Below are 120,667 nucleotides of genomic sequence, written 5' to 3'. Positions count from 1 at the left end.
GAGGGGCAGTTGCCAAAAGAAGCAGGGCTTCTGTTCTCCAAAGAAGAGTCTGGAACAAAGCAACAGGTGTTCTCGACTGGAGAAAACATGATGTGGCCTAGCAAGCCTCCTAGGAGTCTGGGGCCACCCGAGAAATTCGGACTCTCCCCTCTGCTTCACCCCCACTCCGTCCCCAGGGGACTCGTCAGGCCCATTGAAATGTGGCAATCCTGTCAGTTCTGCATGTCTGCACCCAAATCTGGCAACAAGAAGACTTTAAAGTGGCCCCCCCGCCCAAGTTGTTCTTCCCCCAAAATTAAAAGGAAAGTTGGAAGAGGAATCAGCGTTTCTTTTTAGTCGATTAAGAAAGAAATTGTTCATCTTAGTGGCCAGAGTATAACATTGCATCTGATACAGCCAACTCCTAGCTTTTTGATTAAGTGCTCTTGTGGAAACTGCTGAACTATGAAAGATGATATATTTTCTGAGCTAAGTGTCTTTAAAAACAGTGTACGGTTTTCCAGTGGAAAATTCAGAGTCCTGAGGTAGGTGCTTGCTGACTAGGCAAGTCAGTCTCAGGGGAACTGCCCCGGCCACAGCACTCCCTCAGGCCGTCTTCCTTCCATGGGTTCCTGCAAGATCCCTCTCACCCCTGACTGGACCACCCAGCTAGCAGTCATGAGGCAGGCTGGCCTGCAAGCTGGGAGAGGACCTGGGGCCACAAAGCCTCACCAGACACATCTGGCGGCAAGGAGTCAATAGATCCAATTCCCTTTCTTGGTAATCCAAACTGGAAAGGGTGACCCAGGCATAGCCAGGCCACAGACCTTTTGAGGGCTAGTGTAGAGCTCAGGGCAAACAAGGCTGGACACTCAAATCAGGCAAATGGAGGGAATCAACAGGTAAAGAGAAGCAAAGGGCTGTCTGGGAGATGTCATGAGGGGTACTCCAGTGAGGTCTACCCAGTGCACCCGCTTGTCCTTCCAGGGAGCTGCAGCGCCTGTGGCAGTTTGCCTGCTCACCTTCGCCTACCACCTGTCTGGGGGACCTGCCCAGACTCCCTAGATTCTACAGGGTGAAGAGTGGGAGAGCGCCACTGCCAGCTGAGTCCCCCGACCTCACCTGGGCAAAAACAGGCCTGCCATCTGCGGTACCCACTTTGACCGGCTCCCTGGGAGCATCTGAAGCAGAGCAGGCCCGGTTCCCCCTCCGCCCACCACGTTTCTCCCCAGAGCTTTTTCCAGAAGACTCTAAGACAGTGCATATCCGAACCCCTTGGCCTGTGGCAGCAGAGCTGGCCTTCTCTACCTGCGTGTGTCCTAAAGAACCCAAGCCACACCGCACCCCTCACAACACTTCCCCTGGGACCCGCCAGAGGGGGCTCGACTTGCCGAATGGACTGCACTTTTGACAACTTTTATGTTTGCGTTTGCTCTATCTAATGAAGCTGGCAGGATTAATTATAGTCAGGTACCTCATTTCAGGATATTGATCTTATAGGTTGTGTTAAGATACCATGTTACTGTGAATTTAAAATAACACTTGAGACAGACATGTTTATTGGAGAAGCAGATGAAAAGGTACAGTTAAAAGATGCCAGACACATTCTTTTATTTTATTTTTTTGAGGGGATGCATGGAGAAGGGAGGGAGAAAGAGTGGGAGAGAAACAGCCACTGAGAAACACATAGATTGGTTGCCTTCTGTAAATGCCCAGGCCTGGACTGAACCAGCAATCCAGGCATGTGCCCTGACCTGGAATCAAACTGGCGACCTTTGGGTTCACTGGACATCACCCAACCAACTAAGCCAAGCTGGCTAGGGTGCTAGACATACTCTTTTAGAATAAGAATAAAAAGAGACAAGCACAGTGACCTTCACTCAAACACATGGATTGAGAACCCAAGTGTCTACACCTGGTCAAGCATGCCGCCCAGCAAGACTCCCCATCAGTCATGAAAACAAAAGGTTGTTAGGGAGCAAAAAAAGCCTAAACAAATGGATGAAAGAGTAAAAAGTTTAAACAACTGAAGTTCAAGTAATAACTTTAGTTTTTTATCTTATAAACTATCTTTAGAACAGTTTATATAACTTTCTGTAACTTTTTGGAAGAGTTTTAGATTGACAGAAAATTGAGAAGATAGTATAGAATTCCTCTACACCCCACACTCAGTTTCCCCTGTTAAAGGCTTATTCTACGTCCCTGGCCAGTGTGGCTCAGTTGGTTGGGCGCTGTCTGGCAAAGCGAAAGGTCTCCAGTTGGATTCTCCATCAGGGAACATGCCTGGGTTGTACGTTTGGTCCCCAGTCGGGCGAGGGGGGGCCATGGGTGGATGTTTCTCTCCTTCTCTTTCTCCCTTCACCTCTCTCTTATGAATAAATAGCTAAATAAATAAAGGCAACTTACACTACCATGGTACTTTTGTTAACAATTACTGAGCACTGACACCGTATTGCAAATTAAAGTCCGTTGTTTGTTTATTCTGATTTCCTTCATTTTTCCCTAATGTCTTCTGCCAGGTCTCCCCTCTACAATACCACATTACATTAGTTGTCATAGTTCCTCAGGCTCCTTTTGGCCATGACAGTTTCTCAGGATGTCCTGGTTTTGGATGACTCTTTAATTGTTATGTAGCAGGACATAGAAATATATTCTCTATGGGTGTGTTCAACAGAAAGCACTTAAAAAAAAATCAAGACCACAATCCAGTCGGCCAATGGAAAGTTACGCTATTCTAAAACATTTTGGTAAACTTTAAATAATCACATCTTAGACACCCTGCCAAAGAAGTGCATTGGCGTTATTAAAAATCAAACAACTGCCTGGGTTACAGACACCATGAAATGGCAGTTTCATTCCAACAGGATGAGCATCAAGGGGGCATTGGCAGGAGAGTTTAGGCGATTTAAAAACAAGGTTGGGAAGGAAAGGCTTCTACACGTGCGTTTTTGACCCATAAGAGTGTTACTATCAACTTGTAAAATACAGGGAAAAAACTTCATACACAAGTGGAAATTTTTCTTCTTTTATTTAACAGAGAAATGTTGGAAGAAAACAAATACTTTGGGTGGAAATGGAAATTCCTGATGTTTTGGAAATTGTTTCAGTACTTTCGCTAGTACTTCAGACATTGACTAGAAGATCTAAAACTATGAAATATCTTACACTGTTTAGTCAGTGTTCCGCATCTTCATCTATTCTCCATGCTGAGACTTAGGGCTTAAAATAATGATTATAAATTTGTGCACACAACCCTGCCCCATGCACATTCCTTGCCCAATAACAAACAGAATGAGCTATTTTCTGAATCAAATTTGTGCAAGTCTGAAGAAAAAACTCCAGAGAGCAGGGTGTTTTTCAAGGCAGGTTTTCAGAAACTACTGTTGACTTGCTCTATTCTAGGCTCTTGGGGAGTTTAGTTTGCTTTCCTCTGACAGTTAATAGTTTGGAAATTAGTTCATCATCCGACATAGGACGGTGAGATTTTATTTTATTTTTTTAAATATTTAATTTATTTCTTTTTAGAGAGAGGGAAAGGGAGGGAGAAAGGGAGAGAAATGTCAACATGAAACATTGATCGGTTGCCTCTAGTACAAGCACCGACCAGGGACTGGACAACCCAGGCATGTCCCCTGAGCAGGAATCAAACCATTGACCTTTTGCTTTGCGGGATGATGCCCAGCCAACTGAGCCACACTGGTCAGGGATAGGAAAGTCAGATTTTAGTATTTTCATTCTCCCATTCATTTGGTTAAATGCCTAAAGCAGGTAATTTACTAGTGCTGAAAGTGAGGGGTAGGAAGCATTTATGGGTCTCTAAAAAATCCCCTCAGCTTAAGGGTCAGCTGATTTTTTCTTTTTTAAAAAAATATTTATTTACTTTTAGAGAGAAGGGAAGGGAGGGAGGGAGAGAAACATCAATGTGTGGTTGACTCTTGTGGAACCCTTACTGGGGACCTGGCCAACAACTTAGGCTAGGCATGTGTCCTGACTGGGAATTGAACCTGCCACCCTTTGTTCACAGGCTGGTGTTCAATCCACTGAGCCACACCAGCCAGGGCTGATTTTTTTGTTACAATACTTAGAGGTGAGGACTGACTCCCCCACCCCAAGCTGAAGAGGTCTGGATCAAGATAAGCAGATTTATCAGTATCATGTCAGTGAGGGCATAATAATTTTAATAAAAAGAAATTTTAATTTCAACATTTAAAAAGCTACAGTTGTAAGTCAGGCTGTCACTAACTAAAGCCTACTACGTTTCACTGTGGTAACCCTAGTAAGTACGAACTAACTCACTGCTGGAACTTCGATTCACCACCATCCAGAGCGGCAAGTGTGACTCCCGCCTGCTCCATGTGACTCTCTGATCTCAGCTTATGAAATGAGCCCACACGTAGAGGCCAGAATGTAATTTTCCTTTCTAAAAGTAGGAAGGATATGAACACATGTTTTTTTTCTCCAAAGCAAAACTTTTTTTTTTAAAGGAAAGTCTCAACCTGCAGCCCTCCTTCTGACCCACTTAGAGCGGGTTCTCCATGATCTCTGGATAGATCTCATTACTGGGCAAGATTAAACACTGGTAGCTGTCTATTCATATGTCCAGTTTTCTTTAGAGATTGTGAGAACATTTTATTTTATTCTGGCCAAAATTAATTATATTACTTTTTGAAGTGAATCTTTACATTTACTGCTTTTAAAAAATTCCAGCCCTGGCTGGTGTGGCTCAGTGGATTGAACACCAGCCTGTGAACCAAAGGGTCGCATGTTTGATTCCCAGTTAGGACACATGTCAGAGTTGCAGACCAGGTCCCCAAAAAGGGCAGGCCAGGTCCCCAAAAAGGGGCGCATGAGAGGCAACTGAACATTGATGTTTCTCTCCCTCTCTTTCTCCCTTTCTTCCCCTGTCTAAAATAAATAAATTTTTAAAAATTCCAGCAAGCTCAAATTTAGGTGTTAAAGATGCCAACAATTTAAAAATCTACCCTTTGAAAGCAATATGAAGAGTTTTGTGTCTCTGTTATGGTAGTTACTATCTTACTGCATTCTAGTTATAGCTCAGCATAGGAAAGTGTGAGCCAAACACAATTTCTCTTGCCACAAGACCTCCAGCTAATACAGAACCAAGATGATTGAGAAGTAGGCATGTCCCGTACAAATGCATTATAGGTGCATTTGTACAGCATTAGAACATTTGATCTACTGTGTCATTTGGGTGGAAAGACCAGATGGTATCATACATAAAAATGAACAAGTTAATTGACCAAATTTTCCAGCTTTCAATTGGTTGTGTGGTATTAAATAGACATGATAGGCTAATCATGATAAACTACACATGATCTTACCACATTTAAGGAAAAACACAAATGTTTAGGGTAAGTATTTTCCTATATACTTCTTTACTCAAGAAGGGTGAGATTTTATTTTCATGATTTCCTTTAAATAAATAATGGTAAAATTTAAGAAACCGGCAGAGTTCAATTTATTAAGTTACAAATGTAACATTCCAACCTACTTCAATTTATGGCAGGCATATACACATAAGAGAACTGCAATCTTCTGTACCTCCATTAGGCTATATTTTTTATTCAGAAATAATGCTTAGAAGGTAGAACCCAACATTTTTTGATTATTTATAATGCTGCCAAAAGAATTGTTTATCAGATGTCAAATGATACAGTTACCATGTAAACTGTTTCAGCTTTCAATGTAAAACTCCATCTTAGCAAGAGAAACTCGATCAGAGTTAAACCAGCAGAGGAAAATGGTTTAATTCATTGGCTTTCTGTTATAGCTTCTTCCTTCTTTGTTGAGGAGGAGGATTACTGCAGTCCCCCCGGTGTGGCACCCCTACACTTCAGTCTTTCGAAGCAGTGAGTTTGGGGGTTGGAGATCATGGACTCATTGAAGCAAAGGATTTCCTTTTTGGTTTGGGAGACATTTATTTTTATGAAAGATAGCTTTGCTTTGGGTTTACTACAAGTTTTGACCTCTGATTTGCCTTCTCTGGAATTTGAAAGGTTATTAGACTGGCTGTGTGTCATCCTCAGGTGTCTTCAAGAAGCCTCAAATTGTGACTCCAAAGGTTCTATTATCAGCTGTGACATTTTCCTGATTATTGGTTTAGTTGCCTTTACTATTCCATCCAACCACTTCCATTGATTGCTACTGCCTGTTGATCACCCCTGCGTGTTTCCACTGATTCTCCAGGTCTCACTATTCTCCTTCCCTCCATATCTTACATTTTCTGAAAGATGTTGGCAATATGAAGATGGTAATAGTTATGTAGCTCATGGTGGAATGTCTTTAAGAATTGAGGAGCATTGCCCTGGCTGGTGTGGCTCAGTGGATTGAATGTGGGCCTGCGAACCAGAGGATCTAGGTTTGATTCCCAGTCAGGGCACATGCCTGGGTTGCAGGCCAGTTCCCAGCAGGGAACCCATGAGAGGCAATCATACACTGATGTTCTCTCTCTCCCCCCTTCTCTTCCCCTCTAAAGATAAATAAATAAAATCTTAAAAAAAAAGAATTGAGGAGCAATTCCCTTTGCTATACTCAGCCAGTGGAGACGTTTTTGAGCTTGTCGGTATGCCTTTCCGACATCTACTTTTAAAAACATTCATGTCAGCAACGTTTTCGAAAATACTGCTGTGCTTTGTCAGGCTTTTGTAATCCCTCTCAAGCCTTCTTTTACTTGATTTAAGGTGCTTCCCGCAAGTGTTCATGGGTCGTGCCTTGTGCCCCATGAAAGGACAATGTCCACTCCTGCTCAGGCCCTGATCAGAGACCGCTAACTCCACAGTGATCTGTGAGGTCAAATTCTCGAAGATGAGATCATGCTGCCCAGTGTGGTCGCTCATTTTGCGCCCAGACTGTTAAAGAAAACTTTACACGATGTATTCCCATATTCTTCTCTCGAGTTTCTATTAGGTTGGTGTTTCTTGGAAAGATTCCGGAGTTGCATAGCAGCGTTCACTCTCGGTGCTTTCCGTGACTGACGAATGTAATGTATTTCTCAAGAATACCAATTTCCAACTGTGTGTGTTTTCCGAAGTCCAACTGACTCCGGAGCTCAATGGGCCAGTACGAGTGCAGAGGGCGGGAAGGGAGCCCGCGATGGCCGCGGCCTATCCCTCAGCCTCCCGCATTTCTCGCGGCCTCCGCCGGAGTCTCATCAGCGGTCCCTCCTCCCCGTCGCTCTCCTGCAAAATGGCCCGAGGAACCAGCACCCCGCGCCCTGGGTGCTTTAATTTGTAAATGACCAGGATATTCGCCCAAACTCCAGAAGCGAACTGCGGCGCGTACGCGCCTACAGGCCCGGGACGGGGACAGACGGAGTGTGGACGTCGGCTGCTAAGACTCCGGCAGCTCGCGACCCGGGGGGCCTGGGTCCCCGCACTGAGTCGCCACCGAGAGGCCGCCCGCCAGGCCCGGGAATAGACCGCCCCGGGAAGGAGCCTGGATCCCGGGCCCAGGGATGGAGCAACCGGGGAAAGAAGCCCAGCCAGCCCTGGGATGCAGATCCCCGGGCTTGGAGCACCCTGGGGAGGAACCTGGAAGTCCTAGAGGCCCTCCCCTGTAAGAAGGGAAGCGGGCCAGGACTGTTCCAGAGAGATTGTGGTAACTCCGGGGCTGCTGCTGGGCATCTTCTTCTCCTGGCGCTTCAAGCCTGATCACCCTCTGCCTCATTTCTTTCTCTCTCGGCCACTCCTAAACTAGACTCACCCGCCCAACCTCCTTGCCCTCTTCCTAGTAGAAGTGAACGATATTACAAAATATGTTAAGCCAAAGCTAAACACGAATGGAATACCATTATTGGATAATTAACCTCAATAATAAAATTTTATGTTTAAAACTTTAGCCAAAATTTTAGAGTTGTAACATATGGTGTAGACAGTGTCAGAAGTGACAGGTGTAGATTCCTCCTGTGGAATACATTTGCTGTATGAAACAAGGGCTCATGTCCAGAGGTGTATGTATTGATAATAACCTTAGCTCAGGAAGGTTTTTCAGTCCAATTTTCTAGCAGAAACTTTGTTCCTAGGTTCATAGGTTGAATAGAACAACAACAAGTAACAAACAAACAAACAAACAAACACTTTGTGCCCTGGCCAGTGTGTTTCAGTTGGTTGGAGCAACGTCCTATACCCGAAAATGCTGGCTCTTTGATTCTGGTCAGGGCACTTGCCTGGGTTTTGGTTTGGTCCTGCTCCCTCCGGGCGACTGTGCATGAGAGGCAACCCACTGATGTTTTTCTCCCTCTCTTTCTCCCTCTACTTCCCTCTCTCATTCCCTCCCACCACTCCCCCCAAATCCTTATGTTTTTGACATAACTTATGCTCCCACATGATAAAACGATAGTTTAAATCAATGTCAATAGATAAACTCCATGAAATGAAAGTTTGTGCTGTTTGATGAATCATAGTATGTTATGGTTAAATATATATGCTCTTTTTTATATTCCTGGCATCCAGGATGAAGAAAAAAATCTTTGAATATACATTTCATGTAGGCAATAACTTCATGGCAAGTGGGATGAGGCTGCTTGATCTTCTGATACTTTTGTAAGACTTCTTCATGAGTGTCCTGATACTCTTTGATCCTGGAGAAAGTCACCTTCATTGTGCATGTGGTTTGATAAATCTTCTAGTTACAATCTCTATTCTGGTGTGCAAAGCTCTATACTCATCATACTCTGCATTAAAGTCATCCTTGTAATTCTGGCGTTGCTCATAGGAGACAAGAGAATATATTTTATCAAATGCTCTGGGAGTGCAATTGTTGAAGAGGGCACTGTGGAGGCAGTGTGACCCTCTCTGACTCCTTCCCTGGAATTCAGACTGGAGTTGCTCAGCTTGGCAGTTCCCTCAACTCTTTTAAAGTCCTATTCCTCTTCCTCAATCATCTGTGTCATATTTCTTTATTTGGTCCTTTTCCTCATGTTTTTCATACTTCTTTTTAGACTTTTGGTGAGACACTGAATGGTTTTCTCCCATAGGCTTAGGACAGAATCAGAGCATAAGTTTTCCAGAGAAGTCCCAGATGTACGTTTGCCTTGCTGGTCCTCACAGATGCTACTGTTTTGACAAAAACAGGTATGTCTTGCCCTGGCTGGTGTGTCCCAGTGGATTGAGCATGGCCTGTGAACTAGAGGGTCACCGGTTAGATTCCCAGTCAGGGTACAAGCCTGGGTTGCAGGCCAGGTCCCCAGTAGGGGACACATGAGAGGCAACCACACATTGATGTTTCTCTCCCACTCTTTCTCCCTGCCCTCCCCTCTCTCTAAAAATAAATGAATTAAACACACACATACCCACAGGTATGTCTTGAGTCCCCTGGCCTTCTGAAGTGCTAGGGGAACTGGGGTGAGAAGGTACAGTCTGAGGAGGTCAGAGCTGGGCAGGTGGGTTGAAGGCAGTGGCGCGGCGGTGGGAGGGCAGCAGCTTGGGGGCTGGCGGGAAGCTGTGGCAGAAGGCCGGCAGAGTTCTCACTGCTGGGATTGACATGACCATTTAATGTTGGCGGCGCTCTGTCTGTCAGGTAAGATATTGGAGGGTTTTTTTTTTACCGAAACCTGAGGACATGATTATGATGAGAGAGTTTGTGTGTCGGATAGGGGGGGTGGGTGGGTGGCGAACATGGATACGAGAGAGAAAACTGCATCAGTTGTCTTCCGTTCGCGCCCCGCCCCCTCCCGCCCGGATCAGGAATTGAACCCGCAACCTTCTGCTGTGCAGGATGACGCTCCGACAACCGAGCCACCTGGCCAGGGCAAGGGCTATTTTCCTCATTAAAGGATCAATGAAATCCGAATCTAAAAGCTGTTTCTGAGAAGATGCAGCGTCTCTACAGAAGACTCTGAATGGCCGGTGCGGGCAGCCCCGAGATGCGTTTAGTTTTCCTGAGAGCACCGGCTCTGACGAACCCCTGTCGGTTCGCGCCCAGGCCAGTCTCTCGTAGCCGTCACCGTTCATGGGAGGTCCTCGGGGTTCAGACTGGCTACCTGCGGCGAGTCGCTCAGAGGGAGTCCCCGTCTGAGTGCTGGACACCGTCTTCCGGGGGCCAGGTTTCCGGTAGGACTTCCGTGCTGGCCCGCGAATCGCCCTGTCCCCACGGGCCGCTGAGGAACTGCTGCCGGCGTTCGCGGGGGTCACGGAACGCCGTGGCACCGCGTCTGAAACAGTCCGAGGTGCTTCCGAATTAGCATCCTTCCCCCACACACGGTCCTCCGGGTTTGATAACCTTCGTGCTCCGGTTGCGGGCTTCCTCCTCCGCCCCGGTCATCCTTCCTCCGGCCGTCGGACGCTAGTCGTCTGCGGCACAGAGCGTGGCTTCACCCTGTATAAACCCCAGGCGGTCGGGCGGGGGCGCTCCAGAGCTGGAGGACCTTAGCTGGGTGCAGTTAGAGCTGCCCTGCCGGTTGTCTTTACCCACATTTGACAAATAGAAGGTAGATGTGTGCACTGCATTGACGGGATTGTTTTGGCAAATTTTGACAAGTCCTTGGAGCCCTTGGAACTGAATTAAAGGTTAAAAAGGAGTTAAATTCTCGTGGCTCTGGTAAGTCAAAATCGTGGTCTTGAGCTTCACCTGTGGTCAGGTGGTGATGTCCCGCCCAGGCCCACAGCGCTGCTCTCCCCGTAGGCCTGGCGCCCCCCTACCCTGCCAGCTTCAGCTCGGGGTGCTGGCGCTCAGGCTTCTAGGTAAAATATTGACCTAGAAGTAAAATATTTACTACAGCCCTCGCTGGTGTGGCTCAGGGGATTGAGCGCTAGCGGGACTGTGAACCAAAGGGTCACAGGTTCGATTCCCAGGCAGGGCACATGGGTGAGGTCTCCCACCCCGGCAGGGGGCATATGACAGGCAACCACACGTTGCTGTTTCTCTCCCTCTCTTTCTTCTTCCCTTCCCCTCTCTGTAAAAATAAATACACTCTTAAAAAAACTTAAAAATATTTTACTACAAATGGCCAAAACGCACATGATCTATTCATTAAGAATGAGTAGCAAAACCACAATGAGATAGCACTTCACAACTGCTAGTACTGCCAGAATCAAAACGTGAACAGTAACAAGTCTGGAGAGAATATGGAGAAACTGGAACTCTCACATATGCTTGTGGGGCAGCCTCTTTGAAAAAGTCTGAGTTTCTTGAAAGGTTAAACATGGAGTTATCACAGGACCCAGCAATTTCACTCTTAGATATCTACCCAAGACAAGGGCAAACATGTATCTACACAAAAACTTGCACATGAATATTCAAACCTTTGTTCATAACGGCCAAAAGTGGAAAGTATCTGAAAGTCCACCAGCTGCTGAACAGGCAAACAAAATGTGGTATATTCATATAATACAATGCATAAGGCTATACATGGAAATGAAGCACTGGTACATGCTACAATGTGGATAAACCTTGCAAATATCATGTCCAGTGAAAGAAGCCAGACAATAAAGGCAGCATATTATATTATCCTATTTGGAGGAAATGCCTAAAACATGTGAATCCTCAGACAAAGGAAGTAGCTAAGGTTAGGGATAGGATATAACTGCTAATGGGTGTGGAGTTTCTTTTGGGGGTGAGGAGAGTATTTTGGAATTATAAATTGTTGATTCATGCACAATTTTATGAATAAACTACAAATCATTGAATTGCACACTTGAAAAGGGTGAACTTTATGTTTTATAAATTATATCCCCCAAAAGCTGTTATTTGAAAAAGTTGCTAAAAGTGGTGGGAAAAAAGAAAAAAGGACTCATGGACATGGACAACAGTGTGGCGATTGCAGGGGTGGTGTAAGGAGGACAAACGGTAATAAAAACATACAATAAAAAAGTAAAATAAAATAAAAATCCACAAAAATAGTGGAGGGAAGAGAATAAGAAGGAACTCTACAAACCGATGAGGAATTGCTTCTGATTTATATTGTTAAGATATAAAAGTGAAGCGCAGTCAACAGGAAGCAATCCAAAGGCCCATGAACTGGAAGAGGAATAAACAAATCGTTCTGGCCACAGGACAGAATAGGGTACAGCAATAAAAAGAAAGGAGCTATGAGTACTTTGAACAACGACGGATGCATTGTAGTCTCCGCTGATCAGTTGGTCAGTGCTGGGGCAGGGGGTCATTAGTCAATGCACTGGTCCTGAGGTCAGCCATGGTGTTGCTTATCTGGTTTTGCTGCTTTTCTGGGCCTGGAGCCAAAACACAGCTGAGGCCTAGATGTTATCCCTAGAGAGGAAAGGTCAGGGGGTCCATACCACCTGACCAGTGATGTGCTAGGGGAGGAAAAGTTACCCTGGAGGCAAGGGAAAAGGACAGGGAAAGCTAAGGGAAAACCCCACTTTAAACCAACCGATAGTAATACTTTTAAAAAAAATACATGGCCGAGTCCACATGTCAGGGGGTGACTCGGAATTAATTTACCTATAGAATATAATGTTTATTAAAGAGAAGTCATTTAAAATGTTCTACTCTGAAAGACACACATATTGTTAAATGGTAACGGAAGCAATTGTTAGAATTTAGACCGAAACAAGTTTGCCTGCCCAAGGTGGCAGTCTGTCTGTAGGCACCCTGTGAAAAACAGAGACCGGGCTTCGGGACTGGCTCCTCGCTGCCCTAGGGCTTAACATTTCCTGTTCTTGGGCAGCACTCTGTACCACTGACCAGTGACGACCGTCAAAACGCAGATCCCATCAGGCCCCTCCTCCTCCCCTTTGATTACCCTCCCTGCCCCCTCTTCTCCTCACTTCCCCTTTTCTTCCACTCCTCACCTGGGCCAGGACCGGCTTCTCAGGCTTGGTGCTGACAGCTCTGTCTACAGGACACACTGCGCCCTGGGAGCCCACAGAAACCCCTCTCTTCCTTTTAGAAAACACATGTTAATACAATTTAAGTGTTAATTCTAGTGATAAAAAGAAATGAACTATCAATCCATGAAAACACATGGAGGTAACTTAAATACACATTATTAATTGAAGAAAGCCAATCTAAAAAGCTACATACTGTGTGATTTTAACTGTGACAGTTTGGAAAAGGCAAAACTATGGAGACTGTGTACAAGGATCAGTGGTTTCCAAGGGTTGGAGGGGAGGACGAGAGGAATAGTTGGAGCACAGAGGGTTTGGGGCGGTGAAACTACTCTCTGTGATACTGTAATGGTGGATACGTGTCATTATATATTCATTAAAACCCATAGGATGTACAATACGAAGGGTGATCCCAATGTAAAGTATAGACTTTAGTTTATAATTGTGTATCAATATTGGCTTTTCAATCATAACAATTGTAGCGCACTAATACAGGATGTTAATAATAGGGGAAATTGGGGAGGATGAGGTGGGTACGTAGGCATACTCTACGTACTGCTCAGTTTTTCTATAAATAAAGAAAAACTGTTCTAAAATAAAGTTTATTAACTTAAAAACAAAACGTGTGTCAATTCACTATTCCTTTTTTGCACCATAGTATTTATTTATTTTTTTTATGTATTCCTTTAGCACTGGTGTTGTTTAGAGTTGCCAGTGCATAGGAATAATAATAATAATAATAATAATACAACCAGCTGATGTTTAGCGTGGCCCTCTGCTCTGAATTGCATGATGCCTGGGCCTGGTCCCCGTGCCCAGCGCAGCACCCACTGAGAGGAGGGCACTTAGTGCTGGTTGTGGAGTGAGTGGATCTGAGAGCTGCGGAACGCGGGCGCTGAGCTTTCGCTCAGGCTTCCAAATGAGAACATGGCTGAAGAGTCCAGATGTGTTTGCAGAAATGCTTCCCTAGCCCGTTAGCAGAAAGATAATTTCCAGGACTCTCCCTTCTTGATGGAATGGACCACAGCCTACAGTGCCTGGGAGGTATCAGTTCTCATCTGACTTCAGTCCAGCATTCCCCCCCATAGATTTTTATTACTCATTCAGAACCATTTATTCATGTCCTGTACTGGGAATTCCCAGTATTCTCAAGAGGCATTTCAGTGCTCTGGTCTCATGGTCTTTTGTGGCCTCATGCAGTTCCCTATCTATTCTTTCATGTTAAATAGCTGTTTCCTGATCTTCTTTGGTTATTCTGTTCCCTGCACATTAATTGTGCTTTTGGCATAGATACCATTTAGTCTGCTGTCTAGTAATCCCACTTTTGTTAGGTAGGTGAGATGTTCTCTCTAATCTTTTTGAAAATAAATTGCAATTGATGTCTAACATCTTTTTGCAAAGGACTCATTGCTAGTCTTTGGATTCTTAATGTTTGTTGTTCATTATGCAGTAAAAGGTTCTTTTTGGTGTCAGACACCTTGGCTTCCTATTTGTTCACACTTCTTAGAGTAAAATCTTGTTGAGTTTTTTCATTCTTATTGATAATTTATTTGGACTTGCTTTCTAGTTTATGTAAATATTTTAATAGATGTTAAAAGGAGTTCTTGTCCTTAGCTGCATGGCTCAGTGGGTTGGATGTGGTCCTGCAAAGTGAAAGGCCTCAGGTTCGAATCCTGGTCAGGGCACGTGTCTGGGTTGCAGGCCAGGTCCTAGGTTGGGGGTATACAAGAGGCAACCCATCAATGTTTCTTTCCCTGTCTACTTCCCTCACTTCCCCTTTCTCTAAAAAGGAATAAAATCTTTAAAAAATAAAAAATATATAAAAGGAGTGAGTTCTTGGTGGTATTACTGGTATTACTTGCACTACCATTAGCCACTTCATATTTGAGAAGCCACTTGCAGGGGGTGGGACATTAACATAATTGGAGAAAGACATCATCCAGCCTGTAGTGGTACTAGAGGTCCAAGCTGGGGGCCCTGTGACAAAGTTAAAATGGCGTGCCTTATCCTGAGAGTTGTAGCCAAACGGGGAGCAAATGAGGAGTGGTACAAAGACAGAGTATCATCCTGTCTGGTCTGTAGGAAGACTGTCTGGACGAGGAGAGACTGGCTTTGGAGAGATGGCCAAGGAGATCAAATGGGGACTAGAATACAGACTTCAAACACCTATGGCTGTTGAAAAAGCTCCAAAGAGCACAGGTCTCCCTTTCCACCCACCCTGTTGTAACCGGTGCCTCTCGTGTCTGCGGACTGCCGGGCCGCTGGCCATGCCCTGGCCTCTGCTTATGGGTAGATTCCTGCTAGTGAGGACAATGTGCATCCCTCAGGGACATGGCGCTAAGATGCAGAAGAAATGGGTATGTTTGGACAGGGCATGGGCCTTGGCATCAGGCACACAGCCAGGTCTGAGTATAGGTTCTGCCACGTCCTAGCTAGATGGTCTTGGCAAGTCACTTAATTTTTCTGAAAGGTCTCGTTTTCAGGTCTGCATGAGAGCCCCCCAGCTTCAGGGGTCCCTGCTACAGTCTTCTTCCAGCTTGCCCTGCTCAGGGGGAGGAGTCGATGCCAATGATGAAAACCCACGTGGTGGTCTGCATCAGTGGCGCCTGTCCAGACTCACAGTGTGGATTGCTAACAATAGTGGCAAGGAAAGCGGGATTGAAGACACGGAGGGGGTAGAACCCAGACTCGGCAGGTATCAGGATGTGACCAGGAGAATGACGAGGCCATCAGAGGCCGGAGGGAAATTTGGCAGAGAGTTAAGGAGTCAGTTTCAGGTGTTAAGACTGTGGCCTGTCAAACAGCCACCCAGAACTACCTACCAGCCAGAACACATGCAGGAGGTCAGGGCTAGGCATGGTTTTGGAAATCATCAGCACTGGGGTCATAGTTGAAGCCTCATGGCTGCACGAGGCCTCTGAGAGGGAGCTTATAGGCCATGGCAGAGATGGAGCTGATTCTCTTGGGGCATCTGTATTTAAAGGACAAAAGTGCACAAAGGGGCCACAAGAGGGGCAGAGGGCTTTAGGGCCCTTGGACAGTGCAGTGCTACTGGTGGTACAGCCCAGGGGTGGTGGGTTTAGGGGGCCAGAGAGTCAAGGCTTCTGGGGAGGGGAGTCAGCGAGAACAGGATCCTTGGCCTAGAAGACAGCCCTTTCTGGAGAGACAAGGGTGCGGGTGAGTGAGTGGTGAGGAAATGGAAGCCAGGAGGTTGCCCACACCTGCAGAATGTGGTCTCAAAGAAAGGAGTGGGAAAGGGGGTGAGCATGAGGGCCTCATAGCAGGATTGAGCCCGGGGACCTGAGAGTGCAGTGAGGGGGAGGGGCTGCAGAAAGTGGACAGTGGATGAAGCCCATTCCAAAGGAGAAGCGAAGGGTGTAAACCAAGAGAAAACATGGGGATGGGAGGCAGTTAGCCGGGAGGAGTAAGACTCAGTGTGTGTGAAGGAAAACGATGAAATGTTTGAAGTGTAGGGAAGGGAAATAGGGCAACTCACAGCCTGGCATTGGGCTTCCTGGCAGGGCAGAGCAGGTATCTGCCAAGGCTTCCAGAGGTAGGCGTGGGATGGGGTTGGAAGGACCAAGATTTTGATGAGCTGTGATGGGGTTCTGTGTGTGTGGTCCTCATGTCTTCTATGGTGCTCCTGGCTCTGACAAATATGCCCTGGGTTATAGGTGTTGGATGTATTTTCACTAGAACCACCGTGCCTCGGGGCTATGAAAGGATGCATTTTTACAGGATGATGGGTGTAAGATTATTTTCTGAGTTCATGGGAGACATGAAGATGACTAACAGCCCTCCAAGGTTAAGCCTATGAGAGCATCAGCAAAAGACCCTGGGATAAGGCTGTCGGGCTCGGTAGGGAAAATCAATGATGACACAATTAAGATTCAAAATAGGAGAGAGGAATGAGTTGAACAGTCCGTTTAAGACGGATAAACTTCGAGTGCTGTGTGTAGAATTAAAAACAAGATGAAGTGCATAAAGGCCGGGGTTGGGGGGCCTGCCCGGGCAGTAGTTCACCTAAGAGGTCACTATGTAGTTCGTGACTAGTCTTGGACACTTCGGTGCCCTAAACTTTTGTCTATCGTGAGTAACAATGACAGCATCTATTACCTGCCATGTTCTGAATACCTGGGACGTTCACTGAAGGGTGTTTTTATTTTTACTTTTTTTTTTTTATCATATCAAGCTCTTGTGGTTTCATTAGCCTGCTCTATAAACAAAGAAACGACACTGCAGATGAAATGGCTCACCTCACATCACACACTTGGGGAGCGAGGGAGCCTTCCCACTGAGCCCATCAGAGTGACTCGGCTGCTTAAAAAGTGAAGACTTGGTGTGTTTGTAAAAATGGCATGTCCGGATCGTGGGACTCCTTGGTGTCTCTGCTTGGCTTAGGCCAGCCAGATCCCACCTGGAACAAAGTGTTCATTTCTAGAAATCCCAATATAAGGTGCTCTAGGTGTTAATGATAGGGGAGCAGGGGCAGGGGCAGATAGGGTCTGGGGCTGTGTCACCAGAAAGTTTGGGGAGTTAAGGATGTGATCGTGTGGCTGAGGGATTAATTGGTATGTTTTTAGAGTAGGAAGAAATTTGGTGGGTGGAACTTTGATGGAGGCAGATTTAGATTGGTTCAATTTATAATTGCAGCAAGTTGGGATTTCAGAGTTCAGTAATATTATGAATGACTAAATGCTTCCATATCCCTAACACTGAAATGCTAGGCAGCTCTTTAAAAAAAGGTAGTTCTGCATCACTGGTATTTAAATATATACTGAGAAAAGGTTACGACAAAGTATTATTCCATTTTAAAACGTATGTACACATATGGTTATATTTACACAGGAAATGTTTGCAAGCAATATGTGGTTCCCTTGTAGTGGGAATTCAGAAACATTTTTAAAACTCCAGTCTTCCAGTGTTTCTATATTTAACATGGAGTTTCTATAAGAGAAAAAAGCCTGTTTCTAGTTACCCAGTCGTGAGTGTGCACCTGCAGGAGCAGGAGTCTCCTGGTCCTCACCTCAGACCCTGGGGATGGGGCTCTTTCAGCTCAAAGGTGTTGAGTGGAGAGTTTACCAAATGCAGTGTGATCCCACTTCTGTAAAACACGCACACGTGTATGAGGATCCAGGATAGCCACGTGTGCCCAGGCATTTCCAGGGATTCCATTGCCAGGGAAACAGAATGCAGATGAAAGCCTTGGAGCCTGTGGTCTGGTGCCCCATTTGGATTGGAGGATTTTCACTCGATGCCTTCAGAGAGGCGCTCTCCTGTCTAGTGACCTAACAGGATGTTGGCATCAACTAGAAAGAATGCTGAGGTCTCCATGGATGGCTGGGTTGCTTGTCTCTGGGACACTGAATCTGCTTCAGCTCCATGTTTCAAGCAGGAGGGGGGGCTCCCCCTTCCCAGTATCCTCTCTCTTGCTTTCCTTGATTTTCAGTCCCTTTCCGGGAGCAGCCACCGCACTTGGCAATCTGAACCAAGAGCATCTATTACCTGCCACGTTCCGAATACCTGGTCCTTCTGACAGCCCCGAGCATGGGACCTTGTGGGAATGCTCCCTGCCCCAAGGACAGGGAGACACTGGCAGACACTAGTCCCCAAATTTGGCCCTCCCTACTAGACACAGGTTCAGGCCATCAGCCTGGAACAGGATTAGTGATCCTTCAGCAAACATAACAGAAGTGAACAACTTTAATTGGGGGGGAGGTGGAGGCATTGGTCTCCAAATTGAATGAAAAAAGGGGAACAAAGACAAAAAGGAAAGGAAGCAAAAGGAGAAATGTGAGAAAAAGGCCACCTGTATTTCCCACTTTTTGGCCCATTTTAACAGCTGATAGTCTCTGAACATTACTTTTTGCAGATGGCAGAACAGGACAAGGACAGGCATAATCACTGCTACTACTTGTCAGGGCTTCGTCTGTGCCTCTACAATCTACAGCATGGGAGCCGGCCTAGCGAGGCGTCCACACCCTAGTCAGGCCTGCTTTGAACGGGGAGGCGCGGAAAGAAGGACCCACACTGAATTTGAGTGCAAAAAATAAATATAAAATTTATTAAAACACCCACAATATTTTAAAGATACCAGGAGTAATACAGTTCACAAACCCAGTTGTTTGTGTAAATTATAATAAAATACAAATCAAAAAAAGGATACATACTTGCAATTTCTAGGCACCCTAAATTAAACTTACTGAAACACGGGGGGAGAAGAGAGGGTAAGGAGGCGTAGCTCAGGAGGCAAACCAATAAAGTGGGAAGAAAAAATATTAACAAAAAGGTAAAAATTATACAAAATAAAATTATCAGCATAAATTTACTGTACTAAGAATATCTACAGTTTAATAATACACATCCTATTGCCTTGAGACATTGCAAAAATCTACCATTCATCCATCAACCCCAGATAAACTTCATTTCAAGTAGCCACAGTTACAAAGTCAAGACGGAATATTCAAGTATGGTTGTTAAGTTCACCTCCATTGGAAGCCAAGTAACCAAACAGGAATTCAAAGAGAGAAGAAAAAAACACATCAAAAAGCTACAGGGGTTTGAGATTAAATCTGATGCATTTATATGCCATAATACGGCCTGCCCTTGTTTCTTTTTAAATTGGAGTACACGAAAAAGAAACACCACCACTCCTGTTTTTCTCCTCCTTTGTCCCCTCAAAAGAAAAAAAAAAACCTTTTGGAACCAAGAAAATTTGGATGTTCAAATGAGTCAAATGGCATTTTTTTTTAAATCCCCACGCGAACAGTGACAAGTTATCCCTGAATGACGGGCAGTCAAAATGAGAAAAGAGAGCAAATAATACCGCTACAAAAAGCATCCCTGATATCAGAATAGAAGCAAGCGAGTAAGTAGGCCAAATCACTCACTGACTCTTAGGCAAAAAGCAGCGTTAGACCTTGCACGGCTCTGCTGCAGTCTCTGCTCAGGGGAGAAGCCTATTGCTCTGCTCTAGTGGGCAGCTCTGCGGGAAGAAGGGCTGGGCGTGCCAAGCCGGCCTCACATGTAGGAAACAACTTTGCAGGTGTGAGTGTGGGACTGTATAACCTATGCTGGGAGTACGCACCTCAAGAAGTGTTCGTTTTGGTCCAGGGTATGTTGAAATTAGCCACGTCCTACTGTAGATGCCGCTGGCTAATCAAACCAGGTTTCGTGGGAGTCATTTCAAATGACAGCAACAATGACTGCAAAGGCTCAATGAGATGGGCACAGGAAATTCACATTTTCTTGAAGAGCAAAACTTAAGAAGAAAATGAAACAAAGTCAACCATGCTCCTTCCTTAAGGTGGTCTGCCATTTGCTGAAGAATGGAAAATAAAGTGACCTCAAATTCTTCAAGGCCAAGTACATCATCAAATGGACAAGCTGCAGGAATCAGACCCTCACAGAATCTACTATACCAAAGTTGTTACGATGTCCTGTTTTTGAGGTATTTAAAAAAATTATTGTGACAGTGGATGACACAAAATGGAGCTTCCTGTTGAGTTTTTAAAACATCAACTTTTGTGGACCCAAGAAGAAATTTAGAATAGCACCAACTAAAAAGCAGCCTCAGTGGCATTGAGGGAGCAAAGAAAGCTCCTTCCTTTAGTTTGGACATGAGGGGTTACCAATGAGGGGCGGAAGCAACACCGGGGCAAAGGCTGTGAGGAGCCAAGGAAGCAGCCCCTGTCACCACGGCTCTGGCCAGTGCCGGGTGAGGAGGCAGATCCTGTGGTCCACCTTGGCGTGCAGAGCACCTCTGGGACTCTCGGAGAGGTCTACTTGGCACCCTGGGCTGCAGGAGAACGTGTGTCCTTGGCTAGGAGAATGCCTGCCATGTTAGAAGAGGCAGGAGAACCTGACTCCCCTTCCTTTGAAAGGGGCGGGGGGAAGCAAGCCCTTCACCCTTTCCTTTCTCGTTAGGCCTGAGAAGACAGATAGGAAACTAGAGCACCAGCCAAGCCAGGCAGCCCACCCCCGTTCGCAGTCGGGGAGCTGGCTGCCTTTGTGGCTTGCCTTTCTGCGTTTGGCCACCAAGGCAGGAACAATAAAACAGAAATACTGCTCAGAGCAGGTGACAGCATGGTAAACAGGGGTCTAAGGAGACAGCACCAAAATAGGGAGGGGAGAAAAAGCCGAGAGAGACTGGAGCCCACCTTGTTTTTGGTTGGTTGTGGTTTCAGAACCTCAATAGCACCTCAGCGGGAACAGGATCAGGGACAGTCACATTAAAACACCATAGCACCATTTGATTTAGACTGCTTCAATTCATGAAAATGCTTCCTAGTCCATGAAACGCACTTCACTTCAGGAACAAAAGGAAAGAGGTTGGTCGAGGCACATCAGGGATGTCATTTGAATTGCCCACCAGCTTTGCCTGGGTGTGAGACCTGGTGTGGCTAATGGGCCCAAAGTCTGGCTGGATTCCTCTCCGTGAGATCAGGTTACCAACTGCCCGTCATCAACCGTCCATCCTCACACACCTCCCACTGCCAAGTACGAAACGGTGAAGCGCTGCTACTCCTTTCCTGGCTCTAGCACTTTGAAAACCCCTCACTCTGCACAGTATGGTACCCAAGAGAGGCTGGTGGAAGGACCAGGCGGGGACAGGGTGTGACCGCTGTTCACGCACGCACGCCAGTGTCATCTCGGTGAGAAGGCGAAGCGGTGCCTGCGGAGCCGGTGAGTGGGAAACTGAGGCCCTGCCAAAACACAAACCGAACAACGAAGGAAACAAAACACCTCAAAAGTCCACGAAACACCTTTAGTCAAGATTTCTGATGGTTAGATAATGGTTTCTTAAGCTAGCACCAGTTATTTTGTGAGAACCTGCCAAGAAGCACTTTTTAGTTTAAAAATCTCTTAGCACAGAACTTTGCAAGCACTTCCCTTGCACGCAAAAGGCAGGGGAAACAAAAAAAGAAAAAAAAAGGAACCAATCGTCAGCGCTGCATGTGGATGGTGTCTGCGGACGGGCACACAGGGGAGATGACTCAAAGACTCCAAGTTGTTTTCAGTTGCTATAATACTACTCTTAAAACTTGGTCATGCTGTTAGGTTCTTTAGTTGCAATGGCTTTATTTTTCTTCTCATGATAAAAATGTCTTAATCATCTTTAGGACTTAAAAAATGATAGTGCCAGTAAAAAATAAAAATTCGATTTTTTTTCTCTTTAAGAAACCTTCAGCAGCAAGGGGGGGATAAAAAGCTGTGCATAGTTACTTTTTAAATATACGTCTAAAGCATGCTAATTTTAATGACTGAGATTTGAGGTAGGTTATACATGTAGTGTGTACAAATCAGCATGGGCTTGAGCATGGCAACAGCACCACCTCATTTCTGGAACACCATTCTGAGGGGCTGGGACCCATGGAGACTGCCTCTGACTCACCTCTCAGCAGCCTGTCTGCTAATCTAGAAATTTATGCACTGAAGGCTGTTTGAGCGTGGGGGCGGGGGGGGTGGGGGGTGGGAAGGGAGATACCACATGCTTTGAGCTTGTATTGGATTCTCTTTTCATCTAATGGCTTTGCTACCAGAGGGCGACGAGGGAAAGAGTGTTATCTACCACACATCAGGAAGACTCACACACGCCAACTATCAGAATCGCCTGGGTTACACTCGGGACCTTCCAAACCAACAACAGCCAACCTGGGGCTTTCCCGCGCCATGCAGACGGCCACATTCTCCAAATGTTTCGTAAAATATCGTATCTCTTGCTTAAGATCATTTAAAATGAAGTTTTCAAGGCACCCCTGTATCTACCTAAGCACGGAGTCAAATGAGACCTGCATAAAAGTACTGATGCAATAAGCAAAATAGCACTTAAAGGACCCAACTTCTCCTCAAAACTAGAAAATCAGCATGCTCATTAAAGACTCTGCTTCCTTTAGCTTGTCACACTGAAGGTCAGAGGTTTTCCTATAATTCTGAGTTCTGAATAATTCTAAATCCTGATAAGCTCTTGGGTATTTATTTCAAAAGCAATAATATTTCATTTTTGTCCTGTAAAATAAATGCAACTTTACAGAATATGGTAAAAGTGAAGGATAGACGAAGCACGTTAAATATTCAGCTACTATTTACAATTTCTCCCACAATTACATGTTAAAACATACTTTATTTTTTTCAAGTTGCTGTTTAAATCTAGGCAAAAGTGCTTAAAAAAATCTTTCCCTATTTACAGGTAAAACCAGACCACACACGTGCTCAGGACTCTCACAGCGACCCTCCGCCAGTGCTCCTGGGCTGCTGCAGTGACACCCAGCGGGTGGCTCTCAGCTCCTACACAAGGCACCAAGCTCAGGAACTTGCCTTCAGCATCGTCATCTGATTGTTAAACTCGTTTTAGGAAGACCCATATCTGAATAAAACTGCTCCACAAATATCTGACGTTTATCTCAGGGCTCGGTGGTCATTCACTGAGTGGCCACGTCCCCCTCCACGTGTCCTGATGAAGCCTCCCACTCACCACACATCCACACTGACATCATCGCTGCGAACACCACAGGAAAAACAAACACGCCAAGAAGTGTGACTTGCTGTCCATGAATGCTGCTTCCACCAGTCAGGCCCAAGCTCTCTCAACAACGTTGTGAAAATTAAGCACCACATTCTTATTTCAAAGAACTGAACAAATGCACCAGAATTTTTGAACGCGTGTGTTGAAGTGGGTGAAGAGGGGAGGAAAGAAAGGAGAAAATGACCGAATAGAGAAATGGCACCAATTACGGAGGAAAATCATAGCTACCAGCTGAAAACGTTTGACTCTTGCATTTTTAAATTGTTAAGTGTAGGCCCACCCCCCAAGTGATAGCATGGAGGGGGTGGGCTCGGGGGTGAGGCATGCACCATTATCCAATGGGAAGATCCAGGAATAGGGAGAGATGCGTTAACTGCTGTTACACTGGTGTGCTGAGCTCCTGCAGGATGAGCCCTGCCCTTAAGTCAAGGAAATCCCAGCACAATACTACAGCACCAGGCTCTGCACAGCACAGGCACACGCGGCAGTGCTGGCTTTTCACAGCTTGGGTTCAGCTTCTTGTTTTTAAAGATACAGTAGCCCTTTTTCAGTATCAGCATGGACTTCGGGGCATTTTGAAAAAACTGCCAATAAGACAAATTCCTTCAGCCCAGTATTACTCATTGGCTTGTTGACTTGGTGGAAAAAGGCTCCTTAAAGAGCCTCTCAACTCCAGCTCCATCACAAGGTGCTGCCTAGGGAACCATGACATCACGTGACTTGATAAATAACAGACAGAGAGGATTCAGTGTGGAGACTAGCAAGCTTGAAGCTGTCTACTTCCAACCTGGTTTCTGGGGAAATCTACGTCAGCCTCTCAGGTGCCTGGCCTGGGGTGCACCTGCCCCCTCCCCACAACACCAAGCTGGTGCCTGGAAAAGGGACCCCAGATGTTGTTCCACAGATTCTTCCATCCTACTGGAGAGGACAGAAGCCGTCCTGAGGGCTCCCTCCCCCCGAAAGGGAGGGCATATCTGTCCAGAGGGATGGACTGGGTGGCTACAATCTGCACTTGGCTCATGAGGGGCAGGTGACTGAGAGAACCTCGTCAGCTCCCAAGAGGGCCAGGCTCGCCGGGCCCAGCCAGACTGGGCAGGAATGAGCACTTCCGGCCTATCCTGACCATCCTTTACCATTACTATTGTCGCTTTTAAAAAATCCAATAAATACACATTTTTAAATGGAATTTAAAACTACTCCTTTGTGAAAGGACACTATAAACTTTCTTTCCATTATTGTGATATACAAGGATAGAGTTTTAAAAACAAGAGAAAATAAAAGTCCCCCCTAACAAGGGAGGAAAAAGCCAATGTGGAGATATAAATATTAAATTCCCGAAAAAAATCACCCGACAGCCGTAGCTTCTTCTTCAAAGTGCTGGGGAAGTGGGGGAAGGGAGGGGCGGGTCAGTTCTGAGGTTTGGACCATAAATACATATATATGCGTATATCTATATATATGTATATATAGATAAAAAGACTTCTGCACCCCCAACCCGCCCCCAGGTGTGAGGGCAAAAGCACCACAGAGGCAGCTCGGGCCAGGCCCGATGCTGAGGTACGCTGGCACCCTGGCACCTAGATCCAGCGGCTGTAGGGACCAGTGACCTTCGTGTAGGCGTAGGAGGACACGGTGACCGCCGAGTCTGTGGGCACAGCCAGCGCCTGCCGGGTAGGGACCATCCCTCTCTCCTTATGCTGGGGCTCGGTGACCACAGCACCCCCCCACTTGCGCTTCTTCCCGTACAGCTTGGCCTCCTGCTGGCCCAGGCCCAGCCGGGCAGCCTCCTCCTGCCGCTGCCGCGCCCTCTCCGCCAGCTGCTTCATCTTGGCCTCCCAGAGGGCCAGCCCGTGGTTGGGCTGGTTGAGGTTCTTGTGCTGGTAGAAGACCAGCGAGATGCGGGTGGGGTGGCAGCGGTTGGGCTTCTTGAGGGGGGTGGTGGCGTGCAGTTCCCGTCGGGCACACTCGATGAGGATGGAGCCGTGGGCAGGGGCCACAGCCACGCCCCCGATGTTCTCATCCAGGAAGTTGTGTTCACTGTCGGACCACAGCTCCTCCTCTTCCTCCTCCACACCAGCCTTCTCCTCCTTCACCACCCCCTTGTCGGGGGGCTCCTCGGCTGTCCCCTCCTCCAGGCTGAAGGGATCCCACAGCTTCTCCTCGGACTTCAGGGCCCCGAACAGCTTCTCACTGGAGCCCAGGGGCATACCAAAGGACTGCCAGGCTTTGTCCAGCTGGCTTGCCCCCGAGGTTGAAATCCGTCCCTCCTCCCCTTTCAGGGGGCTCCACAACTTGTCTTGGAACCCAGGACCGCCCTTCAGGGCAGAGTTGAAATCCCCTGCCCCCACCCCCCATGGCTTCTCAGTCAGGCTGGGCCCGGCCAAGGCCGACGTGCTGTTCCCGAACTTGCAGGGGCTCCATGGTTTGCCTCGCAGCCGTCCTCCAGGCTGGGACGCCGGCTGCTGCCCCTCGCCAGAGAATAGCCCCCACTGGCCATCCGGGAAGGGGGAAGGAGCCAGGCAGCCAGCTCCAAAAGAACCGATCTTATCGGGGACGATGGCAGGGCTCTCCCCTGGAGGGAACATACCCCAGCTGCCACCCACACTGTTAGTCCTCTTGGGGGACATGCTTGGGCCTCCTGAGTACTGTCCCCAGAGGTGACTGTGTCCCCCATTCTGAGATGCCTCGGGCAAAGGTGTTTTGCCCATCTTACCAGGGTCTCTGGTTATAGATTCAGCCTGGGCCAGTGGGTCTACCGGCTCTTGTTTGATGGATCTGTTGTAGCAGTTGGAGCTCTGTGCGAAGGGAGAGGGGTCCCTGGATGCTGGGTGGATCTGGGGGGCCTTGGAAAGCAGATACTCCTTGGGGCCTGGATAAGCAGGCTGCTGGTGGTGAGGAGTGGGGTGGTGGGTGTCCGTGGGAACAGCCTGGCCAGGCAGCTCGGCAAACTCAGCACCACCGTAGGCCGGGCTCAGGCTATTGTGCAGAGCATGGAGGTCTGGCTTCTTCTCGAAACTGCAGCTGCTGCCACTGTGCCCCCAGGTGCCAGGCCCCAGGAACTGAGAGGGGAAGACGGGGTTGCTGGATGGAAAGCTGTAGTAGCTGAATGACGGAAGAGCATACTTGGAGTGGAAGCCATTGACGGAGGCCAGGCTGGGCTGTGCATAGTAGGAGTGGTAGGAGTACACGCTGTTCATGCTGTAGGGGTCGGAAGGCCGGCAGCTGCCCAGCACCGAGTAGCTCTCCACCACCGTGTTGCTGTTGTACTTGAAGGAGCTGAAGTGGTTCTGTGGCTCTACCTTGAGCGAGGGCTTCAGGCTCTGCTGGGACAAGCCACCCTTCAGAGACAGGCCTGGGGAGGACAGGAGGCAAGGCAGAGAAGAAGCAGATAGCACCACAGCTGGCCAAGGCCCTGGGGAGGGGAACTGGGGATGGGATCTCCCCTCTTGCAGAGGTTCCCTCCGCAGGTGAGGCTGGACTTGCTCTGGGTGCTACTCATCACAGCCCCACCCAGACCTGCTGAAGCCCTGGGAGAAGCGGCTCCCAGAGCCCACAGCGCCCTCAGCACCACTCCACCCTGACCCCCATGAATGCACAAGTCTTCACTGAAGCACCTCCCCGCCTGCTGGCTACTGCAAGGACAAGGGCCAGAGGGAGAGCTAGCCCACTCTGCTGCCCCACTGCAGTCCACGTGCCTGAAGCCACAGGACCCCCTCCCCCCCCACCCCGCCCAGTCTCGCAGGGAGGGAGCAGGCAAGCTGGAGGGGAAACCCAGCTCTTCTTTGGGAACATAAGCCAACCTCCTGGCACTGGCTCCCCAGACATCTCCCACCAGGTCTGGTGTTGTGGGACCACTGTGGCTGCCACCTGACTGACAAAGTTAAGAAAATGGGATGGTCTGGGGGCGCTGAGAGGTGTCCAGCCCTGTGCTGTCTGGAATGTGATCCTGAGGCAGGAAGGGGATGGTGAGGGAGCTGTCCAGGCCCATCACCCAACAGCACCAACACTGCCCTGGTGGATGCTTGCTCCCCACACACCTGAGTCAGTGGAGATGCCAGCCATCTCCAGGGCCTCCTGCTTGATCTTCTCTGGGGTGCTTAGCTTCTCCTTTTGAATCTTCTTCTTCTCAGCTGCTGCCCTCCTGGCTTCCAGCTGCCGCTGGCGGCAGGACTTTGCCGGTTCTGGCAGGCGCCGGACCTCACGGGGGAAGGCGGTGAGCACCTGGATGGCCCCGCTGCCCACCTTGGCGTTCTGGTTCTCCTCACTGCCAAACTCATCCGTGGTGGCCATCTTGTACAGGGGCAGCACATGCAACTGCTCGTCCTCAGGGATCTTGCCCACGCAGCGATTGTCTTCCTTGGTCAGGGTACAGACCTGCCCAGGCAGAGAGGGCGGGGCATGGCGTTGGGGGGCCCAGTGCTGGAAGAAGGGGCTGAGCATCCACCAGCAGTGACACGGTGCCCACCGGCAGCCCCCGCACCAGCCATACCCTTGGCCCTAATGCTTGCTCCCTGCTACCTCCTGGAGTGTCTAAAAAGCACCTCTTTCTTGGTTCTCAGAGTAACAGTACCACCAACATTTAGTCTGCTCTACAGCTTTGAAAGCATGTCCATTCACACTGCCTCATATGATCTTACTAAGGCTGAGAGGGGATGAGATGATTGGCCCAGGGTCACATGGCTGGCAGCGGGCCAGCTCAGGGCTGGGAGATGTGCTCTGCCCTCCCTCCAGGCCAGCAAAATGCCCCCCACCCCTGCCCTGAACCTCCTGGCCTCAGACCTCCCCTCATTGTCCTCTGTGCCCTGAATACTCGGCCTCCCTTCACTCTTAAAATAATTTTCCTTTTTATTAAACACTGCTTGTGCTGGTTGCAGAAAACGTAGGCCAACAAAAAGTAAATAAAAATTATTTCTCTAATCCCACCACCCAGATACAACCACTGTAAACACTTTCATATCATGCATGTGGTTCTATAACTTCATGCAAAAAATATAAATATTCTCCTTCGGGATGATTTAATAAGAGCTGATTCTACTGTATTGATGCATTCATTTATTTAATCTTTCAGTACCATTTAAACTTGCTTCCAATTTTTCCATACAATAAATAATACCTTATCCTTTGCCCAAAATTTTTAAGATACTTAATTCCTTAGACTACTGTGGAGCAGAATCGCCACATGTTGCTGAACTACCCAAAGTAATTATCATCAGGGTTTAACCCATATTGGCAGAATGTGTTTCAATATCCCTACACTTTTTAAAAATTTTGCCAATAATTTCTTAGAAACTTTTGTGCATTGTCAAAATGTATCTCCTTGGTTTGCATTTCTCTGATTACTAACAAGGTTTGATTTTCCCCCCTCAAATTTACTCTCTGCTTTTTTTTCTTTCATAATTAAGATTTTATTGGTTGTTTTGAGGGTAAGTACACAGACATTTCAATTTGTACACAATTCTTTCAACATCGATTGGTTGTCTCTCATTTGTGCCCTGACTGGGGATTGGACCTGCAACCTAGGGTTGTGTCCTGACTGGGAATCAAACCTGAGACCTTTTGATTTGCTCCAACCAATTGAACCACACTAGCCAGGGCTCGATTTATATACAATTTGTTTTTTTTAGATTTATTTACTTATTTATCTCTACTTAGAGAGGGAAGGAAGGGAGAAGGTGAGGAAGCCCATTTGTGTGAAATTTAGATAGCTGTACATGCACACACATTCAGGTGTCTGAATAAATGGTCATTAAAATGCTAACATTGGTTATTTCTATGGGACTCAGGCAACTCTTTATTTATATTTTCTTATGTTATTTAAATGTTTTTACAAGGAACAGTTGTCCAATTAGTAAAATATACTAGTCATTTTGGAAAAAGTTTCCTTTCTTTCTCTCCACACTCTAGAAGCTCTGAAATCCCAGTAACCTCCTTCCTGTGCTCCTTTCTCCTGGTGACCTGTCCTCCTCCCCACCCTGCTCCTAATCCTGGAGGGCCTTCCCTTTCTATTTCAGCTGGAAACCCCACAATAGAGTGTGGACAGGAGGCTGCCCCATCCTGCTTCTTGGCCTTGGACATGGAGAAGGAAGACAAGGTGGAGAAATGAAATCCTAGGGCTGGGCCATCAATCTCCATGGGGCCGCAAGCTGCACCCGATCTGGGGACCCCTTTGAGATGAACGTGCCGGTGGCCCTGCCTCTTCCCCAGCTCCTCAGGAGCCCTGTCTGCCCAGGACCTAGTTAAAATGCAGAGAAGAGAGCTGGCCTCATCCCTTGGAGGGCGTCCTGCACAAGCTCGATCCGCCCCTCTCCATTCACTCTCCTGTTGACTGCATCTAGCCTGGGGGCTCCAACCGCGAATTAACGACATGCTCTCCAGTCCTGACTTCATTTCTCCAGATTCTTCCTCTCCCCTGCCTATTCCACATCTCCACCCAGACATCTAAGCAAACATTTCAAAACAATTCTTTATTTTTTCACCCCCAAACTGGTGTTCCTCCATTATTCTGCATCTCAGTATTTAACACCAACATTTGCTCAGTTGCCTGTGCCACAAATCTTGCAGCAGTCCCTCAGTCTGCCTTCTCACCCCACAGCCAGTCCATCAGCAAATCCTCTCAGCCCTATCTTCAAAATCATCCAAGACCCGCCTACTTACCCCCACTCCCACCCGCATTCCTGCCCAAGCCCTGTCAACCTCTGGCCCAGACAACTGTGCCAGCCTCCTGCTCTCCCTTCCCCCAACCTCACACGCTTTATTCCCCATCTGCAGGAGCAAGAGAACATGTCTAACTTTATAAATGAGATCTTACTCCTCACAGCTGAAGATGGGAAGCTCCAGGGACTTCCCATCACACTTAGAGCACAAGCCCCAGCCCTGCTGGGCCTCCTGGGCTCCCGGTGCCCTGGTCCCTGCCTGCCCCTCTATCCACACCCCCCAAGGCTTGGCCTGTGCAGGTCCTTCTGCCTGGAGAACTCCACCCCCACACATTCAGCTCCTCACTCTCTCACTTCACTCACATCTTAGCTCAGGTGCCCCTCCACACAGAGGCCTCGCTGCCTCTAAAATATCTCCCATCACTCCACCCTCTGGCCGCCTCCATCTTTTCCTCTCAGCCTTTATCTCTACCAGACAGTAGATCAGACCCCAGATGCGGAAGGACTGCATTTTATGCCCTGGCACCTAAAGCTGTACTTGGGCACAGTAAACGTTGGCTCAATGAAGGAATCGAGAGGGTGTTTGGATTCAAGTGTTCACAGGGGCCTGGAACCACACTTCAGATGACTGGGGCCCCCGTGCCCATGGAGCTGCTTTCTGCAGCATTCACTTAATCATGGGAAACAAGGCGAGCCTGTGCATGGATCTGATGAGGGTTTTTTTCTTTTTTAAAAAAGATATGATTTATTTATTTTTTTTTAGAGAGGGGAAGGGAGGGAGAAAGAGAGGGAGTCAGTGTGTGGCTACCTCTCACACACCCTCTGCTAGGGACCTGGCCCACAACCTAGGCATGTGCCCTGATTGGGAATCGAACAAGCAACCTTTTGATTAACAGGCTGGCACTCAATCCACTGAGCCACAGCCAGGGCGGGTGGGGGTTTTCTCAGAAAGGTGGGCAGGAACAGGCAGTCTGGCAGGGCAATTCCAGTGTCTGAGAATCTGTCTCTAGGTCCCTCCCTACTCGAGCCCATCTGTCTACAGACTAGTCAGTCCATCCCAGGGCGGTCCTGTGGGTGAGGCTGTAACAGGACACAGGCTTCCTTACCACTGTGCAGCCATTGTAGAGGTTATGCTGGTCCTTGTGGGCGTGGGCACAGAAGTCCATGCAGGCCGTGACCCCCGAGAAGGGCCGCCCTTCCTTTAGCCCCAGGCGGCAGTCGATCGCTATTTCCTCATTGGTCACCTGTGTGGACGACCAAGGAGAGCTGCTCATCTCACGCGACCTGAGGTAAGCGGCCCTGACCGTGTACCTGGGTAGGCCAGGTCCTAGGGAGGGGCAGTTAAGGACCATGGTTATTTTGCCTTTGGGCTGCGGGATGCAGGTTTTCTGGCTGATGCCCCTGCAGGAATCACTTCCTCCTGGGTTACCTCAAACCCCCTCGCCTCCTCTGGCGGGGAACTTGTTGTGCCACTCAGACACAAAACAAATGGCTCTCACTTTGAGGGCTCCACATCCCACGTTAGAGGTGTGCAGGTGCGAGTGCCAGGGGAGGGAAACTCAAGCCCCGCCAGGGAACACCAAAGCAGAGGTCGTGGAGGGGGCTGAAGACCAGGGATGCAGGAGAGATGGACTGGGACGCAGTTGGTGTGGTGTGAAAAAGGGGTCCTATAAAAGAACCACATCACTGCTCCACCTCTGGCTGGGCCTTTCCTGTCAGGAGCTCAGAGGAGGAGCTCACCCCGCCCCGCCCCCGTTCCCTACCTTGGGGAGCCTGGGCAGAGATGGCGCTGATATGTGGGCAGAGGAAGGCCCAGGACTCAGTACCTGGTTCTGGTAGGCCTGGGGGGCCAGCCGCTTGTACAGGGGAGCGACTTCGGTGGCCAGGTCCTGGAAACTCTTCCGGAGCACTTCTTCCTGTGGAGACAAGAGCAGTCGCACGTCCAGAGCGGCCCGACTGGCCAACCCCGCTCGCCGGAAACCAGCCGCCACTCCGGAACCACCGCTGGGCTTCCACCGGGGAAGACAGGAGGCAAGGTGCCACCAGATGTCGCTACGGCAACCTAGTGTGCACGGTGCAGAGTGCGACGTCTGTTTTAAAGTCGGAGACACAAGCGCGCCAGGAAAAGCCACTGGTAGCCCTCCCTGACCGCCGAGCTGCTGTTCGTCCAGCCCAGGACGTCTCACTGAGATCGGCTCCTGCCGGCCAGTGCTCCACAGCCTGGGCGAGGGAGTGGCGCTGCAGCACGTGAAGGCGTGAGCTCTGAGCGGATCCTCCTTCCCATGTCAGAGACAGGCAAGCCCCGGCTGAGAGGTAGGGTCAAGGCTCACACTAGAAGTTCCGTAGCTAGCCAGGCCCAGAGCCTGTCCTGAGCCAGGTACACAGATTTCAAAGCTCCATCCCCTCTACCTGGCACCATTGCGTGTGTTAGTCCCAAGCCATGTGTGCTGACTGCAATAAACATGAATTTTAATGAAAATTAAATAAAATGAAAATTCACTTCCTTTGCTGCACCAGCCACATTTCAAATGCCCAACAGCTACAGGTGGCTCTTGTGGCTGCTGTACTAGACAGCAGGGAACACATTTCCATCATCAGAGAACGCGCCAATGGGCAAGGCTGTCCTGAGTGAAGCGGCAGCTGCCAGCTACATTTCAGGTGTCCACAACCAACCTCTCGCCCTCCAAGGGCAGTGAGTAGGGTTGTCGGTGCTCCTAGTGGACCTTAAACGGGTTTCCAGAGAAGGCATAAAGAGATTTCATGGAAGAAAGGAGAAAGAGGGAAGAAAAAAAAGAACCAAGTTCCTAAGATTAACAATGGCTGCCACCCACAATTGCACCTCCCAGGCTGCCACTCCGATGTGGCCACCAGCACCATGGGCCTGAAGCCAGCATAGCACAAGGCAAGGCGCAAAAGCTCTGGGGAGAAACAGGCCTCCTTAAACTGTTGCTTCACCGTTACTGCTCTACGGCCTTGGGCAAGCCACATCCTCACCTGGGATGTAAGGAGTGACTCGCCTAGGACAGGTCATGAGGGCGTTGCAGAATTAAATGAGATACCTGTGAGGTGCTGCGCAGAGCACCCCACACTTCATAAGCACCCAGGAAACAGGAGCTGATGGAACAAGGGAAGTGTCTGTGAGAAATTAAACCAATGCATTTTCACTCCTGGTGCCTCCTTTCTCTTGGGCCCCTGAGGCTCCTGCATGCACCGCAGCAACAGCACCTGCTGCTTTCAGGGAGAGCAGATACCGTCCTAAACGAAACTCCAGTGTCAAACCAGGCTATCAGACTAGCTCACACAACAGTCTAAGAGCCAGGCTTTGAGGGAGAAAAGGGCTCTAAATTAGAAAATGCTCCCTTTTACTTCTGAGAAGTGAAGCTGGATGTCCAAGCATAGAAGTTTATTTATGGTGCAGAAAAATGTGCCCCAGGGAAGTCCCTGCAGGTGGAAAATGGGAAGCTCCTCTGGTTCGAGGAGCTTGGAGAGAGCTGAGACACAGTGGCTGAGCTCAAGATGCTGCCTGGAACCCAGCAAAGGGACCCGGACGGCCACCCCGCAGGGGCTCAGGCAGGGGAGAGGCAGGGAGGTCGGAGGGAAATGGCCGAGACCGACACAGGCCTGCGCCTTCTTTGCATTTGGAACTCTGAGTGGAGACCACCTCTAGGGTGGCCTTCATCTCATTGGCAACCCGAAGGGAAGCGGCAGAGTGGGAGGTGGCTGAACCTGGTGCTCCTGGTTGCTGCAGCCTGAGCACGGCCAGCAGTGCAGTCCCAGGGACCTGCTGTCCCTGTCGCTGGGTCGGGCAGCAGGCCTGGCCTCTAATGAGGAGACTGCAGAGAGGAGGCCTCAGACCTAGAGGCCGTACCTTGTGGATGCCAGCCCAGTGCCCAGGGAGTGGGCCAGGCCCCTGGAAAGGAGAAGATGGGACAACTGCAGAGGCGTCTTCCCAGCTACCAGACAGGATAGGGGACACCTTGGGAGGTCAGGCACTGGCCCAGAGGATGGGCCAAGGACCAGGGGTCCTCCTCCTGACACCTCCCAGACCCAGAAAGAGAAGAATGAAGGAAAGAAATTACCTTTTAAAAGGATCAAATTCCAATGAGAAATCTGAATATTTAAAGAGATGGTTTTAAACTGGAAGAATCTAAAGAAAGCACTTGTAATTGGGAAGCCTAATTTTTCACTCATTGTACCTCTCCATGCATTTCTCACACAATCTTATTTCACAGCAAGATAAGGTCAGTTAGCAAAAATAAAGCAAGCTCCATTTTCTGTACATCTGAGTTGTGGTGTGTTAACCCCACAAGACAATTAGAGACATGAGGCGTGACAGGGTGAGTGGGAGGGACCTGCTGCTCCCTGTGAGCTCCTCACCTCTTTAGGGTTGTCCCCTGCGAGGCGGAACTTGCGAGGTGTCTTGCTCCGAGCGTATTTGCAGCCGTTGAGTTGTCCCCTGCGAGGCGGAACTTGCGAGGTGTCTTGCTCCGAGCGTATTTGCAGCCGTTGAAATACATGCTCCAGGAACAACCAAAGGAGAAGGAGGCACCACAGGTGTTGGGGTCTTTGCCTTGGCAAGCGCAGGTCCGGCTGCAACACACACCCCGTGTTAGGCATAGGTACATTTATTTGTTCTAGAATCTTCATCCTCCCTCAGAGGTAGGCCCTGCTGAGGCCTGGCATCCACTGGACTCCCAGCGACTGGGACCACATCCTTCTCCACCTGCAAGTCCTTTCTCAAATTTCCCTGGGTAGAGAAGCAGCTCTCTGTAGCCTGTTCTGTTCTCAATCCTGAGCCTGGAGGTCTGAGGTTATGTTCTTGGGAGAAGCACATGGGTTGTTTGAACAAAAACCCCCGTAAGGTTCATGCTTTGCCTGAACTCTAGTACCCTGACTGGCTCTAATGCGGACCACACAGCCAGGGGAAGCACATGCACCACAGAGTTCAAACACACCTGGGCGCTGGCAGGCTTTAAACAAATGCTGAGGCTACAACTCGACCCTTAATAAAATCCAGAAACCACCCGAATGCTCCTTTACGGGGGCAATGGACAAACGGCAACACAGCCCTGCCGTGGAGTACTACTTGGCAGTGAAAAGGGACCAGCTGCTGATGTACACCCACAGGCGAAGTTTGGAAACACGGTGCTCAGGGACAGCAGACAGAGTGCAAAGGCTACACTGTGTGGGTCCATTCATGCAAAAGTCTTGAAAAGGCAAACCCGTGGGGACAGGAGATGAGACTGGTGGCTGCTGTGGGGGGAGGCCGTCTACAAAGGGGCATGAGGGAGTTTTTTGGATGATGGAACTATTCTGTGTCTTGACTGTGATGGTCGTGGCTACATGACTGTAAACATTTGTCAAAACTCTGCCAACTGTGTCCCTCAATAAGGGTATTTTTACTTACAATAAAATTGTAAGTAAAAATACCTTAATTTAAAATGTGAAATAAAAAGAAAAGCCTCTCAGGGGAGGTTTTGTGAATATCATCAATGCCCTGAACTAGTGGGGCACTCACACACTTTTTCACACTTGTTACTACCATGAGAGTCTCAGATTTGATTGGGCACAAGAGCAAAGGTGAGCCACATTGACAGACCCTCCCCAGCCAGGACCAGAGCCCAGGTCGGGGCCCATGGGGAAGCATTCTTTCACCCCAGGCAAACAGGAACCTGGATGGGACAAGCGCTTTCCCCAGAGTTGCCCAGAGCCCTGCCCACGTACTCATCGTTGAGGCCACATCTCCGGCTGGTGGGGTTCCCGTACTTCCGGAGGGTGTCAGTGAGCTCCTGGTACAGGGTGTCTCCGAGGCTGCGGGGGATGCCCTCCCAGGCCAGGATGAGGATGACGATCACAGCGTTCTGGCAGTGGTGGCCCGCCCGGTGCCGCACCAGGCAGAGCAGCTTCTCCTCCAGCGTGTGCCTGCGGATCACCTGCAGGGATGTAGGGCAGGGTGGGCGCCGTGAACCACCAGGAGCCAGGCACCTGCGCTCCTCTGCTCAGGATGCTACACACCCCCTCCCCGCTGCTGGCCACACGGGGTGGGGGGCAGGTCTTTAGGGCAGTGTCCTGAGGGTGTCACAACCACAGAGGCTGACACTGTTATAGTTAGGGAATGAAAAACACAAAAGTTACTTTTTTAAGAAGAAAATAATCATACAAAAACTAAGTTACTAATGATTTATGTAGACTTAGGAATACAAATACAGCGCTAAAATTGTAAGCCAAAACACATTAGGAGAATTTTATGTCATCCTAAAACACTGGGAGACACAATGCTGCACATGTGCATACTTCTGGTTAAAAAGCAAGGACCTTGGTGCTGTGGAAAACAGTTTTTGGCAGTTCCTCAAAGAGCTAGACATACAACCACCACCTAAGTAGTCAATTCCACTCCTGGGAGTATCACCGAGGGACCCGAGAGCAGGGTCCCCGGCAGGTGCTTGTGGCCCGTGTTCCGAGCGGCCGTACATGCACCAGCCCAAGACAGACACAGCCCAGTGTCCAGCAGCTGGTGAATGGGAAATGCGATGATGCATGTCCAGACAGTGGGACAGCAGTTGTCTTAAAAAAGGGACAAAATTCTGACACATGCCACAGCATGGGCGAACCCTGAGAACATTATGCCAAGTGAAAGAAGCCAGGCACTGGAGGATGAATGCTGTGTGGCTCCACTTCCACGAGGCACCTAGAAGAGGCGAGTTCACAGAGAGAGCAGAAGGGAGTTGCCAGATGTGAGGGGAGAGGGTGGGGAGCGCCGTTTGACGACGACGGCTGCGGGGCAGACTGCGGTGATGGCTGCGTCACCGTGTACACGCAGCTGTGCCACCGGACTGTAGCCGTAAAAACGGTTAGAATGGCAAATCTTATGTTTTACCTATTTCAATACAGCTTTTACAATTTAATAATGTGAATATAATAAAATCCACTGAATTATATACTTCACAAAGGCCAACAGTATGTGAGCTATATCTCAATCTGGCTGCCGACTCAAAAGCAAGGGCCTGGAGCCCGACGCGCTCTGCTCCTCAGGGTCTGGCTGTTCCCTCCCCCGGTCCTCCCCTCAGTCTGCACTCACCCCTGAAACATGTCCTGGCTCCCAAAACAGGAGGTCAAGGCACAGGGTCCTGGTAGTGGAGAATGAGGGGGCTGAGTCTCCCCCAAAGACCCCGTGTCATTCTGTGACAAACTAAGATGTAGGTGCAGATAAAAAGGGGAGCCTGGGAAGGACTCTTGAGTGGCGGAGTGAGGAACAAGACTCAAGGATGGGTTCCCAGGACAATAAGCAGGGGGCTTAATTATGTAAAGAGCTTCATGCTGCAGAATGGGGGGACAGATGGGTGGCAGGGGGTAGCCTGGGAACCCGGACATAACACAAGCACAAAGTCCTGAACTAGGGCAGTGGGGAATAAAATAGGAAAAGGAGTGAATTCCAGAGACAATTGGAAGAGAGGTGATTTTGGGACCACCTGAATACAGGAACTGGGGGACAGGGAAAAGTCACAAGGGATGCCCACATTTTGTGCTGTAGCAGCTCGCATCCGTGTTGGTACTGGGAACATGCAGGGCTGAGGCCTCTGCAACACCCAAGTGCCTATTTCCAGCAGGCCCAATGGAGGGGCCCAGAGGACAGCAGGCATCTGCGCTGGACACAGACTTGGTCGTGAGTATGTCCGTGTCCAAGGGGCATCCAGGCAGGTGACATAAATGAGGAAAATGGACCAGATGTAAGAAGACTAGGGAGTGGCGTGGACTGTGGCAAAGGGACAGCACTTGCATCTTCCAAAGGAGGAAGCAAAGCCTCCTCTTCATCAACCACTGCTTATAGGGAATTCCAGCCCAATGTAGCTATCTCTAGCAATTTTGCAAGAAGAAAATAGAAATCCAGATTATTACATGCAATCTCCTCTTAAAAAGATAGAAGCACCACATCCGATTTTTTTTTATTGTGGTAAAAAATGTGTGACATAAAATTTACCATTTCAGCTGTTTCTAAGTGTACTGTTCAGAGGCAGAAAGTACATTCACATCCACATGGCTGTGCAATCGTTGCCAGATCTCGTCCATCTTCCAAAACAGAACCTCTGCCACCGTTAAACACTAACTCTCCATTCTCCCCCACCCACAGCCCTTGGTAACTACCCTCCTACCTTTTTGGCCCATGAGTTTGACTATTCTGGGTCCCTCACATAAGTGGAATCATATAATATGTGTCCTTTTATGACTGGCTGATTTCATTTAGCATGTCTTCAAGGTTCACCCCTGCTGTAGCGTGTGTCAGAATTTCCTCCTCACATGCTAAACAAAACATACCTTTGGACTCATTTGCCATGAGTCCCTGCTTTGAGCCTTCATTAAATACAAAGATGCAAAGGCAGGGGGTAAACACCAGATAAGGACAGGCATGTGCCCACAGATGGGCTCAGGCTGACCAAAGGTCATTGACCACTATCCTTCACTCCAAGTGAGCTGTGTGTGTGTTCACACTGCCTTTCTGCCTCAGCCCACATGAGTCTCCTCACTGGAAACGCCTCCTCTCCCTCCTCACCCGTCAGATGTGGCCCTGTATTCACGGCCCCACGCACGTCCACATTCACTGGGAAAACCGGCTGACGCTCCTCCCATCACCTGTGTCCCTGCCCCTCAACGCTACAGCACCAAATCTGCCTCTCCAAGTTCAACCTCGATTATTCACATCTCTGCAATTTTATTTCATGTGTCTCAACATCATAAGCAGATGAACACAGGGAGAGGGCTTCCCATTTTCCCTGCATATCCCTCTCCTAGGCACCCAGCACAGTGTGGGGCTCACAGCCACCCCACGACCCTGCCACTCCTCACGCTGCAGTGGTCCTAAAAAACTCTTTGTGGACTGGAAGTGTAAGGGTCAGAAAACTCTGGGTGAAATTGGGGTCTGAGTCACTGACATCACCCTGCTGAGACACCCAGGTTGCCTCATAAGACACAGTGGCTCAGAAGCAAGGCTGCCCCTGACCTTGCCTGACCTACCCCATTCCAGACAGGGGACAGAGCCACTAGAAACTCTGGGCACACAGAGGGAGAAGAGCAGTCTGTTTGTCATTGGCCTCAGTGGGGCCTGGACCTCGGTTAGATGCCATCTTCAGCCTTGAACGAGGGGACGGTGTGAGCCGAGTATAATGAATGACTAGAGCAGTCCCAAGGCCAGCCCAGAATGCCAGGGGCTGGCATTTACGTAAAAGGAGGTCAAGTCGCTGAGGCTGGGGGAAAGGACTGTAACCACACACCAGAGGCTGGTTCCAAGGTTCCCTAGAAAGAAACACGTCTACTTCCTCCCCACAGCCCAGCCCTGGAGAGTGAGGCACAGCCTGGGCTGCAGGGTCACAGCACTCACCCACTTGGCGATGGGGCAGCCGCGTGAGCTCTTCCCCTCCTTCCCCGTGTAGATGACCTTCTCGATCCGGATGGCTTTCCCCTTCTCTCCATACCTGGAGAGGGAGACAGAAGCACCCTTCGCTCAGAGGAACCCAAAGGAGAGCAACTTACAGTAAGAAGGCAAGCCTCTTCAGGTTTCTAGTTACTGTGGGGGCAACAGAGAAGAAAGAGAAAGGTGTAAATGTTTATTCTGTGCTAAGAGCTTCTGGGAACACAGTGGCCACTTCCAGGTTCCCACAGCCTCTGGTGCCCCTGGCCCAGCTCTGTCCCAGGGAGAGGTCCAGCAGAATGTCCCTGATTATTGGCTCTGAGCCTGTAGGAAGGTAGGCAAACCAGGCATTTGTGTTTAGCCCTGTCAGCTGAGTTGCCCTGAGGGCTAGCTATTTATAAATTCAATGAAACAAAGAAAATACACGGGGAAATCCTTATTGTTCTCTTTCAACAACCTACAACTGACATGTGAACATGACAAGGACAGCTGAGGTCAGGGAGAAGCAACTCCATGAAGCACGAACTGACTCCGAGATTCCCTCAGACAGTAAATACACCTGGTTCCCACTCAGACGTCTGCCCTGGCCCACCTACACGTGTGCACGCCCAGGGATCCTGAGAGCAGCTAATTGACCAAAGCACCCTCAGAAGTGATGAGACTACGGCCCCAGAGCTGAACTGGCCGGCTCGAGGCCACCCAACTCCCTGGGAGTAAGGATGCCTGACGTGCAGCCCAGGAGGTCGGACAGACTGGGCTGGTGCACCAGCCCAGGGACTTTCTCACTACAAAGACTGTGGCCACATGACTGGACTTTTCCAAGCCTCAGTTTCCTCATCTGTAAAATGCAGATAAAAATGATTTCTTCCTCCTAGGCTTAGAAAAAAGATCAAATGAGGGAATCCACACGGAGTGCATTATTTAAAGTGCTTTGAAGTTCTTGGCATAAGGGAAGAGTCCAACAAACATGAATTATTCTTAATAATGTAAACAGTCATCTTACTGAATTATCTTGTTTTTAATAGCTTCTTTCTTTCAGGTACAGTATATTTCCTGCAAATAGTGGTCACTTGCCACCTCTTCGTTTTTAACTCTTTACACCCCTGTCTCCGTCTCTCGCCTCCGTGCTGACCAGCGCTGCGGAGGCGCTAGCAGGCACGTGGGCTTATTTCCCGACTGTGCCGGGAATGCCCCCAGCTGTTCAGCACTGAGCATGAAGCTCTCCGACTTTGGGACAGAGAGAGGCTTCCTCACTCAGAAAGGGTCTCTTGTTCCAAGGATGTTCAGTCAAGAATTGATAACCTTTACTAACTAGTGTCATCCCAATAAATGTAACCAAATTTTTAACACTTAAAAACCGATTACTTTTATCAAAAACATTTTTAGCATCTAAGGAGAGAGATAACGGAATGGTTTTTCTCATTTGGTCCATTAACATGGAATGCTATTTTAACAGACTTTCTAAATCAAACTATCCTTGGATTTCTGTAGTGAATCCAATTTTGGGTCTCAGCATACTATTTTAATAGGCCATTTAATAGAGGGTAATGTTATCACAGCTATTACAGTCATACATGTTGCTAACACACACACAGTTTCACATACGTTCCATCTCACTCCACTCGCCCCGCAATAACTGTGTGAACACACCAAGATTAGGAACAAGACACTTATTGCCACACCAATAGCAGAAACATCAGGAACCACGGGAGTGTCCAGCACAGGGCTGGCTGCATAGAGTGCAACGCACTTCCGCACAACAAAGGCCGTGCGGCCGTCCAAAAGGATGTAACAGTTACGTGTGCTGACAGGGACGAGATGGGGGGCAGCAGCTGCCCACGGTGGGCACAGTATGGCTGATCCCACTTGATTCGACATTTCTTTATATCATTTGTAGGTCTTTGTAAATGCTTACAAAGAACTTAAAGGTAAGCTTTGCTTTTTTTAAAGTTTCTTCTGGGAAGGCAAATTGCTAGAGAGCTGTATTCACTTTCAACTTTTTTGAAAAGGGCTCTTACAGACATGTTTTGTTTTTGTGATTGGAAAAGAGAACTAATATTTAAAAAATGCTGATCTGAGGTTTCTCGGAGTTCTCTATTTCACTCAGGCCTCAGTGAAGAGGTGAAAACTGTTTCTGATAATTACCACATTAAAATTCTAAGGCTATGCGAGTCCCATATAGAATGTGCTTGCGGACAGCACTCCGGGGAGTTCCCACAGCGTGGTCTGGCTCAAGAGGACAAGACCACATAGTGCTGCTTTTGTCTGGGTCCCGGAAAACGTTCAACGCAACAAAATTTATCAAGAAGCGGCCCCTGAGGGCAGAGGCTGGGTGCCCAGTGAGTGCTGGGGTCGCTGTGGGAGGAACAGCCGGAGCTGACCACACTGCTCTCACCGGAACGGACAGGATATCGTGTTCCCCACAGGAGGGTGAGCTGAGGACACTGACTCGGGCTTCCTGGCTAGGACCTGCCGCACCATCCCGCCCTTGCGAGAAAAGCTTCCTGTAGTGAGCTTCATATTCCAGAGCAAATAAAGGGGCCAAGCACTGAATGATTGGCTAGACACTTTTTTTAAAACCAGCACTGTCTCGGTATTTAAAGATAACCGACTGACTCTAGATTTCTTTTTTCTTAAATGTCTTACTTTCTGCCCTACCATTAGAGGCTTTTTTAGAATATGGAATGAATTCCTAGACCCTAAACTAAGTCTGCAAGGATGGACTGAAACCTCATCCCCAAGGGAAACCCGATCATTCCAGCCAGTGGTTCTTCAAGGGCGCAGGCAGGACGGGCATCACCTAGAAACAGGGGAGCAAGGGCACAGTCCAGGGTCACAGACTCGGGGCTGGGGGCCACAGGCTGTGCCTTCCCAAGCCCTCTAGGAGATGGAAGCACACTCAAGTCTGAGAACCACTGACCTACACCGGTGCTTCTTCGGGGTTACCTCTATCACACTGAGGCCAGCTCCCCCACACTCAGAGGAATAGTGCTGGCTCTTCATTTCCAGAATGAACCTTGGATGAACTCCTCGCCTGCAGAGAATCGATCCTCTTCCCACCAGAGGCCACAGGGCTCTGAGCAGCACTCCATTCTCAGACACACATTGGAACAGCTGGCTCCAACCATCAGGGGCGATGAGGGCTGGGTCGCCGGGAGGGATGGAACACCTACTAAACTGGGATGATGTTTTAGGGCTCCCTTTTGACTGCCCCTCCTTCCTCCACATCTTTACCAGGTAAACTAAAAGCACCGGTGTCTCCTTGATTTTGTTTGCTTTCCCTCCTGTGGCCCCAGAGGAAGGAAAGGTCTAGGGAGAGGGGCAGCCTGACTCATTCACAAACTAGACCCCCAGCTGGGTTCTTTTCATTGTCAACCGTTCAATCCCTTTCTGGTTCCCAAAGGAACTTGAAGACGTGTCTAGATGATAAAAATAGGAGGCGGTGGCACCACAATAAAGGTGGAAACAGACCTTTTCCTTTTGATGTTGGTACACAAAACGCAGACAGTGGGCCTTGCGTGTGTTTTTGAGACAAACCTGGAACATTTCATCACATGAGAAATCAAGGAAGCTAATGGAGGCTCCTCGGGGTCCTGTCAAAAGGACTCAGGAGTGAACCTGAACAGGCTCCCATGGGCCAAAGATGAGAAACGACATTCCTCCTAACGGGGCACACAAATCTGGCTCTCGCTTATGGGCAGCCAACACAAAGATGCAAACACAATCTGTTACATGATCTACAAGGTCCTCAAGATAAAAATAAACCAGTTGCTGAGGAAAAACACAAGTTTTCCTGGTCTTGAGAGAAACTCCTCTTTTGGATCAGTTTCTGAAGAATCTATACTTGGCTGTTATTTTTAAAGCAATGAGGAAAAGAGAGGAGAAATCTCAACTGTATTACTATCTCTTAATCCTTGTTTGAAAACAGTCTTCTGTAACTAAAAGTTGTTTAGACAGCTATCTAGAAGTCTCATAAAATTGCGACGGAAACACACACACGCACACACACACAGTATCCCAGAATGAACTCTGTGCATTTGAGCCCCAGACAGCCCTCAGACGGGGTGAGAATTCCTTCCAAAAGTCAGTGGCCAAAGTGATGACCCTCCTGACCTTGAAACTGTGACACACAGGTATGTGTGTACAACACACACCTGTCTTAAGTACGTTTCATTCTTGCTGACTCAGAGGTGCCCCTTCAGTCAGGCCCGAATCCACAGCCTGGGTGTCTCTGATCAACTGCTTTTCTGCTTTGAATATAAATGTTTCCAGATGGTACATGGGAATGAAGAGGGATTACGATGGACCACTGTCTTCCATCCACCTTGCCTTTTATTCATTCAGGGACGCTCTGAGTTATTACTCAGTGAAAAATCATGCTCCCTGCTCTATCAATGAAAGGATTAGTCTGGCTCCCCAAGTCAGACAAAATCAGGTCCCCAAATTTGTGGAAACTCAGAGCCACTCAGCCTTCCACACATGTATGTATATGTATGAACAAACATGTTATGTCTGTCTACATAACCTTTGCCTTTACTACTAAAATACTATTGCTTATTATAAAATAATGTAGCCAGTACACGGGTATGTGAGGTAGACACTCCCTATGTAGTAGTTACCAGTAAACACTGAGTGTTTGACATACGATCGGTTCAGTTTGTCCTCCCAACTCTCCCACAGTGTGAGCACGTCTCTCACTCCAGTTCGCAGATAAGAAGCTGAGTCACAGAGAACCTGAGCGACTCGGCAGTAAGGGGGTAGGCCAGGACTGACTGGGCCTCAGTGCAGCTTCAGTGTCCACATGCTCTCAATCACTATCTTACTGTCCATAAACTGGAACACACAGCATTTAATGCCTGTTGTGGACAGGTGTACAGATTTTAAAGTCTCTATCCATACAAACTGCTTAAGAAAGAACAAGAGAGGGCTATTAAGTAAAAACCCTATAGCCTTGCGTTTGAATTATAAGTGTCAATATAAACTCCCAATGTATTTAAATCATTAAACAGTAACAAAAATCAAAAACTGACACACACACACATCTTTGCTCTTTCACTGAAGTGGTCCAGAAACTGAGCACCCCAGTGGCAGTGAGCACGCCCTGCTCCCATCTGTTTTCTAAATGCTTTCCCCCCCCCACAATAAAAGGAACCAGGATTTCTTGGATAAAGGTACAATGTAAGTAGAGAACATCTTGTCGTCCAAGAAATCAAGAAAGCCAGACTCCCAGGACCATGTCAAAAGGACTCAGGAGGCAACCACTGGCCGAAGATGAGACAATACATTCCTCCTAGTTGAGGTACAAAAGTATCACCTACAAAGTAGTTTAAAAAAATAAAGAAAAAACAATCTGTTTCTCATCAAGCCTTTACACCTAACTACCAATTGATAGGATGTAGGGCAGAAGACCATGTTAAACACACTACAGGAAAGCTAGCAGCAAAATGCAGGGCATGAGGAACTCCACAGGACATGCGACCACTTCACCACATTGCTTCAGTAAGAAATATTTCAAGAAAGAGAGAGAGGAAAAGGGGAAAGGGGGATGGATGGAGGACAGACCTACAAAGAAAGAGACTCAGAAGTAATAGGCGAGTCCCACGGTCAACCTTCCACAGTCTGAGGAACAGTATTCCCTTCTGTATGTTGTCTAGCACAAGGCAGTGAAACTGAGAGGTGTTCCAAGTCCACGTTCTGTTAACGACTTGTGCATTTCTCCTTGGACATCTGCGCATCACTCACCGCTCCTCCATGAGTTCCCGGATAGAGGCTACCGTGGGGCCAGATCCCAGGTGGGTGTAATACGGACCTTCATCTTTCTCCACTATTTGTTCTGCAGAAACACAGAGTAAACATTAATTGGAGACAACAGTTCCTCAACATTCACTTGGAAAGGCAAACCAATAGGAAAATTAATGGGCACAGTACAAAACAGGAAATTCAAATGGCTTATAAACACGTGACAATGTGTTCAACTCCATCATAAATCAGGAAACACAAATTAAATGAAATACCATTACACAAATTGGCAAAAATTTTAAAGTATAATAAAACCATGTGCACCGGCTGGTGTGGCTCAGTAGGTTGAATGCCAGCCTGTGAACCAAAGGGTCACTGGTTTGATTCCCAGTCAGGGCACATGCCTGGGTTGCAGGCCAGGTCCCCAGTAGGGGGTGCATGAGAGGCAACCACACACTGATGTCTCTCTCCTTTTTCTCCCTCCCTTCCCCTCTCTCTAAAAATAAATAAATGAAAATCTTTAAAAAAATAAAAATAAAAGCATGTGTTGTCGAGACTGCAGTCCAACCACGCTGGAATGTAGTTCATCATCATACATATTCTAGACCAGGGGTCGGCCAACAACTCCACTCCATATATCCACACAACTGGACTGAAAACAAGGACTCGACAGTCCCCGCATGCCCGCGTCCACAGCAGCACTGTTGACGAGAGCCACAGGTGAGAACACCATGGGTGTCCATGAACAGAGGAAGAGGAGGACGCGCTCTGGCTGTACAGTGTTGGTCCACCGCAAAAACAAAGTCCGGCACCTGCTACAGACGCTGGGTGAACCTTGTGAAAGCATTAGGCTAAGTGGAATAAGCCAGACACAAAAGGACAAGCATTGCAGGATTCCACTTATATGAACTGCCTAGAATAGGCGCATTGAGATAAAAGTGAGAGATTATCAGGGCCTGGGAGGAGTGGGGGAAGTGGAGTCACTGCTTAATGGGCACAGAGTTTCTGTTCGGGGTGATGAGAAGGTTTTGATCCTAGAAAGTGGTGATGGCTGCACCGTACTGTGAATGTAATTAATGCTACTACACTGTACACTTAAAAATGGTGAAAACAGAAAATTTTAGGTTATGTATATTTTACCACAATTTTAAAAAGAAAGGAATGAAGTACTGATTCATGCTACAATGTGGCTGAACCTCAAAAACCTTATGCTAAGTGAAAGAATCCAGACATAAACGATCACATATTGTATGACTCCATTCACATAAAAATATCCAGAGTGAGTAAATTCATAGAAACAGAAAGCAGACTGGTGGTTGGTTGCCAGAGGCCGGGAGGAGAGGGCAACACAAGGTAACTACACAATGGGTTTTATTCGGGGCGATGAACGTGCTTTGGAACTAGACAGGTGGTGGTTGACGGCTGTGAGTGTACGAAACGCCACTGAATTATTCACTGTAATGTGATTAATTTTATGTTATGTGAAGTTCACTAAATTTTTTTCAAAATGAAGCAACCAGTGATTCATGGAACAACATGGGTGGGCTTCAAAGAACTTTACACCAACACTGTACTCGAGTTGGAAAGTTTGTTTCACGTCTAAGGAGGCATGACAACGAAATGCAATGTGGTGTCATACACAGGGTCCTAGAACAGAAAAGAGACATCAGTGGAAAAATGGACGTTGGATGTACCACAGTCGTGTAAGACCCCGAAAGTCGGGGAAGCTGGGTAAAGAAATACAGGAACTCTCTGTACCAGCTTTATAACTCTATTATAAACGTAAAATTTACATTTTACATTTGGTAAAATAAATGTTAAAAAATAAAAGTTAAAAAATAGACAAACCAAAATAACTAAGCAGGGGACCCTAACTTGCTGACGCTGTCTGTCCAAGAGGGTGTCTTGGCCACATGCACCAATTTGTATGCAAGGACTTTCACAGCGACATTATTTGCAGTAGTCGGAAGTGGAAACAGCCCATAACGCAGCAACAGGGACAGAGGTCAGGGAAAGGCAGCACAGTCACATGATGGCAGACATGAGAAGTGACACGCTGCAGCAGCACGGCCGCACGCCGCACGGCAGTGAGTGGAAGAAGACCCGCACGGCACAAGGACAGCAGGAGCACACTGAAATAACATCCAAAGCCGAGCTGGACTGGACAACACTGCTCAGAGAGCCACAGGTGCTCGCATCACTAGGCTGAAACGCAGAACTGCAGACACTCAGCAATTCTGTCCCTACAAAAAATGGCCATTTCAGACGGTTCCACCTTAAAGAAAACCAAGGAGATTGTTGTCACAAGTGGAGAGAATGGCCACCCCTGTGGGGTGGGAGAGGACCCTGTTTAGAAGAGAATATGGGGTTTCAGGGAAACTGGGAATGGTCTATTTCTTGGTCTACGTGGTGGTTATACAAGTGTTTATCTTATAAATTTTCATTAAACAGCAGGGGAATGTTCTGTGTACTTTTCTATACAGTATATGGAATTCACAACTTTTAACATGTAAAAAGCATTAATGTACCTACGCTATGCGGAACATGAAGCTCAGCTTTACAGGGGAAACGAGACAGCACAGAACGGACGGGGCCCTTACAAAGTGCACCATCTGGCTGGGCAGGGAAGGCTCACACACGGGGAGGTACCTTATGGCACCTCATGCCAACAGGCCAGACTAATCTTTTTAATGCATGGTGTTGGGACAACGGGGGGGGGAAGTCTGATCCATACTTAATACACCCTATCCCCAAATACATTTTAAATGGTCAAAAGCTTTAAATACAAAAAATAAATAAATATACAAATATCTGGAAGAAAAACAAATAAACTATGCAAACATCTGGAAGGAAAAACAATGAAATAGTCATGAAGTGGTAAGATCTCTACACATAACGTGAAATTCAGAAGCCACACATATTTAACAAAAAACCCTGATAGAGTTAACTAAAGAAAGTTTTGTAGTTAATTACTACCAAAAATCAAGCCAAAAGACAAATACCACACCAAGAGGAAATACCTGAACCTCACACCAGACAAAAGTCTGATTTTCCTACTATATCAAGAGCTCTTACAGCTTAGTAAGGTCAGCAACACAACAGAAAAATGAAAACAGGATCAAAGCGGTTCTTCTGCAGGGAGATGAAAACGGCTCAGACACGTCAAGGCGCCAGTTTGACCTTTCAGAAGAGTCACCACCGGAGTCTGATGGCCCCTTCTGCCGGCGAGGGCGCCGGGAAGCAGGCAGTGTGGAAAGTACTTCAGCAATATAGTGAAAGTACAACTGCCCGATCCATTTGACTCAGCAATTTCAAAGAAACGTCAGATCCTTCCAGGAATTTATTTCTAGGAATTTGGATCTACTTTCACACGTGCAAAATACGTACGTACTAGAACACTCACTGCATCATTTGTAATGACACAATATCTGAAATCTAAATGTCCATCATAGTACGTTCATTATGTGTCCTACGTTCATTATGGCACATCCATATAATAAAATACTAAGCAGTTATCAAAAGGCACCAGGTGGCTCCAGATTCACTGATAAAAAAATGACCTCCAAGTATTTTAAGTGAGAAACAAGCAAGTGTCAGTATAGCATGTATAATGTGCTAGTTAGCGTATATGCAACCATACATGTATCACCATATATGCACACACGCAAGCATGAAGGTATATATGCCATCACAGGCACTAATGGTAAGTATAAGAGCAAGTTGGCAATGGTGTGTGCAGCTCAGTGAACTGACGGAAGTTGCCTACCACTTAGGGCTTCTGCTCACTGAGGCTCTTCATCACCCCCTAATGTCCTGGGGTCAGGCCTTTGCCTGAATTATTGTCTTGGTCTCCTAGTTGGTCACAGTCCTCCCAGGTCACCCTACCCAGCAGCACCTTGTATACTCCCGCAAACAGAAACCTGACTGTATCACTTCCCAGTGAGGATTCCATGCTAAATAGAAGGCAGAACCCAAATTCCAGGGCACAGTTGGCAAGGCCCCCACAGAGGCAGCTCTGCATACCTCCCAGCCTCAGCCACACAGCTCCTTCCACACAACTAGGCAACACCCTCTGTCTTTAAATGTTTTCTCATTGACAGCAAAATATCTTCCTTTATGTCTGTTTGGAAAACTCATCTTTTAAGGCCTAGTTTCAATACCTCCTTTTCTGTGAAACCCTACTGGGCCTCCAAGCTTCTTTTTCCCTCTGGATTCCCAGAGCTCCTCGCATACAACAAAAATATCAAAGCGCGTATCCCCAGTTCCTTTTGACTGTTAACCTGGAACAGCAGAATGAACGTGGACTTTGCAAGACCTGGGCAACAGCGACGAGTTACCTTCCCAGCCTCTAACCCTCATGCCTTTCCCAGGTCTGAGTACAGTGTTGGGTGTGCATGGCACGAACTCAATAGGCAGCTGCTGTCCAGACCCTGCCACACAAACTGCAGCTGCAGTCGGGTCACTGCAGCCCTCGGGGTCCCTAAAGCAGTTACACTGAAGCCTCCACACTACATTTAGAATTGTTGATTATTATGACACAGAAGGTACCCAGTACAGTTCAACCTATCAATGCTTCAGTATTTCATGAGTACGTATTTTCAACTAGGGGATTAAAAAATGATTTGCTCCAAATAAACACTATTTTGAACGAGACAGAATTACAGAAGGAAGCACATGAGGTGGGGGAGGGGAGGAGACCAAGGGGGACGGGAAGGGGGTGTAGAGAATGTGAGACTGTGTGTGTTGGAAGCAGTGCTCTGAAGGCTTTTTATAGGCACTGGGATACTGCACGGCACACAGAAAACGAAACGTAAGGACGTGCCAGAACTTCTGGGCTCTATTCCAGTGTCTATTGTCTGGAGAAAAGTCAAAATAATGGACTGACTACAGGGTCTTACACTGGAACTAGAACGTAATGTAGCTTTTGGGAACTACCTCATGCCCCAAATCAGCAAAACTCAAAACTTACATAGTTAAGGGCAGGGAAAGGAGCTTTTCAAGGAGAAGATGCAAACCGAATCTTGGCAACTCCATCCCAGCAGCTAGGAAAAAGGTATGAAAATCCGAAACCAAGCCAACCTGGAAAGGGAACGGTCCGTTTCTCTGGGGAAGGCCGTGACACACAAAGGGCGGACACAGCCCCAAGGGCCACACAAAACCAAAGGCACGCTCTCCCTTTTGGCAGTTTCCAAGGCAGCCCAAGGAGTATCACGGAAGTATTGTTTCCTTTCATATATCCCTTTTCCTAATACACTGCATGTATTAATCACTGGTCTATATCAGAGAGAAGATATTCTATAGAAAGAAACTGGACTTATAACCAGGTATGCCTAGTTATAAAACGAATACACATTTACAAGCTTAATTATCCTAATTTTTATACATAGCCCCATCTCATATGTTTACAACAGATATCCCATATATTATATATGATGCTCTGAATCAGTGACCGATAGATTTCTGTTTTCCCATAGTGCAATAAGGTTTATTAACCTTCTTGGTGAAGTTTAATGCCTTTAATCTTAAAATCAATAGGCAAGTTTATACTGTTTAATGTTTATTTGTGTAACATATGCATGGTGTTCTGTCATTTTATTTTGTGTTTACATTTCCTTGTTTTCTTTCTTTCCTATCTGTTATATTATATTTTCATTTTACCTATCTCCCCAGTAATGTGAAAAATCTACAGTATGTGTTTAGTGGTGGTAATGGTAATTTTGGAGAGAAAGAAGTGAGCACCCTTACAATTTCTCCTGCCTCTTCCTTCACTTTGTACTTCCTGCTTTCCGTTGGTATCCTCATGAAGGTTTGTTTCCCCTCTATTGTAAGAGAGATCTTTAATATAAAAATAAATTTACTTCAAGTACAGTGTAAGTAAGCATATCACCTCGTTTGGGGGAAAAATAATTATCACCATTCTTTAAACTTAGACCTTGTATTTGAATGCATTTAGTGTTCCCTGTCAGCCCCTTCATACCACAGCATCCCCAACCTGCTACTTACTTGATTCACCTCCAGGAAATCTGAGTTCTCCCATACTTGGCAATGTTTTTATGAAGACTTTACATGCGACTATCGACTTTATTGGATAGAAAATTTTAGATCAAACTTTTACGCTCAATATTCTGAGAACTGCAATACATTTATCCAAAAAGAACTCCTTTCTAGAATAACTATAAAACACTTACCAAGCACTAAGAAAAAGACAGAAATACAAAAGAGAAATGGGCAAATGACCTGAATGGGCACTCTGCAGAAGAAGGCACACAAGAAGTTGCTGAACCTCTTTAGTCATCAAGGAAATGTAAATTAAAGCCACAAGGAGATGGGATTAAACCCCTACCACAAGGACTGTTCCTTTGCGTCACCTGCTGGCGAGGGTGTGGGGCAGTGCTGATGGGAGTCCATGGGTTATGACCACTGGGAAAATGGACAGTCCCCACTGAAACTGAACACCCTAGGTATTTACCCTACAGAGACATGTAAGTGTATATATACACGGACCAAGAGACTTACATAGGAGCCTTTTGCATCAGCACAATTCAGAAGAACCCCACACTGGAAACACTCCAAAGGCCTAGACAGCACCTTATGGACAAGTGATGGTATAGTCATAAAACAAAATACTGCACAGCAATGAGAATGAACGATCTACGAGGACCACTGCACACACAGCTGAGTCTCACAAATGCAGCCCCGAACAAGAGAGAACAGAACACGCAAAAGTATGTATACAGACATGATTCCATACGTAAGAAGTTCAAGGACAGGCAAAACTGATCAATGTTAGAGGTTAGAACAGTAGTTACCTCAGGACAGGGGTCAGCAAGCTTTTTACGTTAAGGGCCAGATGGCAACCACTTGGCTTTGGAGGGCATGCAGTCCCCGTGGCAACCACACACCCTTGCCGACGCAGTACAACAGCAGCCACAGATAAGGCTACAGTAAATGAGTGCGGCTGTGTTTCAGTAAAACTCACGGGCACTGAAATTTGGACTGCATATCATTTTCATGCGTGTTGGAGGCATTTTTCTTTCGATTTTTAAAAATCGTCTCTTGCTCACAGATGTGGGCTGGATTTGGTCCTTGGGCCAGAGTGTGCTTGAGGAGGTTGGGGCTGTGACCGGGCAGGGGCCCGGGGAGCTTCCCAGGGGCTGGTGAAGTTGTTTTCTTGATCTAGGTGTGGCTACACAAGTGCGAGCCTTTTGTAAAGCCATACTGAGCTGCGGACTTAAGATTTACATACCTTCGCATACGTGTATTTCAATTGAAAGAATGTCTTTAGAAAATATTTTCTAAAGTAAAAAAAAGTTTGAAAAACTAAGTATGTGTGACTGACTTCATTTTTTGATTATTTGTAGGCACTTCTTCATTCTTGAATTTCAGTAACTTCATCAGAATCATTATTTGTCGATTTTTCATCTTACAATTTTTTTTTTATTCGTTGACTCTTGCCTCTGTTCGGTGTGCTCTGTGCTCTTTGCCGGGAACCCATGAACGATCCCGACATCTGCACAGACTGAACCCACATGCATCACCCTCTCGGTTGCCTTCACTTGTCTCTACTCTAATGATGCTCATTTCTATTTTCTTTTCCTGTTTTGGAGTGCTTTTTCGAGACTGCCTCTCCTCCTCCCTGATTTGCTGTTTCTGTAATTCTGATTCTGCTTTTTGCAGCTTCTGGACAGTTGCAAATGCTCTGTTCGATGGCCTGCTTCTTCTGGATTCCAATCCGTACCCCTGTGACTTCTCTGTAACTTCATTCTAGCACTCATTTCTGGCTTCACTGTGAACATTCCATTCTACTTCCTTGAAGGTATAAATAAATTGTTCAAACTCTTATTTTCTAATGTTAGCCTTCATTTTAAATGTTATATTAATCCCTCTATTTCCCCCTCAGAATTTGAATGGGATGCGTGCTGGATTTTTGTGTTTATTTGCTTATTAATCTTTCAATGGAGGAAATTTATCACCAGGATTCCTCCTGCTCCACACTCTGACATTTTGGACTGGATGATTCTTGGTTGCAAGGGCTGACCTGTGCATTGTTGAAGGTTTAACCGCATCCCTAGCTCTACCCACTAGATGCCAGTAGAACCACACTGGTTGTGACAGTGAAAAATGTCCTCAGACATTGTCCAACGCCCTCTGGGGAATAGGGGGTAAAACAGCCCCCAGGGGAAAGCCACCGGTCTAGACTCATTTGCTCAAGAGTAGAATAAGTACAATCTCCTCACTCCTCTCTACCTGGACACTGCTCAAATTCTTCTCTTAGAAATGAGGCTAGAGAATTGGATGTTATAGAGGTTTCAAAGATTAGTTCAAAAGTTCAGCAGCCTGAGGGGGGATGGGAGGACTTGGGGCTGGCTGTGGACAGTTGCAACTAGGAAACTGCGTCTCCACGCCTTGTCTGTGGAGGCCAACGCCCCTGTATTTGTATGCTGAGGGTTGGGTTGTACTCTGTCCTAATGTTAGGACTCTGGTTATTTCCTCATTTGGGAGTGAGCTGGTCATTCTGATAAGACATCAAGGTAAAACAAAGCCCCACGGTCTGCAGGATTTTTGACGGGTGGTTCAGCAATTATTTCTCTCTGCACAATGGCCTTTGGTGTGGTCAGCCCTCGGTTACAAAGCTAGCTCCTAGGATACGGTTTCTCCTCTCTCCAGCCAACTGCCCTTGCCCCACACCTTATCCCCCATCAGAAGCTGGAGCAAAGAGGAAAAGAGGGCCTGTTTGCAATCCTGATTTTTCCCAAGAGCATGCCTTCTAGATGGGTGGTCTCCAGCCCATCTCTCCCAGCTGTGGAGTCCCTTTGAGCCTCCACTATTGTGTTTCTCAATCCTGGGAGTTGTATACCACGTGTCACGCTTCATTTTAATTCAAATTGACCTTAAACTGGCAGAGAGCCCTTGAAATGTGGGGCTATTTCCAAATTTCAGTGGAATTTCAGGGCTATTTCACCAAGTTTCAGGAAAGGAACATTTTACTACCTTGCTGTTAATTCATCCTTTTTCCTTTTAGTCCCTGGTATAATAGTTCTTCCTTCTCCAAAGAGGTGAAATGACAGAGCAAGGAAATGGCTCTACAGTGGTGGGGGAAAGGCAGACAACTGTTCTTGAACAACAGTAAAATAAAGTAGAAAGAAAAAAATCTGTTTTACGTCCCACTTTGAGCATCGAAAGCAAGAGAGGTCCCCTCCCCCCGGCCACCCAAATACACAATAGAAAGCTCTGGGGCAGAGCTCAGGAGAGGAGTCCAGTTCTTGACAAACACTGGGTATGTGGCTCTAGGTGCTTTTCTCTGCCCTGTGCACTTAATTCTAAACTCATTAAAATAGAAAATATGCTGTTCCACTTCTGCTCTAGGCTGGGGAGAACATGAAATGTATCCTTCTGCTATCAGCAAGAAATACAGAACACCAGAAACTACTCCTTACTGCCTAACAGAAAAAGCGACCTTCATTTCTGGACAAACCTTCCACCTTTCCCTCTTTCTACACAGAGAATGGGGTCCCTGCACTTCTCTGGGGGCGGGGGGGCCTCATCTCATGTCAGGTATAGATGTAGGCTGAGAATTTCTTCTCTATGATACTGACATAGAGAGGCAGTTGATAACTGTCATATAATTAATACATAGGTGTCAAGATCACATAAAAAGGCTTTATCGCAACTATCTTTTTTCCAAACAATCCAATACGATGATGCCTCAGTTTCATGATGTAATGTTAGTGGACTTGCAGCCAAACAGCTTAAGCTTACATAACCTCCATGGCTGTCAGTGACTGCTAGCACAGTACTCCTGCCAGTCACACATCCACACAGGGGGACGGGAGGGGACTGGGTCCTACCCAGGTTCGGGTGTGCCAGATGAACTTTTTTTTTTTTAATTAAAATCTCATATCAGCTGCCTCTAAGTTCATGGGTAGCATATTGGGCCTGCCGGTAGTAGGCAGAAATACCTTTACAACGATGGGCATATTCACTGATGACAAAGATTAAAAGTAAGGGGATCATCATGCCTAAACCAATCTGATGTCTTTGTAGAGTTTAAATACAGATGTCAAATAAGGTTGACCAGTTGGCCAAAAAACACAGGGTGGAGTGAAAGTAGGTTTATAGTTGTTTGTCTGGAAAATATAATTATGTGGTAACACAAGAATAAAGTATGTGTTTTGTGCATTCACACCGTGAAACTTACTTTTGCCCCACCCTGTATGGGGAGAACTTACCAGGTGCTCAGCACCAGTGTAGGTGCTTTAGAAAGACAATATTCAGTCCCTATTTTCCAGGAACCTGGGATTTAATTCAAAAGACTAGAGCACACTCAGGTGTAATAAATAATGTAGGACAAAGAAGAACCCAGCCTTAAACCTTGACCCTTCTTCAGCTCTGGTGCTGCCGGCCCTCTCAAGCTCCCTAACTGTCCACTGGTTCCCTAACCTATCCTCTCCTCAGCTGCTTTCCCCATCTCTCCCACACTACCTCCTGTTTCAGATTCTCTCCCCTGAATGGTAGCATCCTGCACTTCAGCTCTCTTCTCCATCAACACATCAGCCTGGTGAAATGATTCTAATAGAAACTTCAGTTACCACCAGTCGACTGAAGAACCTCCAAATTCACAGAGGCAACCAGACACACACCTCTAGACACCTCAGAGTCCACGTGTCCAAACTTGCTTCCCTCCTAGTATTTCAAATCTTGGCGAACGGCACCACCATCCCCCCCAGTCACCCCACCTGGAACCTCAGAAGTCACCTGTGACTGCTTCTCCCTTACTCCAGCTGGTCACTGAACCAATTCATTCATTTTCTCATTCTTCCTCTTCTCAACCCTCTCCTTCCCTCCCCCCTGCTCACTGTCCTTTTTAGTTCTGGCACCTATTATTTCTTGCCTGAACTTGCAAACTGGTTTCTCTGCCTTTGGTACTATCCCCGCTTACCCTGAAACTTTCCTCTTCCAGCCACTCCCAGTCTTTCATCTAACACACTGGTTACACCGGAATGACTTGTATTTTCCTGTGTTTTCTCGCTTCCATATCTCTATGTGCCTTTGCCTGGAACACTCTACCACCTTCTCCCTCTTGATATATTAAACTTCTACTTATCCCTTAAAACTCGAGTCAGATATTGCCTCCTCCAGGAAGGTCTCTCTAATACCCTCCCACCCAGAGTCAGATCCCCACCATTTATTTATAATGGTGTCCAAATATCCCATTGTCATTAAAAAAATTAGACAATGAAATTCCACTTTATCTCAAATCAAATGCAAGGGTAGAAATACATTCTCACAGAAACCGCAGGAAGTAGACCTCACGCACTTGTAAACAGAGATGAGTCTCTGTGTCCCCCTTTCAGACCGTGACCACACTGAGGTGACCCAGTGGGTCCTGCTGTCAGCCACGTCTGCAGGATGACCTTCCTCTCTCGGCCAAACTTTCATCAATTCCAGGCAAAGGAGATAGTTTTTTTGTATTGGTCTTTGGCTACTCTTTTTGGGCAGGTTGATCAACTGGATAAAAGTACAGCAGTTCTCTGAAGGCAACCCTTCAGCCTCCGTCTCCTAATCTTAGAGCTGCCCCTGACGCTGCCTCGGAGATATCAGGACAAGACCTCAAAGTAAACACAGACCTATTCCCTTATCTATACGATAAGCAGATGATCTCGAAGGATGCTTTTCCCACTAAAATGTCCTCTGGACCCATTCCCTGTCCTAAACTGGCTCTCTTTGTGAATTTCCCCACTTCTGAGAGTAGATAAAATACAAAAGGGCCTAGCCAACAGCCCTGCACCCACTGTCCCACCTCTGACCATGGCTGTGCCCCGCGATGGGGACGGGGTGGTTAGCAGGGTCTCCAGTGTGGGCCTCAGAACTGTATCAGTTCTCTCACCGCCCAACCATTCAACACGGGACATCAGCTTGCGCTTGCTTTTCTCAAACTCCTACACATGATACTGCCTTCTGAAGTGAGGCACTTCCTTTCCTGACTCTTAAATTTATTTCTTAAAAGCTTCAAAGGGTGCCTCTAATTCTAGTACTTCCAGATTCACAGAGCAAGTCCATATGAATCTCATCTATTCCTTCACAAACCCCATGGTCTTAATACAAGGATAAAACAATGCTCTTGGAGCTTGGGTTTTTGGTTACCTGGTGATGCCCACAATGGCCCAAACTGCGTATTTGGCAAAAATCACCAGAGACCTTGAATACTATGTTTCTTTTGCTGGAAAACATTTTTATGCTTTTATAAAGTTTTTATAGTACATATCAATCATTTATTGTGAGCCCGTAAAGGCGTCTCCATATTTCACTGTCACTTCTACAAAAACGCTTCCTCACACCGGCACGCAGCCTGCATCCTAGCACTGCTCAGCAATCTGCCTGGCACCGCTGAGGCGTGAGTTTCTGGAAGAGAAGAGGGCTCCCATCTGACAAGAACCCCGGAGTGAGCGCTTTATTCCCAACCTTTGACCTGAGCCCAAGTTCACAAGGGCAATCCTGCCATACCAGCTGATGGACTCATCTATCTAGACGTGGGGACCAGACAGTGCTGGAAAACACAATGACTTCCCCTAACATGAACCCCTGCACCTCTGGGAGCTGTTTCCAAGTGAATCCCTTCTTCTTTGGCCCCCTTCGTTCCTAATACCACTGCTGAAGTGAGAACTCACGTCTCAACTAAACCAACTCAGTCACTATATGACACGGTGTAATGTCCAACTGCCTAGGTTCAAATCTCACTTCCACCATTTGCTAGCTTTATGGCCTGAGTAAATTACTTAATCCAACTTTACTTTCTTCATCATGAAGATGGAACTATAGCACTGACAGCACCCTCCTCATATGGATGTTATGAGACTTGAATGGATGGTGACTGTAAAGTATTTGGCACCAGGCCTGGAATAGGACAAGGTTTTATGATGTCATTATTATCATGACCACCACCACCACCATCATCATCTTCCTAATTGGTCTCTTGCAACAAGATTATCACCCTTCTTCTGGAGAAGATGGAGGCATAGGTACATCTGCTTTGCTTCCTCACACAACCAAAAGAAGGACAACAACCAATTTCAAACAGAAAACAACCAGAACTGCCAGAAATTCAAACTGTATGGAAGTCCAACAACCAAAGAGTTAAAGAAACATTCATCCAGACTGTACCACAATGAAGTGGGTTGCCCCACTAAATACCTAAGGCTCCGCCCCTTACAATGTAACAGGTGCACCGAGACAAAGAAATATGGCCCAAATTAAGAACAGAATAAAACTGCAGAAAACAAACTAAGTGACGAGGAGATAGCCAACCTATCAGATGCAGAGTTCAAAACACTGGTAATCAGGATGCTCACAGAAATGATGGCGTATGGTTGCAAAATAAAGAAAAAAGTGAAGGCTATATAAAGTGAAATAAAGAAAAATGTATAGGGAACCAAAAGTGAAGGGAGGAAAACCAGGACTCAAATCAACAATTTGGAGAAGGAAGAAATAAACATTCAGCTGGAACAGAATGAAGAAACAAGAATTCAAAAAAATGAGGACAGGCTTAGGAACCTCTGGGACAACTTTAAACATGCCAACATTTGAATCATAGGGGTGCCAGAAGGAGAAAAGGAAGACCAAGAAATTGAAAACTTATTTGAAAAAATAATGAAGAAAAACTTTCCCAATCTAGCAAATGAAATAGACATGCAAGTCCAGGAAGCTCAGGCCCAAAGAAGTTGGACCCAAGGAGGAACACACCAAGGCACATCATAATTACATTATCCAAGATTAAAGAGAAGGAGAGAATTGTAAAAGCAGCAAGAGAAAAGGAGACAGTTACCTACAAAGGAGTTCCCATAAGACTATTAGCTGATTTCTCAAAAGAAACCTTAAAGAGGGTGGAAAGAAGTATTCAAAGTCATGAAAGGCAAGGACCTTTATCCAAGATTACTCTATTCATCAAAGCTATGACTTAGAATTGATGGGCAGATAAAGTGCTTCCCAGATAAGGTCAAGTTAAAGGAGTTCATCACCACCAAGCCTTTATTATATGAAATGTTAAAGGAACTTATCTAAGAAAAAGACATGAAAACTATAAACAGTAAATGACAAACTCACAAGTATCAAACAACCTAAACAAAAACAAAAACAAACTAAGCAAACAACAGAACAGGCACAGAATCACAGAAATGGAGATCACACGGAGGGTTATCAGCAGGGAGGGGGCAGAGAATGGGGGAACAGTTATAGGGAATAAGCAGCATAAATGTTAGGTAGAAAATAGGGAAGTTAAGAATAGTATAGGAAATGGAAAAGCCAGAGAACTTATATGTATGACCCATGGACATGAACTAAATGGGGGGAATGCTGGAGGGAGGATGGATGCAGCGGGGAGGGGGATAATGGGGAGAAGAAAAATGGGACAACTGTTAATAGCATAATCAATAAAATATACTTAAAAATTAAAAAAAGATTATCCCCCTTTACCAATCCATCTTCCATGCTATCTCTAGCATGTACATTCAAAAATATTTCCTGGTTATAAGGTACACATATTTCACTTCAGAAAATTCAAAATACCAATGAGAGGAAAGTCACCAATAGTCTGACCACTGTTGGTGTATTTCCTTCTAGTCTTTTCTCTACATTCTTTCACTAGGTAGGTTTGGTTCTAATTCTTTGTGCAGCATTGGACATGACTGGCAGTGGGAATCTCCACTCCCCCTTATCTCCTCCCCAGCTGCCAAGGCAACAGCTGCCAGCATTGCCGTTGTCAAGTTTCTCTGATGCTGACAGCCTACTGCCCGCACCTGTGCCCACTAACTTCAAAGCTGAGACCTGTCATCTCAGAGGGGATGCGGGCCTCTGGTCCAAGGAACACAGGGGAACGCCGAGGGCTCAGGCCTACCCCTGTGCCACAGTCTTACCTCCTGCTAGCTTGCTCCTCGCTACCCTGAGACTGTGCTCACGCATTCCTCAGTCTGCAGGGGCCCCTTCTTGTCTCTCCCCGTCTGTGTTTACTGCATTTTTCAAGACTCTGAACAAAGATTTGTTAAATAAAACATTACCCTCCATAATTACAACCAAGCCTGGTGCTTCAGAGTGCTCTTCCAGTTCAGGCCACGGCCATGTGACAGCACACGCACCTGGCAGACACCTGTTGAACGGGCAACTGAGTATCTTATTGTTTATACTGTCTCTTCAAACAAACCACAAAGTCCTTCAGAGAGGAACTATTTCCCTAGCACAGAGCAATGTAATCAATAAATGGCTGATGAATCAACCAACAACCAACACTTTTCTTCCTTTATAGTGTTGGGTTGGCCAAAAAGTTTGTTTAGTTTTTTCAGTAAGATGGCTCTGGCAGTGCTTAGTTGTCTTTAACTTCATTCGAAACAATTTTGTTAGACTGTGTTGTGACAGCCATCCTATCGGCATGCATTATAAAAAACTTATCAAAATTGGTGAATTTTTGTGCAGCCATTTTAATATTGAAAATGGAAGAACACGAGCAACATTTTTAGTGTATTATTATTATTTCAAGAAATGTAAAAATGCAACTGAAATGCAAGCAGTGTACGGAGAAGGTGCTGTGATGGACTGAACACGTCAAGAGTGGTTTGTGAAGTTTCTTGGTACTCCTGACATTTCGGCCAAATAATTCTTTGCTGTGGGTCTGTCTTATGCATTGGAAGATGTTTAGCAGCACCCCTGGCCTCTACCCACTATAAGTCAATAGCAGGAGATAGCCGACATACTCAGAATATCCAAAACAATAAAGTAATTGGTGAAAATGAAAAATATGTCTTCTATTTTACAGAAAAAAACGAGCTTTTTAGCCAACCCAATATATATATTTTTACTTCTTTTTCTTGCCTTATTGCAAGGCGTGTTGCTGCCTTATTCAACAGGCTCGAAAAGGGTGAACAGTTTTAGAATGCATTTAATGTTCTCTAAGATTCTAAGTGCTTCACACATATTAACTAATTTTCTCTTCATAATACCCTGGGGAAGGGGGCACTATTATCATTTTTATTTTATACATGAGGAAATGGTGGAATTAGAATTCAAATTTTATAAAATATCTGGGAATAAACCTAACCAAGGAGGTAAAAGACTTGTATACAGAAAATTATACAACACTGAAGAAAGAAATCAAGGAAGACACAAACAAATGGAAACATATACCCTGTTCATGGATTGGAAGAATTAACGTCATCAAAATGTTCATACTACCCAAAGCAATTTACAGATTCAATGCAATACCTATTAAAGTACCAATGGCATATTCCACATAGAACACTTCAAAAATGTATATGAAACCATAAATGACCCCGAATAGCAGCTGCAATTTTGAGAAAGAAGAACAAAGTAGGAGGGATAACAATACCCGATACCACACTGTATTACAAGGTCACTGTAATCAAAACAGCCTGGTACTGGCATAAAAATAGGTATATAGACCAATGGAACAGAACAGAGAGCCCAGAAATAAACCCAAGTCTCTATGGGCAATTAATATTCAACAAAGAGGGAAGTAATATAAAATGGACTAAAAATAGCCTCTTCAACAAATGGTGTTGGGAGATCTGGACAGCTATGTGCAAAAAAATGAAACTTGAGCATCATCTTACACCATACTCCAAAATAAATTTAATGTGGATAAAAGACTTAAATATAAGCCCTGGCTGGTGTAGCTCAGTGGATTGAGCGTGGGCCTGTGAACCACACGATCGCGGTTGGATTTCCAATCAGGGCACATGCCTGGGTTGCAGGCCAGTTCCCAGCAGGGGACTCACGAGAGGCAACCATACATTGATATTTCTCTTCTCTCCTTCCCTTCCCCTCTAAAGATAAATAAATAAAATCTTTTTAAAATATTTTTTAAAAAAGACTTAAATATAAGCCATGACACCATTAAAGTCCTAGAGGAGAACACTGGCAGGAAAATCTCAGGTATTTCACGCAGGAACATTTTTACTGATAAGTCCCCTAGAGCAAGGGACATAAAGGAAAGAATAAACAAATGGGATCTCATCAAAATAAAAAGCTTCTGCATGGCTAAAGAAAAAAGTATTAAAATAAAGAGCACCAACTATATGGGAAAACATATTTGCCAATGATACCTCAGACAAAGGTTTCATCTCCAAAATATACAAAAAACTTACATGACTCCACTCCAAGAAGACAAGCAACCCAATTAAAAAATGGGCAAAGGACTTGAACAGACACTTCTCCAAGGAGAACATACAGAGGATCCAGAGACACATGAGAAGATGCTCAATATCTCTAGCTATCAGAGAGATGCAAATTAAAACCACAATGAGATACCACTTTACACTGGTCAGAATGGCCATCATAAACAAAGCAACGAACAAGAAATGTTGGAGAGGTTGTGGGGAAAGGGGACCCTAGTTCACTGTTGGTGGGATTGCAGACTGGTACAACCATTATGGATAACAGTATGGAATTTTCTAAGAAAACTAAAAATGAATATGCCTCTTGACCCAGCAATTCCACTGCTAGGAGTACATCCTAAGGACCCCGAAACACCAATCCAAAAGAACCTATGCACCCTGATGTTCATAGCAGCACAATTTACAATAGCCAAGTGCTGGAAGCAACCTAGGTGCCCATCAGTAAATGAGTGGATCAAAAAACTATGGTACATTTACACAATGGAATTCTATGCAGCAGAAAGAAGGAAGGAACTACTACCCTTTACAACAGCATGGATGGAACTGGAAAGCATTAAGCTAAGCGAAATAAGCCAGGTGGTGAAAGACAAATACCATATGATCTCACCTTTAACAGGAATCTAAACAACATAATAAACAAGCAAGCAAAATATAACCAGAGACACTGAAATACAGAACAGGCAGACAGGGACCAGAGGGGAGAGGGGAGGGAATTTCGGGGGAAAAGGGGAAGGACTCACAGGAACAAGTATAAAGGACACACAGACAAAAACTAACAAAAACTAACAGGGGTGGAAATGGGAGGGAGGTGGGGAGGACTGGCGGGGGGGGGGGGGGCTGGGATGGGAGTAAAACAGAAAACTGTCCTTGAACAATAAATTAAAAAATGCAAAGAAGACAATTTAAATTTTAAAAAGCCTACTTTGATCAAACACAGTGCCTCTATAACTGAACGCAACAATTAAAATACCTGTTAAGGATTAATGTCCAAAGCAGTAGGTACAAATTCTTCCTACTAGGAGAGGCAGGCACACCTACGAAGGCACTAAACCCAAGTCCGGTGGGAGGGACACATGCCCACACAGAAAGGGAGAAGAGGGCACCGGGAGCCCAGCTCCTGTGGTCAGAGCGAGCCTCTCCCAAACGCTGGGAAGCAACAGCCTCAAAGTCATACCATCAGTCAGACCCAGGGTCGTCCCCAGTGGGAACCACAGTCCCGCACGTCTGTGAGCGCCGACAGGACCCCGTACATTTCTGTGCCCTCAGAAAGAAGCCCTGGGGCCAACTCTTCCTTGCTCAAGTGACTGCTTGTCACTGATCCTGTGCCCTGCACCCCAGGAGTCTGGGGTGGCTGGACTGGGCAGGCAGCCCAGCTCCTCTCCATTGACAGGGACACAATGTCTCGACAAATCACACAGTGGACCTGCTATTAAGGTATTTTATAAGCAGAGAGAATAGCCTTTTAGGTAGAACCTGTGTATCATAAAATATCAAAAACTCAACATGCTCATTACCAGCATCAATATGTTCTTTGGTCAACATCAGGAACACATGTATTTTTTTAGCGAACACTCCATAAATACCAGGATGCTGGAGTCCGAAGCGTGCCTGGGGCCACTGCAACCCCTGACCTGCACCCCACCCCACCCCACCCCCTGCCCCAGACAGCAACATCCACAGGGGCAGCCCTCCCAGGCCCAGGACTGTGTCTAGTCTGGAAGGCAGAAAATGGACCCAACTCCTCAGTGCCTTCATCCACCCCACTGCTTCAGCCACCGCCTGGACACCAACTACCCCCCAGCCCCTAACCCAGATTCCAGTCTCTCCGCTCCTTGAAACCCAGTTCGTCCAAACAGAAATCATTGCCTCTCCTCCAAGCCAGTGTTCTCAGTGACCGCCACCGTCAGGGTGGAGACCTGAGTGGCCACCATCCTACCCTCCCTCCTCCTCAGAGGCCCTCACACCCACTCACTCTTTCCATCCAGACACTTGTGATTGCTTACTGGGCTCGAAATACCTTTCTTACAGGCCCCCCACCAATCCCTCCTCTCCACCACAGGCCACAAGAGTCTTTCAAGAAGTATAAGGTCATTACTTGCTTCAAAATCCCGAGAAACTCACTATTACCTATGAGATCGAGTCAAACTCCCGACCTCAGCTCACTGGGCCCTCAAAGATCTGGCCCCTGCCTACCTCTCAAGCCACCTTTTATTCATCCTCCCCTTTTGCTCCCCCCAGACCAAGAACAGTCTCACAGCCACCAAGCTCAGGCCTTAGCGCAAGCACCAGCTCCCACAGGGAGCCTTTACCTCAATCTGTGTGACAGCACCTCTGCCCACTTCTACTGATACGCCACACACCACAAAGCATCACCATTAGTTCCTTCAACGTATTTTCCATTGGCCTGTGAGCTCATTTCTGTGTCCCCAGACCCCAGAGTGGTGGCTGGCACACAGTAACTATTTGCTACATAAAAGACAGAGTCCTAGGAGCCTGAGCCCACTGGGCCGCATCCCTTTGCCCCTCCCCAACACCCAGGAGCAATTACCGACACAGTCGCAGGTGGGGAACTCGGCCTGGGCTCTCTTGGCAGGTGTGTCCAGCAGACTCTTGGTGGGTGTATCCAGGTACTTAAGAGGTGACTCCAGAAAACCACTGAGGGTGGGTGTGAGTGGGTTCTCAGCCTTGGTGGGCGTGGCCTCCTGGCCTCCCTCCTCTGAATGGAAGCAGGTGGTTGAGAGCACAGTCACAGCCCCTGAAGACTCGATCTTGATCTGCTTGGGGGAGCGGGTAGCGAAAGGGCTCTCGGGGGCTGGGAGACACGTTGGCTGGCTCTCAGGGTCCTGAATGGGCACAGACGGGGGGCCAGGAAGCCCAAAGCTATCCCCAAATTCGGCTTCAAACTGCCGGATGAGCTCTTCCAGCTTGTCATCGGCGGGGGGAAGAGGGCCAGCAGAGCCTGGCTGCAGGGTTGCCATGGGGCTGGGGGACCTCATTTCCTGAGTAGGGGGCAGCAGGCTGTCCCCGGAGGGACTAGGTGCAAATAGCGCAAGAGAAGGTTCTGGGGGCAGGGGGACAGCAGAGCCCTGTGAGGCAGGGACGGGGGCAGGTGGATGTGCCTGCGCATCCTCGGTGGCCGGGGGCCTCAGCCCTTCTAGGACGATTTGCCGCAGAGGTGGGAAGAGAGGCTGTGCTTCCCGTGGCCTGGACTTCTTGATCTGAATGGGCTTCCGGACAGTGGGCTTGATCCCAGGAGTGGCTTTCTCTGCTGCCAGGGGACCTCCAGCTGGTGTCAGGGGCTTCTTCTTCTTCTCCTTGGGCGGTCTGTCCGGAGGCCGCGGGACAGGTGAGCTTGATGGTGCCCACCAGCCGGAAGCAGGAGGCTCCGTGGGACCAGGGAAGGAGGCATCGTGGGCCTGGTCCAGGAAGAGACTGCGCTTATGGTGGAGGTGCTGCTGCAGGGCGGCCTGGGCCTTCTGGTGGGTGTTGGGCTCCGAGGATGGTGTGGAAGCCTCCCTCTGGAGGATGGGGGATGGGGATGGAGCTGGAGCTGGAGCTGGGGAAGAAGATGGTGCCTCAACCTTGACTTTGGGCTTGGTGGGCAGGGACTCGGGCCGCTTGAATACTGACTGGATGTAATCACTGGCGTTGCCCAGCAACTGCTCCAGTTCGGCCATGGGGTCAGGGCTTGGGCGGGGCATGGGCCAAGAGCTACGGGGAGTTGCTGGTGGGGTGTCAGTGCCCCAGGCTTCAGGGAACTCTGTTCTAGGCGTGGCTGGGGGGAAGGCAGGGCTATCAGGAACAAAGGATGGGGGCTCTTCCGGGGGGACCACAGGCCACGAGGGGGCCCGGAGGTAGGACTGGGGAGCACTGAAAGGGGCAGGAGGGGACAAGGCCTCAGGAAGAGGGCAAGAAGCCTGGGAGGTGGAGTGAGAAGGCTGGGGCAGGGCAGAGGAGAGCTGTGTGAGGGCTTCGATGGCGATGGCGGTCTGCAGGCTGATGTTTTTTTCCTTGGCAATACTCAGGGCATTCTGGGACAGAGGCAGGCCCTCTGGGGGAGGGGGAGGTATCTGGGGAACTTCAGAGCTGAGGAGTGGCCTGGTGCTTGGTGCTGGGAGGCCAGCCTCACTAGGAGGCAGAGTCCCTGGGAGCCTGGGCCGTTGCTCCCCTCCCTCCACGACCACAGACTTGATCTTCCCCTCCAGCCACTCGAGGTAGTCAGGGCACTCCGGGCCATCGCAGTTGCAGTTGGGTGGTTTCATGCCATGCCGAGCGAGGGCCAGGGCCGTCTGCAGTGTGTCGAGGTCTTCGCTGCCAGCAGAGCAGCTCTCAGGCCCTGACGGGGGTCCCCTGCTGTTGTTCCCAGCCTCGCGACTCATCTCACGGTTGAAGGTTTCATAGAGCCGGGTGCTAAGGGCCCCATAAGAGGATACAGCTTCGGCCACAGCCGAAAAGGCCACCAGATCGTGGGCATCTTCCAGGCGAGCACTGTGAGCTGGGCCTGGGGCAGCGTCCCAGTCGGGCTTCTGGTCTACTCGCCACGGACCCCCAGCCCCCAGCAGGCTGGGTCCGGCGGGTTCTCTAGCACCATTGACCGGCGCCCCTGAGGTGCTTAGCTGCCTTGAGTCCCCATGGTACACTGGCCCTGAGTCCATCTGACCCGGAACAGGTCCATCAACTGGGCTGAGCTCTGAGCCTGTCTGGAGAGAGAGAGAGAAGGAGAGGGAGAGAGAGAGAAAAGGAAAAAGATGAGCCATAACATTTGAAAAGCTTGTCCTGCCTCGAACCATAAGATGCACCCCTGGTTTCCCGGCAAACCCTCTCCATCTCCGACAGAGCCTACGCCTCGGCTCATCTTCCCACGTCCCCTTGCCCAGCCAGCCGCGGTGGCAGCAACGGAAGGCAGGGCTTGAAGAGCTCCCAGCGCAAAACTCTGACGGCTGGTCAGACGCTTTGGAGACTCAGACCGATCACACTGACGAGGGTCTCCCGGGACTAAACATTTATTAAGGACACACAGAAAGGCCCTGACCTTGCAGTGACCGAGGTGACGCCGGGACCGTGTTGACTTTGTGGGTGTGTAAGAAGACAAAGAAAGCTACCCAAGCGCACCGAGTAATAACGGGCCATTAGTGTAAAATGTGCGCGGACTAGATTTGATGAACACATGTAGCCAGGACAGGGGTCGGCCACAGCCTCACAGTGGGAAGGAGCCCACGGTTCTTTCCTTTGCCCACTGATGCCCTCACTTGAGCCAGGCTGGGCTCAGAGTCCGGGACAGGACAGCAGTCCCCATCCGGGGCCTGAGGGAAACCCAAATGATCTGACATAGCACGTGGTCTGCCTCACACTGAGCCCGTCTTGTTGATGACAAGCCTGTTGGCACCTGGAAAAAGGTGCAGGCCCCTCCCCACACCCAGGAAGCCAACGTCCACCAAAGCACACAGTGTGTGTGTCACGGGGGGAGGGGGGGGGAGGCCACGGGGCTGGTCCAGCAAGCTAAAAGCTAATACAAAGATGTGGAATTGAGCTTGCAAGATTCATCTCTCTAGGAAGGAAAGTTCTTCCTGACAGTAGAATATACCAATTTTAAAGATATAGAGAAGGAATGACGGATTTAGAAAGTCAGTGGATGTACAACTAGCAGGCAAAAGCTTGACAAGGCACAGGATGCACACATGTCTCAAAACATGTCTTCAAAAGTTCCTCAATTACAACAGTTGCTTCACAGTGCAGAAACCCGGGAGACACCACCTTTACCGAATGATCCACCTTATCACCTCAGATGTCGGGAAAAATCAACAGCGCGTGTCTCTTCACGTGCTACACGGTGAAGGATGCAATACCAGTCACACAGAACCCAGCCAAAACCCATAACCTGAACCCAATCACGAGAAAACATCAGATAAACCCAAACCGAGGGCATACTAGAAGGCACATGGGTTGTCTCCTTCACCAATTTCAAAGATAAGAAAGACAAACATCTCTCCCAACTTACACAAGCCTAAGGAGACAGGATAGCAAAATGCACGCTTCTGGGTTAGACCGGGGACTGGGGAGAAACAGCTATAAAGTACACCCTGAGAACAAGGATGAAATCTGAATATGGCTGTGGATAAAATCATACTGCGCCCACCCTCGTCTTCTTCACTTGGATCCTCGCACGACGGCTACGTAAAAGAATGCCCTTGTCCACAGGACACACACACACTGAAGCCTTTGGGGTGAAGGTTCACCGTTATCTCCAGCTTAATCTCAAATGGCTCAGAAAAATTACAGCCACAAGCCATTTAATGACAGGGATACATTCTGAGAAATGTGTCATTAGGCGATCCTGTCTTCATGGGAACATGGTGGTGTGCACTTACACAAACCTAGATGGGGCTCCCCAGGAGACCACCGGCGCGCATGCGGCTGCTGTCAACCGAAATGTCACTATGCAGCCAGTGACTGTGCACCCACATCCATATATACACACACACACACACATATATATATACACACACACACATATATATATACATACATACACATCTATTATATATATACATATATACACATCTATATATATATACACATCTATCTATATATCTATACACATCTATCTATATATATATAGACATCTATCTATATAGACACATCTATCTATATATCTATACACATCTATCTATATATATATATACATATATATATATAGAAAAGCAAATAAGGCAAAATGTAGGAAAAAACAGGGTTTGTGGGAGTCCCAGGTACTCTTCCTGCAATTTTTTTGGAAGTTTAAAAATTTTTATTGAAATAAAATGTTAAAAAAAGAAATTAGTCCCTCAGGTAGAACAGAAGTGTATTAAACAGATGACCAAAATGACAAGTCCCCAGCCTGCCCACTATGACCATCACGGGCCCAAAAGTGGTGTGGAGAAGCTGAGATCTGGGATCAGCCCGGGGGGAGGAGGGCGGAGGCCCCAGCCCGCGGTCCCACCCCATCCTCTTCACTGCCCCAACTGTGAATCCAAAGGACCTTCGTGCTTCTCCAACATGCTTTTCTGAGCCTTGCCAATGCAATTCTCATCGTCTGGAATGCCTTTCCCAGCCTCTCTGAGGTTACTTTGGCTTATCCCATAACGTCACCTCCTCCCCAACCTGGTTGGAGGAAGGAACTACCTGTGGCTCTTCCCCCTGGGCTCCCGTGGCACCTGAGAGATGTCTCTGTTAGCACCTATCACCTGCCGCTACTATTTTTCAAGCAGCTGTCTTCCCCGCTAGTTGTTGGTTCCGTTAAGGCAGCATCCGGATCCTCCTGATTTCTGTGCCTCCTGCCTGTTGCTGCTGCAGAAACACATTCTCAGTCCAGTGAAAGGCCTCCTACCTCACAATGGCCATGGGAAATGCCAGCCTCTCCCCAACCCCGGTGGAAGACTAGGAACAAATACCTTTCCTTTAGGAAATGTGGCTGATCACCCAATACTCCTGTCCTTCGGTCTCAGAAATCTAAATTAATGTGGCTGCCAAGGCTACAAAACCCGAGGTGGTCAAAGCTTGCCTGCTCGTGGATGAAAGCCAAAATGAGCATGTACAAACAAGAAACCTGGGAGGGAAGCGAGAATCCACAAAAACAGTGCCATGGAAGAACAATGCTACACGAACTGAGGCTTTCCCAAAATGATCAAGACAACAAAAAGGATTGGAAAAGTTATTTTTAGTGTGTCAATAAGGATAAGGAAGGGCTAAACCCACTCTGGGGCCTCTGAAGTCCCTGGAAAGGAAAGTGTTATTCAGACCAAAAAAAAGAAAGGGAAGGGTAGACACAGGTGTGAAGGAAGTAAAGCCAGGATGGGTGGGAGTTATTAGCCGTTAAGGAAGGCTAACTTCCAGTTTCCTGGCCAGGGAAGCCCACTCACGCATTCCTCATACTTGCTGGTGACCCTGGAGGAAACCTGCCATCAGGGGAAGGTACTAGTATGTGGGTAAAGGACAAGTGTTGTCTCAACTTTCAGGACACTGAGCAAGACCAGCCCCAGGTAAGATTCCCGAGTGGGCAACAAAAGGAACTGCAGGAGGCAGGCTCCATGAAGGCCACCAACCCATTAATGTCCAACTAATCTTACGGCTTTATGTCCCATGGTTTATTGGAGCAGGAGATGAGGAGATATCCTGGCTGAGAGATCACAAATTCAAGGGATGCAGGCCAAATCCGCCACAGATCTGTTTTGTTTGGTCTGTACAGGTACCCACACGCCCCCCCCCGCTTTTTGAAATTTCACGTTATGCCACTGTTTTTATGAAAGATTGACATTAGTACTTGTTTTTGCTTAACTAAAAGAAAACCACAGAGGATTTTAACTTCTACAAGAAAAGGCAAAAAGTGAAAACAACCTTCCGTGTTTGTTTGGCAGCGAGGCATCAGAGAAGCAGCGTGTACCCCGAGCAGCAGGGGTGGTACCACCAAGCTCCAGCCCCAGGATCTACACTCACAATCTCAGCATTGAGCTGCCGTAACTTTGAACTGTGTCTGCAAGCATCTACGCTTTATCTAGATTTACTTTGTGCATCCCTCACAGCGAGATATGTCCTAAGGTATCAGAAAAGCTTAACAGAGCTCATAAGGGTGTGTGTCATGCTTGGTACAAAACTGGACTTAGCACTGGCTGGTGTGGCTCAGTGGCCTGAGTGCCAGCCTGTGAACAGAAAAGGTCGCAGGTGTGATTTCCAGTCAGGGCACATGCCTGGGGTGCGGGCCAGGTCCCCAGCTGGGGGCATGCGAGAGGCAACCGATTGATGTTCCTCTCCCTCTCTTTCTCCCTCCCTTCTCCTCTCTCTTAAAAATAAATAATTTTTTTTTCTTAAAAACTGGACATAATTTGGTGTATTTGGTATATGATAGTTTATTTCTCAGAGCTGGGAATGCTCAAAAATTTTTCCATATAAATTAATGGTAATTCTACACTGTATGCTGTTTCAGCTTACAACAGGTTTCAAAGAAACACTCTACTTTCAGACAGTGGGGGAAACTTGTACAGTGCTAGTTTTATTTGCTTGTTTTGCCAACATTAAAAAATCAAACTTCACATGAAACTCAGATTTTCCCCACAGTCTGCACTTCTGCCTGGCCACGCTGCCTGCCATTCCAGCTCACACCCAGCTTCACCATATTCTGCACCGACTTCCTGAAACCAGGGCCAGGGCTCAGGGATCATTTATCAAATGCCTGAATTAATGATCACTTTGCTCATCTGTGTTACCTGCCAAGCCCTTGTGGGCATTGCATTGGGATTTGTAACTGGGGCTTGCAGACACTCAAGTTTCACAGGGTCAGCCATGATCCCTGGGAGGGCAAGGCACAGAGGAGCACAGGCTGGGCAGGCGGCTTAGCACCAGCCGAGCAACCTCACTGGAAGCACGAATGGTGTGTCAGATGGGGAGAGCCTGCCACGGTGCCCTGACCTCAGAACTACCCTGTTCAAAAGAGTTATCGGTAAGGATAGCAAAGGCACGTTTGCCAAATAGATGCCAAAAGCGGAAGGGATAAACCTAAGTTAAGAGATAGGACCAAGTCCAAAAGGTTAATAAGCTGGAGAGAAAAAATCTAACAGGGTAAATAGGGTCCGAGACTAGGCTCCAAACCACACCTGAGCAAATTAAAGATGGAAGAGGCACAAAACAATGACTATGAGTAAAGGTGACGTTGGGACTAGCGCACACGTAAGTATGTTTTGGGATTCGGGAGGAGAAGACTGTGATGGGGCACCCAATGTGAGGTGACTTGGCAGCTTTAAAAAAGGGTCTTACAACCCAGGGTTTTCTCAAACTTTTTTTTTTAATACTTTTTATGTATGTATTTTTACAGAGAGGGAAGGGAAGGAGAAAGAGTAGGAGAGAAACACCAGTGTGTTGTTGCCTCTCACGTGTCCCCTACTAGGGACCTGGCCTGCAACCGAGGCATGTGCCCTGACTGGGAATCGAACCAGTGACCCTTTGCTTCACAGGCCCGTGCTCAATCCACTGAGCTACACCAGCCAGGGCTCAAACTTTTTTACTACAATCCTCAGTGAGAAATACATTTTATACCAGGATCTACTGCAAATGTGTGATGACTCTGCAAAATAGTCTTTCTCCTTAGTAGATTAAGGAACCTCTCCCTCCCCTCCTTCCTGCCCTCTTTCTTGAGGGCTGCATCTCACAGCGCACTGATGCACCCCAGCAAGCAGCCAGGCACGGACCTTACTGGAGCAGGCACTGCAGCACAGGACGCACCCACCCTGACCCGCCCAGGCGGGCTCCACCCGAAACGTGGGCTCTCTGTGGGGCTACACCCTCCGAGGGGGCACAGCGGGCAGCAAGCCGAACAGTTTAAAACCACAGCAGGGCCCTGGCTGGTATAGCTCAGTGGATTGAGAGCGGGCCTGTGAACCATACGATCACGGTTCGATTCCCAGTCAGGGCACATGCCTGGGTTGCAGGCCAGTTCCTGGGTCCTGGGTCCCGGGTCCCGGGTCCCGGCAGGGGATGAATGAGAGGCAACCATACACTGATGTTTCTCTCTCTTTCTCTCCTTCCCTTCCCCTCTAAGATAAATAAATAAAATCTTTAAAAAAAACACAACAGGAACAGGTCCCTCTGGTTCTCAAGAAGACAAAACTCAAGGTCTTTAAACACCTGGAAGTCTTGTCATTTGGGGAAAGAATTCCATTTATTTTGAGTGGTGCTATAAAGTGGAATTAGAAAAAAGGTGAAGCTCTAGAAAGAACTTTGACTCAATTCGGGGAAGAGTTGTAATACTTAGGAATACTAAAAAATGCACTGGCCCTGGCTGGTGTGGATCCGTGGATTGAGCACCAGCCTATGAACCAAAGGGTCGCCAGTTTGATTCCCAGTTTAGGGCACATGCCTGCATTGCAGGCTGGATCCCTGGTAGGAGGGACATGAGAGACAACCACACATTGATGTTTCTCTCCCTCTCATTCTCCCCTTCTCACTTCTGTTTAAAAAACAGAGATGGCAAAAAGAAAACCAAGCAGTTATCTGGTGATCGTTGACAGGTGGGCAGGACAATGCTGGAGGAAGGGGCGGTTTAGGCCCTTTCAAATTCCTGGTGCAGACGTGCCCCAACACTAACACCCTCCACAGTTTCTCCCTCAGTGGTCAGTCCCTTCTGGGCTCCAGCCACTACTACACTCCAAGGATGCTCCTCAGTGTCTGCCCTTTGTCTGAACCCCTCAGCTGGCCTCCAGCTAACCCGAACGCCTGGAACAGGAGTCAGCTCATCTAAAACGGAACTGAATTCCCCCTCCCCACCTCCACGGCTCCGGCTCCGGCTCCGGCTCCAGCTCCAACTCTTCTTTTTTTGACAGTTGTTCTTACACTCACCAATGTCCCCGACTCAAACATCATCCACACTGTTCCGGCACACCCGGGCCCCAGATCCAAGCAACTCTAACTAAACACGATGCATCTCTGTGCCATCTCCTCCCTTCCTGTTCTTGCTCTCCTAATTTGGACCTTGGGGTGTGTGCACCTTTTTAAACTTTCTAACCTGACAGCGGCTCCTTTAAGCAACTCGACGCACCCCAAGCCCCTTTCCCCATCATCCATGTGCATGCACACACACACCATATTTTCTCCACCCTACCATCTCTGTTATTGATCTCTCTCGCCCTCCCTCAAGACTCCCAGCCACCACCTTCCTAACGCTTCCTTTCTCCGCCTTTGTATTTTCAGAACGCCATGTGCATGGACCCAGTTCTTAGCACCTGTGACAGATTTCATTCTCCAGAGACGGCCACTGCAACCCCTCTGCCCCCCACACACTTCGTCCATGGGGAGGCGGGGGTCTGTGTTCCCTCCCCTTGAATCCAGGTGGGCTTGTGACAGCAGTGGAAGTGACACGACGTGGCTTATAAAGGTGGATTACACGAGGCAGTAAGTACAGCTTCTGCCCGGTTCTTTTGGGACACTTTTGGGACACTCTCGGGACACTCTCAGAGCCCAGCCACCACGCAGTGAGGAAACCCAGGTCGCATGGGGAGGCCGTGTGGAGGTGCCCAGCTGAGGCCCCGGCCAACAGCTGGCATCACCTGTCAAACATGTGAGTGAAGAAGGCCCGTGAGGACGCCACCCAGTCATGCAGTCACTTCCGGCTTTTGCGCCTTCCCAGCTGATGCCTTAACCACCAAGGAACAGAGACAAGCCACCCACACCATGTCCTTCCTGACTTCAGGATCTGCAGGCTCTGGGAGCATAATCAAATCTCTGCTGTTTATGTCCCTAAATTCTGCAGAGGCTTCTGACCCAACAATAGACCCGATTGTTTTAGGAACATCAAGAAGTTTATAAGGTAAAAGGCAAGAAAGAGACCTATAAACACACATGCCCCTGAAGCGCTATCAGTGCAGTGAAAACAGTCTATCCAGTGGGGAGGGGTCACTTCTCTCCGGGCAGGTGAACGCATGTGTTAAGAAAGGTTTCACCTCCAGAATGAAGTTCGAAAGATGGGCGGGTGCTTGGGAGGAGGAATTCCAGATGCAGGGACTAGCACTGCGAAGGCACGGACTCATAAGAAGGCCTGGAGAATGGGGAGGGGTAAGCTGTTGGGCGCAAAGCGTGGGGAGGGCAGGTGTGCGGCTCACAGCGTGAACGCAGCAGAGCCCACTTACATTTCGGGAGAGGCACCCAGTGTCCCAGCAGGGCGAGGCCTGTGGAGTTTGAGGCTGGTGGCTTGAAGGCCATTTGGGAAGTAGTGCCACTGTTGAGACACTGACAACAAGGACCTGAGGGCCAGAGCAGGGAGTCTGGAGCAAAGCATAGTTCTGGAGACCAATGACTAAAGGCCCAGGGAGAGATGAGGAATGGAATCAGCCTACTCCGGTGAAGTCCCCCACAGCCAGCCCTGCCCACCACGGGGTTTGAGCCAGAGCTACAGTCCACAGCACACTCCTGTGGGGATCTTCTCCTGCGGGGGCGTTACCAACTACACGCTGGGCTCCTCGGGCACCAGGCTCCCACCACACCTCAGGGCCTCGCAGAGAGTGCTGCAGAGAGCGTCCCACGTGTCTAAAAAGAACTGCTGCTGCTTCCTCCCCAGACCTGGTACAGGCCTCATCACCCACAGACTTTGAGAGGACCCCCCCCCCCCCCACAGAAGCTCTGGGCAGAGTCAGCAGTCTCCTCTGTCACAGCACCCGTCACAGCACTCACACAGGGTAAGTCTGAACACTGCCAATGCCATCAGGAGTGCCTTTGCCACAAGGGACGCGGAAATCTGACAACTGATCTTGAAATGGCCCAGCCCCACCCACAGAGGGGCTCATCACAGGTGTCAGCTCTGGTCCTTCTTACAGCCACCTTCCAGGCACAGAGCCCTGCCCTGCCCTCACTGACCTGCACACCCAGCCGTAACCAGGTCTCTTCCCTGCTTCACGGCGTCTCCGGAAGACTCTGGCCCATCCCGGGCTTGGTCCTGCCCAGGCTGGGGGTATGCTCCCTCATCTGGGGGCGGCAGGGGTTTGGTGCTGGAAGTCGGGCAGGGTAAATGCTCTCTTCAGAGCCCACCAGAGCCCAAAAGAGACCTGATGTGTGCACGCAGCATCACCACTCCGCCCGCCCCCAAGTCTCACCTTCGGAGGGCTCCTGGTCTTCTCTGGGGTTCCAGGAGCCTCCGTTGGAGTCCATCCCTGTACCCTGCCTGGTCAGGACTCCAAGGTCCCCTCCGCTCTACATCCAACCCCCTTCTAGTGCTCCCAAATTCCCGCTGTTGCCCTCCCCCACATCTGCAGGTATTCAACAACAGCCTGCCTCTCCACCATGGAGCGGCGGGGCTGACTCCTCAGCCCCCTGCCATGGATGCCACTTCTGCCAGGCAAGCCTGGAGAAATGTGGAACCCACTCCCCAGACACCTCACTTGGTCCATAACACAATGAGAGGTGCAGAAACACACCGTGGTTTCCAAGGCTTTCTCAGCTCTCAGGGATGACCCACCAAAACCAGATCAACAATCCTCTATGAAAGAGCAATGGGAGGGATGTGTGGAGATAAAGACCACTTATCTCGAGACAGCAAAGTCCTCACTGACCAACCTTCTCAGGGCCTCTGGGAAAGGGGAAGTTGGAAGAGCACAGAGTCCCCAGGGCCCTTCTGCCAACCCTCAGCAGTTAGGCACCATTTTAGAAGAAACAGGTCCAAGAAGGCATTTTTATCCAGGATGAAAAGTCTGCAGTCAACCTGCCAGTGGCCAGGAAGCAGGCCAATGAGGGGCACATCCTCCCCAGTGGAATCGCCAAGAATGGCTTCTCAAGGGACTCCAAGATAGCCAGGGCTGCTCCCCCTGCAGCTGGCCCGTAAACCCCACCCAGGGCCTTCCCGGCCACCAGCGCCACCAGCTCAGCTGTTCCGTTTCTCCCGCCGCTCGCTGGCCGAGAAATTGGACTTTCCAGCCCCACCCTTCGCCCCAGTCCTGGAGCTCAGTGTCCACTTCCATGCAAACCCCCCTCCTCCCTCCCGGCCCCAACTGGACAGTCCCTAACAGCACCCGGGGTGTATTCACGGCGCACTCCGTCCAGATTTCATCAGTTACGCACGTCCTAAAGGGGTCTCCCCTCTTGGGATTTATTCACGAAAAAAATGAATGAGGAAAGAGACTTTTAGGGAAACCTTTGAGAGAATGTGCACACCGGCCAGTTTTCTGTGAGTGTTGAGTGTGTGTGTGTGTGTGTGTACACTGTCTAGCCCGGTCCTGTGACTGCACTCTCCACAACCAAACTCTTTCTGCAGGCAGCAAATCTCGGAGGGTTGTGTCTAACTTTCTCGAGACTGTCTTGTGTTGGCAGAGGGTATTCTTGTGTTAGGCGAGGTGAGGTCCTGGTTCTTGTGGTTACCATGTGCACAGCAGTTAAGACATTTTCCTACTACAAAATGGATAGACAGAGCAGATCTCTCAGCCACTGGAGTGATGCTCAGGAAAAAGCTGAACAGTGGCCAAATTCCCTGAGGTCATCGTATCTGGCAGAAGCACGGGGCTGTGACTGTTCGTGCCCTCTGACCCAACAGTAATTAATGTGGCTTCGGGGAAGAAAGGAAAAGAGCAGCGAGAACTAAGAAAAGTCTCCACATAACTGATGGAATGCTCCTGCAAAGTACTGAATATCATGCTAATCACTGCACACTCATTCATCTCTGCCAGTCATCACAAACTCCTCCAAGGCAGAGACTTATCTCCACTGAGGAGGACACGACACAGAAAGGTTGAGTAATGTTCCCAAGAACAAACAGCAATTCAGTAGGGCACGGCCATTTTAACCACTAAGTACTACTATGAATCTTCTTTCAGGAAATGGAAACAAAATATGTAAGACAACAGAAGAAATAAAGAAGTTACACATGCCAAAGATTTCCCCAGAAGTATTAACAGTAAAGAATTACAAGTAACTTAAGCACCCTACAATAGGGGAATAGTTTTAAAATGTTATGATAGTTCATGAAAAGAGAATGAGAAAAAAATGTGAAAAAATACTCACTTCACTAGTAATCAGAGAAACACAAAATAAAACCACTGTGAGTTCCATTTTATATCCAGTATATAGAATTTTTAAAGTATATTTTACTGATTATGCTATTACACTTGTCCCATTTTTTTCTTCCCTTTATCTCCCTCTGCCCTGCACCCCCCTCCCACCAACATTCCCCCACCTCAGTTCACATCCATGGTTTGTACATGTAAGTTCTTTAGCTTCTCCACTTTCTATACCATTCTTAACCGCCACCTGTCTACTTTGTACCACCATTTATGCTTCTTATTCCCTGTACCTTTTCCCCCATTCTCCTTCCTCCCCCACCACTGATAACCCTCCATGTGATCTCTATTTCTGTGACTTTGTTTTTGCTTAGTTTGTTTTCCTTTTTTATGTTTGGTTGTTGATAGTTGTGAGTTTGTTGTCATTTTACTGTTCATAGTTTTGATCTTTTTCTTAGATAAGTCCCTTTAACATTCCATATAATAAGGGCTTGGTGGTGATGAATTCCTTCAACTTGACCTTATCTGGGAAGCACTTTATCTGCCCTTCCATTCTAAATGAAAGCTTTGCTGGATAGAGCAATCTTGGATGTAGGCCCTTGCCTTTCATGACTTTGAATACTTCTTTCCAGCCCCTTCTTGCCTGCAAGGTTTGTTTTGAGAAGTCAGCTGACAGTCTTATGGGAAGAAGTCCTTTGTAGGTAACTGTCTCCCTGTCTCTTGCTGCTTTTAAGATTCTCTCCTTATCTTTAATCTCAGGTAATACAATTACATTTCTTGGTATATCCAGTACATAGAATTTAAGAGCAAGAATGCTTAGTTCAAATCTTGCCCTCACCACTCACGAGCGGCGACCTTGGGCAAGGTGCTCAGCCTCCCTGTGCCTCACTTCTTCATCTGTGAACGTGTGGTTAACAATTAACCTCTCTGTGTTTTATTTCCTCATCTGTAAATGGGGGGGGGGTGGTAATAACAGCACCTAATGCCAACAAGAATTAAACAAGCTAATACATGAAGAACACTTACAACAATACCAGGTCCAAAGAGTGGGAAAAAGCACCACAAACGGGCTTTTTGGTTTAACACTGAGTGCTGGTGGTGCTCAGCAGAAACGCTTTCTGATACACCACTGGCAGAAGGCATAACAGGGCAGCCACTCTGGGGAGGTCTCATGGTGCTACCTTGTACCCAAGGGCTCTGCGATCCCACCCGTGGGGAGACTCTGCACCTGTGCCTCGGGAGATGGGCACACAACGTTCGGGGCAGCGCGATGGACAAAACCCACACTGCAGAAATATTCTACGTGCCCACCAGCCATGAGGAATATTTTACAGCACTGAAAAATGGCTGAACCACAGGAACAGGAGTGAATCTCAGAAACTACACTCAGTAAAAATAAATAAAATAAACAGCAAGCTTCAACAGATTATAGTCTACCAATTCAATCCTTTAAAACAACCAAAAAATTAAATGTTACCGTATGAGAATAAAACATGTAATTAAAACATTTCAAACTTGCTTGAGATTTTCCTTGTTTCGTGGAGGAAGGGAGTGACAAAAGTCAAGGTGGAGGTCGTGACCTCTGGAGGTGACGAAGACACACACAGGGTTGGGGAAGACACCCAGGTAGTTCCAGTTAGGTTGGCAACATTCTAGTTCTTAACTTGGGCAGAGAATTCACACGTGCTTATTATTATGCTTCATCTGTTTAACCTACAAGCACATGTTGGAGACATTGCAGATTTGGTTCCACACCACTGCAATAAAGTCAGTCATAATCTTTTTGATGATGGAGAATATTGCCTTCAATTTGTTTTAAAAAAATCAAACATGCAACGTCTATGAAGCTCAGTAAAGCAATGTACAATAAAATGAGGATGCCTGCATATAAAACACTAAGTCAAGTAAATGCATGTTTCAAATTATATATAAGAAAAATTACAATACATGTTATCACTAGATGTAGAACTGCTTAAACTTACATAGAATGAAAACACATATAGAGAACTGTCTTAAATATGAAAATGAAACTCAAAAATTTATTTGCACTCATAAATACATGCTGAGGATTTTTATAACAGGGAAGTGTTCATACTATTTGAAGTGGGGAAAAAAGAAGAGAATTCAAAATGTCGTCCAATTTAAGAACTCAATTCCATTAACAATGCACACACATGCACTGAGGGGAAATTTTCAGATGTGTCTATGGGACTCATCTTTGATGGTAGAGAATGAGAACATTCTGTTGTTCATAGTCTCCAGAACTTACGGTAGGTATTACATTTTTATGGGGGGGGGGTAAGAAAAGAGTACCTACAACACACCTGAAACATTCACAAACTATGCATGCTCAGGCAAAGGAATTTTCAGTAGATTTTCTTGCCATTTCTGTTGCTACAGAGTTGTTACAACACACACACACACTCACACACAATCACACATACGTGGAAAGCAAGAACAATTCTACAAGTCGAGCCACACATTGGGAGGGAAGACAGGGTCTGAGATCAGACCAGACAGGGTCTGATCAAGGTGGGGTGCTGAGCCTAAAATCCACCCCCTTACCCCACCCTGAAAGTTCTCTGTAACTTGCTGGACTCCAAAGTAAAACCCTCTAACTCCGACCCACGCAGAACCCCCTCTCGCCGCAGCTTGGTCCTCCCCTAAGGCAGCCGTGGCAGGAAGGGGGGGTGGGGGAGAAGCTGAGCAGCAGGCCGCTCTGCAGGCTCCCCCTCCAGCCTCCAGAGCTGCACCCGGAGCGGCAGCCAGCGCTCTGACGGAAGCCCCTGCCCCAAGCAGCCGGCGCTGGCGGCCCGAGGCCAGCGGGAGGAAATTGAGCCGACCACATCTGAGGCCTGGCGCAAGGAGCAGCAGCTGCCTCCAAAGCCGCCAGCACACGAGAAGCGGGTCAGGACGCTGACACGGCTCCTCAGCCAGACAGCCAGAGCCCTGACTCCCTAACACACGCACGTATACACGCACACATTTGCGCGCGCGCACGCATACACACACGTGTAAACACACACCCGCCCCAGTCTAGCAGTGCTCGCTTAGAACAGGGCCCAAGCCACGCAGTGCACGTCTCCTCTCCGCCAGAAAAGCCCCGCCGGTTCCCCTCGAGGGTGGAGTTTCCCTCAGCTCCACCCACGCAGGCTCAAACCCAGTTCTCACCACTCATCTCCTACCCCAAAGTCTAAAAAAGCTAGGCATATGAGAAGGGAAACACTGCCAATGTCAAGTCCACTGACCTTGACTAACTTTTAGGGAGAGTCCCATGCACTCTCCCTTAAAAGTGCTCCAAACCCCACACAACCCACTGGCCGTTCAGGTGTGTGCAAAGGACAGGGGCTAACAGTTTTGAGTGCTAGGTGATAAGCCCTGGAACTACGAATTAGGTAGGCACTTCTTTGTTTATATGTGGCTTTTAATTCTTACAACAAGCCAACATCTATTCCAGTGGGTAAACTAATGAAGCAGTGAGAGGCTAACTTGGAGCATGTGACATACTCGAAGGCACAGCACGAGCAAGCGGTAAAGACTGAATCTAGCATCAGTTGATGCTGCAGGCCCAAGGCCTCCCAGCCGCCAGGGTTCTTTTCTCATCTTCTGGAGAATAAGCTCCTACATTCGCAGGCGACTCAGAGACTATGGATTTCAGCCTCTTGCTTGGACCCCTGGCAAATGAATTTGCTACATGCACTCCCTTCTCAAGGACTCAAGACTTAAATTTCTTTCATTCAATAAAATGAAAAATTAATTTTTTTCATTCAAAAGGAATTAATCTTTAAGCCACCACCCAAAAATCTGGAGAAAAAAATTGGGGGGGAGAGCTGCCTTCACCCATCAGTCATAAAACCAATTTCATTCAGTAGGCTAGAAAATGGAAAAGGGGGAAACTACCATTTAGGGAAGCCTTGCGTTGTCCAGAAGGTAGTCAATCAGGGAGTGTGTGTATAATCCTATTTATTCTAAGACCCTGGAAAAATCACACAATATATCTCAGTGTAAAGTCTCATTATCCACAGTCCCTGCTGGTCTGCTAGTCCAGAAAACTGAAAGATGACAGTAATTTGGGTTCTTGTACATGTTCGTCTCAAAGTCTTGCCTGCAATGTTGGAGAACAAGGGAACCGACCCCTCCTCATCCATTGCCTCCTCCCTGAGGGTCAGGGTTGACAAGAAAGACCCTGGGAGCCATCTTCCCTTCAGCATCTATGCGGCAGACGCCCACTCTCCTGCCCTCCCCACGCATCCCTCCATGTTATTGTGGTCCTCCACCACTCTCTCCTTCCCCCCCATCCATCTCCTCAACAGAGCTGGTCACCACCAGTTCCTCCCCCGCCTCCACCCCCTCAGAGCTCTCCTGGCAACCTCATTTTCACCCAACACTCCCCGGCTCAGCCAGCACCAGTAGCCCCAAAGCCTCCGTCCCCTTGGACTGCTTCTCACACTCTCCAGCTACCAGACACTTTCATACTTGGGTGCAACTAAACCCAACACCTAAAACCTAACTTAGCGCCTGTTTCCCTTCCCTGGGCATCCTGGGAATGCCCTGCCATCACCTTTGCTGTCTCCCACTTTGTGCTTCCAACCCCATGCAGACTGCTCCTCTCAATAGTGTTTCAGATCTGCTTTCTTTCTGCTTTCTTCTCACTTATTTCTCACCGGGACGATCACAGTAGATGGCCCGCTCGCTGACTGGCCATCCCCCTTTGCGTTCACCCCAGCACACCACTGTTGGACACACATTCAATCCACTGAGACTGAAACCCATGCCCCCCAACGCCCAGGCAAGGGTGCCTGCTAATTCACAACTCCCATCTTCTCCTCTGGCTCAATAGTAAAAATGAACAAACAAGTAAATAGGTAAGCAAACGGATAGACCAATGTATCAAGGGCAATAAAGACACTCCCACCTCGTAGTGAGGCTCCTAGAAACTTAGGTTTATAAATTCACACTTCGAACTTTTTTTTGTTTGCACATTAATGAAAGCCGAAAACTCAGGATGAGGGCAACAGTTTGGTAAGTGAGGATACAACTCAGTACATCATTATGCAGTCAAAACAAATTATAAACAGTAAGGAGAATGTTGGACAACATGGGAAGTAAAAACTGCAGAATGCCACACTGTACATGAAAATCATTACGGCTGTGTCAAACTGTGCGTGCAAATGACAGAAAAGGAAAGGTACTTAAAAAAAAAAGTGGAATAGCCAGAGAAGCCCCATAGAACCTGCTGATGCTATCGCACATTACGGCAATTACATCTCTTATATGACAGATACATATTCGTTCATCTATTTCCTCAACAAACAGGTATTGAGCATTTACTACCTGAGTGTCACTTATAGGTACTGGGAATACACCAGTGAGTAAGCAGTCCCTGCCTCTTGGACAGAGACTTTCCAGTTATTTAAATGTCCTGGGTCCCATTCAAAAACAGGTTCCTCTAGGGTACACACTGTGCCACTACCTCTAAACGTGTGCGGTGGCATAAATCTATGTTATGTGCTCTGTGGCTCTGAGTACGCGATGAATTCAGTGAAACTCATATTAACTGTGAGCTGACCTCAGAGCGAAGCTGCCCTTTGTGTAGTTACTGAGAGAAAATCAAAGGCAGACAAAGCTCATTACGGCCAGGGAAAACCCTGGTGGATGACCCGAAACAATAAAGTCATCAGAACAGAATAATAAGGAAGGTAAAAAATTGTTTCAATAGAAGATGCTGGGAGAACAGGAAGTTTCACCACTGCAAAGTGGAAAATGAAGTAAAAACAAGAGACTGACTTTCCCGAGGTGACTGCAGTCACACTCGGTGCCTCTTCTCTCCTATGCAGCACAGACTTCTTTTCCAAAACGGAGATCACTGAGTATATCTGGGGGGTGGGGGGTGGGCATGGGTTCGTTTATTACTGAAATTAGATGTTCACAATCAAAGTTATCTTATTCCAGATTTTTAAAAATTCTAACTTCTTCCCTTTCGCTAGCCTAAGTATTTCCCATAGTCTCAACTCCTCTGCAGGAGTTTCCTTTTTAATGGCTGCAATGCTTTTCCTGGTATGTATCTGGCGTATATATAGTCCCAGAGGCTGCATGCCTAGTTCCTGTCGCTTTTTGCTACATTCTCACGGCACGCGGTGACTACTGAGATGGTTCCTTTCCTCTTTACCCCACGTCTATGCCGGCATTTGATTCCCCTGAGGGCAGAGAAAACCTGGCAGAAAGTCAGCGCTCTGGCTGGTTGAATAGAGGGGGTCTACCAGCCCCAAAGACCGGAGGTGACAACCTGGGTAACAGCAGGCAGGACTTTCATTTGGGTGACAACTTAGATGTTTGGAGTCTGCCTGTGGAGAGGAATATTATGCAACCATAAAAAGGAACGGAGTACTGCTACATGCTACAACACGGAGGCACCCGAACACATTATGCTGGTGAAAGAAATCAGACAATGGAGGCTACATAGGGTGCGTGACTCCATCCACATGGAAAGGCGAATCCATAGGGACAAAAGACGAGTGTTTGCCTGAAGCTGAGGGGACGGGGCAGCAGGGAGGGGCGAGTGCCACTGGGTAGGGTTTCTTTTTGGGAGCAATGGAAATGTTCCGAAACTGATTGTGGTGATGGCGGCACAACTCTGAATACACTAAAAACCACTGAATTGTACACTTTAAATGGGTAAATTGTATGTTATATGAATTACATCTCAATTTAAAAAATATTTAGAGTAAACCCTTGTCGTCTTCTCCATCTTGGTAAGAAGCCTTGAGACAAAAGCAGAAATAAACAACTGCTCATGGAAGGGCAGTCAGGTAGGCGGGACCCCTCTTCCCCTCCCCCACTCTCCCCGCTCCCTTCCCCCAAAGGTGGAGAGAGAAGGACAAAAGGAGTGACAGAACGTCAGTGAAAGTCCTCTATAACTCCACCACAAGTGTTTGTCACTCCCTCCGTTTCTCCACTGGGTTTCCAGTGAAAGTGAGAAAGTGAAAGCAGGAGAGGCCTCATCCCAGGGCAGGTGGTGGCGTCCTGTCCCTGCCCTGTCCCTGCGGGCAGACACTTCCCACTCCATGGCTGGCTGCGCTGAGCTTTGATGGGGACAACCCCTCAGGACAGCAGGGCGTGTGGTCCCAGGCTCTGACATGCACAGGCGGGGGTCCCTAAATCCAAGAACCACTGACACAAAACCGGCTGACGAGCTAAGCAGAGTCACAGAGTCAGACAGGAATCATAAGTTGGTTCAAAAGGTCCTTATTAGTTTTAAAAAAGTCGAAGAGGGGAGTTCACAAGAGCTTCAAAGACAAGAATATGTATTAAGCAATTAGCATACTCTTAAAGAGATACATGCACATCATTTTGTTGGAAAAAAAAGAATCACATGCTTCGTACCCACAATACCAGAGGGTGCGGAGGTAACCCGACACCAATTATCTCTCCAGTGTCCCTGTTGTGACTCGAATGACCACTCCCAAACCTGCTGCAGGGAAGGTCCTGGGGCAGGTGAGCAGGGGAGTTGCTTACTCTGGCACAGCCTAGGGACACATCACAGGCTCCCACTTCTGGCTTGAGAAGAACAAGTCCCAGCCACTAACCCCAAAACTGCCAAGGGGGGTTAGTGGGGTTACCAAACCCCCAACCCGTGCGTGTCACTCCTCAGAAAGCAGCAGCCCTGCCCTACCCAAGGCGGTGATCCTTGTTCCTCAGCCGAGCTCTCAAGGGAGAGGCAGTAGCCAGACCAGTTTTAAAGTCCCTCTTTCCCCAGCTATGGCCTTGATGCCCTGCCAACACCTAACCTCGAGGGAAGGGGTGGAGGTGGGGTGCTGTGGCCTGGCGTTGCGCACAGAGGGGCAAAGGGGACGGGCGGGCGGGAGAAAGCAGATCCCCAGGGAACTGGGTGGGCCCCACCTCTCTGCCCGAGGACTTGGCTGACCAAAACAGCCCAGCAGCTAGGTGTTCCCCCAGGAGGGGGCGGGGAGGGGAGTGTAACTAGGAAAGCACTTCGGTGAGACCAGATCCGAAGCCTTGGCCCTTCTAAGACTATCTTGCCCTGGACAAGCCATTTTTTTTTTAACCTATCTGTGCTTCAAATTACTCATCCGCTTTTTAAAAAAATTCCCACTGGAGGATATTTTTATTGATTTTACAGAGAGGATGGGGGGAGGGGAGACAGAGAGAGATAGAGAGAAAAAAAAACATTGACGAGATAGAAAAACATCGAAGTGAGAGAGAAACACTGATGGCTGCCTGCTGCATGTGTCCTGACTGGGGATCAAACCCACAACCTTTTGTGGTGCCAGGACAACGCTCCAACCAACTGAGCCACCTGGCCATCTGCTTTTTCACAATTACTTTTAAATGTCAGAAAAAACTGAGGCTCTGTCCCGGAGTAAAGGAGACAAAAAGCCTGACTACTGAATACATGTAAATACAAAAGAGCTTGTGACAACAGGCAAAATTTGAATGAGATCTGCAAGCAGTGGCATTTGTGTTCATGAGGTCTGCAGATGAAGTCTGTAGTGGTGGTGTATGGCTCTCAACTTCCTGATTTTGATCCTTGCACTGTGGTTACTTATGTGATTTTAAATACCCAGCGTGACCAGCGTGGATCAGTTGGTTGAGCATCGCCCTGCAAAGCGAAAGGTCGCCAGTTTGATTCCCAGTCAGGGCACATGCCTGGGCTGTGGGCCAGGTGCCTAGTTGGGGTGCATGCAAGAGGCAGCCAATTGATATTTCTTTCCCTTCCTTTCTCCCCCCTTTCCCTCTTTCTAAAAATAAATAAAACCTTAAAAAAAAAAGTCCACACTGAAGTATTCAGAAGGGATCAGGTCTGCTACCTACTTTCAAATGGTTCAAATAAGAATTATAGAGAACGAGACAGAAAAAAAAAATAAAGCAAATGTAGTAAAATGTTACTATTTGGGAATCTTAATAGAGAGAATTCTTTGTCCTATTCCTGCAACTTTTCTGAAACTCTGAAATTATGCCAAAATGAAAAAAAAATTAAGAGTTATGTTACTGGATGATCTGAGAGACTCTTCCCATCGCTGAGACAGTAACCTCAGCCGCATTCGCAGCCTGCAGACAAGGAGCAGGAAGGGCGGCAGCAGGCGGGCTCCGGAACCCAGGGCCTCCGACTCAAGTCCGCTCTCCCCCAGGCCCCAGCTCTTCCAATGGGCGTGGGACAGTGAATCCCAGGCACCACCCCAGGCCCTGGACAAGAATGGAAGAGCAACAGGCAAGTAGGAAGGGGGCCATCTGGACAGTGTCCAGGCTGGCTGTCACCAGGGGAAGCCCAGAGCCTCAGAACAAGGACCACCCCGCTCTTCTCCCAAGACCCCTGCCCTCCATCTGCACAGGGCACAGGGGACATTGCGCGCGCCCCAGAAGACTAACCCAAAGCTGCAGAAGACTAACCCAAAGCTGCAGTGACGCACACTCACAAGCTCCCCCAGAGCGCGCAGGCCCACGTGGAGCACAGGATCACAGCCTGGAATGACCTGGATGAGCCCTCTCTAACCCAAAGAAAACATCTGGAAGTCCTAATTAAGTCTCCTAAATCACTCCAGGGTCAAGGGGGAAAACAATTACAGTTACTTTCAATCTGTTTATGCTAGTTGTACTTGTTATGGTAAGTACATACTTTAAATATCATTAATATGTAAACTGATATGAGTATAAAAATAGAGCTGTTTCTGTGTGTTGGGGGGAAGTCACACAGATTTGAAGATTAACATCAATGAGAACAATAAGTATTAAAGAGAAAAAAATCATGCTTCTAGAAAACTTCTGTTGAATAAGAAGGAACAAAATGAAGTTTTCCATCCAAGCAGCTAAAAAATAAAAACTAAGAAAGGCAGGAAAAAGGAATCGGTAGAGATAAAGACAGAAATATTTGATTTAAAACAAAATGTAGTGGTATTTGTACATGAATCCAAGAGGTGGCTCCCCAAAAGAGCCACCTTCTGGCAAGGATGATCATCTTAAAAAGATAAATAAGCAGTATTAGAAATGTGAAAGGGAAAATACCACGGCCAGTAAATAATACTTGAAGTTCATATTAAAAACTTTAACAATATGGATGAAAGAACAACCTTCTAGAAACATTTACTCAAGAAGTAGAAACACTGAAAATATCAACCACCAGAGAAGTAGAAATCTGTCAGAGAACTAACTCTCAAAAGGGCACCAGGCCCAATAATTGTATATTACATTCTTTTTCTAGCTCATAGAAAATGCCAATGTCTCATTCCTCCCTCTAATTCTCCCAGACCCTCTGAAGTAAGCACTGTCTCTCCGATTCACAGACAAGGAGCCTGAGGGCTCAGAAGGGCCAAGGCTCTGTCTCTAAGCCGCCCAGCCAGACTCAGCCAGGCTGGGACTCGGCTGCACAGCCAGACATCTCCGGGGTACGATCCAGAAAACTCTGTGTTCCGACCGCTCCCCAAGCCGACCTCTATGATCATCCATGTTTGGAAACTCTGGCCCTCTTCCTACTCACAATGTGGTCCAAACCACCAGCAGCATCAACATCACCTGAGGGCTTATTGGAAATGCAGAATCTCAGGCCGCACCCAGACCTGCTGAATTGGAAATGTGTTATCAGGAGATTCCTAGGTGCTCTAGATGAACACTAAAACCTGAGACACACTGGTCTGGCCTATAACTGTCCAATCTCTTCAATTCCTCTTAAATATACAAAAGCAGTACCTGCTTTGTTTGGCCAAACAAACAAAATCAACTTGATAAACTATTAGAACTAGATTTGAGCCCTGGCCAGTATGGCTCACTTGGCTGGAGCATCATCTCATAAACCAAAAGGTCTTGGTCAGGCACATGTCTGGGTTGCAGGTTCAGTTCCCAGTCAGGGTACATGTGAGAGGCAACCAACTCATGTTTCTCTCCCTCTCTCCCCCCACCTCCCTTCCCCTCTAAGCATGTCCTCAGATGAGGATTAAAATAAATAAATAGTTTAAAAAACTAGATTGTATAAACACATAAATTTTGTCAAAAAACTCAAACATTTAAAAATTAAAAGATATTTGTAGTATTTGCCAAGGTATAAAGAATTAATACCACTAAAATATGAAGCTCCTTCATGAATTTGTAAGAAAAATCACACAAAAATAAAATAGGTAAAACAAATCAAAATATACTCACAAGGAAATACAGATCACAACTAAACACAGATCTGAAAATCAGATCACACGGAAATACAGATCACAACTAAGCAAAGACCTGAAAATCAAAACATTTCACACCAATTTCATACCAACTAAAAACAAATCATTTTTATAATAAACATGTGTTATAATCAGTGGAAAAATGAATAGACATTAAAAAACTTAAAATACATATAATATTGTAAAAGACAAAGATATTAATAGGAGTTCTCTCTGAGTGGTAAAATTATGGCTGTTTTATTTTCCCTATTTGCTTATATGAACTTCCTGATTTTCCTGCAATGAATCTGTATTCTTTGTAATACACAACAACAACAAAGTTTATTTCCTAGAGTTTCAGCTTATCTGAAATTTAACGGCTTTTGACACTTAGTCTCTCCTGGTTTTTCACAAGTGTTTGCATAAGGCCTGGCCTTTTCACAAATCATGGCAGCCCTTAAAGGCATGTCTTTTCAGTCCTCATCAAACACCGGGAACCCCAAGAAAGCAGAGCCCTCTCCCATTACTCCAGACGGAGTTCTGCGACTCCAGCGGGCAGAGGAACCACCTGCAGGGCGCCGCCCCCAGAGGTCAGTCCCGTGTGTCTGTGGTTGTCCCTGGGCTGCCCCTTGAAAACCCTCCTCCAATAACTCCCTGAGGCTGCGGGTGAACATAGGAAAGGGGAAAACCAAGTGGACCAGAAACTGGCTGAAGTGAGGGTGCTCGGGCTGGCAGAGACAAATGTCTTTCCACCCACCCACCCAGTCCTATGCACTCAAACAGTCAGCAGTCAGCTCCCCTGCTGTTTGAAAGAGGCAACAAGTGGGCCGGTGGGGGGGGGGAGGCTTTCCCCACCAGGTGGGCTGAAGCCCTGAGCTGCGCAGCATCGCAGCTTCCCTGCCAGAGCTCGCTCTGCTCCGGGGGAAGGCATTTGGAACAACTCCATGGGATCACAGAGGTCCATCTGTCAGAGTTTCTGCTGGCCGCTCTGAGAAGGTGGCTCCTCCGGAGGTGGCAGAGACCCAGCGTGGCTGCCATGGGGGCCCACGGATACCACCCCCAGGTGGGCACTAGGAGTGGGAGTAAGACATGGACAGGGCGAGGGCCCAACCCCCTGGGTGCACCCTCGGCTGCGCTGTTTCTTTGGTGGGTTTAAATAAACCAGAAGAGGAGCCAGAGAAAGTGTTTCTATCTCCTCTGCCACCCTGAGCAACGAAGGGGAGGGGAAGCACAGACTGCAGGCTGAACGGAACTGCTCATGGCCATAGTCAAACACAACCCGGTGACCCACTGAACCAGATGCAGGAGGACTGGTCGAGTGCCTGAGAAGCAGCACACAGCCCACCTCTAACTGGTATTTCTTTTATACAAATACAAGCAACGTTGGTCCCCTTTCCCCACTTTCTTTTCGGGTAGGACTCCTGCCCACTGCCTAAGAGCAGCAGGGATCCTCACATCTCCAGGTCTGTAGCCCCCATGCCCCGCCAGAGAGAGGAGCCCTTGTTCATGGGTTCTGGTGGACCCAGCTTTCCCAGGAAAGCAGAGGTCTCCATCTCCATCCTAGCTCTTGTGGCAACACAGAGAGGAAGCTGCAGGATGGCAGAGGGCAAGGCACAGCGGCTTGCACTGGACAGCTCCTTCAAGAAATAGGGTCTTTCATTCCCCAGTTACAAGTACAAGCTTAAAATGTAAACACAATGAGGAAAATTAGCACATTGATGGGAATAAACTCCACCTAGAAATCACTCGGGAGCTGGGGAGGCCACAGACTCTGGAAAACAGCAGGGAGAAGGAGAAAGCCACTACCTTTGAGAAAGAAGGCACACAGACGTGGAGTCCAAGCTCACCAGGGCCCTTTACAAGCTCTGCTTCAGACTTGATGGCTCCTCATCCCCAAAGAGCAGCTGCAGGTAAGTCTGTGCTGCCTTCAGGTGTCTGGGAACCAGGAAGGCTGCTCTCCCTACTAGTTAGTACTAATGAGGGTTAATGACAAGTGGGCTGTCGGTCCCAGGGTAATTACAAGGTATCAGATCAGAGGGCTACTCCCTGATGTCCGCCTGTGGGAAAGTGGCCCAGGACCTTCTTTTTACTGTGGGAGCAGGGCAGGTGCCCCCATCCCTGCTGTCCGGCTCACAGTTCCCCGGCTTGGAGCCAGGGCTGCTTTAGATTCTGTCCTCACACTGGCCCAGGCTGTCACACTGGGGAGGTGAAGCTCATTTTCTCTCTCATCAATCTGACTCCACAGCATTTATTAAAAGGATTTACTGCATGCTAGGCTTTGTGCCAGGTCTTGGGGAATGAAATTGAGTAAGACGAGCACCTCACCAACTAGGAACTCACACCAGGCCCTAAAGTATTGCTTCGGAGGTACAGACTACACATACGGGGACCGAGGCAGCGAGGGGCTTCCTGGGCCCAGAGATGGCGTCACGAAGCAGCTGGCAGAAACCAGAGCATTTCTAACGTACCTGCAGCAACAGGTTAGAAAGTTTAACAGCGAAGACTCCGGTCACTGCAGCAACAAGCAAACCTACAACACCCCAGGAATAAACGTAATGAGAAATGTGGAAGAGCCGTAGGAAGAGAACTGTATGGACACACAGAAAGACTAGAACACACAGGAAGAGCGACTCCCTGTCTCCTGGGTGGGAGGCTTACTATAAAGCTGCCCATTCTGCTCCAAATAATCTATAACATGCCATGTGATTTCAATGGAAAAATCCAAACATTTTTCACAGAACTTGACAAGTTGTTTATAAGCTTATTTGGAAAAGGAAATGCAAAAGAAAAGCCAAAAGAATGTTGTGGAAAAAATGAGTTTTTGAGGATGTTTTTAAAAAACCAAACTGTTATATAAAAACTGCCGTAATTAAAACAATGAAATCCTGACATAGAATCAGACAATCAAGTCGATGGAACTGAAGACAGGCCCTAAAAATCCATGAATATGTGCATATGTATAGAATGTATAAGGCAGAATTGCAAGCTATTTGGGAAACAATAAATATCTAATAGACTGGACGTAATAGGTCTTCTACTTGGGAAAAACTCAATCCCTATCTTATACCAAATACAAAATAAGTCTTGGCTTAGGAACCTACCTATCTACAATAAAACTACCAAGTAAAAACTTGGGTGCCAAAATACTGATGAATTCCAATTGTGTAAAAATCAAATTTCCATATGACAGACACATACAAAATGAGGCCACAATTTTTTCAAAATATAACAGAAGTTAATATTCATAACATATAAAAATGTTACACCTCAATAAAAAGTGTAATTAAAAGTGAGTAATGAATATGTGACACATAGAATGTGAAACGGTTAACATTTAAAACATTCTCAAGTTCACTAATAAAATAAATTAAAATAATAAGAGATATATATTTTTTACCTACCAAACTGGCAAAAGTTAAAAACTTGTCATTCCAAATGAGAAGAGGGTAGTGGGGGATGGGTGAAGAGGTGAGGGGATGAAGAAGGACAAACAGGTAGTTACAGATCGGCCATGGGGATGGAAAGTGCAGTATAGGAGACGAAGTAGCCTAAGAACTTCCACGCTTGACCCATGGGCATTATACACAAAGGGATTGCCTGAGGGAGTGGGGGGTGCTGGGTGGAGGGGGGCAAAGCGGGGAAAATCAGGACAACTGTAATAGTATAATCGAAATATAATTTTAAAAAAACTGGTAACTCCTCATTCAGTGTAGGAGGGATAGCAAATATTATCAAATTACCTTTTGGGAGGGTAATTTGGTAATGTCAATTAAAATTCCATTTGTATGATTCTGTCCTATACAAACGCTTAAACAAATAACCAAAAATATATTTATAAATATGTAAATTATATATCATTTATAATTGCAGAATACTGAAACTGTAAATGTCCATCAGCAAGAAACAAATTGTAATAAACCTATAAAATGACTCCACAGCCATTTAAAAACTTAAGACAGATACACTGCCATAGAGAGAAGTCCCCCACATATTAATGAGTAAGTACAATCAAAATCAATGGCACACACACCTTTCTGCGGGAAAGGGAGGAAGTTATTTTAAAATGTGGAAAGACATGTATAAATTGTTCGTAAAGACTACACTGGGATAGAGAAGAAATAGAGATTTCCAGTTTTCAATTCATATACTTTTATATTATTTCATTCCTTTAAATGGATATGTATTGCTTTTATTTAATGTCCAAAAGCTTCTCTATCATTCTTTTGAGGAAAAAAAGATGATGAGTATTGCTACTGGTTTCTAGGTTGAACTCAAAATCTACCCCTTCTCTGCTCCCCCAGCCTCCCACCTTCACCCCTGGCTTCTCTGCTCTTTATGGAGTCAAGACAGAGGGTAAAAAAAATCTACCCCCCAAGGTGCTGCACATTCTCCCTTAAGCGGGTCCCCTGGGCCGAGCCACTTCTCTGCTGGTTGGAACAAGCTCAGGATGGGTGAGAAGGTGCCCGCCCCACACCAGGCCCTGCTGGACCCAGACAGTGGGGGCTGTGCCCTCCCACGGGGATCACTGGTACCCTGCACTCTGGTGGCACAGAGATGGATTTTCAGAGATCACCGGAGGCTATGCCCGAGAGACACCCACCCTGTTTTCCTGGCACTGTGATCCCTCTCTTCTCCTATTGTCCTCTCCATCCTAGGACACTGTTCCAAGCTTCTGGGACACCAACCACATCATATCTTCTAGAGGGGCATGAAAGACGTGGGGAGGAAAACCCAACCTGGCACGCAGACCAGCTCAGCTGGCCATCTGAGCCGAATGCCCACCCACCCCCATCGCTGCCTTTAAGCTTCTAGCTTCATTTCCTCTGGTACTAATGCGTGAGGCTTTTCTAAATACTATTAAAACTTCCACTTGGGCTTGGGAGATACTCTGGTCCTAAGCAATAAGTCAAACTGATTTTGCTTTATTTATGTTTTAAACAAAAAGTTTCCGCAGGTCCCGGTTGCTAGGCTGGTCAGCTATTACAAGGTCCCTACCCAGGGGTCTGGAGACAGAGCCCGCCAGAGTAACCAAGTGCTACACTCTCTGGTCTTGTATCATTCAAAGTACAGAGATTCTCCAGGGGGCTCAGCCTGGGAGGAAGGGGATCAGGCTGAACCAGGACTTGGCATTCATTTATATGGCAGGTAGGCCACCAGCATCTCCCCAAAAGCTCTAGCAGACATAAGATATCAAACCCTGGACAATGAGGGCACAGCAGAACTTCAAGAAGTCATTGTTTTAAATGTGCCTGTGATCAAAGGAGAAAAAAGTAGAAGAAGTGTCCTAAGGATCCACCTGGGAATCTAGAAAAAGTACAAACCAAAGAGACGTAAGAAAAAGATAATAAACACTAAAGCAGAAATTAAAGCTTTAGAAAACAGAAAACACAGCTGACACATCTATGCACTTTCAAGTGACATAAAACTCTAGCAAAGCTAATTAAGGAAAAGTGAAACAATTAATAAACGACATTAGAAATTAGGAAAGCAGAAAAAATCAGATAAGGGAACTGCAAAGCAATGACGATATACACATTATGCTAATAAATTCGAAAGCAGCTCCCTCTCACATGAAACACAAAGTAAACACCGCACACCAACAGCCACAGGAAAAACAAATCGGAAAACTGCAAAGACCCACCCCTCCAAGAAGGTACCAGGCTCGGTTTCACCAGATGTTTTTCAAATCTTTAAGGAATAATATTATTGAAATTGTATTATTTAAATTGTTCCACAGTATAAAGAAGAATCAAATCTTCATTCTCCATCATTTGAAATTACTATTACTGTAATACCGACACCCGACAATGGAAACATGGAATCGTACAATGAAACATAGGTCAACATTGTTTCAATGAAACAATGAAAACCATAGGTCCATCTCATTAATGAACATAGATGCAAAACTCCCACATTAATAGTTCAAATTAGCCCTGGCTGGTGTGGTTCAGTGGATTGAGTGCCAGCCTGCGAACCAAAGAATCGCGGTTCAATTCCCACTCAGGGCACACGCCCGGGCTGCAGGCCAGTTCCCTGGTGGGAGGCATGGGAGAGGCAGCCACACACTGATGTTTCCCTCCCTCTTCTCCCACCCTTCCCCTCTCTCTAAAAATAAATAAGTAAAATCTTTTAAAAAAATAGTTCAAAGTAAACAGCATGTTTAAAAAAATACCCCATTACCAAGTATGGTATATTCAAAGCATGTATGAATATAATTCAGCTTAGTAACAGGCAAAGAAAAATGCAATTTCATCTTCAAACCATGCTGTCATGAGAATTCAGGGAGTGAACAATGAAAACTCTGCCTCTCCACACCCCACACAAAGTACGTGCTCCACAAGCATTACGACTAGTCATCACGTAGGGAAAAGTGGGCTCCAGGGCAGCGTGGCTCCATTTTTACAAACAGCACAAAGCGAGTGCATGCATGCAGAGAATCAAGTCTGGAGGGGCGCGCCAGTTCCCAGCAGTTAACAGGGTTGTGAAACTGGGGGTAAATCGCTCCCCTTCTACTCCCTAGTTTTTCTTTTCTGTTTTAACTTTTTTCTACTTCCTAATTTTTCCAAAGAACTTGTACTATCCGTATACTCAAAAAAGAGAATAAAAAGACAAAAAAAAGAAAGAAACAGATGTTGGACTTAGCCAAGAGGACTGGCAAGCCTAAAGGCGAAGGCGGAAAAGGAACCGAAGGTGACAGGGAATTGGATGACACCAGGGAGGGGGCTTGCAGGATTCCTCTGCCCTGCCCCCTATGGCTGCAAAACCCACTCGGCGCCAGGAACACCCACACGCGTGTGGAAGGAAGGACATTCCTATCGGAGGACAAGCTAAGGTCCTCTGGGCTCAGGGCCAGCACCCAGTGCTGCATTACCAACAGCCTGACCTGAATTTGCCCACGGGCCACAGAACTTCAGGACAATGGGAACCGGGTGAGGGCGCTCACTTCTGGGTCCAGGTGCCGGTCACACCTGTGTGTTTACTTTGGGAAAACTCACCAAGCGGTACACAGTGGGTGCTTTTTTGTGTGTATGCTGTACTTCAATAAGGCGTTTTTAAATAATTAAAAACGGAGAGGAGAATACTGAGTGTCTGTCAACTGCTACAGAGTTTCCCTCAAATTCTGGTTTTAATAAATCTGAACCCATGGACCAGTCTCATGGAACAGAACATTCAACCCTGTACTTTGCTGGAGATATCTCATTGCCTTGATTTTTCCAGGTTCTGTATTATCGCTGAAACTATCAATGGATAAAAAAAATTCTGGGGCCGCCTGGGGGCATGGGAGACACAGGGAAGCCTCCCTGGATGAGGGCCAGGGCTTCTCAACCCTGGGGGCATATTCAAACCACCTGGGGAGCTCTGACAAATGCTGGGGCCTGGGCTCCACTCCAGACCAATTACATCAGCTTCTCTGGGGCGTGGGCCCAGGCATTGATATTTTCTTTTTTAAAAACTCCCATATGATTCTAATATGCAGTGGGACTGAAAACTACTAAACTAGTTGAACCAGAGGGACTGGCCACCGGAAACTCTAAGCAAGTTGAGGCAGGCGTGTGTGCGCGTGTGTGAGCGCGCACGGCCCCTGGCCATCCTGTGGAGGCTGTGGGGGTGGGAGCTAGTGTTTAGGGCAGAAGTGCCCTGGCTCGCACCCAGGCCCTCTCCTCCACATCTCTCTTCCCCCAGACCTCAGGCCTAGACCCAACGGGAATGATGCCCTTTGCACGGAGGAGGCGGGCTGTGGAAAGTTGAGGGGAGGGGCTCCCCGGGAGTTGGGCATGGCACCCTGGGCCCTGGCTCCCAGAGGGTGTTCAGGCTGCTCTGGACCACTTGCCAGGACAACCCCAAGACATACACCACTCCAACCACACAGCCCCAGAGCTAAGCCCTAAACACTACCCAGGGTCCAAATGACAGCACTGGGAACCCACAGCTAGAAAACAGGAAACCGAGGACAAATAATAGTGGGAAGAAAGGCCACAGGGCAGAGGTCAGCATATAGCTCAATCATCAGGTAGGACCTGGCTCAGGAACAAGAGGCAGGGCGAGTGAGGAGGGGGATGCCACCAGGCCCACGTGTCCAGAGCTTCCAACACTAATCCCTGGGACTCCCACACCACCCTCATCCTGCACCTGCTCTACCGGGCTGTGGGACAGGAGCCCGAGGGTCTGACCCCAGCTGATGGCTGCCTTTGCTCGGCAGCCCTGCAGCACTTTACACGCTCCAGGGCAATTCTGACACAGAAGCCCCACAAAGCAGTGCCCACAGAGGCCCCCCTATGCTCAGTTCAGGATTTAGGGCTGGGCACAAAGCAAGAGGGGCAAGAGTGAGGGTGGACTGAGGCCACGAAGAGTGGCCTAGGATGGAGAGCACTGAGAGAGAAGAGAGAGGAATCATGGTGCCAGGAAAACAGGGAATAAGGGGGGCATGTATCGGACACAGCCTGCAGTGCTCCACTGCAAAGCCATCTGTGTCCCCCGGAGCGCAGGATGTAGGGCACCAGTGATCCCCAGGGCCTGGTGTGGTAAGGGGACATCCTCTGCACGCATCCTGAGCTTGTTCGAGCCAGCAGAGAAGTGGCTTGGCCCCGGGGTCCCACTGAAGGGAGAAGGTGCGGCACAGAGCGTCTGAGGATCCAGCCTGGGCTCTCAGCCCGAGCCCTCCAGGGTGTCTGCCTCTGCCTGGAGGTACTGGCCTCCCTGGTTCTTCACCCTTCTGCACAGTGGCCAGCGGGAATCAGAGACGGACCTTCCCAAGGTCCAGGAAGGTGGACTGGCAGGAACTGGCTCCTTTTGTAAACACCATCTGCTTGGCAGGGCTAGGACCCAAGGCCCACAGGCTGAGAGCAGGCTCCTGGGGAGGGACATCACGCTTCAGAGAAAGCAAAGTGGAAAAACTCAGTCAACAGGGCAGGGAGTTTAGGAGCTCCCCGTCAGGGACAAGTTGCGAACCCTTTCAATGTCTTTGTTTCCTTCGCAAAGCCCAGGAGGTTAGGATTACACTGAAAAATGCTTGGGGGCGGGGTTGGGAAATCCAATTACTTAAGCACCAAGGGCGCAAGAGGTCCAGGCCACAGAGGTGACCAGGGTTTAGTCAGACTCTAATCTTACTGTCCTTGGGATTCTTTCCTCTTAAGGAATATTTCCGTGGCAAGACTGTTTTACCTACCCCTCTGTCCCCACACCATTCTCCTCTACGATGAGGCAGCCAGGGTAGAAGGAAACTAGTATTTTTATCTTTTTGGCTAATCTTAGCAGATCCTCAGTGGAAAAAAACTTTGCAGGGGGAGGGGAGTGGAAAGAATTGGGATAAAGTAGAAAAAGAGATGCCCAAACTCATGCCTTCAAAAATACTGGGATGTCTAATCTTACAGACATCAGGGCAGAACCTGCGATCAGCCCTGGGAGGAAACGGACTCTACTTCGGTGCCACTGACAGCCACTGAATGACCAGGGAAAGCCAGACCCAAGGGACGCTGCCTGAGGCAACAGAGCTGCAGTAATCCTGCAGGACCCAATTCCACCCAGCATCCACCCGAGACCTTGTCTCCGCCTTAACTGCCCCCTCCCTCTACGTCACGCAGTTTACACACACACACAGTCCTGCCCCTGGGGGGTGGGGCTCTGCAGGTTCGACACTTCTCCGTCAGAATAATCTGAGACTCGCAGAGATGATGGGCAAACAGAAGGCATCTTTATCTAGGGAGGCTGAGATGCAAGTAATCTTTCGAGGGGCTCTGAGAGAATCTCTGAAAGAGCAAGATCTCTACTCTTCTGCGTGGTGCTCTGTCCCCCAAGGGGGACAGTACAGGAGAGGACAGACAGGTCATGTACAAAAAGGGGCGGAGTGGTCAAAACAGAAACCCTCTGCTCTCCCAGAAGTGAAGTTCAAAAGCGGCACTTGTCCAGGGCATGGCCTGTAAACTGTCACCAGCCCCCACACCACAAACACAGGAGCTGATGGCAGGCCTCCGGAGGCCAGCACAGGGATCTGAACCTGCATGGACACGTGAGAGCAAGCTCACCAGACTCGCCGCCTCCAACAGCTCAGAGGCCATTCTGGATGGTGCTGAACTTTCAAGTCACGCATTGATAGCACAAGCTGCGAACTACTTGTACAAAGTAGGACTGTGCGTTGGTCTGCAACATTTTGGAAATAAAGTATTTAAAAAACAAAAACAAACCCTGGCCCTTTGCCACATTTAGTTTGAGAAAAATAAACTTCGGAAGGCAACCCCTTCCGTTTACAGAGGAAACTGAAGACCAGGGACATGAAGCGACCTCCGCATGACTAATGACAGAACCCAAGCCAGGTAGAGTTGGGAACAGGGAGGGAAAGAAATGGGACAACTGCACTTCCTCACCCTCCTTGTCTCAGGCAGCGGTCTCCGTGGCAGCCCGCCAAAGCAGTCAAGGCTGGAGGGCTCGCACATGCACAGCGTGTAGAAGGTGACTGAGTTCCAGGGAAGACGCCCAGAACCGTGTTTCTGTCCGGCCCTACCTAAATCGCAAAGCCAACACTTCTAAAGCTGACACTTGCCTTTCAAAACTAAGCTCTCTTTCCAGCTGCTCCACTTTTGACCCCGCTACCCTAATCTGTAATTGCCAGATCCCAGAAATGCTAACTTACTGAAAACATGCCTGGCATGCTGATTCTTCCTTCAAAGTCCCCTGAGGTCCACTGAGCCAGTGCTGAAAAGCAAAGGTAAAGAGCCGGGCTCAGCTGGGGGCGAGGGTCCAGTGTGTAGACTGCCGAATGCACGTTCACAGCCCCCAACACAAAGGTTAAAAGCCTTCACTGTTTAAAAAAACAAAAACTGCCGATACTGGTTTGCCCACATAGAGCTGACTTTAGGCAATTTAGTCAATGTCTCTTGTTTCCAGTGACATATTGTAAAGATAAAATGATGATGATTTCTCTTATTTTTCAGGACCCAGGACTGTATCTGGAACATGGCAAAAGCTCAGCAAATGCTGAAAGACAAAGGGAGGAAGAAAGGGAGAGGAAGTGAAAGGGGATGGGGTCATAGTCCTGGATAGCAGGACAATCTACAGACTCTAGCTGCCTGAGCCATCCCTGTCCTCTCTCTGCACAGAGGCTTCCTAAACTAACCCATGAGGAAGCCGCCTCCTCTCAGACTCTGCAGACACACTGGGAACAAAGGGGTCCCTCGGCTGACTGCCAGACTCTCAAGTTTGAGAGGAAACAAGGACAGAGGTCAATGTGGGAAAGAGGACTAGAGAGGACCGGGAGATCCCAAAACTGAGCCAGACCAATGCCCCTCCCGCACTCCCTGAACCCACTCTCAGCCAGCCAAACCATTTGCTGCAGCCTCGGGGGGCATGGGAGGGGACCTGGCAAGACCACAAAGACAGTTTCCAGCAGAAATGTCTGGCTGCAGGGAGCCCAGGGCCAGGCCCCTGCTCTGCAGGCCCTGCAGTGACCCCTGTGGGCACTGTAGTGTGCAGGAAGGCTCCCTGGGCCCCACTCACCTGTCTATCCCAGAAAGTCCTTTCCATCTCCCAGGACATTCAAAATGAGCTGGGAGTCACCAAGCAGGTAGGGCTGACCCCCGAGACTCTTACTCCCATTCTTGGTATGACTGGGGACATCCTCCCTCTCCTTGAACTGAACTGGAAATCCTCCTGGTTGGGTCACTTCCCACTCTAGCCTGACATGCTCTGCCCTATCTCCCCAAGTTCACGACTGCTTGTAAATGCACCTCAGAGATAAAGAGTTCCTGCTGGACCCTCACAAAGGACTGGCGAATGGGAAGAGCAAGCAAAGAAGAGCTAGCAGGAGTTACCCACGGTGTATGGAAAGCCGAGGATCACAGATCCTCAACAAGGGGGCATTTCTGCAGTGGTCAAAACCAGAGACAGAATGTAGAGATCCTGGGAAGAGTCCCAAAATAGTTTCCAGCCATCTTCAGCCAATTGAGGATTCCCATGGGGCAGCGTGTAGGAGCAGTGTGGGGGCCTGAATGTCGGGCGGCACGATGCTCACAGCACTGGGCACTCATTCCTGTCCAGGCTGCCAAGAGGAGGTGACAGCAACAGTGTGTGCTCTGGCTCGGTCCTTCGAATATCGTGGGTAGACACACAACATAGCAAAGTTACAACCTGTGTTTACCAGGCTCAATTCCACACACCCTACATCGCCAATGTTCTTGAAACTGACAGGACTCGGCACACAGTCAGTGAGCATATTCCCACTGGCTCCTGGATACCACTCACCCTCGGATGCCCCTGCCTACACCCAGCACATGGGGACAGACTGTGAGACCCCTCTGTTGTGCCCCAGAGTCTCAGAATGAACTCATGCACCTGATGTCCTCCTACACTGTGACCTGCTGATGGAAGTGGATCTGGTCAGACTGCCTTATCCAGGGTATGTGGGACACTGCACCGAACTGGTCACCCAAGAAAACTTGGTGTGGCACTAGCAACAGGGGACTCAGTTTCCAGTACTTGCTGGCAGTGCCCAAGGCGGGCCAAAAGGACGTGGTGATTCTCCCACAGAGAACTTAATAAAAGCAAGCACAGACACCACCTCAGAGCTGCAAAAACAGAGAGCTCAGGCTCCACTCTGAGCAGGAGGAAGGAAGAAGATGAAGGGCTTCTTCTGGTTTTCAAGTAGCCCTGACACATGCCCACAACATTAAGGGTCAAGGTACTACGCCAGGAGCATCTAGCAGGACTTCGGGGCCAGGAGAATATTCGCAGGCAGGGAGAAATGGAGAACACCCTTGGAAAGAGCTGAAGAGAAACCACCGCGCAGGAGGGGGTGCTTTAGGGAGTAAACAAACCCGCCAGCAGTCCTTCCTCCCGGCAGAGAGGGAAGCTCTGGCCCAGGAGCCTCCGGAGACACACAGGAGAGAGGAAGCTGCCACCTCCCTGAGCCCATCTGTCCTCATCCCCTCGTCCCGCTGTCCCCAGGGTCGGGGACAGAGCAGGTGCACACCAGGATCTCCATGCCCACAGCCCTCAGCAGCACGCCTGGTGACTGCAGCTTCCCCGTAAGCAGTGGGAGGCCAGGGGAGGAAGTGGAGGTGGAACTGGGGGTTCTGCTCCGGAGAAGAACATGTGGAGTGAGCTCACAGCTTTCTCCTCCCCACCCACAGCACCACCGTCAACCACCCTCTGCTTGCCTCAGGGGCCTCTCACCTCTGGTCCCAGGTGATCGCCCACTTCTCCCAGCCTCGCCAAAGCATGCCCAGCTCCCCAGGGAAGCCAGTGCCCTCTGGCTCTTCTCCTTACCCCAGAAGCTGCTTCAGAAGCAAAATTTTTACCCTCCCCCAAGTACTTCCTTGCCTCAAGTTCCTTGGCAGGAGGCCAAGGAACCACCCTAGCTCCTGATCCACCCTGCCGCCTCACCCAAGAGCCCCCATCCCACGTAGGGAAGCAGAGCCCTTCCCTGCCAATGTCCCCACCCAGGCAGTGAGGTGGCAGAGTGCAACTTCCAGCACCTCACAGAGCTTCCCACAGCTTCTCCAGGAAGCAGGAGGAGAAGCGTCTGGGGACAGAAGCAGCTCATCCACCTGCTACCCAAGCAACCAGATTCCCCCAGCTCTCCACAGGCTCCAGGGGCCCAAGGAGGAGGTGGGGCTGAGGTGGGGCTAGAATGGGCTCCCTCCCTCCTAAAATAAGTCCCATCTGGTCCTGCCCCTGCTCACCTGTCCCCACCCTTCCCCAGCCTCTCTGCTTGGAACTAGACAGACAGCCACATGAAGCTGCCTCCAGCTCTGTCTTCTCTGCCCAGGGTCAGCAGAGGATACTGCTGAGTAATCCCAAAATCACTGAGGGTCCCCAGCCCTGACGATTCGGGCAAAGCCCATGGAAGCCTACTGATCCTGGTCCTTGTCAGCCTGGGAGAACTATCTGTGTTTCCTAGTAAAGATTGACACCCCACCAGACCCTGCCCTATCCCCAGTACCCCAGGCCTGACCTTCCGGCAGCCGCCTGGAGAAGCAGCCCAGTGCCCCTTCCCAGCTTCCCACTCACCTGGTAACATTCCCTTCCTGGTTCCCCAGACACCAAGCCACAGAGTAACAGCAGTCGCCTGCCAAATTCTCAGTCATGATGTTGCATCAGCCCCCACCCTACCCAAAATATCCTCACCCCACCACCCCCTCTCCCCTCCAGCCATCTCCATGGTGACAACACCATGACTAATGACACCCTATCAGCTTCAGACTCAGGAGCGCAATTCACCCTCCCCTCTACCCCCCCCCCCCCACCAACACACACACCCAGGGAGTTCTGCAGATTGGATGCAAACCAACAGTGCTAGGGACATTCTCGAGAGATTTCCAGGGGCAAGGGTGGGAAGTGGGTTACATGTCTTAAAAACGCGCGCGCGCGCACACACACACACACACACACACTTCAGCAAATCCAGTCCCAACTGCACCCAAACCATCCAGCTGAGAAAGCAAAAAGAATCCAAACAAAACCCACACAGGCCTGAGAATTCATTGGCCGCCCACACCCCCGCCACCCCTCCCCCTCAGCTGCTGCTACACACAGTGGGAGATTAAGGGATCACCCGAGGAGACCCTTTATTTTTATCCAATCCAGTCAGACACTTCACCCCCACGGCGCTCGCGCTCAGGCGCGCGAGCTCGCTCTCTCTCTCTCTCTCCCCCCCCACATCTCCCTTTGAGAGACACACACACACACAAGGTACCTTGACAGCAGCCCCTTGTCCCCACGGCGGGGCTCCTTCACAAGCCTTTATTTCCACCTGCAAAAGAAGCCAGAGAAACTGATGAGCCAGACTGACAGCAGGAGAGACCCGAAGTCCTTCTGCTGCACCCCCAGCACCGCTGCAGGGGAAGCGGGAGGATGGGAGGGAGGGAGCCCTCCTCGGAAAGAAAGGACAGCGGGGACCATCTTCCTGCCTCCAGCTGCCGCACAGACGCGCGGTGAAGAGGCTCATTCGCCTTCCAGTGTGTTTTTATTTTCATTTCTCCTTTTTCCACCCTCCCAAAATCCAGAAGGCCATTGCCCCTCCTCCTGCGTCCGGGCTGGCCTGTCCCTCCCTGCCCTGCGCGCTCTACCTCGGCCGGCCTCCTCTGGTGCATGGGCCGGCGGGCCTCCCATTATCCCCGCCGGAGCGCACGGAGGGAGGCACTGCAGAGGAGGCGGCGGCCAGCTGCCGGCTTGGCTCCCCTCCCTGCCGCCGGCGAGGCTGGTGTGCAAGGGGCGGCGCGCTCACCAGCCAATCCCCGAGGCCGGCCGGGCGGGGGGCAGGGCGGCCGGAGGCTGGACCTGCCCAGGCGGGAGGCGGGGGCGCAGCTGAGGGTGCCTCGGGCCGCGCGTCGGCTGCGCCGCTGCGGCCCAGGCCCACTGCCGGCCCCAGCCAGGCGGGGGATCCCAGGGCACCCCGTCTCCTCCTAGTAGAGGACCCAGAAGATAATACCAGTGGCATCCTCTGCATTTCTAGGGTGAAATGACAGGCTATGCCCGGGGTCCAGCAGCCTCTGGTGGGATTTCCCCTCCCACGGCTGTCTAACCCCAGGACACCAGCCTCACCGGCTGCCAGTGCTAGGACAACAGCCTGAAGAGCAACAACCCCTGCAATCTTCAAAGAAAAAAAATAAAGCCTTGGCTATAGGAACCTTTCTTTACCCCATTTTGCAGATGAAGAAACAAGGCAAGCCAAGTGAAGTAACTTACCCGAGGTGACAGAGCCAGAAAACAGCAGATCTGGGACTCCAAGCCAGGTCTGTCTGGCTCTGAAGACCAGGTTTTTAACCATATGCAGCCCTACTCTCCCTCCCTCCAGCTCCCACCTCAGAAAATAGACTTCCTGAAGCCCACACTGCCTACTGCTCAAAGCCTCACCCAGCCAGCCTGCCCCCACTCCCCGCCCTGCACGAGCAACACCCACACCTCACCCAGGAACAACTCATCCCTGCCTGAATACACCCCCACCCCCACCCCCTTCAGGACGCTTTTTCCTAGAAGGGCCACAGGAGCCCCCACTCCCAACAAACATCCAGGCTTCCCATCCCTGGGAAAGGCTGATATGGGAAGGTGGGGTCCAGATCCCAAGGGCTCTGGCCTCCAGTTGCCAGACTCTGAGCCTCTGAAAGCTGTACCACCCAGGATGGTGAGGGGCAGGAAAACAGAGTGGGGTGAGGAAGGCCCTGGACTCCACTCCTGGGTTCAATTCCTGGCATAGGTACAGCCTGCTCTACCCCATCCCCTCCTCTGTGGTGAGCACCCAGAGCCTCCGCATCCCAGGAAGGGGACGTCACAGACTCTGGTCCTCACATATCTGGTTGTGTTCCTGGCTCCTCCACAACCTGGCTGCAGGGCTCTGGTGGTGGCACCTTGGGCTCACTCTGCTCATCTGTAAAATGAAACCACAAAGAGCAGTGACCTCATACACAGATGTGAAGGTTCCGTGGAGAAATGCTGCACATCCCCTGCAGTGTGGGTACTGCTGGCTACCACTGCTCCCAGTTTCTGGGGGAAGTCATTCTGTGCTGCTTCTCGTCTCACAGATGAAGAACTGAGACCAGAGAAGTGACTCAGAGCTAGTCAGGATGTGCGACAGCCTGCGCCAGTGATGTGTCCCACACAACAGCTGTTCCACCCCGGGGTCCCAAAGGGCTAGTCATCTGGGATAAGCTGCCTCAGGAGAGACAGTGAAGCTGGCCTCTGGTGAGGAGGTTCCAGAAGGCACAGGGCCTACGCCTTCATCACCCCTGGGGACAAAGGGCAGAGCCGCTAAGCTCCTCTCCAGGACAGGTGACAGGCACAGCAAGGAACAGTGTCCCGAGGAATGGCTCAAGATGGAAAAAATGGGCTTCTGCACCCCTTAGCTCTTACCTCTGCCAGGCCAAGTGAAGTTCCTCATTTATCCTGGTCCCAAAACCCTGGCCCGACCCACCCACCCAGCACACAGTCCACCGCCGCTGGAACAGAGCAGCTAACACCACTTGGACAGTACAATTAATACTGTTGCTGCTGCGGCCGCCACAGTTTATCAAGCCCCTGCTAGGCACCAGGCTCTGTGCCAACCATGTCAGTAGGAGCATCTCATTTGAATTACTCCACACACAACCTTGTCTCTTCTGGGGAAATGGACGTAGAGATAGAGGTTGATTATTTGCCCACATAGCACACAGCTGCGGAGGGGCAGGCTGGCTAGAATTCCAATCGGGGCTTCCTCCTCTCAGTTCTCTAAGCCCTGGGCAATGCAAAGGGGGGTGGGGTCACTGGAACTCAGCCACCCACCTTTAAGCGATGGGTCTGAGAACAGTATCGGAGTCTGTGAGCTACTGCTCCTTGCCTGGGCTCCCCAGTGCCCCCCTTCACGTGGTGCAAGGAGCAAGGCTTAATCAGAAAGTCACGCCCTCTGCCTCTCTCCAGCTCCTCTGGCCTCTATGAGCATCACCTACTTCTCCCAGGACCTTAGCGGGGCAGTGCAGGGCCTCTTCCAGACCACCAATCACAGCCAAGTTCAGTTATTTATTTACACAGCAGTCTTCCCCACGTGGGCGGGGGCCCTGTCTTCCCCAAGTTACTAGGCTCTGCACAGAGCTGGAATGTGCTGAGCTGAGTTTCTACGCAAGGAGGGAGGAGAGGCGGGGGTTGGGCAATACGGAGGCCACTCTCCTGGTCAGCTTTCTCTGAGGTCCCCAGGAATCAGCGGGACACCTCTTCTCCTGGGAGGGCAGGATCTGACACAGCTGACCTGGAGCCCAGTCGCAGCTTGTTCAGCTCAGCCCACATCTTCCTCACCAGCCCACGAGAGCCCTCCTGATGGGCTGCTTCCCCAGCCCCCACTGGTAACTCAGTCCTGCCTCAACCACAATTCCTGGCCCACCCCCTGCAGATACCCGAAGAGGAGCCCACAGTCCCCGAGGAGTCCACCTGCACCTGCCGCTGTCCCACCTGCCTTTTCTGAGGCACCTGGGACGCCAGGGCTCCAAGGAGTCACAAAGGCACTTGCTGGGGCCACACCCGACCCTGCCCCATCTCTATCTGCTCCTCTACCCTGGAGCTCCACAGTGACCACCAACCCAGAGGTACTTGGGACCTTTGTGTGGGGGGGGCCAAGGTGCCTACGCGCCTTCCACCATGACCTCCCAGCAGGAAGAATGGGGCCGCAGTCCTCACCACCAGGAGAGGTGAATAAATTCATTCACTCTCAAACACACAGAATACCCCAAGACTGAGTGAGGAGCTCCAGAACACAGGCACCCACAGGCCAGAGCCCAGACAGATTGGTCAAGACTAGGGAATGGGAACAATTCAGACACAGACCAAGCACTGACCCCATGTCAGGCCCCACATTTGGAGTAAAATGTACCACATCTTATTTCACCCTCAAAATAAACCAACATAGGAGTTATTCATGTCCATTCTACAGATGGAGAAACTAAGATACAGAGAGTTAAGCACCTTGCTCAAGGTCACACAGCTACTGAACAAGCAGGGTTCCTGCAGCCCCCTCACTCGTAACTACCCAGCCAGGGCTGCCCCGTGCAGCCCTGTGATTTCCATGTCGACCTACCTCTCCTGGAGTTGGCGGTGGGTAGACGGACTTCTCCTCCCTGGCCATGGCTATGTCCTGAACGAGGTCACTCCCCACAAAGCTTTATTTCAAAGCTCGGTTCAAGCCCACTTCCTCCAGGAAGCCTTCTCGAGTTACTACAGTCCTCTGCCAGCTGACAGCACTTCTAATATTTCTCACTTGACACTTGGTACTGCTATTTGTCTCTCTGGTGTCCTGCCTCTCCAAGCAGAACGGCCGGAGAGGTGCCTTTCCAAAGCCCCTGTGGGCTTCTGCCCAGCATTCCTACACCGAAGCCACTTGGAATCGAGTGTGGGGGAGTCTGCGACCTCCTTCCCTTCCTTCTTCATCACACAAAGGATCCTGCCAAAGAAACCCAACACCCCCTCCACCTTCAGAGCCTATGTTTGAAGTCCCTGGTGTCCACGCATCAATTTCCACCCAAGTAATTGCAGCCCATCACACACATCATCCCTTATATTTGAAACTCTTTGCGGTTGTCATGGGAACTGCCTTTGCCTTCATTCACTGATCAGGCCTCACAATTAGCTTCAGCAGCGGAAGTCTGTGTCAACAGCAATCTCAGGGAGGAGGAGGAGGAGGAGGCGACGGCGGCGTAGCAGCAATAGAAGAAAAGGTATTCCTCCTTAGAGATACAGCAGAACCAGACTGAACCCAGGCACCCAGCGATGTCCTTGGAAACAGAGTCTGAGCCAGCCAACCACTCGGCCTGCAAGCCTCGGTACCGACAGGCAGAATGCTCCCTGGCCCCACGGACTGACGGGCAGCAGGTGTGGCTCTGCCCGTACTCCCCATGGCCTCCGAGAGTCTTGTGAGGTCTTGCAACCTTTGAATCCCATTAGGGCCTCCCCACCTCACACTCAACTGCCTGGGACCACCAAATGTTCCAGAACTCAAGTAAGTAACAGGGGACCTTAAGAGGTAGGACGGGAATGCTGAGTGGTTTAGAAACCTGGGAGCAGCGTCTTGGAAAACTTCCTAGGGGAATTAACACAGAGGGTCTTACCTTCCATCTGAAGGATCCAGGAACATCTGCAGGCAGTCCCCTGAGCCTTGGGTTCTTTCACACCCCTGCCACCAGTGACTGGACATTCAAGCACTCGGGGAGCATCACCACACACCTCAGGCTCAGCGGAGATGCCTTCCTCCTTCTAGAAGTGCCTGTCTTCCTCCTTCACCCCCCCTCCACCCCACCACCGCATCCTTCACATATCGCTACACTGAAACTCTCAAAACATGCCCCTTCCCTTTCCCACTGGGCTCTCTCCCTCCCAAGATGACTAAAGGCTGGTCTCTGCCCTCGAGGCATCCCTCCCTGGTAGCCCTACCAGACTGCACTGTAATTATTTGTTTCCACGCTCATCTCCCTCCACAGACTGAGAGCTCATTAGGGACAGAATACATGCTGCCTCCTCCTTCCCCATAGCTCAGCCACAGCCCTGCACACAGCCAGTCCCAGGCAGGACTTGCTGAATGAGGCTGGGAAAGTAACTCACGGGTGTGCAAGTTAAAGCAGATGACGTCCTGCCCTGGGAAACTGGAGAAACGCCAGAGAGAGGAGCTGCCCTCCCCCGGCACATTCCAGGGGTACTGTGGGTCCTGGGACAGAGAAAACATTCCAGGAAGGTGTCTCTCCTCCCTGTCCTCTCAGCATGAGCTCTCCCTTTCCCGATGGCTCCTGTTCCTGCACAGAAACCCAGTCCAGACAGGACCCCACCTTCGCAGTGAAAGTCGGCCATCCCTCTCTCTTCCAGGGCTCCAGGGTCATTCCCAGCATCCACAAGGGAACTGGGACACTCAGAGCTTGTCCTTAAAGGGCACAGCAATCAATAAAAAGACAGGGGGAAAAAAACCAAGACAAGAGAGTCACCCAATGTCCTCCTCACGAGGAATGGTTTGGAAGTAGGACAGACTCTAGTGCAGTAGCTTGTCACCTGCCTTTGGCCCAGCATTTCCACACCCTTCCTGCAGCTTCCTGGCGGTCTGTGGGAGAAGTGGGACACTACCAGGCATGCGCAGGCTGGCTCTACCCAGCGTTACTTCCCCTCTACTTGGAGAATCTAGAAATTACTGCTTTGCCAGTCATGGGAGGTACATTAACCTGCCCACGAACTCCCTGGCTGGGTGCAGGAATGTGGGGCACAGTGGAGCTGAGACCTGTGCGAGTCCGAATGAGCAGGGCAGGCACGCAGCTTGTGCAGCCTGAGGCAAGCGGGCAACCCCCGAACCTATAGTCGCCCAGAGGCCAGCCCGTTGGCCTGCGCCAGGCCGTGGCTCCCCCCACCCCCCTGTGACGAGTGAAAACCTGAGTTATCAGATTTCTTATGAAAATCACAGGGGACCAGGCCACAGAGGGGCGTGAGACCTCCAGGTGTCCCTGCAGAAAAGCCCTGCAGACACTCGGGCAGAGGCCATCATCCCTCAAGAACTCCTCCCCAGAACAGCAGCCGGACTGCAGCAGGGCTCAAGGTAGGAGAGGAGGTCGCAGCCTGCGTGTCCTGCCTTGCTCCACAAGAGAGTGGCAGAGAAGTGACGGGGAGCTGATTGGGGAATTAGTGCCAGCGCCTGAGCCCCCTGATGTGGTCTTCCCACTCCGCTGGTCATCTCGCCGGATTCAAGAATACGAGGCCCAAGGCACAGACGTGACGACTGACTCCAAGAGGGTCTGTGCAGAGGTACCTTTGGGGCCAAAACAGGTCTACTTTCACCAGGGCCTCCGGTCAAGTCTGTGGGTGGGAGACGCCCCTTTCTGCTAGGGAGCTGTGGAGAGAGCCACACCCCACTTCTCACTATTCTTTCTCCACAGCAGATAATTAAACCATGGCCATGCCCACAAGGAGAAGCAGTGAGCGTCACTGTGGGTTGGAACCCAGGAAACCACTGTCCCTTTCCACACCCCTGACCACTTACCTTGGGGTGGGGACAGGAATCCTAACCCAAAATATCCCTCTGAGAGCAGTCACCCAGGACAGCTATTTCCCCAACCCAGAAACGTCATCTGCATGTTCAACTCACAAGCCACTACTGAGCACTTGAAAGGCAGCTAGTGCGACTCAGTTACTGAGTTTAAATTAATGTGAACTTATTTACTTATTTATTTTTTAGAGAGAGGGGAAAGGAGGGAGAAAGAAAGGGAGAGAAATATGATGTGAGAGAGAAACATTGATTGGTTGCCTCTCATATGCACCTGACTCAGGACCAAACCTGCAACCTAGGCATGTGCTCTGACCCAGAATAGGACTGGCCACCCTTCACTTTGCAGGACGACGCCCCACCCACAGAGCCACACTGGTCATGGCTTAATTAATTTGCATCCATATAGCCATACCTGGCTAGTGGCTACCATACTGGGCAGCTCAGGTAGAGCACGCCTGTGAAACCTGGAGAGGTCATGAATACTCAAGAATCTACTAAAAACCACAGGCCCTTTTCCCTGAGAAAAGCTACCCGACACAGCATTTGGCTGAAGTTTGCAGAAAGTTCACAGATTCCCTTCCAACCTAGGTCTGAGATCGGGTCTACATCTAAGATCGTCTAGAACCTGATAAAAACGTTATGGTCTAAGAGATGTTTCTTCTGCAATGTAGTTATCTGAGGACTATGAACATAGCCTTGATATTATACTCTACATAGTTTTAGCAAGAGATACCAAGGGTGGATGCCTCCGCCCTTTAGAGGATGTCCTCGTCACATCCCTGCCATTCAGCACCCCGCCTCTGCCCAGACACAGGAAACGCAGCACCGAGTATGGCTGGCTCTTCAGTTCTGGAACAGCTACAAACGTTTGACACTTCTTTTTTCTAGCAGGAGTTCAGTGTGCCTGCTTACAACTCCCAGCCACTAAGAAATGTCCTGCACACTCCTCTCCCTGACAGAACTGACTCTGTCCTCCACTCCAGGGGCACCTGCGTTCCTCCACCCAAGTCGAAGCCGAACAGGCCAGGCTCCTTCCACTGCCTCTCACGTGACCCCTCTGGCAGAAGTCCTCAACACAGGCTACCAACACTCCTTTTAGAGTTTCAGCTCTTCTCACCTGCTAGGAAGGCAGTGCTTGGCATTTATTCCTTCTCTTTTTTAAAGCAAGTATGTGACTTTGGACTTACCCTAATTAAAGTCCATCAGGTTTGGTTGGGCCCATTGTCCCACACTGCCCCAGTCTCCTTAACCCCTAATCTATATTCATCTAAATACCCACACCCTCCCCCACCACCTACCCACAGATCTGACACACCTACCCCTTACCTACATCTGATGAAGAAGGCACAACTGCTTTCAGCTGCATAGGCCTCCAGGCCCTTCCTTGGGTCTCGAGAATCTATGAACACACCCTTCCTCTTCCCAACCACCATCAGCTACTACTCCCCCAGGGGTCTCCAATGTCCTGAGGCAGGCAGACCCCTGAGCAACAGACATCTGACAGCCCTTTCCAGACTCTCTGCAGAGCACACACAGGTGCCTAGGGGGTTTACTGATGACTCACTAGACTAGCAGAAAATGGACTCCAGATGAGCAACAAACCTGGAATAAATCTCAAGAGGTTCTGGTCTCCTAGGTCTACAGGGTAAAGAAATGGGTTGGGCCACCCTCCTTAACCTTGTTGGTGACTGGAGTTCTTTTACCTGTTTATTAAGATTTATTTCTGTCCTCTTCTCCAAGGCCCCCTCCCTTCTTCCAGTCTCCAGCTCCTCAGATGCTCATGGACACACAGACCACCTAGCAGTCTGGTGAAAGTGGCCAATCTGGCTCACTAGGTCTAAGGTGGGGGCAAGTGATGTCATTGCTGCTGGTCCAATGATTAGCAAAGTAGGAGTACAGGCGTGAACCACTCAGGTGCCCCAAGACTCAGGTGCCCCAAGACTCAGGTAAGCACTTTGCAGAAGAGTCCAGAAGGTGCCCATCACCTCAGCTCTCCTGTGCATGAAAGGACTTCCACTCTAACTACACAGCAGATACACCTGGGAGCCCTAGCCCCTATGGGTCTGCCCCAGACCAATTAAATCAATGTGGGGGGCGGGACCCAGGTGAGCCCCAGGTGGAACCCTGGTCCATGTGGTTGATAAAAAGGTTAAACCAAATAAATAAATTGAAAAAAATAAAATAAATGCAGGTGAGGGGTGGTGGGGGGGAGATTGAAGGAGGAGGCCCTGACAGGATAGCTCAGCTGGTTAGAGCATCGTCCTGATATGCCAGGGAACATACAAGTCTCAACCAGTGAATGCATAAATAAGTGGAACAACAAACTGATATTTTGAATGAAAGAAAGAAAGAAAAAGAAAAAGACTGAACCAGGGCAATTGTACCAGTGTCATCTTTTCAGGATAATTTTAAATAAAAAACTGGCTCTCTGATCTGTCCAAGAAGCTGGCAGGAGATACCATCATTTATTTGCAGACATTAGTTTGACTGTGTTACTTTGCAAAGAATCACAGGGACCCCCAAAGCTCACCACCCGCCTTTCTAGAGCTTCACAAACCACCTTTTTAATAATCTGGTCTGGAACCACCAAAAATTGATGTTAAAGTAATAATTTTCAAAACCTCTTTGACAAACTGAACTTTTTGCCTGGCTCTGGTCTTTTGCCCCCTTCCAATCATAATAATTCATGAAGATGCCACCCCACACACGTCTGAAGGTGCTGGGTAGGGAGCGAATGACTCAGACCCCGGCAGACGGCTGGCTCTGCTTTCCTAGCCACGCACGCTTCAGTTCTTCCCCATTTACACCTAACACGACAGGGGCCGATGGCCACTACTCTCCTATGTCACTCACTGGTTATGCTCCCTGAAGTTGGAAGCCTACCCCTTCCTTCTCATTCTTGCTGGGAGTAATAAAAGGCTTTTGTTGTCTTGAGTATTTTCCACCAGCTCCAGCATATTCTGGTCACTGCAGTTCCTGACTCTCCTCTTACCCTTGTTCGGACCACTCGTGAAGCTGCCTTCAGCGTCACACACCCTTTTCCGCCCGAGGAACAGGCCACAGCCATGCCGCATGCAGCGGTTCAGCTCTCCCCCCTCCCCCACCGCCTTCCTCCTTAGGGCACCGTTCAGGACTGTTCCTTCAGCATTTCCTTTTTAAAGGGCAATCTTAGCCCTCCAGCTAACTTCCCTCTGAGAGCCTGTGGCCATGGGGTTAAAAACTTTCTTGAAAAACAATATGAAAAACAATTGCGTAAAGTCTATGGTAAACACCTCCCTTGCCCAGCCTGCCCTCTGGCCTCATCACCCTAAGATGGGGTCCCTTTCTCTAAAGTCTCATCGTTTCTACTTCACCCATCAACTCTCCCTTTGTTGGTTGAAAGAATCCCTCCTCAGAGCCTCTATCTTCAGGAAGACAGATCTAATGGCAGGTGAGGCAAGAATCTACCCGCTGTTCTAACATTGCTGAGCGATCCCTAATTCCAAGGGATCTTGTCTCAAAACTGACCCAGAGAGCTGTTTCAACCACTTGGCTGAGTGTCAGACAGTGTCTCACACACTATATATTGATTTCTTTCCCTTTTCACTGATCACGTTCTCAGTCATGCTTCCACTCTTGTGCAGATACACATCTTCCAGTGCAGCACCCCCCCCCCCGCCCCACACACACACAGAGTTGTTCTCCCACTCGATCAGGCATTCACTTTCCTTGTTCATGAGCAACTTCTCGGTCCCGCCCAGGACCAGACTGCTCCTTGTTCCTGCTGTCCAGCCTCCACCCTAGCAAAGAGGCTGGCAAACTCCTCCCTCCCTCTGCCTGGCCCCGCGATTCTGATATGAGCCTGTTCGGGAATGTCTTGAGATAAACATTTAATATGAATTGCATCTTTACAATTACAAGTCAGAAGCTCACTAATGTACAACTGTGTGTGCGTAAAAGATTAACTTTTTCCTAGACGTTTTAGGGATGTTCTGTCACCAATCACTGAGTACCTACTACGTGTCAGACGTTATGCATACTTGATCTCAATTTTCACAGCAGCCCTGCAGAAAAAAGGGTTACCACAGCCGACAAATGAGAAGACTGATACTCAGGAGAGTGGGCAGCACAGGGCTTCCTCTGGGTCGAGACCCCTGTGTCTCCACCACTGTCTCCACATCCACCAAATCAGACTTTTCTGATCAGCTGTCCTGTGCTACAGCCCACCCCTCAGGTAACAGAAATGTGGCAGCCACACCGCCTCGGGCATCAGTCCACGACCTACACGCTTCCTGAAACTAGGAAGGACGACTATGGTACAGGAATGAACCAACCCATTAGATGTGTTACTGCACTTCGGGACCCAGAGTGGTAGTCACTTGCCCCTGGTGGGAGGGCCACCCTGGGAGCTGTCTCTAGCATTAAAATGCTGAGGTCCCCTTGTGAGTAGAGGGGCTCCACAGCACCACCACCCACCCGCTCGCTCCACTGGGGAAAGAGGGAGGAGCAGGGAAGGAAGCTGGGAAACCCAAGATAATATTCAGCTGCTTACAGGATGATACAGAGCAGCTGTCAGCAGATAGCTCAGAGGAAGCCGGGGGGAGGCGCAGACAGGATGGAAGTAAGGAAGGGCACCCAGAAGAGGAAATACCAGGGAGCAAGGATGCAAGGAGATGCTCTGACTCCCAAGAGACTCCCGTGTCTTGTTCCACCTGAAGAGTCAGGGCCAAATTCTAAAGTTCTATTCCTAAGCCAAAATCAAAGAAAACACAGGTACCAGGAATGCATCTCCTCCTTTCCCAACTTCCCCAGTCCCGGGACTTGTTCCTCTGCTACCCAGCTGCTCAGACCGAATGGTTTAGGTCCCAGCAGTCGCCCGGCAAACGCTGACTCTGGAGCTCCTTCACGCGGGCAGAGCCTCCAGGCGCGACGGCTCTGCTAGAGGTGCATGCATTAAACGCACTGTGGCCCGGGTAGTGGTTCCCACGCCTTCAGCCTTCATGGACTGATAAAAAAGTTATGGAGACTGATACCAGTTACCCTTTCGTACTTTGTTAAGACTTCTTTAAAAAAAAAATCAACTTTCTATCAACATCTTCATTTCCTAACAGAAACCAATGTCACGCCAATAAGTTCAATTTTTAAAAAAGAGCACGTTTTACACATTAAGAAGTAAAAAGGAGCTATTATTAAAACAAAACCATCCTCTTTAAATCATAGAAAATTCAGTTTAAGAAAAAAGCTCAGTTCATTGTCTCCTTTCCATTATTTCTCCAGAAACTGAGAGACACTGTCATGGGCTACCACGTGGACCTTCTGCCCCGGGATCCCACAGGCCACCAGCTGCACTTTCCCTGACCCCAGGGGCCCAGAGGCGCAGCCGACCATGGCAGTGCATACATCTCTCAGCAGGGCTGCCTCCAAGCCTCAGCCAACCCAGATCACAGGTATCTTAACAACGACCACCCAGCAGCCGGGACGGCAGCTCACACACAAGGATGACAGGACCCTGGCCTTGCTCCAATCCCTTTCGCTCAGGTATTCCTCATCACTGCTGAAGAATAACTTAAACCTGGTTCACAAAGGCCACTGGTTCCAGGAACATCCAGCCTAGAAAGCTTAGCCCTCTACCCCTCAGGTTCAATTATGGGAGGAATGGAATGAGACAATGGGTGGAGAAGGGGGTGAACACTGGAAGGAAGGGAGCTAAAGAACCCAGCTTTACAAACTAGACTGGAGAGGTTCTCCGCACCCCAAATCACCGTATCTCACGCCCAGGAGGAAAACTCACCACTGATCCCACCCCCCTTTCAGCGATGACCCAGGAGGCACTGGCCCAGAGGGATGCCAACGGCCCCACAATGCCAGCAACAGAAAGGGCTGTACACGTCTCCCAAGCTGGGACAGGAGCTGCAAATGTGGTCCAGATGTCTGCTTTAACCAGAGATGGGGAAACAGGGCCTGAGTCTGCGATCCCCAGACCATGATATTCTATTTCCACTAGGAGTGGACAGGAGAAGGCGAGAGGGGGCAGATACATCACAACACCACCCAATTTCTTCCACCCAACACTTGCGTGGTTCTACCTAGCTACAGGACTGCAGTCCCACCAAGCTCATGGCACTGCTCTGTACCCAGCCATCAGGAAAACCCCCGCCAAGTCCATCGAAGCCACAGGTACCCTGGTCCTCAGAAGCAGAATGGCAAACAGCTGGAAAGGGCTTCAAAGACCATCAAGCACAACCCCACCCTTTCTCCAGAGAGAAGACAGGCCCAGAGAGAGGACCAGTTTTCTAATCCCCTGGGCAAATCGGTGGCAGAGTCGCGGAATCCCACAGACAGCGCAGGCCTCCGTCTCTGTCCAGCATCAACTCCACTGCCTGGAGCGACCTCAGCCGCTACACTGTGCCTCCCAAGCTGCTCAACTTTGCTCGTCCCTACTTCTGCCAACTCTCCGCTGTTGCGGCTCCCACGGCTGCCACCAACCTCGTGGAAGGGAAGGATGGCCAATGTGGGGTCAGTGCCTCTTCCCTTCCCTCCTCTGATCTCAACTCCTCCTTCCCTCCCTCTACCCCGCTACTCCAAATACAGGGAGTGCTCCTCCCTGAGGTGACAGTGTCTCAAAAACACATCATTCATTCATTCAATTAGTATCTGAGTGCCTCTGACACAAAGGACTAAGCTAGGTCCTGAAACACAGAGAAACAGTCTCGACTTCAAGAAACACTTATAGATGAACCCAAATCCTGGGTTTCTCATTAAATTCCCAAGCAGTTTCAGCTGGCCCTCCTGCTGTCTGAGAAAAAACGATGGCACCAAGAAAAGGTTTACGGAAAGAAATATCCCACTCCACCAAGGGCAGCATAAAAGCACCCCAGATTTTTCTTTCTAAACTCCATCAGCCTGCATCCCTTACCTGACACCATCAATCACTTCCCCACATCACCCAAGCATTGGTGGGACCTTGAAATACATGAGGCCTCCAGCAAGACACGGAACTTGTAGAGATAAAGCTGGATATCACCGTCCAGTCCTCTGAGTCTTGGTTCCTCTATTATGTAAAGTATTAGCCCAGCAAAGGAGCCCAAGGCAGCTTCCAATGACACTAACACTCCAAGTTGGACCAAGAGGCTCTGAATGCCTGGGTGGGCTTAACTGTCTTACCAAGACCCCTGGGAATAGAGCACCCTCAAGAAAGGGACAGGGTAGCCAAGCACCAGCCAGCTTACCTCCTTGAGAAGTCCCACTTTCTTCTTCAGCACCTCGCACTTGCGCAGTTTGCAGATTTGGTGCGTGCGGCGGTTGGTACAACTGGTGCATGCCCCACAGTTCTCCAGCCGCCGGCAGGGCTCACAAGTACCACACCGTTTTCGTTTCTTTCGCCCATCTCCACCCCCTCGGAATTGAGGTTCACTCCCAGGCATCGGGAGCCCAGACTCCTGGAAGGCCCCTACCATTACCTGGCCCTGAGGGAAGTCATAAAGGCCTGGCAGATCCGGCTGGACAGCCAGGGGCACCTGAAACTGGCTCATGACACTACCAGAAGTGGGGGCATAGGTGCCAGGGCTGAGCCACAGTCTAGCTTCCTGCCTGCTACAAAGGCCACCGACAGGTCCTTCTTTCCTAAAACAGTCAAAAGTCTACAAAGTGAAGGCAAACAGCTCCAGTCTCTGGGGTGGGCGCCTCTTCACCTCCTCTGCAGCAGTCTGATAGGGCTCAGCTGGGGGCCACACTCCCGCTTGCTGGGGCCCAGGGCCTGGGGGAGGACAGCAGCAGCAGTACCCAGAGAAGGGATCATCTTGACCGGGTGGGCTCTTCACCCTCACCCACCCGGGACCCAGGCATGAGGTGAGCAGGTGTGTGACGGGGACAGAGCAGGGTGAGGGGTTTCTCCTGATATTTCTCCTCCCGGGTCAGGATGATGAAGGCTCCGCTGCCTGAAAGAGACAGAAAGGGGAAGCACATCACTCAGGGCTCAGGGACAACTTTCACGTGTTAACCTCTTCCTGCTGCTGGGAAGAGAGAAAATGGGGGAAGAGAATGGGCTTGCTCAGTGAAGTTCTGCTCAGAACCCCTTGGCAGGGCACAATAGCACCCACTCCCTGCCTGAGGGAGGAGGCTGAGGGCCCAATGGGTTATTAAGAGAACGTCGACAAGGAACTGAAGAAGGTGGTCAAGGTGATATAAAAAAGCTGCCCTCTGTCCCAACCCCCCATGGGCCTGGAAGAGTTTCAACCTAATTCCCACACACACCCCTCACTGAAGGTCGGTGGGGCCTCCCCAATGGAGCAGAGCTTTCAAAATAAAGTTTGATGAGAGCTGCACTCGGCGGGGCTGCCCGGGCGCCCCCGACAAGGGAACAGCCCAGAGGCGGGGGTCGCGCCTAGGGTAGCCCTCGCTGGCTTCCCTGCCGCGCCCCCCACGCCCGCCCGCGAGCCAGGCAGGGGAGGACGGCCCGCTCAGCCAAGGGGGCGCAGAGAGGGGGGCGCAAGGAGGGGGGCGCGCTCCAGCTCGGCCCGGGCCGCGCGCGCGCCGCCGCTCTGGCTCCTTTGTTCTGGGGCCTTGGCCGCTCGGCTCCGGCGGCTCCGCGGCCCCCGCCCCGCCGCCCCCGCCCGGCTCCGCTACTCTGTGACCCGTGGCACTCCCGCCCCGTCCCCCGAAACAAAGTAGCGGCCCCCCCATGGCCGGCCCCCGGGCCGTCCCCTCCCCCGGGGCTGGGCCCCTCACGCCTCCCCGCCGCCCCTCCCCCACCCCGGAGCCGGAAAGGCACCGACTGCACCGACCTGCCCGCCGCCTCCGGGGCGGAGCGCACAAAGGGGCAAAGTTTCCCGGCCCGCGCTGCTGCCACCACCGTCGCGGCCGCCGCCGCCGCCTGGGGCACCCGCCTCCTGGAGCTCCTGGCCCAGCCAAGCTCAGCGCGCGGAGCCCCCCGCCCAGGCCGAAGAGGGGACGGCTCAGGAGGAAGGAAGAGGCAGCGGCGGCCGCGGCGGCAGCAGCAGCAGCAATGAAGGCGTCCGCGGGACTCCCCGCCCCCCGCGCGCCGCGGCACGTGCTCGCCCGGGGACTCCCCCGCCCGGGAGGGCGCGCACGTGCGGCCCCGCGGAGCCCCGCCGGCCTCGCCGCAGCCCCCTCAGCTGGGCCTGGGGCTGCTGGAAGGAGGGAGTTCCCGTGGAGGGGGAGGGGATGGAACGGGCTACCCACCAGCGGGTGGGGGCAGGGTCCCCTACCGCTGAGCCTTTGCACCTGCAGAACCTCCCCACCCCCGAGGTCCGCCCTCCCTAGACCCGGCCGCCCCCGTGGGGTGGCTGCCCCCGCCCTCCGGTGCTTCTGCAGCCCCGGCGGGCAAGGCGGGCCGCACGGGGTGGGGCACTCGGACCTCCCAGCCTAGGCCCTCTCCGAGCCGGCCCGACATCCCCACTTCCTGCCACTCCCTGCGGGCCGGGGCGGTCTGGGACGACCCCGGCACCCTCGGGATCCCTGAGCTCCGGACCCGACTGACCCCCCGCCCCCGACTGCTGCTCGCTTATTTCGAGGCAGGACAATGGGGTACATCGCGCGTTTGCGTACCGAGTCAGCCTGGCCGGCAAAGAGGGGGTACTCGGGGACAGAGGGCGCGCGGGCGGGCTGTGGGGCACCTTCGCGGGGGTCACGGCCGAGCGCCTTGCCCAGGCGGACCCCAGGACCCTGCCATCGCGAGCCTACCCCGCGCGGCGCTCGGCTCTTTCGCGTCGAAAACAAAGACTAATCCGATACCCCCGCCCTGCCTCTCAGAGGAGGGGGAACGGGCGCGTCGCGGAGGGTAGCCGAGGAGGACAAGCGTTCTGGAGGGGCTCGGACAGCTTGGAGAGGACCATGGCGCAACCAAGCCCTGTAACCAGGCGCAGACACTTTCAAAAGTCACCCCGGGATATTTTTCAGCCAGGGGACAAGGGGCAAGGCACAAGAATATTTCCAAGTTGCCAAACAGCCCCTTCTCTCTGTTGCTTTTCTCCCTCACCTGTTGTTCAGGCCAAGTTGAAATTCCAGGTTAGATTAATTCAACTCCACCCCTCTGGCCTGACTGCCAGGCTGGTGCCTGCAGCTGCCTTCCACCTACCTGGGTTGCTGGGGAGAAGGGTGGGTCTCTAATACACACACGCGCGCGCACACACACACACACACACAAACACACATACGCGCGCGCCCGCGCTCAGGCGCGCGGGCAAGTCCTGGCAGTAACAACCTCGGGAGGACTGGCCTGACCAGTTTGGGCGGTGCTCACGGAGCCAGGTACCTGGCAGG

General features: G+C 49.1%; 1 protein-coding gene and 1 pseudogene across 1 annotated transcript; both read right to left on the bottom strand.

The window, feature by feature from the left end:
* Positions 1-8,296: 8,296 nt before the first annotated feature.
* Positions 8,297-10,260, bottom strand: LOC119000336 (RNA polymerase II elongation factor ELL2-like; annotated as a pseudogene).
* Positions 10,261-19,453: 9,193 nt separating this feature from the next.
* On the bottom strand, positions 19,454-119,388 carry TET3 (tet methylcytosine dioxygenase 3). The gene is made up of 12 exons (XM_037064856.1): positions 119,170-119,388; positions 117,616-118,323; positions 103,628-103,684; positions 64,834-66,985; positions 45,109-45,199; positions 39,337-39,430; positions 35,688-35,896; positions 34,403-34,553; positions 31,790-31,879; positions 31,070-31,207; positions 27,348-27,684; positions 19,454-26,662 (listed from the first exon to the last, which is right to left on the bottom strand). The coding sequence occupies exons 2-12, from the start codon at positions 117,916-117,918 to the stop codon at positions 24,888-24,890; spliced, it is 5,397 nt and encodes a 1,798-aa protein (XP_036920751.1). The 5' UTR covers positions 117,919-118,323; positions 119,170-119,388; the 3' UTR covers positions 19,454-24,887.
* Positions 119,389-120,667: the final 1,279 nt, after the last annotated feature.

This window comes from Sturnira hondurensis, unplaced genomic scaffold, assembly GCF_014824575.4.
Source record: "Sturnira hondurensis isolate 20B ecotype Veracruz unplaced genomic scaffold, ASM1482457v3 Scaffold0015596, whole genome shotgun sequence".
Classification (NCBI taxonomy): Eukaryota; Metazoa; Chordata; class Mammalia; order Chiroptera; family Phyllostomidae; genus Sturnira; species Sturnira hondurensis.
This window is presented reverse-complemented; position numbering and strand designations above follow the sequence as displayed.

Coding starts and splice junctions, on each gene's coding strand:
- TET3 (XM_037064856.1), bottom strand. CDS start 117,918: ATGAGCCAGTTTCAGGTGCCCCTGGCTGTCCAGCCGGATCTGCCAGGC. Junction 31,880..34,402: donor CAGGGGACAACTCAACGGCT/GCAAATACGCTC, acceptor TTGTCTCCACAG/GAAGAAGTGCTCCGGAAGAG. Junction 26,663..27,347: donor TGGCATCTCCACTGACTCAG/GTGTGTGGGGAG, acceptor TGTCCTCCCCAG/GCCTGTCTCTGAAGGGTGGC.